General features: G+C 42.8%; 2 protein-coding genes across 3 annotated transcripts; both read right to left on the bottom strand.

Annotated features, from left to right (window-relative positions):
- Positions 1–59,929: 59,929 nt before the first annotated feature.
- LOC137340055 (deleted in malignant brain tumors 1 protein-like) lies at positions 59,930–102,201 on the bottom strand. Of its 2 annotated transcripts, XM_068002297.1 has the most exons (8): positions 101,973–102,201; positions 90,084–90,234; positions 88,964–89,172; positions 76,743–76,896; positions 75,421–75,620; positions 68,287–68,437; positions 66,940–67,148; positions 59,930–60,564 (listed from the first exon to the last, which is right to left on the bottom strand). In XM_068002297.1, exons 1-8 carry the CDS (start codon positions 102,052–102,054, stop codon positions 60,527–60,529), a joined length of 1,194 nt encoding a protein of 397 aa, XP_067858398.1. In that variant the 5' UTR covers positions 102,055–102,201; the 3' UTR covers positions 59,930–60,526. The 2 variants fall into 2 exon arrangements, with proteins under 2 accessions (XP_067858398.1, XP_067858399.1); XM_068002298.1 differs by lacking the exon at positions 66,940–67,148.
- A 14,182-nt stretch (positions 102,202–116,383) lies between these two features.
- LOC137340054 (deleted in malignant brain tumors 1 protein-like) lies at positions 116,384–140,771 on the bottom strand. Its single transcript, XM_068002296.1, has 13 exons — positions 140,746–140,771; positions 139,028–139,339; positions 138,221–138,244; positions 135,527–135,553; positions 133,463–133,585; positions 130,603–130,626; positions 127,395–127,421; positions 125,676–125,826; positions 122,282–122,490; positions 121,469–121,644; positions 119,837–120,225; positions 117,756–118,027; positions 116,384–116,814 (listed from the first exon to the last, which is right to left on the bottom strand). Exons 2-13 carry the CDS (start codon positions 139,236–139,238, stop codon positions 116,651–116,653), a joined length of 1,797 nt encoding a protein of 598 aa, XP_067858397.1. The 5' UTR covers positions 139,239–139,339; positions 140,746–140,771; the 3' UTR covers positions 116,384–116,650.
- Between the last annotated feature and the right edge of the window lie 3,408 nt (positions 140,772–144,179).

Below are 144,179 nucleotides of genomic sequence, written 5' to 3'. Positions count from 1 at the left end.
GATCAGCCATGATCTTATTGAATGGTGGAGCAAGCACGAGGGGCCGTATGGCCTACTCCTGCTCCTATTTTTTATCTTCTTATCAATTGAAACCTGCAAACCACAGGACTGTTACCCCTTATTGACAATATAATGCACCAGAGATCACACAGCATGCACGCCATATTCCTCTTTTTAATCTGAAAGGCAGTAAATACCATTCTGTCAGACCATTGTATTCAGGTGAAAATTAATAGTCAAATTTAATATAAGATAATTACACAAATGATAAAAGATGAAGTGAAACGTAATATTACAATACTTGACTTACACAACACACAACCTGTTTCAAAACAAGAAAAGAGATAGTCTGATCTACTTCTTGTTCTTTTTGGTAGCTTTCAAATGAGTCTCTAATGGAGGTTATGCGGGAAATTGACCTTGAGAGGGTTCCTGTTAGCCCCTCTAATGAGCAAAGCAGGGAACTGGGGACCACAATGCAAGTGCTCAATTATATGTCTGTCTTTGCTTTGATATTAAAGCGGGATTATTTTATGATCAAGAGAATTCTTCTTACTGGTCAGGTAATTAAGATATTAATCCTTTCTAAAACTTAAATACATAAGTGTGAACAGTAGTGTCCTGGCCATATGATTGTCTATTTTCTTTTGACACCTCACTCCTCTGAGAACCATGCTGCCTTGATGTACAGCCATTTGAAATAATGAATTTCATCTACTTTCCCCATCTGATAGGCACAGTTTCTAAAGCTACAAATAAAATACCTAAAATAAAAATATAAAAAGTTGGAAATACACAGCAGGTCAGTCACCATCTGAGAGACCAGATGATTAAATCTATGACGTACTGACAGTCGTCATGAGGGAGTCAACAAACACAAGGGACATTTGAAGGAACTGAAAACAAATGAACCTGGGATGTATTTCAAAAAAGGCAATAAAACAAATCTGAGTAATTACAGACCCATTAGTCTTAAATTAGTAACTAGAAAAATAATGGAGTCATCATCAGAAACAAAGTTGAGGAGTATCTATATGAAAATAACCTAGTAAGTGGCAGCTAATGTGGTTTCAGAGGGGCAGATCCTACCTGTCAAAATCCCTTTGAGAATGTGGCATCCCAAGTGGACAATGGAAAGTAATGTAATGTAGCAAATCCAAACTTTCAGAAAGTTTTTGTTAAAGTTCCACATGAAATATTGCTAAATAAGTTAAGGCAGTGAGAATCCTAGGTAAAGCTTGGAGGTGGATAAAGAATTGATTGAAAGAGAGGAAGCAGCAGCTTCTAGTTAGGGGAATGATGTCAGGCTGGGGAACTGTACTGGTTTAGGTGATGCAGAGATGGGTGCTGGGGCCCTTAGTGTTTCTGATCCACATTAACGATCTGGGCCCCAAATTTAAGTTTTCAGTGGGTGAGGGCAAATAGGGATGGGCAATAAATGCTGGCCTTGCCAGTGACGCCCACATCCCATGAATCAATAAAAAAAAGTCGCCGTGAATTTGTAAGGCCTGAAGGCTGCCCACTGAGCAGGGAAGGCCACGGGATCACCTGCGTACCATTCCCTTGATCGGGATGGGGGGTGGGGGGGTGGAAATCATGGCAGGGGAGGCATGAGATTTCTTTGTGGGTCCGAAGGTGCACTGCTGCTCCTCCTGGTCCCACAAGGAAATTTGAAACTTACCCTTTCGGGCCTCTTCTTGCCACATTGGGTTGGCCTGTCGGGAAACTATTTCCCGCTCAGGCCAGCTAGTAAAAATTGCAGTCAGGTCTCTATGACGTCATTGGGATCTGACATGCATATGTTAAAAGGGTCCGGGATGGCTTTGGGAAAGTATCCTTGCTGCCTGCTCAGTGGAGCAGGTAAAAATCTTGGCTCGTCAGCTCCTGGCAGCTGCAGGGCGGGCAAGTGACCTGGTGGATTTTAATTGCGCTCCGGTTTCTGCCAGGCAGATAGGGTTAAAATCACCCTCTTGGATTAAGAAACTCAAAGCAAGTTGGTCAAAGTTGAGTAGATACTAAACTAGAGGGTGGCGTCAGTAGAACCTGATGAAGCAGTTATGGAATTACAGAAGGATCTGGACCATATTTGCAAGTGGTCAGACCTATAACAGATAAAATTCAATGTGCAAAATCTTACACATTGGAAGAAAAAATAGGGGACATACTAAATGAACAGTGTCGAACTAACCAGGGAGAGTCTGAAAGAGATCTGGAAATTATAATAGACTCATGACTAACCATGCCCAGTAATTGCAGAACAGCAATTAACAAAAGAAACAAAATGCTGAGCCATATTGCTAAATCATTAGAGTATAAGTCTAAAGCCATCATGCTGAAGCTGTATAGCGTTTTAATTCTTGAGGCACAAGGAAACATTCAAGCCCTGGAAGTGATGCACAGAAGGGTCACAAGTCTGATCCCTAGTTTCAGAGGAGTGAGTTATTGGGAAAGATTAGCAAAATATGTAATTTTCAGCTTGAAAAGAGGCAAATGAAAGAGGACCTTATAGAGGTATATAAGGTAGTAAGTCGAATAAAAATCCTGAGCACTATTTCAAGCTAAACCAAAACTACAAGGCAAGGGAACATAAGCACAAACTATTAAAAGCTAAGTTCAAGACTGATCTCAGGAAGCAGTTCTTCACACAACAGGTGATTAATACCTGGATGGATTCCAGGTAAGGTAGTGGGGATAAAAACTCTGGAGTCATTCAATAGGCAGTTAGACAGAGGCAGCGTTAGGGAATTGTAAGTTTCTATTGGAGAGATTAGCTAGATGAGCTAATGACCTCTCCCTCATCTGTATTTATCTTGGTGATCTTCTACCAACACATCCCTCTGATAGCTTGAAAAGGTACTGTTCAGTGCATCACAAATAAAACCAAGTCTTGGTACCAATGGCCTCTGCTCAATATGAAGTATACACCCCTCTTAGGAACATACCCAACACCCAACTTACCTAACTCTAAAGAACATAAGTACAGGTTGGCAAGAACTAAGGATTAGGAATGTCCAAGTGTAAGCAGGGATATTATGGGAGTTTGACTGGCTAAAGTCATGTAACAACAGCATAGAGCATTCGATAGCTGCCTCCTGTTTATCCAGCCAATGTCATGCTACCCGTTAAGACATTGGCTTGAAGGGTTATCTGGTGCCAAGTGGGGAGAATCCAAGCAACAAGTGACAGGTTTACCTTTCGGGGTTCCATTAATGAGCAAGGCTGGCTGGTCAATGATCAGCGGTGGCCTAGAGTACTCCAGACCCACCTGACTCAGATATCTGTATCAAATTACTGAGTCTGCCACAGAAGGCATTCAGTCCTTTTTGAATGTGATTGGAGGTGATTTATGGAACGATTCTGAGAACTTTTTGAATGCACTCTGTGGAAAGATAATTGTACAGCAAAATGATTTTTGATTAATGTGCTTGAATGTATTAGGGAAATAAAATTAAGTAAGTAACAGTTTATTATCTTCCTATTTTTCTTAATTTTAAACTCCTTGTGGGTAAATTTGCACTTGGATTCTCCTGCTCATCCACTATAACTTCAGCGGAAGAGCCACAGAAACCCTGGAAAAATAGTGTAAAGAGGGAAAGTAACTAACTTTAATGCCAGACAAAACGTATGACTAATAGCGTTTTGAAGAGCTGAGAGTCCAATCAATGCCCAGTCTACATCCTATTTTGTATGATTGTACGATAAAGCAGCATGCAAGTAATTTCATGTATCAGTTTCTTCCGGTGCCACAACATGCAAAAGTTATGCATGACCTCAGAAGCATTTTTAAGTGTCAGCCTCAAAGTTCAAACTGAAAAATTATGGACACGGAAGTGCAGGGGGAAGTAATAATTTGAAAGGTTATGTCAGTGCTTTATTGATACTGCAATGTTTGAAGTACAGTGCTTGAGGATCCTGTCCAGTTGTCGCATAGTGAGCATCTGCAGATTGTCCACACAAGATTTCAAGCTAGTGAAGATGGACCAACTTCGCCAGGAGAATGTATTTAAGGGGATGCTAGATAAGTACATGAGGAGAAAGGAATAGAAGATTATGCTAATAGGGTTAGATGAAGAGGGGTGGGAGGGGGCTTATGTGGAGCATAAACATCAGCATAGACCAGTTGGGCCAAATGACCTGTTTCTGTGCTGTACATTCTATGTAATGTTATGTAAGATGCCATGTCCATAGATTTAATCAGAGTTGGAAAACTGTTGCTAGATTTACCTTGGTATTCTTCTTCAAGCCAGAGAACTTTTCCCTCATCTGCTCCCATGACCTATGGACATGAAAGTTAGAAGTGGCTGGATGAGCCACCTCCACCATATTTGCTCACATTGTGGTGCAAAGGACAGTTCCCCTCAGCATTACAAATGGTCGCCCTCCTTTGTTGTATCTCGTACGGCAGAACATCCAAGCAGTTATCATTAGAGAGGACAGTTTTGGCAACATTTCCTTGCTCACCTTCCACTGCTGACTGGTAGATTTCCTGCACCCAACAGAAAAGCTGGCTTGAAATGGGAACAGTAGCCCTTTAAAAGCTGCTGGTATCTGAATATCCCACACCCTACGAAACCCTGTACTCATGAAATATATGCAGGGAGAAGGTTCTATTGAGATCGATGAGCTGACCTTGCTCAATCCAATGAGGTTAGCTGTCCATTCCAGTAATGCAAAGTCTCAGGAGAGTATAGTGGTCCCAGTACCACTTCAGCCGGGTTCATTGAATTGACTCTATTGAGCAAGATAGAGACAAGCATGAGAGAAAGTCCATCAGAAACATTTAGAAAAAGAAAGTGTGGAAGACACACAGAAAGATAAAGAGAGGGAGATAAAAAGAATTTAGAAGTTGAGAGACAAATGAAGAGACAGCTATGGAAAGAAAGAACGACAAGTTTTTAAAGTCTTTGTTCGTGAGAAACTAATGCAATGTATGTTTAGCTGACTCAGTGTGCAGTGAGTTAATCTAGTCTGTACCTGGAATGACTTAGGCTAGTTTACTAGTGCATATCCAGTTATTGATCTCAATCGAGGCAGCAGTAGAGCTGCTATAAATTACCTCAGCATCTCTGGGTTGAAACAGAAAAATTAAAGAATGAAAGAATGAAAGACTTGCATTTATATAGTGCCTTTCATGACCTCAGGACATGCAAAGCCAATGAAGTACTTTTTTAAGTGTAGTCACTGTTGTAATGTAAGAAAATCAACCAGGATTTCCTCTCCCATTCACTATTCAATGAACCCTGCTGGGACTGCAGATGTTTGGATGTTAGAAAAGAACAAAATCGGGCTCAGCTGCAACGCCTCCAGTAGTCATAGAGCTTATCAGTACTCACTGTCAAAGCTCAAAATAAGAATATCAGCTAGTTGAGTGAGGTACAAGAGTGTGGCCAGTGCCCATCGAACTATACCCCAGCGAGGGGTGAAAATCCTCAGGACAGGAGAGGAGGCAAAATTATTGGAAGAGAATAAAATGCCTGTTTTACTGTTACTCATTCACTTATTTCTCCATTGTTATTAGATGGAGGAGCATGTGGAGGGATTCTTGTGGGTCATAGTGGATCTTTTGCCAGCCCCAATTATCCACACCAATATCCAAATTATGCAAAATGCACCTGGTACATACGTGTGGACGATAACCAAATAATAAGGTTGAATTTCACTGAGCTTCAGTAAGTAACAATGTGTCTACTTGCACATTTCAACTGTAGATGATGTCAGAGGTATCTATTTCCAAATATCTAATCCTGATGGATTCACTTAAAGGGCATCAATACTCCAGGTGAGTATTTCTAAACTGAAATCCTCCCCATAGAAGAGGTGATATTTCTCTCTTTTGTCAGTGAAAAAGGACCATCATGGAGATCTGTGTCATGTTAAATTTTCAGGATGGAAGAAACCTCACCTGAGTGATGCATCAGATCATTTCCTCTCTGGTCAGCTGTCACTCAGCTTCTCACTGGGTCCTACCAGCTGAACACAACTCAATATCTCAGATTCAGTCAAGGCTGGAGAATTGATCAATATTGAGTGTTTGTTTATCCAAGTAAGGAAAGATGCTGATCCCTGCTCAGCAATATGGCCTCCAGCTGGAGATGGACAGGAAGATAAATAGTATCAACTTTTGTTTAATCCTGTAAAGCCAAACATTAAAACTCAATATAGTGCCTGAGTCAATCTCTACACCAATCTTTCTGACTTCATTGATTCTTCAGTCACATTTTCAGTGGGAGTGGGGTGATGGTTGGTTTATGATTACGTTTCCACAGGTCCCCTCATGTTAGGTTGCAGAAAAGTAGCAGATTTTTCCAACTTTCCTATTTCTAACAGCCTCACATAGGGCCCAATTTCAAAACAGGACGATATGATCAATGAAACAATCTTATTCTGGGGGCAATGATGCTGAAGATACTACTACAAAATTAGAAGTAGAAAGAAACCAGCAGGATTGAATGATGGAAACTGTAGCTAGAAAGATATTCTGGCAAGTTTCTTAGTTACATTAAAGATCAGAGAGAAAAATTACGGTAATATTCCCTCAGGAGATTAAATAAGTTGAGTAGCATCCATGTTAAGGCAACTGTATTTGATCTGTGGAAAGATTGGGCTGGATGACTGAATGGACGATCCTTGTTCCGAACTTCTTTATGTTTTGGATAAGTGTCCAGTATTTCCCAATGTTGTTTGTATGTGCATGGATATGTGTTGCATGGTTTATGAAGTAAACTGATAGTGAAAAAAAGGGATTACTGCAAAATACATTTTCAAACTATGATCATTCTCTCCACAGGCTGGATACTGTAGCAAATTGCAAATATGATTATGTTGCAATATATGATGGGCCTTCAACAAAGCATGATTTGCGTGCAAAAAGATGTAGTGGATCAAACCTAACATTTACATCATCATCCAACAGTATGACAGTTCATTTTAGATCTGATTACACTGGAACTAGACGCGGCTTTACTGCACATTTCTACTCCCTGTCACCACGTTACAGTAAGTCTGTCAAATTTCTTGTCTTGTTCAATGCAGTTTAAATTAGAATGGAAGGAAAATTATTTAACATGTATTAGTTTAAAAGAGCCATTAAGGATCAACAGTGGCTTCCATCCATTATCTTTCACAGAAATTAAATCCAGTTCTAATTTCATCACTGCAAATTTCACGAGAAGTTTAAATGAAGAAATTATGGACACTTGTTTCAATGGCCATACAGAGAGTAAAAGGGGTTGGAGACCCTTTGCACCAGGTTTCCACCGGCATTGCTCTGCATGTTATCATGCCTTCAGTTATTGCACTTAGTCCTTGTTCCACCACTGCTCACCTCTATGAATCTCAACAACATTTTATTATATTAAAGATGCTATTAAAATGGAAAAAGTTGTTGTTCTCTACTAGTTTATCACCTATTTTAGTGGGCAGTCGCTTGCAAAACCCAGTGGAAAAATGAGCTCCTGATTTCTGCTCCAGTCCAGTTAGACGCCAGAATAGAATTTCTGTTGACGATATTTCTCCCGACTTTCTGCTGATCTCCCGCCGAAGTTACGATGGGAGACCTAGAGAATTTGCCCCGACTAGAAATAGCAGGCCACTGACTTTAAAGAAACAATTCCACTTTAGGAGCAGACAACTTACCTCAAGGCTTCTCTGGAAAAGAACTATCAGGATGTAAACATTTGCCTCATTGTGTATATAATAATAAATTGTGCAATTTATAAGGTCATACTCTTGTTATGAAACATCATATCTTCTCACTTACTGATAGTAATTACATATCATGGTATTGATGCTATGAACACAAGTTAAGTTTTTATTGCTTCCAAAAATTGTGCGAAATGAAACCCAATTACTTCAATGGTTATATGGATGAATAAATGAATGATATTTTTTATTGATTCACTTTTGGTAGCTGTGATGCCTTTATAGTAAGTGGACTATATACTGTAATATAGCAAATCTACTGAAGTAATGTATCACATGATTGACACAAGATAAAAATGATAGACATGTTACTGATACTGAAGGATAAAGAGTTCACAAATATATTTGTACTACTGTCCCCACCATTTATAGTGGGTGCGTTGGTACTAACGCGATTTGCCTGCCATGCGTGTTGGGAGGTTTATATGAATCTATGTTGTTTGTTTATAACCATGTACAGTACTACAGATGAATCAGTTCTTTACTTTTATTTCTTATGCTGCCTAATATAACTGAACATTAAGCAAAGAAGTCTTACACAATATTTACATGTTGCATGCAAAACTTGGCTTGTTGCTTCTCTGTGAGTAAATGAGGTGAAATGAAGGAATGGCTTTAATTGCAAACTGTCACCAATAGATAAAATCTCAACATAGAATTATTTAAATCAGTAAGTACCAAAAGTTAACGTGACTTTCGGATATCAACTTAGCATGAGAAATCCACTATTATCGACTCATTAGAAAAAAAACTAAATGAGGCTTGAAAGCTGTCCCTGCTCATGTATTTGTCAATTACTACATTCACAATTTCTTCAAACACCTTCAGTATTGATGTGGAGATGCCGGTGATGGACTGGAGTGGACAAATGTAAGGAGTCGCACAACACCAGGTTATAGTCCAACAGCTTTATTTGAAATCACAAGCTTTCGGAGCTTTGTTCCTTTGTCAGGTGAAGTGAGGAGGAGTTGCTGTGCCTTTATGCAACTCCTCCTCACTTCACCTGACGAAGGAGCAAAGCTCCGAAAGCTTGGGATTTCAATAAAGCTGTTGGACTATAACCTGGTGTTGTGCAACTCCTTACCTTCAGTATTAGCCGACACCACTTAGAGGTGATTACCTATAATAAGGTGCGAACTATTCGCTGAACACTTGTTTCTGCCCAAAATAGCCACTTAATATGCTGTAAGCAGCAACTTTGTAATTGGCAATACTGATAATGACAAATACTTTGCACTATTTTCTCTATTTAAACAATTGCCTAATTTAAACATTGGTAGTTGAAGTAGTGGGGACTGTACTTACAAATTACTTGATGAAACCTGTTTAAGACTTTGTTCTTCTCTTCCCTAAACTTCATTCCAAAATTACTTACATGATAAAATGTTTTGCTCTTCTAAGCCGGTAGATTTGTAATATTTGGATGTTTATTCATCCATTATCTGAGGAAGGATGTCCTTGCCATGGAGGGAGTGCAACGAAGGTTTACCAGACTGATTCCTGGGATGCAGGACTGACGTATGAGGAGAGATTGGGTCGACAAGGTCTATATTCACTAGAGTTTAGAAGAATGAGAGATGATCTCATCGAAACATATAAAATTCTAACAGGAATAGACAGACTAGATGCAGGGAGGATGTTCCCAATGGCTGGGGAGTCCAGAACCAGGGGTCACAGTCTCAGGATACGGGGTATGCCATTTAGAACCGAGATGAGGAGAAATTTCTTCACTCAGAGGGTGGTGAACCTGTGGAATTCTCTACCACAGAAGGCATTAGATGTATTCAAGAAGGAGATAGATATAGTTCTTAATGCTAAAGGGATCAAGGGATATGGGAAAAAAGCGGGAACAGGGTACTGAGTTAGACGATCAGCCATGATTATTGTGAATGGCGGAGCAGACCCGAAGGGCCGAATGGCCTTCTCTTGCTTCTATTTTCTATGTTTCTATGTTTCATTCTTATTCCCCCCAAAACCATTTTTCTCAGTTATTTAAATGATTCTTTCTCCTCTTATTTCCAACTGCGGACTGCAATTTTTTTCTGATTCTATTATTGCAAAAGGCTTTTCCCACCATTGATTTTTCAATGACCATCACCTTGAATAAGTAGTCATTTGCCATGGTCACAGCCTGCCTGACTGGCTAACTCCATTTGCTTTTTCTGAGGTCAGCATCAAAATCCCTCGTAAACATCCCTCAGGTTCTGGTACAATTATCAATTTCTCTTTGCGACACAAAAAAAATCAAAACATTTTCAGCTAAAAATGGCATTTAATAGCTTAAATCTGATAAACTTCCAGCAAGATTAAATATTTTATTTTAAATGTGTATTTCACCAATCGCACCTCATGGGTATCAGTAAATTTTATACCTGGTTGCCATGTAACTTGGGATGCTGTAGTTGACTCTTCATATTATAGTACTACAGGAAGGGGCAAATACCAGAATATGCCAGAATATGTCAACATGAATTGGAACTCTGTACAAAATGCTGAAAAAAAGTTTTCATTTTTTACTTTTTTCCCTGTCATTCACACCTACCAATGATTATTTTCTAAAAGTTCTGCCCTGTTGTCATGTGATGTAGGTTGTTCTGATGCACTTACTGTAGTAAATGTTCCATCAGAAAAGGGTAAAAACTATAATTTCCAAGATGAATCTCTCTCTCACACAGCATTTGTCAACAGGACTTAGTACTTCCCAGTGCCATTGTCATGCTGATTTTCATGTGAAGTGGGTTGTTGAGGTACATCCTAGAAATTATAGCTGGAGAAAAGCAGAGTGAAAACTACGATTCCCAGAGAATTTGTCAACAATCCCCTGGTTGATTAATCCAAGCTGTAGGAACATCCCAGAACTGTAGCAGCAGGCCCTGGAGAGAAGGAAAGGCAGGGAAATGCTCTTGAAAGGATTGCTAACCTACATTGGCTGATTTTATAGGATCTGATGGCTTTAAAAACCAAAACTTTTGAGAGGTGCAATGCTACCAAGATGCCCTAGATGAAAAACTTTTAATTATATAAATCAATCTTATATCTGTCCAAATATTATCATTATTTATTCATGATTAATTAATATTGTTTCTGAATATTAATCTATACTTGTTTAATCTTTTCAGTAGAGGACACAACACCAGCTTCAGGCAAAGCAACTATATACTTTTCTCATCTCATATTCAAATACAGACTAAAGAATTTTTATGAAACAATATAGAACAATATAATTTCACTCAACCAGGAGGAATTATTTTGTTTTCCTTTAATATTTTCTTTACAATGTTCTCTCCGTGAGATTCCTTTTCGGAAAGTAGTGATTTATGATGGGGTACAGATTTGCACACAGCAGCAGTCCTTTGCTACTTTGCACAGGTGGTTTTTCTTCGTGTGTGAGCCTGAGCAGTGAGTGTTGGTTGGCTATTCAACCATAGGGTCATCACAGAGTACTATTTAAACAATGAAGATTTGATATTTATAAATGAGATATAAATGTCCTGAGTCCATGTGCTGGTAATGTTGGAAATATGTTACAAATGTAAATAAGAAAATGGATTTGAATAATGAAAAGGAAACAATTCATGGAGAATGGATGGGCATTAGATTGGGTTGATCAGATATATCACAGTTGCAGAATTTTAGTTTTTCTGAAATTGGAACATAATCCATACTCCACTATAAACATTCGTCCCCTGATCAATACAAAGCTCACCTTTTACCTTTATGAGAGGGGAAAATACAAACTATTTAGAGTTCTTCCAGCAACTTGAGGTCTGAATGAATCCTTCCCGCTCAGATGTGAAGCCCTCAACAATGAAATAGCCTGCCAGTGCTCAATGGAGGGGAAGAAATTGGACCTCGTTGTGTCTATTTTAGGAAAATGGGCCAGATGAATTTTTACAGCGTAAGAATTAAGTACTGATCCGGCATCTTTGGGTTATAAGAGGAAAATCATTCAGGATTTCCTCTCCCGATTGCTATCCAATGAACCCTGCTGGGACTGCAGATTTGTGGATGTTATAAAAGAACAAAATCAGGCTCAGCTGCAATGCCACCAACAGTCAAAGAGCATATCAGCACTTACTATCGAAGCTTAAATAAGAATATCAGCTAGTTGAGTGAGGTACAAGAGTGTGACCATCGAACTATACCTCAGCGAGGGGTAAAAACCATCAGGGGAGGAGGCAAATTATTGGAAGAGAAAATAAAGCCTGTTTTATTGTTACTCACTTACTCTTTTCTTCATTGTTACTAGACGGACCATGTGGAGGGCATATTGTGGGTGCCAGTGGATCTTTTGCCAGCCCCAATTATCCACACCAATATCCAGTTAATGCACAATGCACTTGGTACATACGTGTGCACAATAACCAAAGAATAAGGTTGACTTTCACTGAGTTTCAGTAAGTAACAATGTTTCTATTTACATTTAACTGAAATGTCAGAGGTATCTATTGCCAAATATATATTACTGATGGATTCACTTAAGGGGCATCAATACTGCAGATGAGTACTTTTAAACTGAAGCCCCCCCCCACAGAAGAGCTGGTATTTCTCTGTTTTGTCAGTGAAAAAGGACCATCATGGTGATCTGCTTTATGTCAAATATTCAGGTTGGAAAAAGGCTCACCTGAGTGATGCATCAGATCAGTTCCTCTTTGGCCAACTGTCACTCAGCTTCTCACTGGGTCATAGAATCATAGAAGAATCATAAAATCTTATAGGACATAAGGAGGCCATTCGGCCCATCGTGCTTGTGCCTGCTCTTTGAAAGAGCTAACCAATTACTCCCATTCCCCTGCTCTTTCCCCATAGCCCTGAAAATGTTTCCCCTTCAAGTATTTATCCAATTCCTTTTTGAAAGTTATTATTGAATCTGCTTTCATCACCTTTTCAGCCAGTGCATTCACGGTCATAACAACACGGTGGTTCTGTTGCCAATTATCTTAAATCTGTGTCCTCTGGTTCCTGACCCTTCTGCCACTGGAAACAGTTTCTCCTCATTTACTCTAGTAAAACCCTTCATGATTTTCAACACATCTATTAAATCTCCCCATAACCTTCTCTGCTCTAAAAAAAACAACCCCAGCTTCTGTAGTCTCTCCACATAACTGAAGTTCAGCATCCCTGGTACCATTCTAGTAAATCTCCTTTGCACTCTCGCAAGGACTTGGCATCAATCCTAATGTGTGGTGCCCAGAATTGGACTTTAGCTGGGGCCTGACAGTGATTTACCAGCTGAGCACAACTCAACAATCCAGTAGCAGTTATGTCTGGAGAATTAATCAGCATTGAGTTTTTGAGTTATCCAGGGAAGGAAAGATGCTGATTGCGGCTCAGCCAAATGGCTTCCAGTTGGAGATAGACAGTAAGATAGACAGTCATCAGCTTCTGTTTAATCCTGTAATAAGGGGTATTAGAATAAGGGGTCGCCCATTTAAGACGGAAATGAGGAGGAATTTCTTCTCCCAGAGGGTCGTGAATCTTTGGAATTCTTTACCCCAAAAAGCTGTGGAGGCTGAGTCATTGAATACATTCAAGGCTGAGTTAGACAAATTTTTGATCAGCAAGGGAGTCAAAGGACACGGGGAAAGGGCGGGAAAGTGGAGTTGAGGTAAAAATCAGATCAGCCATGATCTCACTAAATGGCGGAGCAGGCTCGAGGGGCCGATTGGCCTACTCCTATCTCTTATGGTCTTATGGTAAAGCCAAATACTGAATCTCAGTATAGTTCCTGTCAATCTCCACACCAATCTTTCTGACTTAGTTGATCCTCAAGTCACATTTTCAGTGGGAGTGGGTAAATGATTGGTTTATAGGTGATGTTCCACAAGTCCCCTCAAGTTATGTTACGGAAAAGTATTGATTAAGGAGAATACTGCAGTGCTGGAGAGAGAGGATGTCCTTGAGGGGGTCAAAGACAGAATCCATTTGGTTAGAGTTAAGAAACAGCAGACGCGCCATTACACTACTGGGTGTATTCTACAAGCCACCAACTAGTGGGATGAATATAGAGGAGCAAATTTGCAGGGAAATTACAGAGAGGTGCAAGAACTATACAGTAGTGATAATGGGGGACTTCAACTATCCTAATATAGACTGGGATAGTAATAGTGTTAAGGGCAAAGAGGGGGGAGGAATTTCTGAAGAGCATTCAGGAGAACTTTCTTGATCAGTATGTTTCAGGCTCAATGAGGAAGGGAGGCATTGTTGGATCTAGTTCTGGGGAATGAAGTGGGTCAAGTGAAGCAAGTGTCAGCGGGGGATCATTTAGGGAACAGTGATCATAGTATCATAAGGTTTAGATTAGTTCTGAAGAAGGACAAGGGGCAATCTAGAGTAAAAATACTTAATTGGAGCAGGGCCAATTTCAGTGGGTTGAGAACAGATCTGGCTGGGTAAATTGGAATCAAAGAATGCCAGGCAAAACTGTAATCGAACAATGGGCAGCCTTTAAAGAGAAGATGGTTTGGATACAGTCTAGGTACATTCCGACAAGGGAGACAGGTAGGGCAACCAAAGCCAGAGCTCCCTGGGTGACGAAAGAGATAAAGAATAAGATGAAGGAGAAAAAGGGGGCAAATGACAGATGTCAGGTTGATAATACAAGTGAGAACCAGGCTGAATATAGAAAGTACAGAGGAGAAGTGAAAAAGCAAATAAGAAGGGCAAAGAGAGAGTATGAGAATAGATTGGTGGCTAACATAACAAGAAATCCAAAAGCCTTCTATAGACATATAAATTTTAAACGGGTAGTAAGAGGAGGGGTGGGGCCGATTAGGGACCAAAAAGGAGATCTATGCATGGCGGCAGAGAGCATGGCTGATAGGCCGAATGGCCTCCTTCTGTGCTGTAATATACTATGATACTATATGAGTACTTTGCATCTGCCTTTACCAAGGAAGATGCTGCCAAAGTGACAGTAAAAGAGGAGGTAGTTGAGATTTTGGATGGGCTAAAATTGATAAAAAGGGGGTACTAGAAAGACTGCCTGTACTTAAAGTAGATAAGTCACCCAGTCCAGATGGGATGTATCCTAGATTGCAGAGAGAAGGGTGAAAATTGCAGTGGTGCTGGCCTTAATCTTTCAATCCTCCTTACATGTGTGGGTGGGGCTAGAGGATTGAAGAATTGTAAATATTACACCTGTGTTCAAAAAAGGGTGTAAGGATAAACCCAGCAACTACAGACCAGTCAGTTTAACCTCGGTGGTCGGGAAGCTTTTAGAAACGACAATCCGGGTCAAAATTAAGTCACTTGGATTAGTGTGGATTATTAAAGGAAAGCCAGCACAGATTTGGTAAAGGCAAATCGTGTTTAACTAACTTGATTGAGTTTTTTGATGATATGTTTGATGAAGTGTCACATAATAGGCTTGTCAGCAAAATTGAAGCCCATGGAATAAAAGGGGCGGTGGCAGCATGGTTATGAAGTTGGCTAAGTGACAGGAAACAGAGAGTAGTGGTGAACGGTTGTTTTTCAGACAGGAGGAAGGTATACAGTGGTGTTCCCCAGGGGTTGGTACTAGGACCACTGCTTTTTTTGATATATATTAATGACTTGGACTTGGTTGTACAGGGCACAATTTCAAAATTTGCAGATGACACAAAACTTGGAAGTTTAGTGAACAGTGAGGAGGATAGTAATAGACTTCAAGAGAACATAGACAGGCTGGTGGAATGGGCGGACACATGGCAGATTAAATTTAACACAGAGAAGTGCAAAGTGATACATTTTGGCAGGAAGAGGAGAGGCAATATAAACTAAATGGTACAATTCTAAACGGGGTGCAGGAACAGAGAGCTCTGGGGATATAGGTGCACAAATCTTTGAAGGTGGAAGTACAGGTTGAGAAAGCGGTTAAAAAAAGCATACGGGTTCCTGGCCTTTATATATAGAGGAATAGAGCACAAAAACAAGGAAGTTATGTTGAATTTTTATAAAACACTGGTTCGGCCACAGCTGGAGTATTGTGTCCAATTGTAGGCACCGCACTTTGGGAAGGATGTGAAGGCCTTAGAGAGGGTGCAGAAAAGATTTACTATAATGGTTCCAGGGAATAGGGACTTCAGTTACGTGGATAGACTGGAGAAGCTGGTGTTGTTCTCCTTAGAGAAGAGACGGTTAAGAGGAGATTTGATAGAAGTGTTCAAAATCATGAAGGGTTTAGATAAAGTAAGTAAAGAGATTATGTTCCTATTGGCGAAAGGATCGAGAACCAGAGGACACAGATTTAAGGTGATTGGCCAAAGGACCAAAGGCGACATTGATGAGATAGCATTCCCATTTTGTGGGCACTCAGCCCTAAGTTACCCTTCCAATAATTCACTTGGCAGTCCCAATTGGGTATAACAAGGTTTTATTATAACATCAGCAGATTCACCAATACACACAGTATTTAAGTGACAGAATACAAGGTTGGTATTTCCCGGTTCCATGTCCCCTGGACAGCAGCGCAGCACAGTAAATCTTGTTCTCTGCTGTGATTAGATCTTCTTTCGCTTTTTCATTTATTCTTTTTCCTTATACTTTTGTTGGATATGCCTACTTTTTTGCATTAACTGAAACTCATGTAATATGCACAGACTGCGTATCTTTGCTCGATTTGGCTTCAAACGACTTGTATCTTATAAAGATTGCTGTGTCTTTGTTTGCCTCAATTAGGTTTTTGCAATTGTAAACAATTTTACAACATTCACTTGAGGAAGGAGGAAGCCTCCGAAAGCTTGTGGATTTTAAAATAAAATTGTTGGACTATAACTTGGTGTTGTAAAATTGTTTACAATTGTCAACCCCAGTCCATCACCGGCATCTCCACATCAATTAGGTGTGAATTTCCTCCCATTCATTGATCTAACGCAGATTACTGTGTCCTTGTTTAGAGTGAAGTGTGACTTCCCTGTACTTGATTGATCTTTCCCAGACAGATTGCCTTTGTTTGTTGTTATAAAGTAACAAGGTCAAAGGCCCCTAAAGCAGTTCCTTTGTTTGATATGACAGAGCTGGTCAAACTTCTTATCTTATACTTTTTCCTGGGCAATCATGTGGTCTCGAGTGACACCATTTGCATCTACACAATAGAAAGTCTATTGCTAGGCACTGACATGTTTTGACTTTTTTGATTTGACAATTACCTTGTACAGGACATACATTACAGACTGACCGTCTCGGCAACATCCGTTCCCTGATCAATAGAGATCTCTTAACAGCAGAACTTTGCTTTTACCTTCCATTCTTCTATTTGACCCTTTGTGCGCTGGGCACTCTTTAGTATAAGCTAGCTAACTTTTATTCTTTTACATTTTTACCTCACAACATGAGGAAAAACTTTTTTACACAGCGAGTAGTTATGATCTGGAATGTGCTGCCTGAAAGGGTGGTGGAAGTAGATTCAATCGTGGCTTTCAAAAAGAAATTGGATAAATACTTGAAGGGAAAAAAATTGCAGGGCTACGGGGAAAGAGCTGGAGAATGGGACTAACTGGATTGCTCTTACAAACAGCCGGCATGGGCTCAATGGGCTGAATGGCCTCCTTCAGTGTTGTAACCATTCTATGATTGTATTTGATTTGTGGAAAGATTGGGCTGGATGACTGAATGGCTGATCCTTGTTCCATGTCTCTTTATGTTTTGGATAGGTGTCCAGTGTCTCCTCATGGTGTTTGTATGTGCATGGATATGTGTTGCATGGGTTGTGAAGTAAATTGATTATGATAAAAAGGGATTACTGCAAAATACATTTTCAAACATTCTTTCCCCAGGCTGGAAGTTTCATCACATTGCTCATCTGATTATGTTGCAATATATGATGGGTCTTCAACAAATTCCACTTTGATTGCAACAATATGTAGTGGATCAAACCATACATTTACATCATCGTCCAATAATATGACCGTTTGGTTTATGTCTGATTATATTAGAACTAAACACGGCTTTACTGCATATTACCACTCCCTGCCATCACACCACAGTAAGTCTGTTATATTTCTTGTCTTGTTCAATGGAGTTTAAATTAGAATGGAAGGAAAATTATTCAACAGAAAACTTTAAATAAAGAAATTCTAAAAATAATTGCCAAATTTTCCTTTCCATAACACCTGGTTTCCCAGAAAAAATGTTGTAAAATTATTTCAATGCTTACATGGATGAATAAATGAATGATGTTTTGTATTGATTCACTTTTTGTAGCTGTAATGTCTTTATAGTAAGTGGACTAGACACTGACCTCTACAACTCAGTAATATTTGTTGTGCAGACAAATATTTTGTTCTTACTATAGATCACCTGTGGTATTGCTCACAGATAGTCCAGGAGCATGTTTGCTGATGTTTACTGCAGTTTAAATGTGATAGCAGTTTACCCATTGCTGTAATATGGCAAATTTACTGAAACAATGTATCACCTGATTGACAGAAGATAGAAATGTTAGACATGTTACTGATATTGAAAGATGTGGAGATGCCGGTGATGGACTGGGGTTGACAATTGTAAACAATTTTACAACACCAAGTTATAGTCCAGCAATTTTATTTTAAATTCACAAGCTTTCGGAGACTTCCTCCTTCCTCAGGTAAATGAGGAAGGAGGAAGTCTCCGAAAGCTTGTGAATTTAAAATAAAATTGCTGGACTATAACTTGGTGTTGTAAATTTGATATTGAAAGATACAGGGTTCACAGATATATTTATTCTACAGTCCCCATCACTTATAGAGGGTGTGTTGGTGCCAACACGATTTGCTCGCTATGTGTGTTGGATGGTTTATATGAATCTATGTTGTTTGTTTATAACCCTGTACAGTACTACCGAGATGAATCAATTTCTCACTTGTTTCTGCCCTAAGTAGCCAGCGTACTTAACACGCTGTAAGCAGCAAGTTTGTAATTGACAATAATGGAAATGGGAAAAGGTTTGCACAATTTTCCCGATTTAAATCATTGCCCGATTTAAACATGGACAGTTTAAGCGGTGGAGACTGTATTTATAGATCACTTCATGAAACCTGTTTAAGATGCAAGTAACTTTGTGCTTCCCTTCCCCAAACCTCTTATTCCAAGTTATTTACACATTTTTAAAAATCTGCCAGACCAAGCTAGGTGGATTTGTACTATTTGTTTGTTCATTCATCTATTCTTATTGCCCAAAATATTTTTTCACAGTTATTTATATGATTCTTTTTTCTCTTATTTCCAACACTTGCAATTTTTCCTGATTGTACCATTACAACAGGCTTTTCCTTCTATTGATTTTTCAATGACCATCACCTGGAATAGGTAGTCATTTGCCATCATCAAAGCCTGCTTGACTGACTAACTCCATTTGCAGTTTCTGAGCTCAGCATCAAAACGCCTCAGAAACATCCCTCTGGATCTGGTATAATCACCAATCTCTCTCTGAAACACCAAAAAAAATAACATTTTCAGCTAAAAATGTAATTTATTAGCATAAACTCTATAAAGTTCTAGCAACATTAAACCTTTAATCTATTTATTTTAAAAGAGTATTTTCAGCAATCACACCTCACATGTGTAAATTTGACACCAGTTTCTCATGTGACTTGGGTTGTTGTAGTGCATTCTTCATATTATAGTTCTATAGGAAGGGGTGAAAACTAGAATACATCAGAACTTATCGACATGAATTAGAACTCTACATTTTTACATTTGACTTTAATTTCCTGTCATTCACACCGACCATTGTTTATTTTCTAAAAGTTCTGCCCTGTTGTCATGTGGTGCAGGTTATTCTGATGCACTTAATGTATTAAATGTTCCACCAGAAAAGGATGAAAACTATAATTCCCGAGATGAATCTCTCTCTCACACAGCATTTGTCAACAAGACTTAGTACTTCCCAGTGCCATTGTCATGCTGATTTCCATGTGAAGTGGGTTGTTGAGGTACATCCTAGAAATTATAGCTGGAGAAAAGCAGGGTGGAAACTACAATTCCCAGAAAATTTGTCAACAGGAGTTAGACTCCCCTGGTTGATTAATCCAAGCTGTAGGAACATCCCAGAACTGTAGCAACAGGCCCTGGAGAGAAAGAAAGGCCTTTGCAGGGAAAAGCTCTTGAAAGGATTGCTAACCTACATTGGCTGATTTTATAGGATCTGATGGCTTTAAAAACCAAAACTTTTGAGAGGTGCAATGCTACCAAGATGCACTAGATGAAAAACTTTTAATTATATAAATCAATCTTACATCTGTCCAAATATTATCATTATTTGTTCACGATTAGCTAATGCTGTTTCTGAATATTAATCTATTCTTGTTTAATCTTTTCAGTAGATGACACAACACCAGCAACAGGTAAAGTAACTATATATCTTTCCCATCTCTATTCAAATGCAGACTAAAGGATTTTACTGAAACAATATAGAACAATATAATTTTACTTAACCAGGAGGAGTGATCTTGTTTTCCTTTAATATTTCCTTTACAATGTTCTTCCCATGAAATTCCTTTTCTGAAAGTAGTGATTTATGATGGGGTACAGTTTTTGCACACAGCAGCAGTCCTTTGCTACTTTGTCCAAGTGTTTTTTTTCGTGTGTGAGCCTGAGCACCAAGTGTTGGTTGGCTACTCAACCATAGGGCCATCACAGAGTACAATTCAAGCCAATTTAAACAATGAAGATTTGATATTTATAAATGTGATATAAATGTCCCTAGTCCATGTGCTGGTAATGTTGTAAATATGTTACAAATGTAAATAAGAAAATGGATTTGAATAATGAAAAGGAAACATGTCAGGGAGAATGATTGAGCATTAGATTGGGTTGATCACATATGTCACACTGTTGCAGAATTTCAGTTTTTCTGATATTGGAACATAATCCATACTCCACTATTAACATTCCTCCCTTGATCAGTACAAAACTCACCTTTTTTCCTTTAAGAGAGCAGTAAAGTGCAAACATGGATATTTAGAGTTTCTCCAGCAACTTGAGGTCCGAATGAAACCTTCCTGTTCAGATGTGAAGCCCCCCACAATCAAATAGCCTACCAATGCTCACTCTGTTGGAGGGGTAGAAACTGGACTTCACAAAAATGAATTGGACAAATTATTACCCCATAAGAATGAAGAATTATCAATCACTTGGATGAGGTAGTGGAGGCTAACTGGTGCTTGTTGAAACATACCCCAGGGAGGAGTGAAACGCCTTCAAAAAGGGAGGTCAGGGGCATCCAAGATCTCTGGGTTAAAAGAAGAAACTCACCTAGGATTTCCTCTCCCAGTTGATATTCAATGAACCCCACTGAGACTGCAGATTTCTGGATGTTAGATAAGAACTAAATCAAGCTCAGCTGCAATGCTCCCAACAGTCAAAGGGCATATCAGCACTCACTATCAAAGCTCAAATAAAAATATCAGCTTGTTGAGTGACGTACAAGATGTTAAAATTGGATAGCCATATGATGAAGGAAAGAATATGAGAGCCTGGTCTTTAGTTACTTCCAAGCCTTTATTCACAGTTTCCTCTTGCACACAATCCACACCCCAGCTAAGTTCTCCCATAAAAAGGATCCAAGAGAGTCCCCAATCCACCTGAATACAATTAACCCCAATTGATACAAATCTTACAATTAACACAAGAGTGTGACCAGTGCCTGTTGAACTATATCCCTGATGTGGAGATGCCGGTGATGGACTGGGGTTGACAATTGTAAACAATTTTACAACACCAAGTTATAGTCCAACAATTTTATTTGAAATTCACAAGCTTTCGGAGGCTTCCTCCTTCCTCAGGTGAATATTGTGGAAATGAAATCCTCGAACCCTTCGCATTTATAAATCACAGAACAATGCCTGGTGATTACAGATAGTCTTTCCAACTGCCCGTTGCCATGGCAATCACAGTGTGCAGACAGAGAGATGTTACCTAAAAGGCCACCGAATATAAAAACCACCAAAAAAAAACCAGAGAGAGAGGCAGAAACATAGAAAAGACAGCAAATGACCCGTTATATTAAAAACAGATAACATTTGTTCGCTGGTGGGGTTACGTGTAGCGTGACATGAACCCAAGATCCCGGTTGAGGCCGTCCTCATGGGTGCGGAACTTGGCTATCAATTTCTGCTCGACGATTTTGCGTTGTCATGTGTTTTGAAGGCCGCCTTGGAGTATGCTTACCCGAAGGTCGGTGGCTGAATGTCCTTGACTGCTGAAGTGTTCCCCGACTGGGAGGGAACCCTCCTGTCTGGCGATTGTTGCGCGGTGTCCGTTCATCCGTTGTCGCAGCGTCTGCATGGTCTCGCCAATGTACCATGCTCTGGGGCATCCTTTCCTGCAACGTATGAGGTAGACAACGTTGGCCGAGTCACAGGAGTATGAACCATGCACCTGGTGGGTGGTGTCCTCTCGTGTGATGGTGGTATCTGTGTCGATGATCTGGCATGTCTTGCAGAGGTTACCGTGGCAGGGTTGTGTGGTGTCATGGGCGCTGTATCCCAATCAATTATCAATCACTTGGATTATTAAACACTTGAACTATATCCCAGCAAGGGGTGAAAACCCTCAGGATCGGAGAGAAGGCTAAATAATTAGAAAAGAAAAAAATTGCCTGATTTGTTGTTACTCATTTCTTCATTGTTATTAGATGGAGGAGCATGTGGAGGGTATCTTGTGGGTCACAGTGGATCTTTTGCCAGCCCCAATTATCCACACCAATATCCAAGTAATGCACAATGCACCTGGTACATACGTGTGGACAATAACCAAGGAATAAGGTTGAATTTCACTGAGCTTCAGTAAGTAACAATGTTTCCACTTACACATTTTAACTGTAGATAATATCAGAGGTATCTATTGCCAAATAACTATTCCTGATGGATTCACTTAAGGGGCATCATATTCCAGGTGAGTACTTTTAAACTCATAACATTTAAGAGGAATTAGATAAACACTTAAAAAAGAAAGAACAGTGAAATGGGATTGGAATAGATCGTTCCACTGGGCTGCTACAGCTAATGCCGACACGATGGGTGAATGGCTTCCTTCGGCGACAAAAATTTCTTTGATATAAAATTATATGTAAAAAGAAACTAGTCACGGTTATACAATGGATATTGTTGCTATTTAGATAATGAGTGGTTTTGCTTGATTATTTTTAAAGGTCACAAAGAAATTTTACAGAAACATTCTCAGGTAATTAACTAAATTAAGGCTGGGCCTGTGATACGGCAAAAGAAGGCATGTGATCTGTGGAAAAATGGGATGGATTGAACGGCTGATTCTTGTTGCGTACATTCTCATTTTCTTTGTTTAAATACTGGAATGCCTTCTAATGGTGTTTACAGTGTCAATGCCTGGTTTATTAAGTAAATTGATAATGAATAGAATGGATCACTGCAAAAAATATTTTATTCTCTCCACAGACTGCAATCCTCATCAACTTGCTCATATGATTACATTGCAATATATGATGGGTCTTCAACAAACTCTACTTTGCTTTCAAAAATTTGTAATGGATCATTTAATATCTTTACATCATCGTCCAACACTATGACAGTTTATTTTAGATCAGATGCCAGTGTAACCAACCAAGGGTTTACTGCAAACTTTTATCTCCTCCCAACACATTATAGTAAGTTTGTAATATTTCTTGTTTCAAACTCTCAATGCACTTTAAATATCTTCTCAAAAGCTCTGTAATATTTGTGGTGCAGACATTCTTTGTTTTCTATTGATCTTGTTGATATATATTAATGACCTGGACTTAAGTATACAGGGCAGAAATTCAAAGTTTGCAGATGACATGAAACTCCGAAATGTATTAAATAGTGAGGATAGCAGTAGACTTCAGGAGGACATAGACAGACTGGTGAACTGGACAGACATATTGCGGGTGAAATTTAACACAGAGAAGTGTTAAATTTGAAATTTTAACACAGAGAAGTGATGTATTTTAGAAGGAAGAATGAGAAGAGGCAATATAAACTAAATGGTACAATTTTAAATGGGGTGCAGGAACAGAGAGACCTGGGGGTTTATGTACACAAATCTTTGAAGGTGGCGGGACCTTTGAAAGTGATCAGGCTATTAAAAAAGGATATGGGATCCTTGGCTTTATAAATAGAGGCATAAAGTACAAATGCAAGGAAATTATGCTAATCCTTTATAAACCACTGGTTTGGCCTCAGCTGGAGTATTGTGTCCAATTCTGGGCACCACACTTTAGGAAGGATGTCAAGGCCTTGGAGAGGGTGCAAAGGAGATTTAGTACAATAGTACCAGGGATAAGGGACTTCAGTGCAGAAAGTAGAGAAGCTGGGATTGTTCTTCTTAGAGCAGAGAAGGTTAAGGGGAGATTTAATAGAGGTGTTCAAAATGTTGACGGTTTTGATAGAGTAAATATGAAGAAACTGTTTCCAGTGGCAGAAGGGTCAGTAACCAGAGGACACAGATTTAAGGTAATTGGCAAAAGAACCAGAAGGGAGGTGAGGAGACTTTTTTTACACGGTAAGTTGTTATGATCTGGAATGCACTGCCTGAAAGGGTGATGGAAGCAGATTCAATAGTAACTTTCAAAAGGGAATTGGATATATACTTGAAGGGGAAAACATTTGCAGGGCTATGGGGGAAGAGCAGGGGAGTGGGACTAATTGGATTGCTCTTTCACAGACACAATCGGCTGAATGGCCTCCTTCTGTGCTGATGATTCTATGACTGTACCTATCAAAATATTGTACTATGCCTTTTCTCAATTTTAATTTGTATTTGTCTAATTTTTTCAGCAGATTACACAACTCCATTATCAGGTAAATGAACTGTAAATCTTCCTCATCCTGTTGTCCAACAAAATACAGAATGCAGATGGCGCAAACAAACTTTTTTCTATTGATCTTGTTTCCATCAAAAATATTGTACCATTATTTATTGATGATATTCATATGACTTGACTTTATTAATCTTTTTAGCAGATTACACAGAACTAGCTGCGCCTCTAGCCAAGCTGTTCCAGTACAGCTACAACACTGGCATCCACCCGACAATGTGGAAAATTGCCCAGGTATGTCCTGTCCACAAAAAGCAGGACAAATCCAATCCGGCCAATTACCGCCCCATCAGTCTACTCTCAATCATCAGCAAAGTGATGGAAGGTGTCGTCGACAGTGCTATCAAGCGGCACTTACTCACCAATAACCTGCTCACCGATGCTCAGGTTGGGTTCCGCCAGGACCACTCGGCTCCAGACCTCATTACAGCCTTGGTCCAAACATGGACAAAAGAGCTGAATTCCAGAGGTGAGGTGAGAGTGACTGCCCTTGACATCAAGGCAGCATTTGACCGAGTGTGGCACCAAGGAGCCCTAGTAAAATTGAAGTCAATGGGAATCAGGGGGAAAACTCTCCAGTGGCTGGAGTCATACCTAGCACAAAGGAAGATGGTAGTGGTTGTTGGAGGCCAAGCATCTCAGCCCCAGGGCATTGCTGCAGGAGTTCCTCAGGGCAGTGTCCTAGGCCCAACCATCTTCAGCTGCTTCATCAATGACCTTCCCTCCATCATAAGGTCAGAAATGGGGATGTTCGCTGATGACTGCACAGTGTTCAGTTCCATTCGCAACCCCTCAGATAATGAAGCAGTCCGAGCCCGCATGCAGCAAGACCTGGACAACATCCAGGCTTGGGCTGATAAGTGGCAAGTAACATTCGCGCCAGATAAGTGCCAGGCAATGACCATCTCCAACAAGAGAGAGTCTAACCACCTCCCTTTGACATTCAACGGCATTACCATCGCCGAATCCCCCACCATCAACATCCTGGGGGTCACCATTGACCAGAAACTTAACTGGACCAGCCATATAAATACTGTGGCTACGAGAGCAGGTCAGAGGCTGGGTATTCTGCGGCGAGTGACTCACCTCCTGACTCCCGAAAGCCTTTCCACCATCTACAAGGCACAAGTCAGGAGTGTGATGGAATACTCTCCACTTGCCTGGATGAGTGCAGCTCCAACAACACTCAAGAAGCTCGACACCATCCAAGATAAAGCAGCCCGCTTGATTGGCACCCCATCCACCACCCTAAACATTCACTCCCTTCACCACCGGCGCACTGTGGCTGCAGTGTGCACCATCCACAGGATGCACTGCAGCAACTCGCCAAGGCTTCTTCGACAGCACCTCCCAAACCTGCGACCTCTACCACCTAGAAGGACAAGGGCAGCAGGCGCATGGGAACAACACCATCTGCACGTTCCCCTCCAAGTCACACACCATCCCGACTTGGAAATATATCGCCGTTCCTTCATTGTCGCTGGGTCAAAATCCTGGAACTCCCTTCCTAACAGCACTGTGGGAGAACCTTCACCACACGGACTGCAGTGGTTCAAGAAGGTGGCTCACCACCACCTTCTCAAGGGCAATTAGGGATGGGCAATAAATGCCGGCCTTGCCAGCGACGCCCACATCCCGTGAACGAATAAAAAAAAACACAGCATCAGTATCACCATCAGTATCAGGTAAATCAATGATAAGTTCTCCTCATCCTGCTTTACTACAAAATACAGAATTCTGAAATATCATCCATCTATCTATCTATCTATCTATTACATATTAACATCTGTACCTGGGGCATGTATTTAATCAAAAACCATCATGGTAACTTTGCCCCTACATACAAACTCACTGTATTGCCTGTAGTACCAGCTATGTCTGATTTATCAAAGTCAAGGGTGTCACACTTGGCCTGTCACAGATTCTCCCAGAATAGGATCGACTGGACCGCTATGGTTTAAAATAGTAACAACAAAAAGTGAACTAATTCTATTAAATTGGTTTGAATCTCTAGACACCAGCCACCTCCTAAGGAGGAAATTCAGCTCCGCTACCCCAATATTGTCATATCCCAAAAACTCCCAATAGTATAAGACTTTGCCCCCACTATGCTCCAAAGGACAATTACCTTGCTCTTTTGTTACCTGAGCAAAATCAATAACATTTCTGGACAACTCAATTATTTTTAAGGCCTGGTCTGACCCAACCAGATTTTCCAGTTGCACAAGCAGTTTCTCCTCACGAGGTGAAGTACAAGATGACAAGGTAGTGATTGCTTAGGGAACTAGAAGCAAAAGTGCAAAACAGAAGGGTTGGTTTTGTAGTCCAAACAAGTTGGTGGTAGTAAACAGAATATGTAATAGGCATGGGTTATTCAAAAAGGGGAGTAGTATGGGAGGTGATACCATCAGGAACTGCGGCAAAGCAACAACAAGGTTCGTGGCAAGATCTCAAGGCACCCACAAGTCCTACATACTACATTTTCCCCACTCCTGCCACCACAAAATGTGACTTGTAACCTTCACTGGCTCCGTGCCCTGCCCTGCCACAACACTCACTAAATCCTACCTGAAAAGAAAAATGTAAACAACTAAAATATCACAATGAGATAGTCAAAAATGAAAACAAACACATGAATCACCGTAAGAGAAGAGAAAGCGAGGCACATAATCAAAACACGGCACAGACACATAACAGAAAGATGATATCCTCCAACTTACCATATATAATGCCACACGAGATCTACAAGTATAATTAAATTGTAAAATTAAAATAGGCATGCAGAAAGAGTGTGAGGAATATTGAGGTTATAGGGAAGGAGAGACAAGAAAGAATAAGGAAAGAGACAAACATCAACAAAGGTGGATTTAGTGATGGTATACTCTGTAAATACATCTATGCATTCCAGGAACACGCCTTACTGAATCCAGCCACTATCTCAAAAGCTACGTGTTTTCATCTAGGCATTTAAACTTGGGTGTGTCGGAACAGATGTGCCTTTGTTATCTATGTTTCACAAGGGAGGCTATTAGCAAGTTAAGTCATCTTCTTATGCATGACCTATAGACAAATTCCATCATAGGGACAGATCTGCCCACAGCTGTGAAGGTGACCACAGCATTATAGGGATGAAATTCCATAGGTGTTCTCCCATGTGTCCACCATAACTTTGGCTGAAGAGCTGCAGAAACCCTGGAAAAGTTTACATTGTTATCCTGGGGCTTCCACAGCTCTTCTACCGAAGTTCTGATAGACAAGCAGGAGAACCCCCTGTGGAAATTCACCCTCTATGTTTGTACATTACCTGCCAAGCCACCACCGGTGACATTTGTCAGATTAGTCATCCTTTTGTCCACCCATGTATCAAACAAGTGAATGAAGCCTTTCTTGCTGGGGAAACACTTTTATTAATTTTCTCTTGGAAAGGTGACGGCAGCACAAGGAAGCTCAGAACTTTAACGGGGTGGCAGGTTTCTTAAAATGTAGACCACGCATATGGGCCCAGAATTTGCTGGGAAATTCACACACCGTTATTAGTGTGTAAATAATCCAGCAATTTGTGGCGAGGAAGAGATACACCATGAGTTGCGAATTGCCACAAATTGCTGGACAATTTGCGTCGCTCTGCCATTAGCTCCGCAAAAATAGGAGCTTGTCATCAACCTCTGCATGAGTTTCAAGAAATTGATGCATTTGCGCTGTTAAAACAAATTAAACTCACTGCAGAAAGTTAGGGCTGGTACTTAACAATGTAAGGACCCTTTTAATGACAAAATTGATGTTCCTGCAATGCCAATCAACCTCTCCGGCCCAGAAGGGGAACAATTGAAAGTGTGGAGTCTCACCCCCGCAGGTAGTAAATTGTTCCTAGAGGTTTTTAAAATTTAAAATTTTTAAAATTTGTTGTTTACTTTTCCTTTCTTTCTCTTTTCTCTATCTCTCTTAATCCAATCTTTCCTTCCCTTTCTTTATTTCTCTTTCTGTATCTAATTTGACTAATTCACCCTATTTCCTTCTCCGCCGTTCCTCTGTTTCTTTCTATATTCTTAAATCTCTTTGGTGAAGGAGATAGGCTGTTGGCCCCATCGTTCATCAAGGTCCCAGATGTCTGTTGACCTCGCAGTGCCATTACCAGCTCGCACTTCCAGCAATTTGCGGCGCAAAAAAAATTGAGCTGAAGGGTAAGGAAAAAAATAGAAAAAACGGGGCACACCATGAGATGTCTTGCTCCCACATATTCTGGGCCATGGATATCTGGGCCCCTAGCAACATAGCCTTGGTTTATATGTATAGGAAAGGCTTCCATTCCATTAATGTGAAGACTACTTGAATCAAATCATGCAAGTGATGCACAATGCTCTGGCAGCATTCATGTTCTAGTCCACTGTGCCACCATTATTTGAAGGAAAAGGCAGACTGGATGATGACTGCCAAAGGACTAAGATACTCAATGCAGCCCTGGCTATTGAATCCCTTGAGATACTCACACACAGATGCAGGACATAGACGCAATGAAACTTATGACTCTACCTGAATTCTGGTGGAACATACAATTGGCTGGACTAGAGATTCTGTTGTCTTGACAGATCGGGGAGTCCTGCTGTCGAGCCCTGGCAAACTCCCCAAAATCAAGGGAGTCAAAGGATATGTGGAAAGGGCGGGAAAGTGGAGTTGAGGTAAAAATCAGATCAGCCATGAACTCATTAAATGGCGGAGCAGGCTCGAAGGGCCGAATGGTCTACTCCTGCTCCTATCTCTTATGGTCTTACCTGTGGCTGATGCATAATTGCATAATTTCACCATCCAGAGATGAATAACCATGGAGCATGAGGACCAAGGGCATATCAGCGCAATCTGAGCGGGATTGACTGAAATAGCTCAAAAGATCACGGAATTTATAAGTGAGTTACACCCATAACCATTTACGCTCGAATTTCTGTGATCTTTTACGCTGGTTCAACAGTCAATTCGCCTGAAGCAGACCCTGCCCACAAAACTGGCTACACCTCCAGGTTGGCATGGTGAGTTTCCACTGATTGTGCCCGTTTGTGGGTGTTCATCACATTGCGCCCAGAATTTCAGGCAGTAAGGTACCCCGTGGTCACATTATAATATCGTTAATGACCTGCAACTGCAGTGACCAGGGGCCCGATTTTACCACCCGCTATCGGGTGCGTTCTCAGCAGGGGGGGCCCCAAAAATCGCGAAATCCAGGAGCGGGACCGGATCGCGCCTCGATCCCGCCCACTTCCGGGTTCCCCGCTGACGCGCCGGCGTGCGCGCGCAGCCCCCGCTGGTTGGAATCCCGCAGGCAATTAAAGCCAGCGGGATGCCACTTGACAATATTTAGTTCAGTATTTCAGGTCATTAACTGACCTGATTAAGGGACTGTGTGTGATTTTTGATCAACATGGGACCGTTTCCCACACTGGGGGAAACACTCCCAGCTCGAATGGACGTGTTGCAGCTGTCAGCCTGTGGCAGTTGCAAAGGTCCATTTGACAGGTGGGGGGGGGGGGGGGGAGACCCTCACCCATTGCAGGAGGCCACTCTGTCACTTTGGACAAAGTTTGGCCTCCACCACCCTCCTCCTGACGGTCAAAGTCACCAACCTGCACACTTACCCCGGGGTCCGGAGACATGTACCTACCTTGCGGACCCCCTCAGATGTACATCTTGCGGATGGGGGCCGCCGTAGCTGCAGTCATGACCTCCTCGGAGGGCGAACAGCATCACCAGCCTCGCCATCCACGCCGTCCACCTCTGACACGTGGAGCTCCACAACAGAGTGCTGTGACACATCCACCTGTACAGCAGGAGGGAGGGCTACCGCAGAGAGAGATGCGTCGCAGAGGGCACTACCCTCGCCACAGGTTCCACAGACCGAGGCTCAGCCTCCTGGACCTCTCTGAGCAGCAGTGCACACGGAGGCTCAGAGTCAGTCGACATGTAGCTGTGGACATCTGCAGCCTCTTTCATGCCGAGCTGCTCCTGGCTGGCCCGAGCACCATCTTCCTACCTGTCGCTGTCAAAGTCACCACTGCCCTCCCGAACTTCTCCTCCACAGCCTTCCAGGGTGCAACTGGGGACATCGCCGATGTCTCTCAGTCGTCTGCGCAGAAGAGCCCTGCAAATACACCTACACCCACTCTGCAGTGACACAATGGGTGGCATCAGTGGTGGGTCCTCATAGTGATACCCAGGAGCGGGCATTATTGCACAAACCGGACAGGATTCGCGAAGGCATGGTAGTAGTGGTGCCAATATAATGTGTGATGTGAGTTGTTCTGTAATTCAATATAAGTAACAACCATGACAAACCCTCAAACACCCTTGTGCATCCCCTTCATGCTCACGACACGTTTGCCTTACGCTGCCTACTGCACATATGTGATGCATGCCCTGTGGCTGCAGCACAGGTGGTGGAAGGTTGAGTGAGGCTGGCCGTGAGAGAGATGCACGAGAGGGTGAGTATGGGATAGAGCCATGAGATTGTATGAGGATTGGGTTGAGTGGCAGTGGCGGGGTGAGTACTGGCGAGGTGAGTAGGTGCAGGTAAGATGAGGATGGGGTTTGAGTGGGTATGAGGGGTGATGTGACAGAGTAGTGTTGGCAGTGCCGAAGGAGATGTGGGGTGGGGCAGTGATGTGGCAGATGGAGTGTAGGGGAAAGACTATGTGTACTCACTGTGGCTGACCTACTGAGGTCATTGTACCGCCTCCTGCACTGTGTGCAGGTGGGCGATATGTTGGTGGCGCAGGTGACCCCCTCTGCCACCTCGAGCCAGGCCTTCCTGGTGGCGGAGGCGGGCTGCTTCCTCCCGCCTGCCGGGTGGAAGATCTCTGTCCTCCCCCTCCTCCTCACCCCATGTATTGATACCTGGGGTGAGGCATCATTAAACTGGGAGCAGCCTTCCCCCTGGGCTGCTCCATGCAGTCATCTTTGCTATTGGTTGCAGCATCTGTCAGTGGAGGACTGCCTCTTTAAATAGAGCGCCTCCAGCTGACAGATCTTAATGCGCATGCGCAGCCCGACCGACGTGCAGGTCAGCAGCGGGGAACCCGGAGGAGCAGGTAAGTGAATCCAATTAGTGGGTTGCCTGCTACGATCGCGCGGGAAACCCACTAATTTCACCGGGCGCGTTACCCACGTGCCCGCTTGCCCACCCGCAGAGAACCCGCACCCCTGCTAAAATCGGGCCCCAGCAGTCAATTGAAGTACTCAGGTTTGTTTCTCATACTGATGCTACAATTACTTTAAATAACTTAAATTCAGTTTAAATTAGTTGAAATTCAGTCAATTGATCTGCACTTGGTACATGAGACCTGTGACCAGCAGTTAATTGAAAGCACTGATTAGCCTGTTTCAGCTGCAGCAATTATTTGAACAAATTTTCAGTTTAAATTAGTTTAATTCAGTAATCTTGAGGCCCCTTTGGCCATGTTCCAATCGATTAGGATCGATAACGTTACTTGATTGTGCTGATTCATTGGAGATTTTACGTTCAGCCTTATGCAAATGAGTTTGAGTTGAAACTTGGGCGTACCTTAATCTTGCCAAAACTGGCACAATTTCCAGCGCATTTTGAGGACATTTTCCTGATTGCACCCCTAGTGGAACTCCAGGTCAATAGGTTTTACTGAGGTTCCAGTCCACAGACACAAGCCTATTAGAAAATATAACTCAATTTGGTGAGGGCTAAAGAAGCTTCTATTAATTTTGCACTGGATATATTTCCAGATTTAGTGCTAATATTTTTTGTAGTATAAATACCACAGTGAATATAATCCACTTTCATTATAAAGTAAAAGTAATTTATTTTATTTACATTCAATGGGATCGGAATTTGTATCTTTGCTAATTGTAGTAAAAAAAGTACTGAATGAAAATTAGTCGTGAGGAATTTCAGCCCAATGTTTCTATTTCATGAGGATATGTTTTAATTTTTTAAAGATCTGTTAACCTGCTCAACAAATAAGATGAAAGCAACAATTAGCAAATCATATCTCTATTCGCTGGGTATTAATGAATATGATCTTTACCTGAATGATCGAAACTGTAGACCAGTAATAACAACTAATGATGTGATGTTCAAAATACCACTTAATAGATGTGGTACATTAAGACAGGTAAGAAAACCCTTATCAATCACCTTGTGTATACTTTAATTAGTATATATATATATATAAAATAAAACAAAGGTACAGTAGAATCAGTTTTTAAAGCATTGTTATATAACATGGCCTCCGATAAGATATATGTTCTTTTTGTTTCTTTTATTATTAGAGAACCTTTATAAAGCTGTTCCCCTTGTAAAAGACTCTGTTGAATTTCCAAAAATTGTTTTGAAAGGATGTACTATGGGAGTAATTTTCTGACTTTGGGGGCGATTTTTAATTGCTGGTGGTTGTTTCTCAGTTGAAAATCAGGGGAGGGGAGGAGAAGTCACCTTGATCACCCATTGATGGCCAGGGCATGCCTGATGTAATTTTCAGAAGAGCCTGTAAACGGGCAAGCAGTACGCCCACCTTTTTTTGTGTGGGTAGCTGCTTAAATATGCAAATCGGGGTCCTTCGCCAGTTGCCTCCGTTTACAATTTTCAGGTACAAATGGGCAAAGCGAGGGCCGTGCTGGCTCCACCCATTTGTACCAGGCAACGAGTAGCCTAACCAGCACTTCTTAAAGGGAGTACCTCTAGCCACTCAATAAAAAGCCTAGAAATTGTTCAGGGAGAATTTTTGTGGGACCAAGAGAAGGAGAGGTTTTGCAACCAGCCGGTGCTGAATCCCATCTGGGATTGACTCCCATCAGCCAGGTTTGACCTGCCCTCCCACAACCAGCGAGCTGCAGCAGGGCATTCAGATGAGGCTCAAATCCAAAAATGGCTCAGCCCTCCTGACGCTGGCTTTGGGCAGGTGATCTGTGGCCACTCTGCCGACTTTGTGCCCGTTTTGGGCAGAAATCCAAAATCTTCTCATTTGAGTTTCCAGCAGGGAGCCTTGCCCTCCAGGAGCACATACCGCAATTTTGGGCATGTGCAGGACATGATTTTCCAATCAGTTAAATTAAGGTTCAGAAAATTATACACCGCATGCACCTGAATTTCCGATCTGCAGATCTGGTGGGTGAGGCCCCTGCCAGGAAAAGAAAGCAGGAAAAGTGTTCAGAACAATGCAATGTTTTAAAGCATCATTGCATCCTTATTGAACGTATATTCTCCTTTGCCACATGATTTCTTTAACATAATATTTTGCCCTTCATACTTTTAACTGAAGAATTCTAAATATATAAAAATGTTTCTCATAGCGTTCACTATTCTAAGTATTGTGACTAACTCTGTTCCACCTTTTTGAACAGCTAAAAAAATCTTGAGTGCGCCTCCTGGCTCTACACCATGCCTGAGGGTAACTGCCGGCCCAGGATGGCCCTCCACCTCTGCCCCACGTATTCTCCACCCTTCCCCTCCCCCGGCCAGGACTCACCTGAGTGCTGCTGCCTGCAAAGCAGGCGGCCTTAATTCGAGCCAGCCACACAGGCAAGCTGCTTCTGGAGGTGTGACAGCTGCCAGCCGCTCGTCCCAATTATTACAATGACGCCTGAAGCCCAATTTCTGGTGAGCCTTGGGCCTCCCGGCTTGGATGAGTGCAGCTCCAACAACACTCAAGAAGCTCGACACCATCCAAGATAAAGCAGCCCGCTTGATTGGCACCCCATCCACCCCCCTAAACATTCACTCCCTTCATCACCGGTGCACCGTGGCTGCAGTGTGTACCATCCACAGGATGCACTGCAGCAACTCTCCAAGGCTTCTTCGACAGCACCTCCCAAACCCGCGACCTCTACCACCTAGAAGGACAAGGGCAGAAGGCACATGGGAACAACACCACCTGCATGTTCCCCTCCAAGTCACACACCATCCCCACTTGGAAATATATCGCCGTTCCTTCATTGTCGCTGGGTCAAAATCCTGGAACTCCCTTCCTAACAGCACTGTGGGAGAACCGTCCACACGGACTGCAGCGGTTCAAGAAGGCGGCTCACCACCACCTTCTCAAGGGCAATTAGGGATGGGCAATAAATGCTGGCCTCGCCAGCGACGCCCACATCCCGTGAACGAATAAAAAAAAAATATGCACTGGAAGCATATCCAGTCGATAAAGGGCCATAATGAGTTTTTACCTCGTCAACAACTTTTATCTCACTATAAAGTCCTGGGCCGAGAAATTGGCCTACTAAGGCCCCAAAATGGCAGGCAGGGAAAAGCTTGTAATATGAGAGGCAATCTTTCTCTCACCTCAACAGTTCCCTTTGTCACAAGCTTTCTTGTGGTTCCTTATTAAAACAATACTGCTTTAAATTTTCCTCTCTAGTTTTTCCTACATGCCATATTACTCATTATTCCTCCTGCCTCTGTCCTCACTGGATCAAAACCAAAACTCATCACACTAACTCCTACTCCAGAAACTTAAAACAGTGGAATTCCATACTTCTCTAAATCTTTTCTTCCTCCTGCAATCTTTAGATTTTTAAAACTCAAGCTTGCTATTACCTAATTACTACTGGCTGATTCAGTTTGTCTTTCTTTTATTCTTCTCAATCTTGCCTGTGTTCTGCGTTCTGGGCCTTCGTTTCTCAGTATTAAAAAATGTTTCTTTATTTAGTTGCCTTGAGACTGCACTCATCGGAGTGTCCTTACCCACTTGACCACTAAACCCCAATAGCATTGCAAAAACTTAAATTCAGAATAATGTTTATCAAGATCATCACAAAATAAAACAAAACTAAACAGAATAATGCTCCATTTTTGAAAGGGAGTAACCTTCTCCTGATATCTGAAGTGTATTTAAATATATTTTGAGGGTCTGAAGTGCCATTTCAGTCAATCTATAATTGTAGTTTTTCTCCTGGGACTCATTGTATTTTAGATTAGAACAGTGTTCCAACACTGCAATTTTGTTAACACTTTAATTATTTTTCACTAGTTTTACTGCATGTGAGAGAGTATGAACAATTTTTTTGTGATTTCAACAATATTCTTCAAAAATACTTAGTTCTTCAGAAGGCTCTACCAGTTACTGTGCCTCAAATATGTCATCCTATAATCTTTAAAAAAATATTAGACAGTAGTAAATTGCTGCAAAAGATTATGCTAGATACATTGGCCAAAGCAAAGGCAATCCAATTTGTTGGAATGTGACGTGTTTGATAATGTGATGTGATGTGATATTGATATTGAACCATATTCTACAATCACAGGGAATCAATGGCAGTATCATTTATTCGAACACCATCCGAACTTCACCTTCTGGCTCAATTATAACTCATGAAATAAATTTACAGATCAATATTGTCTGTAAGATGCAACAAGACACAATGACTAAAATAATGTATGTGACTAAAGATGACATAAGACGTGACATAATAGTGAATGAAACAGAATCTGGCACGTTTAATGTCAGCATGGCATTCTATGACTCTGCATCATTCACCAGGCCAGTGCTAGAATCACCTTACTATGTGGACCTGAGGCAGAACCTATTCCTGCTCTTGTAGTATTTGTGGACACCTGCACAGCATCCCCTGACAACTTTAACTGGATAGCAACGGTGTATGATCTAATCAAGAATGGGTAAGAAATATATAAAAGTCCACAAATATCCCTAATCTACTCGAGAAATAACAAGATTTTTTTTGTTTTTTTGATGTTTTTGCAGAAGAATTTAGATCAGAACTGCAACAATCACGAGTTTTTCTACGTGATGTAAACAATTGAAAAAGTGTTAAATTTAAGCCTTTCTCTGCTAAACTACACGTTTTGTGAATTATACAAAATTCACCCGCATTTCAAAATATGGACACGCCAGAGCAGATTTTCCCCAGCTTTATGCCTGGGGAACACTCAGTTCCCAGGAGCAAATCAGAAGAAAAGGAGCCAGAGATCCAAGGCACTGGGCCCTCCACCCTCTCTGCATTACCCTGGGATTTCCAGAGCAGGCGTAAGAATGGGGCTGCTATGCAAATAAGGCAGTAGGGACCTAACACCACTTTTACCCCTTACTTTCTTATCTCAATGTTGGGTAGACACCCATTTGGTAGAGCACACAGAAGAAGTGGGTCTGGGGGCAAACCAGTAGCCAGCCTGAAGGAAAAGTGTTTTCCTTCTACAGGGCCAGAGGATAAGGATTGGGGCTGGAGGGCTTATGGTGACTGCAGCCAAAAAGCCCTGAATTTTGAATGACACTGCAATTTCAATTTTGCGTTCTGAAACTAATATTGGAATGTCTGTTTTATAGGTGTATAAAGGATGAGACATACACCACATATCCCTCATCAGACAATAGTATTGCTCGATTTAAGTTCAATGCCTTTAGATTCCTCAACCTTCATTCTTCAGTCTACCTGCAGTGTAAAATTCTGGTCTGCAGGTCTAATGATAACTCTTCTCTGTGTTACCGTGGGTGTATGTCTCGGCACCATAGGGCCATAAGTTCTTCAGAGGGAAAGACTGAAGTTCTGATCGGACCCATTGTACTGAAAAGAGATCTAAGATACTACATGGATGCAGGTAAAACCATGTTATTTCCGAGTATAACCTGGAAATTGCTGTCAGTGTAAACCCTATTGTCTGTTGTTACTGAACAGTAATTTAGCAATTGTTGTTTAGCCCTCTCTTACCATTTTGCTGCAAAGTGAAAGTTGATTCTGAGTGCTACAACGCTGAACACATGTTATGGGCATCAACCTTGTTGTTGCTGGCAAAAGAGCTTGTTACAGCACACCGTGTTCTAATGCTAATGTATCACATGTACCGCAGAGGCTAAAGCCTATGACCTGAAGTCTTTATTTAAAGCTGGGCTGCTGCATACTTTAGTTGATACTTCTTTTTTGTACACTATGGAGACTACATTCAATGCTGTACTAGTACTGAATATGGCAAAGGTTGACCAGCAAGAGCAGGGAAAGGCTGCCTTGGACATCAGGTGGCATGCAAGGCATACAATTGGGTCCTGCCACTATATTACTTAGTGGGTCTATTGTACCAGACACAACCAAGTAAGAATGACAGAAATGATGTGTCTAACAAAGCAAAGGTTCATCAAGGAGGAAAGCCACCTTTTTCAGGAAGATCTCCAAAAAACAGCAAAGCTGTCAAAGTTAGCTTGGCCCTCAATCATTCTACATTGGGCTCCTTCCTGATAGGCACTAGGGATATGTGTAAGTCTTGGCTAGTTTGCTGTTCACAGAGGAAGTCAATGAAACATTATTCAGCAGGGCTAATGACTTAATTGCTTTCTCACTGATCAACAGCAGCAACATGAGAGGGCAATACAATTCTCCAGATCTGTTGGCTTTCCAGGAATCCAGAGGCCCATTTATTTCGCCGATGTTGCCATTTGGGTGATTGTGCATAAGGCATAAACCAAAAGGGATTTCTCCAGATGGTGTGAAACCACTAGCACAGAATCATGCAGGTCAATGCTTGCATCCCCAAGAACTCTCAGGTTGTCTTCATTTTAAGGAAATTATCTGTGCCCACCCTTATTTGAAAGTAAAAAGATAGTTCCTAGGAGTCCAAGGCTATCCTATGCAGCCATGGATCATGATATTCTTGTGCCAACTACAGACAGAAGCAGATTGTAGGTACAACAAAGTTTATCCTGCAACCATAATGAGTATTGAAGATAATAATCTTGAAACAATACTTTAGATATCTCAGCTATTTGGGTGCAACCTCCCAACATTTAAAGAGTAATTTGCTGCATGTTCCATAACTTTGCCCTGTAAAGAGGACTCGCATATAGGTTGATGCCCAGAATGTAAAGCCATGCAGAGCAAGAGGATGAAAATGACAATGCAGCAAGGACGATTGGTATATCACACACTAATCCCAGATACCTTCCAATGAGTGCCACAGCTACACCATTTCTTATAACTTCAACCCACATCTGCAATGTAACTGTGACCAAATGACCTTTTGCTTTGCATTTTATAGCACCATTACCCTCATTTGCTTAACTTTCAATATGTAATTATTTGGTAGGTTTCTTCCTGATAACTTCATGACTTTATTTCATAGTATTGCATTAAATTTAGTTTTTTGAAAATTAGAAATTATATCAAATGGTTAGGTAACTGCTTTGAATATCTTGCAGGATTGCAAAAAGACAACTATTGAATCCAAGTTTGCCAATTGTCCTGCCTTTGATGGTTCTGATCACAGTCACTTCAATATTGGTTATCATGGTACTAAAACTGTACAGGAATCAGCAGAGAGGATATTCTTAAAAATGGCTGTGAGGCATCCTTCACAGCATACTAATCACCAAGTATCTTTTATGAAAAAAAATTTGTGGAATTTCACAATTCACACACCTTTGCTTTTATGAAGTGATCCTAGCAATCAACAATCACAAAATTATCAAACTTAACAGCGTTGACCAATCATGTAAAAAACATATTCCATAGATAAAACTTGATAGCTGGTCAGAATTATTTAATGATCATCTTGAAATTATTAATACAGTTAAAATTTGAGTTGTTTAAAATTGTTTCATAATGATTCTGAAATTATTTACTTTGATGCTGTATTTAAGTTAAACTAAATGAGAATAATTAACAAGTGTTGCAGTATCTCAATGATGGTCCATTGTTGGATTTTAATGTGATTCAGAACACGATGGTTGGAATTAATTTTTTTTATCTTGAACGGCCTCTAACTGCATAAAAACTTTTGTTGTTGAAATAGATTGTTACCTTTCACTACTAGTAAAACAATAAATGATATTTTGCATGACACATTCCTATTACCTACTTTATTAAGTTGTTGCGAGAAGATGAAGCGACAGGTTCAAACTTTGTGGACATTTTGAAATTTCATGGCAATAACGGCAGTTATCATACGTTGTGAGATTTTTAAAAACTCCTTCTCTGTATCTATCTGCTTCATTTCAACAGCCTGGTGAATAGGTTGGGTTGGGCTGGGCTGGGCTGCTGATTTCCTTATGGCCTAAACACTGAAGGCCAGAAGTGCTAGTAGTTTGAAATATGTATCTGCCAATTTCTCCTCCTATTTGCCTCACCAGGATAGGACAGTCATGAAATGGTACATCTGACTGATGGATTAGCTGAGAATTGGTAAAACTTGCCCATATTAAGGTGGTTGATTTGAACGCTAGCTAAATACACAAGAATAAAAAATTAATTAACAACTTACATGTATATAGCACCTTTCACAACAAAAATAAGCCATGATGTGGAGATGCCGGTGATGGACTGGGGTGGACAAATGTAAGGAATCTTACAACACCAGGTTATAGTCCAACAAATTTATTTTAAAATCACAAGCTTTCGGAGATTATCCCCTTCGTCAGATGAATGAGTGAAAAGGTTCTCAAATCGCATATCTTATACTAGGCTGGGACAGCATCACACCAATCAAAAGGTGTCGTTGTTATTCAAACAGGCCAGTCACGGAGAACAGCACGTCCCAGTACACTGGATATACATTGTGTCAATTACACAGACAGGCAGAAAGAAACCCAAAATAGCAGAGAGAGAATATTAAAAAACATAATTTTTTTCCCCCTTTTTGCTGGTGGGGTTACATGTAGCGTGACATGAACCCAAGATCCCGGTTGAGGCCGTCCTCATGGGTGCGGAACTTGGCTATCAACTTCTGCTCGACGATTTTGCGTGGTCGTGTGTCTCGAAGGCCGCCTTGGAGAACGCTTACCCGAAGATCGGTGGCTGAATGTCCTCTTTACAGGGCAAAGTTATGGAATGTCAAGGACATTCAGCCTCCTACTCGATAGTATACATGTGAGTTTAGGGAGCTGCGCAATTTCTCCTTGCTCTAATTCCAGGACACTAGTTTTTTTTAACTAATTTGTCAATATTGCCCATTTTTGGCACATAATCCTTCTCAAAATCGAGGGTGATTTTAACCCTACACATCCGGCGGAAACCAGGCGGATGAGCAGTTAAAATCTCCCAGGTTACTTACCCATCCCGGAGTCATCGGGAGCTGACCTGTCCTTGAGCAGGCAGCAACGGACACCCGCCAAAAGCTTGCAGGGTCCTGTTTAACATGTTGGGCGCCAATGATGTCATTGGGACCCGACTGTAATTTTTACTAAGAGGTCTGAGTGCAAAGTGGCAGTGAGTTTCCCGCCAGGCCAACCCAGCAGGAAGTGGATTGATGCCAAAGAGGTAAGTTTAAATTTTTTTTTACTTTCTTTGCGGGGCCAGGAGGAGCAGGAGTGATCCTACTGGCCTCACAAGAAATTCTCAGTCCTGACCTGGTGCAATCTTGCACCTCTCTTTCCAATAGCGAGGATAGCCACCGGACGGCCCGGCAGCCGATCTCGTCACTTACCTGGTGTCAGTGGGTAGCCTTCGGGCTGTGTGGATTTCTGCCGGTTTCCAGCACGAGCTTTGGGAAAGGGAGATTAGTTCTCGGGGGCTGGAGCCTGGAGTGAGGGAAATCGCTGGTTGAGGGCCAGAGCCTGGAGGTCAGGGCCGGGGTGGTGAGGTTGGGATCGGGGCCTGGAGGTTGTAGGTCAGGGATCTTGGGGAGGGGAGGGAGATTGGAGATCTTGGGTCCAGGGGGGAAATGATCGGGGCTAGGAAGTCGGGGGTCGGGAAGTTGGGGGTCGGGGATTTTGAGGCCAGGGTTCTGGGAGCTGCAGCGGCAGTGATGGGGGTGGTGCTTACAGGTGAGCAACGTGCCTTTTTTTTGCAGGGGTACTGCAGGGTTAGTTTCCCTAAGTGCAGTGTTAATTTCAGGCGTAGGTAAAAGACGCTTCTCGTTTGTCCTTACCCAATATGGTGGGTAATGTATGCGCCCTTACTGCCCGCCATTTTGGGCACTTAGGAGGACATATAGGTCCTGAAAAATGAAGGCTATATGGCCCTATTTCTAGGCCAATATGTGAGTCTGTGAACATAAAGCATGCAAACATCTTGAGGTTTAATTTCGGTGGGGCTTCTCCTGATCGTCCATCGTAACTTTGGTGAAAGATCCTCCAAAACCCTGGAGAAATTGCATAAATGCCATTCACACCATTTCTCCAGGGTTTCCATAGATCTTCTGCCAAAGTTACATTGGACAATTGCGAGAACCTCTGTGGCAGATGAGTAGCCGCGGTGGATTGCCAGGCAAGTTGCTGCCTGAGAGGTGCTCCATGTCCTCTGGACTGCACCCCACATACGCACATCTGAAGAGATGGGTAACATACCTTGCAGTGGCAGACATTGTGCTGGGGGAGTCTTGGTATGGACCTGGGAAATTTGCACATGTATCTCCAACTTTCTCCAATTGATTTTATGACTCACAAGGAACCAGAATCTAACATCGCAACATATTGCCTATCAATCAAGTCAAGGTTAGTTTATGGTCTTTTTCATGAAAGCAAACATGATGGTATTTATTCAAATGGTTTAGGTATAAAGAACAGTACAAATCTGAAGCTTTGCATTAACTTTCAGTTCAAAGATGGCAGCATTAGGAAGACTTCTTTTAAAAGTTCCTCATATTTATTTTGTTAGACAACAATTGCACAGCAAGGTAGGATAAATACTATTTGAGGGAATGTTAAAAGATTTGAACCTGAGCAAGTTGTATTTTTTTTATAAGACTGCCTCGTTTGAGAAAATAGGAACATAGGAACAGGAGTAGGCCATTCAGCCCTCGAGCCTGTTCCACCATTCAATGAGATCATGGCTGATCTGTATCCTAACTCCATTTACCACCTTGGCTCCATATAGATTCATAGAATCATAGAAAGGTTACAACACCGAAGGAGGCCATTCGGCCCATCGAGTCCGTGCTGGCTCTATGCTAAAGCAATCCAGCTAGTTCCACTCCCCCGCCCTATCCCAGTAGCCTTGCAAATTTTTTCCTTTCAAGTACTTATCCAGTTGCCTTTTGAGGCCATGATTGAATCTGCCTCCACCACCCCTACTGGCAGTGCATTCCAGATCCTTATCACTCGCTGTGTAAAAAAGTTTTTCCACATGTCACCCTTTGGTTCTTTTGCCAAGCACCTTAAATCTATGCCCTCTGCTTTCTGTCAATGGGAACAGTTTCTCTCTATCTACCCTGTCTAGACCCTTCATGATTTTGAATACATCTATCAAATCTCCTCTCAACCATCTCTGTTCTAAGGAGAGCAACCCCAGCTTCTCCTGTCTATCCATGTAACTATCATCCTATCCACTCATCCCTGGAATCATTCTAGTAAATCTCATCTGCACCCTTTCTAAGGCCTGCGCATCTTTCCTAAAACGCAGTGCCCAGAACTGGACACAATACTCCAGCTGTGGCCAAACCAGTGTTTTATAAAGGTTCATCATGACTTCCTTGCTTTTGTACTCTATGCCTCTATTTATAAAGTCCAGGGTCCTGTATGCTTTTTTAACTGCTTTCTCAACCTGCCCTGCCCCCTTCAACGATTTGTGTACATATACCCCCAGATCTCTCTGATCCTGTACCCCTTTTAGAATAGTGCCGTTTAATTTATATTGCCTCTCCTCATTCTTTCTACCGAAATGTATCACTTCGCATTTTTTTGCATTAAATTTCATCTGCCACATGTCCGCCCATGCCACCAGCCTGTCTATATCTTCTTGCCGTCTATCACTATCCTCCTTACTGTTGACTACACTTCCAAGTTTTGTGTCATCTGCAAATTTGGAAATTGTGCCCTGTACACCGAAGTCCAAGTCATTAACATATATCAAGAAAAGCAGTGGTCCTAGTAGCGACCCCTGGGGAACAGAACTGTACACCTCCCTCCAGTCCGAAAAACAACTGATCACCACTACTCTCTGTTTCCTGTCACTTAGCCAATTCTGTATCCATGCCCCTGCTGCCCATTTTATTCCATGAGCTTCAATCTTGATGACAAGCCTATTATGCGGCACTTTATCAAACGCCTTTTGAAAGTCCATGTACACCACATCAACTACATTGCCCTCATCTACTCTCTCTGTTACCTCATCAAAAACTCTATCAAGTTAGTTAAACACGATTTGCCTTTAACAAATCCGTGCTGGCTTTTCCTAATTAATCCACACTCGTCCAAGTGACGGCTAATTCTGTCCCGGATTATCGTTTCTAAAAGTTTCCACACCACCGAGGTTAAACTGACTGACCTATAGTTGCTGGGTTTATCCTTACACCCTTTTTTGAACAAGGGTGTAACATTTGCAATTCTCCAGTCCTCTGGCACCACCCCCATATCGAAGGATGTTTGGAAGATTATGACCAGAACCTTTGCAATTTTCACCCTTACTTCCCTCAGCAACCTGGGATGCATCCCATCCGGACTGGGTGACTTATCTACTTTAAGTACAGCTAGCCTTTCTAGTACCTCTTCTTCATCAATTTTTAGCCCATCCAGTTTCTCAACTACATCTTTCTTTACTGAGACTCTGGCAGCATCTTCTTCCTTGGTAAAGACAGATGCAAAGTATTCATTTAGTACCTCGGTCATGCCCTCTGCCTCCTTGAGTAGATCTCCTTTTTGTCCCTAATCAGCCCCATCCCTCCTCTTACTACCCGTTTACTGTTTACATGTCTATAGAAGACTTTTGGATTCACTTTTATGTTGGCCACCAGTCTATTCTCAAACTCTCTCTTTGTCCCTTTTATTTCCTTTTTCACTTCCCCTCTGAACTTTCTATATGCAGCCTGGTTCTCACTTGTATTATCAACCTGACATCTGTCATATGCCCCTTTTTTCTGCTTCATCTTACTTTCTATCTCTTTTGTAATTCAGGGAGCTCTGGCTTTAGTTGCCCTACCTTTCTCCCTCGTGGGAATGTACCTAGATTAGACCTGAACCAAGTCCTCTTTAAAGGCTGTCCATTGTTCAATTACAGTTCTGCCTGCCAATCTTTGATTCCAATTTACCTGGGCCAGATCTGTTCTCATCCCACTGAAATTGGCTCTCCTCCAATTAAGTATTTTTACTTTAGAGTGGTCCATGTCCTTTTCCATTGCTATTCTAAACCTTATGATACTATGATCGCTGTTCCTTAAATGTTCCCCCACTGACACTTGCTCCACTTGGCCTGCCTCATTCCCCAGAACTAAATTCAGCAATGCCTCCTTCCTCGTTGGGCTGGAAACGTACTGGTCAAGAAAGTTCTCCTCAACACACTTCAAAAATTCCCTTAATACCTTTGGTTAGCAAAAATCTATCGATCACAGATTTAAAATTATTAATTGAGTTGGAATCTACTGCTTTTGTGGTAGAGAGTTCCACAAAAGGTGAAATAGTGTTTCCTAACTTCTGTCCTAAATGGCCTGACTCTGATTTCAAGGTTATATCCCCTTGACCTAGACGCCCCCCTCTAACAGTGGAAAACATTGACTCAACATCTGTGGTTTTTTTGCTTTTTGTTCAAATATATGTAAGTTTGTCTCATTTCCTTTTGAGAATTTTGATTATTGTATTGTAATTTGTACCAGAACTTTCTGTCAACAGTGCTCGAGCAGCCAGGGAATCTTTCTACAGTTTGTTTTTAAACAGTTTGCGCTCAATTTTAAAAGGGCGGTGGAGGGGGGGGGGGTGTAATTTGTGGGCACCAAACCCTGAAGGGAAGTAGGCGGGTTCCTAATGAGGCCAATTAAAGCCTCCTCTGGATTTCGAGCGCGGCAGCCAGGCTGATTGACAGGAGCTGCACATCTGAGGGGGGGAGAAAGAGAGAGAGAGAGTCCTCATCGGCCATTGCAAGAGAGAGTGGGGGAGGGGGGGAGACAAAGATCGTTGGGGGGAGACATCGGATACCATCGGTGTGGGGAGGAAGAGACGTCGGACATCGGAAGGGGGGAGAGACGTCGGACATCGGAAGGGGGGAGAGACGTCGGACATCGGAAGGGGGGAGAGACGTCGGACATCGGAAGGGGGGAGAGACGTCGGACATCGGAAGGGGGGAGAGACGTCGGACATCGGAAGGGGGGAGAGACGTCGGACATCGGAAGGGGGGAGAGACGTCGGACATCGGAAGGGGGGAGAGACGTCGGACATCGGAAGGGGGGAGAGACGTCGGACATCGGAAGGGGGGAGAGACGTCGGACATCGGAAGGGGGAGAGACGTCGGACATCGGAAGGGGGGAGAGACGTCGGACATCGGAAGGGGGGAGAGACGTCGGACATCGGAAGGGGGGAGAGACGTCGGACATCGGAAGGGGGGGGGTGAGACATCCACCATTGGAGTGGGGGGGAGACGTCGGACATCGGAGCAGGGGGTGCAAATGGCATCATTTGTAAGGTACATTTATTTATTTTATAACAATGGGAAATTTAATTTTATTTAATTTATTTAGTTTATTTTTCATCTGGCCCGGGGTGAATCGGAAGCCAGGGGAAAGCCGTCCAAGTAAGGTCAAAATCTTTTTAAGTGGCCAATATGCCAAAAATTAAGTACCTCAATGAGGTATATTTGTCCCGCTGGCTTTAATTGTGGGGGGGATCTTTTGGGTGCGGGAATGGCGCGCATATCCAGACGTCTCTGGGTCATGCACGTTGTTCAGTGGGTCGGAGCCGGGAATCCTGCCCGCTCCTGATATCTCCGAATTTCTTTGCCCCCCTTGCCCTCAACGCACCCAGACTTTGCTTTTAAATTTGAGCCCTTTTTGTCTGAAAGGTTGTAGGAACCACCCAACACAAGTGGACCTCACCCCTCATGATCAGGTAGGTTGCTTAACCCAGGGCTAACAATTACCCTACTTAACAGTAACACGGTGCTCTGGAATGTATTACATGGTATGCCTTGAATAAGAGTTGCCAACCTTTCCGGTGCGGAGGCCAGTCCTCGGCAGCACTTAATCGGTGCGCGTGAGCGGGCTGGTGAGCTGCGCGAGCGCGGCAGTTATCCAGCGCGAGCACACGAGCAGCGCGGCCCGTCACTCAGCGCCTAGTGATGGACGAGGAGAAGGGCACTGACCAACTGAAAGGTCCGTCAAACCATCATGCAGGTGGGCAATGAACTCATATGACATATTCCAACAACTATTATTCTATATACATATTCAAAAATAAGTTTCAGTGCTGGAACTCAAACTCTGTGTAAATATGAGTCAAGGCTTTTTCTCAAACCAGGCAGACTTATAGAAAAAAATACTACTTGCTCAGGTTTAAATCTCTAACATTCCATCAAATAATATTTCTCTTACCTTGCGACGGTGTCCAATTCTTGCCAAGCACAATAAATATGAGGAATACTTTTAAAAGAAGCCTTCCTAATCTGCCATCTTTGCACTGAAACTCAATGGCCCAGATTTTGCTGAAAAAATAACATGCCTGAATGACACATGCCGTTATTAATTTGCAAATCGGCCAGCAACTACTGGCGAGAAAGAGATACTCCGTGAATTGCGAATCGCCACAAGTCGCTGGCCGAATTGTGCTGCTCTGCTGTTAGCTTCGCAAAAACAGCATCTTGCACTTAACCTCCCCATGAGTTTCATAAATTTGCTGCATTTGCACATTAGTTGACCATTAAACTCACCACAGAAAGTTATGTTTGGTAATTAAGAATGTAAGTACCCTTTAATGACATGATAATTATTAATGACTGCCAATCAACCGCTCATGCCCAGAAAGTGAATAATTAAAAGTGTGGAGTCTCAGTCCTTCAGCTAGTGAATCCTGTGCCATGTGGGGACTCCAGAACACTTTGTGTGTCCCGGAAAGCTTCACGTGCAGGAAGTGCCGCCAACTGCTCAAGCTTGAGCTCAAGAGTTTCTGAACTTGAGGGGTGGCTGGTGTGACTATAGTGCATACGGGAAGCTGAGAGTTTCTTGGATAGCATGTTTCAGGAGGTGGTTACCCCACATCTACAGAGAGTTCAGGAGAAGAGGAAGTGGGTGACCACCAGGCAAACTAGGAGAACAGCAGGCAGTGCAGAAATCCCCAGGGAGTGTGGCACTCACAAATTCAATGTTGAGTACCAGTGAGGGTGATGACACCTCAGGTAGTGCAGTCAGGAGCAAATCCATGGTGCTGTGGGAGACTCGGTTGTACAGGGGGGCTTAAGAAAGTGTAGAAATGGAGTTGTTACAGGGGATTCAATAGTCAGGGGACTAGACAGATGTTTCCGCAGCCGTGAGTCCCGCATGGTATATTGCCTCCCTGTTGCCAGGGTAAAGAATATCACTGAGAGGGTGCAGAACATTTTGAGGGGAGAAGAGGAATAGCCAGAAGTCGTGGTCCACGTGGGAACCAATGACATAGGAAGGAAAAAGGTTGAGGTCTTGCAGTCAGTGTTTCACAAGCTAGGGAGGAAGTTAAAAAGCAGGACCTCAAAAGTAGTAATGTCTGGATTACTCCCAGTGCCACACGCTAATGAGTATAGGAATAGTAGGATAAGACAAGTTAATGTGTGGCTGGAGAAATGGTACAGGAGGGAGGGCTTCAAATCCATGTGGCATTGGAACCAGTTCTGGGGCAGGAGGGACCTGTACAAGCCCGACGGGTTGCACCTTAACAGAGCTGGGACAAATGTCCTCACGGGGAAGTTAGCTAGTGCTGCGGGGGAGGGTTTAAACTAATTTGGCAGGGGGATGGGCACCAAAATGAAATATTAGAAAGGAGAAACAAGGTGAACAGAGGACTGGGAGAGACAAATAGCACTAGAGTAAAGAATAACATGCAGGTACAGCAAGCAATTAGGAAGGCAAATGGTTGGTTAGCCTTTATTGCAAGGAGGTTGGAGCATAAGAGTAAGGAGGTCTTGCTACAATTATATAGGGCTCTGGTTAGACCACACCTGTTGTACTGTGTGTGGTTTTGGTCTCCTTACCTAAGGAAGGATATGCTTGCCTTAGACGGGGTGCAACGAAGGTTCACTAGATTGATTCCTGGGATGAGAGGGTTGTACCATGAGGAGAGATTGAGTAGAATGGGCCTACGTTCTCTGGAGTTTAGAAGAATGAGAGGTGATCTCATTGAAATGTATAAAATTCTTAGAGGGCTTGACAGGATAGGTGCAGAGAGGCTGTTCCATTGGGAGAGTCTAGAACTAGGGGTCATAGTTTCAAGGTAAGTGGTAGCACATTTAGGACAGTGCTGAGGAAAAATTTCTTCACTCAGAGGGTTGTGAATCTTTGGTATTCTCTACCCCGTAGAGCTGTAGACGCTCAGTCATTGAGTATATTCAAGACTGAGATCGATAGATTTTTGGACACTAAGGGAATCAGGGATATGGGGATAGGGCGAGAAAGTGGAGTTGAGTTAGAAGATCAGCCATGATCTTATTGAATATTGGAGCAGGCTCGAGGGCCATATGACCTAATCGTGTTCATATTTCTTATGTTTTTATGTTCATACTAGTTTAGAGATAGGAGGGATCAAACAGGGAGCAAATGCGATGCAGACTAAGATGAGTTTGGAGTGCATGTGTGTAAATGATCGTAGCATGGTAAATAAGGATGGTGAGCTGCAGGCACAAGTCGCCACATGGGACTATGATTAGTGACAATAACAGAGACCTGGCTCAAAGAAAGGGAGGATTGGGTATTTAATATTCTGAGCTACAAGGTATTCAGGAAAGATAGGGAAGGAAATAAAGGAGGGGAGGGGGGGCAATATTGATCAAAGAAACTATTATAGCACTGGAAATGGATGATGTAGTTGGGGGGGTCAAAGACAGAATCTATTTGGTTAGAAGTCAAGAACAAAAGAGGAGCTATTACGCTATTGGGTGTATACTATAGACCACCAAATAGTGGGAAGGAGATAGAGGATCAAATTTTTAGGTAAATTACAGAAAGATGCAAGAACTATAGAGTAGTGATAATGGGGAGTTCAATTATCCCAATATAGACTGGGATAGTAACAGTGTAAAGGACAAAGTCAGGGAGGAATTCCTGAAATGTATACAAGAGAACTTTCTTGATCAGTGTGTTTCCAGCCCTACGAGGAAGGAAGCAGTGCTGGATCTAGTTCTGGGGAATGAAATGGGGCAAATGGAACATGTTTCAGTGGGGGAGCATTTGGGGAACAGTGATCATTAGGTTTACAATAGTTATGGAAAAGGACAAGGAACAGTCAAGTGTAAAAATACTTAACTGGAGGAAGACTAATTTCGGTGAGTTAAAAAGTGATCTTGCCTTGGTGGATTGGAATCATAAATTGATAGGTAAAACAGCAATTGAGCAATGGGAGGCCTTCAAGGAGGAGATGGTTCGGGTACAGAGGAGACACATTCCCACGAGGGGGAATGGAAGGACATCTAGAGCTAGAGCTCCCTCGATGACAAAAGATACAGAAATTAAAATGAAATACAAATGGAGGTTTATGACAATTGTTAGGTTCATAACCAAGCTAAATAGAGAAAATACAGAGGAGATCTGAAAAAGGGAATAAGAGGAGCAAAGAGAGAGTATGAGAATAGATTAGCAGCTAACATAAAAGGGAACCCAAAAGTCTTCTATAAACATAATAATGGCAAAAGGGTAGTCAAAGGAAGGGTGGGGCCAATTAGGGATAAAAAAGGAGATCTCATTGTGGAGGCAGAGGGTATGGCTGAGGTACTAAATGAATACTTCGCATCAATCTTCACTAGAGAAGAGGATGCTGCCAATGTAGCAGTAAAGGAGGAGGTAAGAGCGATATTAGATAGGATAAAAATAGATAAAGGGGAGGTACTTAAAAGAAATTGGCAGTACTCAAAGTATAATAGTCACCCAGTCCAGGTGGGATGCATCCTAGGTTACTGAGGCAAGTAAGGGTAGAAATTGCGGAGACTGTGGCCACAATATTCCAATCATCCTTAGATATCTGGGCGGTCCCAGAGGACTGGAGGATTGCAAATGTTACACTCCTGATCAAAGAAGGGGAAAGAGATAAACCTGGCAAATACAGGCCAGTCAGTCTAACGTTGGTGGTGAGGAAACCTTTAGAGACAATGGCCAGGATTTTAGCCCAGAGCCAGGAAGAGGGTGGGGGGGGGGAGTCGAATCGCGAATGGGAAACCCGGAAGTACGGGTTTCCCGGACATCCTTACTGTTTTGATGTCGGGATGTCTTTGATTTTTTTTTGTCAATTTCCCGTCTGACAGGCTGGTCTGATTGACAGGCTGGTCTCAGTGGGACGGGAGCAGAGCGAGGAAGAGCATGTCTTTAGGTAAGTGTTCAAGTAAGACTTAGATTGTATGGATGGAGGGGGCATGGGTGGTCATGGGGGCATATGGGGTCATGGGGGCTTCGGTGGGCATGGGGGTGACTGGTGAGGCGAGTCAGTCATGGGGGGGTGGTCAGTCATCGGGGATCAGTCATCGGGGGAGGTCGAGGGTCAGCCATCGGAGGTCAGCCATCGAGGGTCAGCCATCGAGAGGGACCAGAGGGCAGTCATCGGGGGGGTGGGCGATCGAATGTCAGTCCCCGGGGTGGTGTCAGGATTGGGGGTCACCGTGGGAGTCACGATCGTTGGGGGAGGTTGTGATAGTTGGGGAGGGGGGGTGGGGGTCGCAATCGTTGTGAGGGTCGCGGCAAGTAGACTTGCTGGGCCTGGGGAAGCACTCCTGCTCCTCCGGGCCCACATGCTGTGCTATAAAGGCACCTACCTGCTGTTTTGGGCCTTCTCGCCTCCCCTCACGTGGCGCAAAGTAGAAGACCCGGGAATCCTGGCCCCCAAAGGTTGAAATCGCAAAACCTGAAAAAATGGAGGCCCGCAGCCTCCTTGAAAAGTTTAAGTGACCAACCCGCCTCCTGAGAGCGGGTTGGTTGCCCGCCCCTCGTCCCACCTCGGTGAAAACAGGAAATGGGTGGGTTGGAGGCGTGTTGGAGGCGGGTCTGAAATTGTTGCAATTTTCAGTGCCCCCCCCTCCCACTCCTGGCTCCCAACCCTCCTGTTTTTCCCATTTAAAATGCTGCCCAATAATCCGGGACAAAATTAATTGGCATTTGGTAAAGTATGAGCTAATAAATGAAAGCCAGCACGGATTTGTTAAAGGGAAATTGTGTTTAACTAACTTGATTGAGTTCCTTGTTGAAGGGTTGATGATGGTAGTACTTCAACAGTGTTTCTAGTGCAGCTCATAACCTGCACCTTTGTTTCCCAGTTTGGATGGATTGTTAGACACAATATTATGCATTAAAAAAGTTTACTTAGACTCAATCAGAACGCAGGATATTTGCAATGCTGTAAATGACTCAGATACATTAAACTGGGCACCATTTTGATGATAAATGCAAACACACTTGTTTCAATTAAGCAAAGCAACTTGACTTGAAGTAAATCGCTTTGTTTGATGCATGCCACATCCCAATCTACTGATAAGCAGGCTACGTTCCTGCAGAACCTACCCAATGCTGACCCCAGTATCAGTGGTTTGAGAATGGATTTGGCCCGGGTAAACTGGAATCAAAGATTGGCAGGCAAAACCGTAATCGAACAATGGACGGCATTTAAAGAGGAGATGGTTCGGGTACAGTCTAGGTACATTCTCACGAGGGTGAAAGGTAGGGCAACTAAAGCCATAGCTCCCTGGATGACGCCAGAGATAAGAGAGTAAGATGAATCAGAAAAAGGGGGCGTATGACAGATGTCAGGTTGATAACCAGGCTGCACATAGAAAGTAAAGAGAAGTGAAAAAAGAAATAAGAGGGGCCAGTGGAGAGTATTCCATCACACTCCTGACTTGTACCTTGTAGATGGTGGCAAGAGGAATCAGGAGGTCAGTCACTCGCCGCAGGATACCCAGCTTCTGACCTGCTCTTGTAGGCGACGATGAAGAAATGACAATATATTTCCAGCTCAGGATGGTGTGTGACTTGAAGGGGAACGTGCAGGTGGTGTTGTTCCCATGTGCCTGCTGCCCTTGTCCTTCTAGGTGGTAGAGGTCGCGGGTATGGGAGGTGCTGTTGAAGAATCCTTGGTGAGTTATTGCAGTGCATCCTGTGGATGGTACACACTGCAGCTACGGTGTGCTCGTGGTGGAGGGAGTGAATGTTTAAGGTGGTGGATGGGGTGCCAATCAAGCGAGCTGCTTTGTCCTGGATGGTGTCGAGCTTCCTGAGTGTTGTTGGAGCTGCACTCATCCAGGCCAGTGGGGAGTATTCCATCACACTCCTGACTTGTGCCTTGTAGATGGTGGAAGGGCTTTGGGGAATCAGGAGGTGAGTCACTCGCCGCAGAATACCCAGCCTCTGACCTGCTCTTGCAGCCACAGTATTTTTGTGGCTGGTCCTGTTAAGTTTCTGGTCAATGGTGATCCCCAGGATGATGACGGTGGGGGATTGGGCAATGGTAATGCCAATAAATGTCAAGGGGAGGTGGTTAGACTTTCTCTTGTTGGAGATGGTCATTGCCTGGCACTTGTCTGGCGTGAATGTTACTTGCCACTTATCAGCCCAAGCCTGGATGTTGTTCAGGTCTTGCTGCATGCGGGCACAGACTGCTTCATTATCTGAGGCATTGCGAATGGAACTGAACACTGTGCAATCATCAGCAAACATCCCCACTTCTGAACTTATGATGGAGGGTGTAGGGGGTGGTGGTATGTGTCAGCTTCACCTCTGACTTCTGAGCGGTTCGAATCGCTCCCATTCCCTGGGTTCTAGACCTTGGACTTATTTGGGGGTTGTGACAAAGTGCAGCAGACAACTGGTTTTGGTGCAAGAAACTTTGATCTTTATTCAAGAGGGAAAATACAGCACAACAATCTTAACACTCTAATAAAATGAGGAACACTTCAGTACACACGAGGGAAATTATAGCAGAAAGATACCTCACCCCTCCCAATCCCACTATACTAGCTAAGTTGGACTCTAAAGGACCAGAGATAATGCTCACCAAACGAATCCTTTATAGTAATTCACCCAGAGGTAGGTCAGAAATAGATGGTAGAGTGGAAACTTTGCGGATCTTCGGTTTTCTCCCGAGTTGGTTTTCTTTGGTCGCGGTGGCCAAATATTACCCGGTTGGTTGGTGGCAATATTCGGTTGGTTGTTTCGTAAGTCCCTTGTTGCTGCGAGGTGTCTGATAGTCGCTGGGGCTGTTGCTCTGGTTTCTTCTTGTGTGTTGGCCTGCTTCTAGAGCTGCTGACCTTCTCTCTGTTGCCCCTCGCCTTGTTGAACTGTCTCCTCCCGAGCTGTTGAACAATCCTTTGCCCTTGCAGGTCTGGCTGACCGGTTCTCCCACGTAGGGTTTGTTGGTTTCGCCGGAAGCTGCTTTCCTTCCAGAGACAGGCAGAACAAGACAAGCAGCACACAAGCGCCAGCAAGAACCAGCGAGAGAGAGAGAGAGAGAGCGAGGTTTCGAGTTTCCACTTCTATATCCCTCTCTAACAATGGTCTTCGTCACTTTTTTTTTTAAAAGGCACTTCATGTCTGTTTAAACAGTTCTTACAAAGTCCTTAAGAATCTTTGATGGCTTTTTGATGGTCCCTCATCATGTTGCAATTGCTTCTCCTGATGGGTCATTCTTAATTCCGATTTTTAGAGCTTGTCACACAAGGCTTCCTTTTGTATCCAACGTCCTAGGTGTTGATCGGTTTTGCTTTAAAACAAAGATATGGCCTCACCATGTCTGAAGCAGTTGCCTCTTTCAATGGCCGACTGCCTTTCGAATTAGTACTGAGTGTTGACCACCTGCTGTAGGTTTTGCATTAAAACAGAGACATATCTGAAGCAGTAATTCTCCCACATTCCACTGTGTGTGTGTTTTTGATTCGTCTGGTGACCTCTCACCTATCCTTCCATCTTAGGATTTTAGTCAATGGCCAAAGCTTTCCATACTCAGGGAAAAGGTGAATTCCAAAGTCCTTTTCTTTTTTTCTTTAGAGTTTTTCTCCGAGTTTTGGGGGATCTGTGAATTTTGAGAATCTTACAAGGGAAGGTCATTGATGAAGCAGCTGAAGATGTTTGGGCTTAAGACACTAACCTGAGGAACTCATGCAGCAATATTGTGGGGCTGAGATGATTGGCCTCCAACAACCACTACCACCTTCCTTTGTGCTAGGTATGACATCAGCCACTGGAGAGTTTCCCCCTGATTCTCATTGACTTCAATTTTACTAGGGCACCTTGGTGCCACACTCGGTCAAATGCTGCCTTGATGTCAAGGGCAGTTACTCTCACCTCACCTCTGGAATTCAGCTCTTCTGTCCATATTTGGACCAAGGCTGTAATGAGGTCTGGAACCGAGTGGTCCTGGCAGAACCCAAACTGAGCATCGGTGAGCAGGTTATTGGTGAGTAAGTGCCGCTTGATAGCACTGTCGACGACACCTTCCATCACTTTGCTGATGATTGAGAGTAGACTGATGGGGTGGTAATTGGCCGGATTGAATTTGTCCTGCTTTTTGTGGATAGGACATACCTGGGCAATTTTCTACTTTGTCGGGTAGATGCCAGTGTTGTAGCTGTACTGGAACAGTTTGGCTAGAGGCGCAGCTAGTTCTGGAGCACAAGTCTTCAGCACTGCAGCGGGGATGTTGTTGGGGCCCATAGCCTTTGCTGTATCCAGTGCACTCAGCCGTTTCTTGATATCACGTGGAGTGAATCGAATTGACTGAAGACTGGCTTCTGTGATGGTGGGGATCTTGGGAGGAGGCCGAAATGGTTCATCCACTTGGCACTTCTGGCTGAAGATGGTTGCAAACGCTTCAGCCTTGTCTTTTGCACTCACGTGCTGGACTCTGCCATCATTGAGGAGCCTCCTCCTCCTGTTAGTTGCTTAATTGCCCACCACCATTCACGATTGGATGTGGCAGGACTATAGAGCTTTGATCTGATCCATTGATTGTGGGATTGCTTGGCTCTGTTATAGCATGCTGCTTCCGCTGTTTAGCATGCATGTAGTCCTGAGTTATAGCTTCACCAGGTTGGCACCTCATTTTTAGGTGCTGCTCCTGGCATGCTCTTCTACACTCCTCATTGAACCAGGGTTGATCCCTTGGCTTGATGGTGATGGTTAGAGTGAAGGATATGCCGGGCCATGAGGTTACGATTCTGCTGCTGCTGATGGCTCACAGCGCCTCATAGATGCCCAGTTTTGAGCTGCTAGATCTGTTCTGAATCTAACCCATTTAGCATGGTGGTAGTGCCACACAACACGATGGACGGTGTCCTCAGTGTGCAGGAAGACTGTGTGGTGGTCACTCCTACCAATACTGTCATGGACAGATGCATCTGCGACAGTTAGGTTGGTGAGGACGAGGTCAAGCAAGTTTTCCCCTTGTGTTGGTTCTCTCACCACCTGCCGCAGGCCCAGTCTGGCAGCTATGTCATTCAGGACTCGGCCAGCTCGATCAGTGGTGGTGCTACCGACCCACTCTTGGTGATCAACTTTGAAGTCCTCCATCCAGAGTACATTCTGTGCCCTTGCTACTCTCACTGCTTCCTCCAAGTCATGCTCAACATGGAGGAGGACTGATTCATCAGCTGAGGGAGGGCGGTAGGTGGTAATCAGCAGGAGGTTTCCTTGTCCATGTTTGACCTGATGCCATGAGAATTCATGGGGTCCATAATCAATGTTGAGGACTCCCAGGGCCACTCCCTCCTGACTGTATACCACTGTGCTGTGGTGGGTCTGTCCTGCCGGTGGGACAGGACATACCCAGGGATGATGATGGAAGAGTCTGGGATGTTGGCTGAAAGGTATGATTCTATGAGTATGGCTATGTCAGGCTGTTGCTTGACTAGCCTGTGGGACAGCTCTCCCAATTTTGACACAAGTCCCCAGATGTTAGGGAGGAGGACTTTACAGGGTCAACTGGATCTTGATTTTCCTTTGTCGTGCCCGGTGCCTAGTGGTCTGATGCCAGGTGGTCCATTCGGTTTTATTCTTGTTATATCTTTTTGAAGCAGGATTGTACAACTGACTGGTATGCTCGGCCCCATTTCAGAGGGCAGTTAAGAATCAGCCACATTGCTGTGGGTCTGGAGTCACATATAGGCCAAATCAGGTAAGGACGGCAGGTTTCCTTCCCTAAAGGACATTAGTGAACCAGGTGGGTTTTTACGACAATCCAGTAGTTTCATAGTCACCCATTACTGATACTAACTTTTTATTCCAGATTTTATTTACTTAACTGAATTTAAATTCCCCAGCTGCCATGGCGAAATTTGAACTCATGTCTCTTGGAATATTAGTCCAGACCTCTGGATCATTAGTCCAGTATTATAAACACTATGCTACTGTACCCGCTACTTAAAGTAGATAAGTCACCCGGTCCGGTGGTCTTGGTTGCTGAGGGAAGTAAGGATGGAAATTGCAGAGGTGCTGGCCATAATCTTCCAATTCTCCTTAGATATGGGGGTGATGCCAGAGGACTGGAGCATTGCAAATGTCATACTATTGTTTAAAAAAGGATGTAAGGATAAACCCAGCAACTACAGGCCAGTCAATTTAACCTCACTGGTGGGGACAAAATTAATAGTCACTTGGACAAGTGTGGATTAATAAAGTAAAACCAGCACAGGTTTGTTAAAGCAAATCATGTTTAACTAACTTAGAATCATAGAAAGGTTACAGCACGGAAGGAGGCCATTTGGCCCATCGAGTCCGCATCGGTTCTATGGAAGAGCAATCCAGCTAGCCCCACTCCCCCGCCCTTTCCCCATAGCCCTGCAATTTTTTTCCTTTCAAGTACTTATCCAGTTCCCCTTTGAAGGCCATGATTGAACCTGCTTCCACCACCCTCTCGGGCAGTGCATTCCAGATCCTAACTACTTGCTGTTTAAAAAAGTTTTTCCTCATGGCACCTTTGGTTGTTTTGCCAATCACCTTAAATCTATGTGCTCTGGTTCTTGACCCTTCCACCAACAGTTTCTCTCTACCTACTCTATCTAGACCCTTCATGATATTGACTACCTCTATCAAATCTCCCCGCAACCATCTCTGTTCCAAGGAGAACAACCCCAGCATCTCCAGTCTATCCATATAACTAATGTCCTTCATCCCTGCAATCATTCTAGTAAATCTCTAGTAAGACATGATTGAGTTTTTTGATGAGGTAACAGAGAGGGTTGATGAGGGCAATACAGTTGATGTTGTGTATCTGGACTTTCAAAAGGCGTTTGATAAAGTGCCACACAATAGGCTTGTCAGCAAAATTGAAGCTCGTGGAATAAAAGGGGCAGTGGCAGCATGGATACAAAATTGGCTAAATGACAGGAAACAGAGAGTAGCGTTGTTTTTCGGACTGGAGGAAGGTATACAGTGGTGTTCCCCATTGATATATATTAATGATTTGGACTTGAGTGTGCAGGGCACAATTTCAAAATTTGCAGATGACACAAAACTTGTAAGTGTAGTAAACAGTGAGGACGGTAGTAATAGACTTCAAGAGGACATAGACAGGCTGGTGGAATGGGCGGACACATGGCAGATGAAATTTACCGCAGAGAAGTGCAAAGTAATACATTTTGGTAGGAAGAATGAGGAAAGGCAATATAAACTAAATGGTACAATTCTAAAGGGGGTGCAGGAACAGAAAGACCTGGGGACAGATGTGCACAAATCTATGAAGGTGGCAGGACAGGTTGTGAAAGTAGTTAAAAAAGCACAAGGGCTTTATAAATAGAGGCATAGAGTACAAAAGAAAGGAAGTTATGTTGAACCTTTATAAAACACTGGTTCGACCACAACTGGAGTACTGTGTCCAATTCTGGGCACCGCACTTCAGGAAGGATATGAAGGCCTTAGAGAGGGTGCAGAAAAGATTTACTAGAATGGTTACAGGGATGAAGAACATCAGTTGCAAGGATAGACTGGAGAAGCTGGGGTTGTTCTCCTTAGAGCGGAGAAGGTTAAGAGGAGATTTAATAAAAGTGTTGAAATCATGACTGGTTTAGATAAAGTAAATAAAGAGAAACTGTTCCCATTGGCGGAAGGGTCAAGAACCAGAGGACACAGATTTAAGGTGATTGGCAAAGAATCAAAGGCGACATGAGGAAAAACTTTTTTATGCAGCAAGTAGTTATGATCTGGAATGCGCTGCCTGAAAGGGTGGTGGAAGCAGATTCAATCGTGGTTTTCAAAAAGAAATTGGATAAATACTTGAAGGAAAAAAATTTGCAGGGCTACAGGGAAAGACTGGGGGAATGGGACTAACAGGATTGCTCTTACAAAGAGCCGGTACAGGCTCGATGGGCTAAATGGCCTCCTTCTGTGCTGTAACAATTCTATGATTCTAATACATGTTCTTTATCTTCAAACAATGAGGGTAATAATGCAGTTGTGGTGCAGTAACACCAGCTTAGAGTGCCCAATGCTCGAGTGGCCCCAGCAGCCCCTGAATAGGGAGAGAAATAGCTGCAGCAAGTGCATGCAGCAACATAATTTCACTTAATGAATAGAGCAGTTTTGGAGATGCTGCTGGAGAAGGTGCTGCACATAAGTGGAGCTGACGACCTATGTTGGACAGTGAACAGTAGCAGCACAGCAGCCTGGATGGAGCTGGCAGAAAAAAAATCAACATTGTCCCACCTTGAACCTAGGAACAGGTGAAAAAGAAATTTGCTGGTCTCAGGATGGTTGCCAAGTTAGGTTCTGCTCACATGTAGCTTAATTTTAAGATATTAGGAAAATACACAACATTCTAACAGCTGTTCACATATTTTCCAAAAGTACAGGCTTGCCCATGTTTTACCAGGGCACCATGTATGCTGCCATGACAATGCATTTGCCCTGTAGCTTATTACAACAGTCATCAAGCAAGCAGCCAACACAAGGGGGTTGAATTTCCAAATGTTCTCCCAATTGTCCCCTGTAATTTTGGAGGAAGACCTGTGGAAACTCTGGAGAAATGGTGTAAAGGCATTGATGTTGCTTCTCCGGGGTTTGCAAGGGTGTTTCACCAAAGTTACGATGGACGATCGGGAGAACCCCTGTGGAGGACCCACAAACCCAAGTGTTTGCATAATATATGTTCACAGACTCACATCAGATGACTGCTGGCCAGGGCACTGGATGGCACACATTCTCAGATTCTTCTTTCCAACATATGTCGATTTTCTATCTACATGTAGGAAACGGCCACACATAATGGCTCATGCAGACTGGAAGGGGACACCAAAGTGTGAACCTTGATTTACAAGGAGTGGACTCTGGAGATTCTGCACATGGGAGCAATAAGGAAATTCAGGGTAGGCACACCTAATTTTGCTGAAACAAAATCTTGGAGCTCTGGAGAAAAACTGCTCGTGTCGCAGCAGCACAAGCTACTATCACACTTTGTTGGCGAGCTGCCTGTTACTCTTCGCAGCTCGCAGGCTTAATGGAAATGAGGCCCGAGGCCCAATTTCAGGGGCGCAAGAATTTCTAGGCCACAATGGCTGAGCCATATTAAGAAGGGTGGCCAAAAGGGAGATGGAAAGGCATAAGGGTTTAGGGAGGTAGTTCCGGAGTGCAGGATCAGAATGGCTGAAGGAAGAGCCACCAATGTCAATGCAAACTTCATCCAGGCTAAGGTTTGTGTAAAATAAAGTAGATAATAGGAATGCAACACATCAACACATTATTTATTGCTTTACTAGTAGTGAAAGGTAACAATCTATTTCAACAACTGAAGTTTTTTATGCAGTTAGAGGCCATTCAAGAGTAAACAAATCCAACCATTGTGTTTTGATTCACAGTAACATCCAACAATGGACCATTAAGGCCGCATCATTGAGACACTGTAACATTTGTAAATTATTCTCATTTAGTTTAACTTAATTACAGCATCAACATAAATCATTTCAAAGTCATTATGAAACAGTTTTAAACATATTTTATCTATGATCATTAAATAATTTTGACCAGCTATCCAGTTTCATCTATGGAATAAGTTTGTTAGATGATTGGTGAACAGTGTTAAGTTTGATAATTTTGTGATTGTTGATTGCTAGGATCACTTCATAAAAGCAAAGGTGTGTGAATTGTGAAATTCCACAATTTTTTTTTCATGAAAGACACTTTGTGATTAGTATGCTGGGAATGATGCCTCACAGCCATATCCTCTCTGCTGATTCATGTACAGTTTTAGTACCATGATAACCAATATTGAAGTGACTGTGACCAGAACCATCAAAGGCAGGGCAAATAGCAATTTGGATTCAATAGTTGTCTTCTAAGTAGTGTCTTTTTTGCAGCCCTGCAAGATATTTAAAGAACAATTTTTTCAATCAGTTACCTAATCATTTGATATATATTTTAAATTTTCAAATAACTTAATTTAATGCAATGCCATGCAATAACGTTATGAAGCTAATTTAGAATGAAAAAACTTAACAAATAATTTACATACTGAAAGTTAACTAAGTGAGGGTAATAGTGCTATAAAATGCAAAGCATTAGTGTACACTCTGCAAACTTCATTTCTCAATTTGCTATGCTTTTTGATGATATAAATCTGGAAGCTGATATTGGGGTACTACTGAGGGATTAATTGAAGATTACTATGGGTTCTTGACGTTTGTAAAGTAAGCTACTTAACATATTTACTCAATATGTAAGCTTAAAAAGTGGGCTGTAGGTCCCATGCAACAGGCCAGCCAACAGAGAAAAATTGCTCCATCCCCCCACTCCCCTGGCCCTGGCCTCGGCCTCGCTGAGCTTTGCTCCTTCTTTCCCCCCTTGCTCCTCTCCCTCCAGTCTAGCTGTGTTTCATCCCCATCCCTTATGGCTGCCTTCATCAGCTGCAGTTCGTTCTTGGGTCTTGGGCCGTGCTTTTGGTGAAAGGCAGCGAGGAGGGCCCTGCAGAGTGTGAAAGAGTGGCAAGAGTGGAGTCCCATGCATGCACATCATCGAAAACCGGATATTCTCATTCCCTGTCAATATTCAATCCCTAAATTTTTCGCTGAAAGTTTTTTTTTGTGTCACAGAGAGATTGATGATTGCAGCAGAACCCGAGGGATCTTTATGAGGCAGTTTGATGCAAATGGAGTTAGCCAGTCAAGCAGGCTTTGACCATAGCAAATGACTACCTAGTCAAGGTGATGGTCATTGAAAAATCAATAGCAAGAAAAGCCTTTTGCAAAAGCAGAATTTGGAAAAATTACAAGTCCACTGTTGAGGAGGAGAAAAATTCATCTAAATAACAGAGAAAAATGGTTTGGAGCAATAAGAATGGAAGAATCAACAAACAAATAATATTACTTGCACCTTAAGCAAATACTGCAATTCCACCTAGCTTGGTAGGACAAAACATTTTTATAATGTAAATAACTTGGAATAAGAGGTTTAGGGAAGGGGAGAACAATGTTACTTGCAACTTAAACAGGTTCCTCTCATTTACTCACACACAAAGCAACATGCCAAGTTTTGCATGCAACATGTATATACTATGTAAGACTTCTCAGCTTAATGTTCAATCTTATTAGGCGACATAAGAACCAAAAGTGAAGAACTGATTTAGCTGTAGTAATGTACAGGGTTACAAACAACTCAACATAAATTCACATACATGCATTGTGGCCAAAACACATTGGCACTTGGAGACTGTAGAACAAATATATCACTGAACCTTTGTCTTTCATATCAGTGACATGTCCAACATTTATATCTTGTGTCAATCATGTGACATATTGCTTCAGTATATTTGCTGTTACAGCAATATATAAACTCCTAACACATTTAAACTGAAGTAAACATGAGTAAACATGCTGCAAGTCCTAGTCTATCTGTGAGCAATGCCACAGATGATCCATTAGTGAGAACAAAATATTTGTCTGTGCAACGAATGTTATAGAGCTGAAGAGGTCAGTTTCTGTTCCACTTTCTATAAATGCATTACATTTATAAAAAGTGAATCAACATAAAGTATCACTCATTTATTCATTCATTTAAATAATTTGGTTTCATTTAACACAACTTTTGAAAGCAATAAAATGTTGACTTGTGTTCATAACTTCACTAACATGATATGTAATTGCTATCAGTGAGTGAGAGGATATGGGGCTAGAGACTGGGCCGTGTAACGCCCATTTTTCAGGCGCTACGCGGCCTCCTAAGGTCCCAAAATGGTGTCCAGAATACACGCACACAGGTAACGAACGCCGACATCATGTAAAGTAGAGAGAATATGCGTTAGATTAGAGTGCAACGCTGATTTAAAGGGATAGACACCATTTTGGCACTCAGCGCTCCAGCGAACTTTCTCAACCACGAATTGCTAAACATGTCTTAGATGGCCTGGAGGACCTCCCACCAGCGCTATTTAAAGGGATCGTGCAGGTGTTGCAGGCTAATGGCTGGATTATTGATTCTGGCTGCTGGTACAATTGTACATGTTTGATGAAGCTTCATATATTGGATAGAGTTGCTATAGTATATAAAGGGTGGTTTGGCAGGTCCTGCATTACCGTTGGTGTCATTTATAACAGTGTGCTGAACAAGATTCCTTGCAACCATGGGTGGCCTGCTAGGGCTGCCACTGGGCATAGAACACGACTGGGAGCATGCAGAGAGGCCACGCAGAGCAGGTCATGCTGCGAGGAGATGGAGGAGGAGGAGTCGCAGGGCAATGAGCAGTAGGCCATACCCCATGAGGGCCTTCAGGGAACAATACTCTTACCTCAACATGAGCGAAGATCAGTACATCCAACGGCTGCGGTTCACCAAAGAGATCGTGACGGCGATATGTCAACTACTGCAGCCACAACTGCAGCCTCAGAGCGGGGCAAGGACAGCATTACCTGTGGCTGTCAAGGTAACCGTGGCGCTGAACTTTTACGGCTTTGGATCCTTTCAGGCCTCTGCTGGCGATATGTGCAACATCTCGCAAATTGCAGTGCACTGCTGCATAAGGAAGGTCACGGAGGCTCTGTACGAGCTGTGCAACGGGTTCATCACGTTCCCACTTGACAGATAGAAGCGGAACAAGCGAGCACAAGGGTTTGCTCGCATTGCAGGCTTTCCCATAGTGCAGGGTGCCATTGACTGCACGCATATAGTCTTGCGTGCTCCACATCTCAACTCGGCCATCTTTATGAACAGAAAGGGGTTCCACTCCCTCAGTGTGCAGCTGGTGTGTGACCACACGCAGTGCATCATGCAGGTCAATGCCTGCTACCCTGGCAGTAGTCACTGCGCCTTCATTATGCGGCAGTTCAATGTCCCAACTATCTTTGCACCAGCTCGGCAAGTGAAAGGCTGGCTACTGGGTGACAAGAGTTATCCCCTCATGAAGTGGCTCCATGACTCCAGTCAGGCATGCATGCACACATGCAGAACAGGCATACAACGAGAGCTATGCAGCCACACGGAACGTCGTTGAGCACACCGTAGGCCTCCTAAAGCAACGCTTCCACTGCCTGGTCTGTTCTGGTGGAGCCCTGTAGTACTCAGCTGAGCAGGTGTCAAGATTGATCGTGCTATGCTGCATGCTGCACAACCTCACCCATAAGAGGGAACAGCCCTTGCTACCGTCTATCTGGCAAGACCTTGAGCCAGAAGCAGAGGAAGAGGTGGACAAGGAAGAAGAAGCTGAGGAGGAGGAAACATAGAAACGTAGAAAATAGGATCAGGAGTAGGCCATTCGGCCCTTCGAGCCTGCTGCACCATTTTATATGATCATGGCTGATCCTCTATTTCAATACCATATTCCCGCTCTCTCCCCATACCTCTTGATGCCTTTTGTGTCTAGAAATCTATCTAGCTCCTTCTTAAATATATTCAGTGACTTGGCCTCCACAGCCTTCTGTGCTGGAGAATTCCACAGGTTCACCATCCTCTGAGTGAAGAAATTTCTCCTCATCTCAGTCCTAAATGTCCTACCCCGTATCCTGAGACTGTGACCCCTCGTTCTGGACTCCCCAGCCAGGGGAAACATCCTCCCTGCATCCAGTCTGTCTAGCCCTGTCAGAATTTTATATATTTCAATGAGATCCCATCTCATTCTTCTAAACTCGAGTGAATACAGGCCGAGTTGACCCAATCTCTCTTTTTACGACAATCCTGCCATCTCAGGAATCAGTCTGGTGAACCTTCGAGGAGGAGGAGGAAGAAGAGGCGGAGGAGGAGGAAGAGGCTGAGGAGGAGACGGAGGAGGAAGTGGAGGAAGATGCAAGGAGGCAACAAGGTGCACAGGCCCTGTCTGCCAGGGCTCTGCGAGCTTACCTTACTCGTGAGTGATATCACTAACCTCAATGACACCTCCCAAGTCAACAACAGTCCCAGACTCCCCTCCTTTCCTCTCCCACATGACCATCAAATTGCCCCCGTTATGACGTTATGATTACACATTGCTTCCTCCCGCAGCCCACCGCATAAATAAAAACCACCACTAACTGCGACTTCAAATCCAAATTTATAACGTAACACATACTCAAGTATCAAACAGGAAACCATTCACCCTTGTGCATTCCCTCAGTGCCTGTCGTTCGTGTGCCTTTACCTTTCCTAGTGCTCCTACGAGGTGCATCCCCAGAGCCTGGAGCATGGGTGGTGGAAGGCTGCTGGCCTTCAATTGAGGAGTGTGCAGATGGCCTTGGAGGATGGCCTCGAGCAGCTCTGGGCCGGGAGGGCCCAGCTTCAGACTACACCATCTCGGCCTGGGCTGCAGCAGTCTGGCCTTTCTAACTGACAGGCAACAGCAAGGGCACTGGCGGAGTGGCAGGGGTGGGAGCAGGAATGCTGTTGTTCGGAGCGAGGACAGCAGGATCGACTGCCATGGTGCCACTGTCTCTCGCAAGGGTCGGCACCTCACCACTCCTAGTGATCAGCTGGAGAACGGATTGCTGGAATGCTGTGTCGCTCTGGAAGCCCCGTTCCATCAGCGGTACCCAAGGCTACGATAGCACCAATCTATGCTTCCGAAGCAGCAGTCTGAGCTGCCATAGCAGCTATCTGAGCTTCAACTGAAGCATGCAGACCTTTGATGACATCAATTTGTGCTGCAATGGAAGCCGCAACATCAGTCATCAGACGTTGCATCATGGTGGGTTCCACAGGTGTGCTGATAGAGCTGACCACTCATTCCATGTGGGTAAGGATGGGCTCTAAGTTCTGCCCAAAGCCCTGTGCCAAGCTCGAGGTGGACTCCTTCATGCCCCTTGACATTGTGCGCAGGCTTTCTGGCAGGTTTTCCAATGCACCAAGCATTTGGTGGTGTACGCCCATCAACCATCTTCTGTAGCCTGACCCATCGAAGTCATCATCTGACCCCTCTGGTGAGCTGGCTCCTGCGGTATCCATTCCCCCCGCCCCGGCTCCTGCGCACTTGTGGCCGGTGTCTCACCACATGCAGATCCCTCCTCCAACCTAGCCTCTAAAGGACGCGCAGTGTCAGTATCTGAGCTGGTGGATGCGAGTGCCAGATCAAGTGATGGTGTGGCTTTGTTATCACTGTCATCCTCCCCCTTCACCTCGGACGGTGTCGGGTCCAGTTCTTGGGCACCTGCAATGACAAAGGGAGACGGGTTGAGTTGTGGAGCGGGGATAGGAGTGAGAAAGGCGTGGGTGCTGCTACCATTTGCAGCACGTGTGTCAGAAAAGATTGTGGGATGAGGGAGATGTGGGAAATGAGAAGGAGGATTAGGTATGTAAAAACCCCCTTCATCGGGACCTCTAACGCCACCAGTGGCCACGGCTGCAGCGACGTTCTGCCCAATAATGCACAGCACGGTCTCCTCCAGAGGGGCGAGGACATATTGGCATACCTGTCCTCCCTTGGGTCTTTCAGTCTGCCAGCTGTTATACGCCACCTCCTTCTTCAAGACAGAAGGAAGTGTGTCAGTGAGTGTCCTGCAATGTGTTTGGATGATGTGCCTCTCATGGTTGAATAGCTGCCAGTGTGTGTGACCTGTGAGTGGTGGTTGTGTGGATCGCAAGAGTGCCACTATGGAGGTGAGATGCAGCATCCGAAGTGTAGCATTGTGTACTGATGGGCAGCATTTGGCATTGAATGGCGGAGCAGGCTCGAGGGGCCATATGGCCTACTCCTGCTCCTATTTCTTATGTTCTTATGTTTGTGGGTGGGTGGGTGAGGTGGGGTGTTGTGCATGGAGCAGTGCTGTGGTTGGTAGGACGTGCCATTCGACACTTGAATTCATTCACCTTGACCACTCATGTCAAATCATTGAACTTTTTCTGGCACTGTATCCACGTGCGTGGTGCTATACTACTGCCATTCACCTCCACGGCCACTTCCTCCCATTGCCTCCACAATTGGTGTCAGGAGGGTCTCCTGCCAGCATGCAGGTACAGGATGGCTCTCTGTTCCTGGACTCCATGCACTAAGGCCTCCAGTGCGCTGTTGGAGAACCTCAGCGCACGCTGTCTTGCTGCTGCAGCCAGTCGGCCTGTCCTCCTGCAGTGCTTCCATTGACAGTGCACCTCCCTTTTAAGAGGTGTGGGCCGCCTTTACCTAGTGCTGGCCACGCCCCATATCAGGACTCCTGCTGGTACGAGCAGCCACTTAATGGCGCGGGTAATGCTGGCTGCACGTAGAAGTCATACATGTTAAATCATTATCCTTCCATTCTAATTTAAACGGCATTGAACAAGACAAGAAATGTGACAGACTTACTGGTATGCATTGGCAGAGAACGGTAATATGCAGTAAAGCCATGATTAGTTCCCATGTTATCAGATCTAAAATGAACTGTCATACTGTTGGATGATGATGTAAATATTAGGTTTGATCCACTACATATTGTTGCAATCAAAGTAGAATTTGTTGAAGGCCCATCATATATTGAAACATAATCATATTTGCAATTTGGTGCAAATTCCAGCCTGGGGAGAGAATGATCATAGATTGAAAATATATTTTGCAGTAATCTCTTTTTTACATGATCAATTTAGTTCATAACCCATGCAACACATATCCATGCACATACAAACACCATGAGGAGACACTGGACACCTATCCAAAACATAAAGAAGCATGGAACAGGATCGGCCATTCAGTCATCCAGCCCAATCTTTTCACAGGTAAGATACAATTTGCCTTAACATGGATGCTTACCAATTAATTTAATCTCCTGAGGGAATATTTCTGTAATATTTGTCTTTGATATTTAATGTAACCAAGAAAGATGCCAGAATATCTTTGCAGCTACAATTTCCATTCTTCAACCCAGGCTCATTTCTTTCTATTCTAATTTTGAAGCAGTGCCCTCAGCATCATTGCCCCCAGAATATGATTTTTTCATTGATCATAATATTTTGTTTTGAAAGCGGGCCCAAAGGATTTCCAACACTTATGAGGCTGTTGGAAAAAGCAAAGTTGGAAAATCTGCAACTTTTCTGCAACAGAACATGAGGGGACTTGTGGCAAATTATCTATAAACCAACCATTACCCCACTCCCTCTGAAAATGTGATTCAAGAATAAATTAAGTCAGAAAGATTGGTGTGGCGATTGACACACTATATTGAGGTATAGTGTTTGGCTTTGCAGGATTAAACAGAAACTGATAACTGTTTATCTTCCTGCTCCATCTCCAGCTGGAGACCATAGAGTTGAGCAGGGATCAGCATCTTTCCTTACTTGGATAACTCATAAACTCAATATTGATTATTCTCCAGCCTTGACTGATACTGAGATGTTGAGTTGTGTTCAGCTGATAGAACTCAGTGAGAAGCTGAGTGACAGCTGACCAGAGAGGAAATGATCTGATGCATCACTCAGGTGACTTTTTTCCATCCTGAAAATTTAACATAACGCAGATCTCCATGATGGTCCTTTTTCACTTGACAAAACAGAGAAATACCATCTCTTCTCTGGGGAGGACTTCAGTTTAAAAGTACTCACCTGTTATTCTGGAGTATTGATGCTCCTTAAGTGAATCCATCAGGAATAGTTATTTGGCAATAGATACCTCTGACATTGTCTACAGTTAAAATGTGTAAGTGGAAACATTGTTACTTACTGAATCTCAGTGATATCCAACCTTATGCATTGGTTGCTGTCCACACGTATGTACCAGGCACATTGTGCATTATTTGGATATTGATGTGGATAATTGGGGCTGGCAAAAGTTTCACTGTGACCCACAAGATACCCTCCACATGTTGCTCCATCTAATAACAATGAAGAAATAAATAACAATAAAACAGGCATGTTTTTCTTCCAATAATTTTGCTTCCTCCCCTCTAGAGGGTTTCCACCCCTCACTAGGGTATAGTTTGATGGGCACTGGCCCCTCTCTTGTACCTCACTCAACTAGCTCATATTGTTACTTGAGCTTTGACCGTGAGAGCTAATACACACTTTGACTGTTGGGGGCATTGCAGCTGATCCTGATTTTGTTCTTTTCTAACATCCACACATCTGCAGTCCCAGCAGAGTTCAATCGATAGCGATCGGGATAGGAAATCCTGTTTGATTTTCTTCTTTTAACCCAGAGATCTTAGATGCCTCTCATTTTTTGAAGGTGTTTCACTCCTCCCTGGGGTATGTTTCAACACGCACCAGTTGGCCTCCACTACCTCATCCACGTGGTTGATAATTCTTAATTTTTATGGGGTAAAAATTCATCTGGCCCATTTCCGTAAAGCGGACACAACAAGGTCCAATTTCTACCCTTCCATCAGATTGAGTATTGGCAGGCTATTTGATTGTGGGGGACAGGAAGTTTTCATTCAGACCTCAGGTTGCTGAAAGAACTCTAAATATCCATGTTTGCACTTTTCCCTTTCTTAAAGGAAAGAAAGGTGAGTTTTGTACTGATCAAGGGAGGAATGTTAATAGTGGAGTATGGATTATTGTACAATTTCAGAAAAACTGAAATCCCGCAACAGTGTGATATATCTGATCAACCCAATTTAATGCCTTCCATTCTCCATGACTTGTTTCCTTTTCATTATTCATATCCATTTTCTTATTTACATTTGTAATACATTTAAATCATTACCAGCATCAGGACTAGGGACATTTGTATCACATCACCAAGTATAAATTAATATTCAGAAACAGTATTAATGGATCATAAACAGCATTAATGGATCAAAAACAAATAACGATGATATTTTTGACAAAGAACGACCAATTTATATAATTCAAAGTTTTCCATCTAGGGCTTTTTGGCAGCACCTCACCTCTCAATGGTTTGGTCCTCAAAGCTATTAGATCCCATAAAGTTATTCAATGTAGGTTACAAATCCTTTCAAGAAGTTTTCCCTGAACAGGCCTTCCTTCTCTCCCACGCCTGAGGCTAGAGTTCTGGTCTGTTCCTAGAGCTTGGATTAATCAATCAGGGGTGTTTAACTCCTGGTGACAAATTCTCTGGGAACTGAAGTGTTCACCTTGCTGTTGTCGAACTATAATTTCTAGCATGTATCTCAACAACACACTTCACATGATAATCAGCATGACAATGGCACTGGGAAGTACTAGGTCCTGTTGACAAATACTGTGTGAGAGAGAGATTCATCTTGGAAATTATAGTTTTTAACCTTTTCTGGTGGAACATTTAATACATTAAGTGCATCAGAACAACCTGCATCACATGACAACAGGGCAGAAAGTTTAGAAAATAAACAATGGTAGGTGTGAATGACAGGGAAAAAAGTCAAAAATGAAAACTTTTTTCAATGTTTTTAGAGTTCCAATTCATGTTGACAAATTCTGATGTATTCTAGTTTTCACCCCTTCCTATAGAACTATAATATGAAGAGTGCACTACAACAAAACGAGTCACATGAGAACCAAGTGTCAAATTTACTAAATCCCCACAAGGTGTAAAAAAACACTTATAAAATAAAAGATTTAATTTTGCTAGAACTTTATAGGGTTTACGCTATTAAATGACATTTTTGCTGAAAGTTTTGTGATTTTCTTTTGGTGTTTCAGAGAGAGATTGATGATTATATCAGAACCTGAGAGATGTTTATGAGGCATTTTGATGCTGAACTCAGAAACTGCAAATGGAGTTAGCCAGTCAGGTAGGCTGTGACCATGGCAAATTATTACCTATTCAAGGTGATGGTCATTGAAAAATCAATAGAAGGAAACACCTGTTGCAATGATAGAATCAGAAAAAATTGCAAGTCCACTGTTGGAAATAAGAGGAAAAAAATAAACAAATAAACACTACAAATCTACCTACCTTGGTAGGGCAATTTTTAAAAATAATGTGAATAACAGGTTTAGGGAAGGGAAGAACAAAGTTACTTGCATCTTAAACAGGCTTCATGAAGTGGTTTGTAAATACAGTCCCCACCTCTTAAACTGCCCACGTTTTGATGGGGCAATTGTATAAATCGGGGAGATAGTTCAAATCATTTGTCATTATCATTATTGTCAATTACAAAGTTGCTGCTTACAGCGTGTCAAGCGCATCGGCTACTTTGGGCAGAAACAGGTGTTAAATGGTTTGTTCGCATTTCATTAAGGTGTAATTACCTATCATAGTTAATCACCTCTAAGTGGTGTCAGCTAATACTGAAGGTGTTTAAAGAAATTGTGAACGCAATGATTGACAAATGTGTGAACAGGGGCAGTTTTCAAGCCTCAGTTAGATTTTTTTAATCAGTCGATAATAGAGGATTTCACATGCTAAGGTGCTGTCCGAAAGTCACATTCACTTTCCGTATTTCCCGATTTAAATAATTCTATGCCGAGAGTTAATCTACTGGTGGCAGTTTGCAATTAAAGCCACTCCTTCAGTTCCCCTCATTTACTTACACAGAAAGCAACGTGCTAAGTATTACATACAACAAATGAAATATTGTGCAAGACATCTTAACTTAATGTTCAGTTATATTAGGCGACATAAGAAACAAAGTGAGAAACTGATTCATCTGCAGTACTGTACAGGGTTATAAACAATCAACATAGATTGATGTAAAACATCCCATGTGCATAACGGGCAAATTATATTAGCACCAAAGTGCCTGCTATAAGCGATGGGGACTGTAGCACAATTTCAGTATCAGTAATATGTCTAACATTTTAACTTGTGTCAATCATGTGATACGTTGCTTCAGCAAATTTGATATATTACAGCAATGGGTAAACTGCCATCACATTTAAACTGCAGTAAACATAAGTAAACATGCTCCAAGTCCTAGGTTATCTGTGAGCAATACCACAGATAATCTAATAGTAAGAACAAAATATTTGCCTGTACAACAAATATTACTGAGTTGTAGATGTCAGTGTCTAGTCCACTTACTATAAAGGCATTACAGCTACAACAAGTGAATCAATACAAAATATCATTCATTTATTCATCCATGTAACCATTGAAATAATTTGGTTTCATTTAACACAATTTTTGAAAGCAATAAAAGTTGACTTGTGTGCCTAACATCACTACCATTATATGTAATTCCTATCAGTAAGCAAGAGGATATGAAGTTTTATAACAGGAGCATTACATTATATATTGCACAATTTATTATTATAATGATATATACAATGAGCCACATGTGTACATCCTGATAGTTCTTTCCCAGGGAAGCCTTGAGGGAACCTGTCTGCTGCTAAAGTGGAATTGTTTCTTTAAGGTCAGTCGCTTGCAATTTTTGGGAGGTGGCAAGGGAGTTCACTAGGTCTCCCACTGTAACAACAACAACAAGTTGCATTTATATAGCACCTTTAAAGTAGTAAAATGTCTCAAAGTGCATCACGGGAGCATTTTCAAAAAATTTGACACAGAGCCACATAATGAGAGATTAGGACAGGTGAGAGGTAGATTTTAAGGAGCGTCTCAAAGGAGGAGAGTGAGGTAGAGAGGCAGAAAGGTTCAGGGAGGGAATTCCAGCACTTAGGGCCTAGGCAGCTGAAGGCATGGCCGCTATGGTGGAGCGATTAAAATCGATGATGGGCAAGAGGCAAGAATTGGAGAAGCGCAGAGATCTCGGAGGGTTGTAAGACAGGAGGAGGTTACAGAGATAGGGAGGGGTGAGGCCAAGGAGGGATTTGAAAACAAGGATAAGAATTTTAAAATTGAGGCGTTGCCGGACCAGGAGCCAACATAGGTGAGCAAGCACAGGGTTGATGGGTGAATGGAACTTGGTGCGAGTTAGGATACGGGCAGCTGAGTTTTAGATGAGCTCAAGTTTATGGGGGGTGGAATGTGGGAGGCATTGGAATAGTCAAGTCGAGAGGGAACAAAGGCAAGGATGAGCTGAGGCAGGCAGTAACTTCGGCAGGAAATCAGCAGAAAGTCTGGAGAAATATTGTAAACAGCTGTTTATGACATTTCTGCAGTGGTTCCACTAAAGCTATGGTGGAAGATCGGGAGAACTCTGTGGAAGTTTTTCATATTAATCTTGGGATACGAACGTCGCTAGCAAGTCGACGCTCATTTATTGCCCATGTCTAGTTGCGCTTGAGAAGGTGGCAGTGAGCCCCCTTTTTGAATTGCTGTAGTGCATGTGGTGAAGGTACTCCCACAGTGCTGTTAAATAGGCAGTTCCAGGATTTTTGACCCAGCAACAATGAAGGAATGGCAATATATGTCCAAGTCAGGATGTTGTGTGACTTGGAGGGGAACTTGGAAGTGATGGTGTTCCCATGCACCTGCTGCCCTTGTCCTTCTAGGTGGTAGAGGTCGTTGCCAAGACAATCAGTGTGCAGACAGACAGGTGTTACCTGCAAGGTCTCCGAATATACAAATCACCAAAAAAAAACAGAGATAGAGAGGTAGAAACATAGAAAAGACAGCAACTGACCCGTTATATTAAAAACAGATAACATTTGTTCGCGAACAAATGTTATCTGTTTTTAATATACTGATTGCCTTGGCAACGGGCAGTTGAAAAAACTGTCTGTAATCACCAAGCATTGTTCTGTGATTTATAAATGCGATTTCATTTCGAGGATTTCATTTCCAACAACGTTCACCTGAGGAAGGAGGAAGCCTCCGAAAGCTTGTGAATTTAAAATAAAATTGCTGGACGATAACTTGGTGTTGTGAAATTGTTTACAATCATTGAGGATGGGGATGTTCAAGGAACCTCCTCCTTCAATTAGTTGCTTAATTGTTCACCATCACTCGCGACAGGATATGGCAAGACTGCAGAGCTGTGATCTGATCCGTTGGTTGTGGGATCGCCTAGCTCTGTCTATAGCATGCTGCAGTCCTGTGTTATAGCTTCATCGGGTTGGCAACTCATTATTAGGTCCACCTGTTCCTACTCCCGGTATGCTCTTCTACACTCCTCATTAAACCAGGGTTGGCCACATGGCTTGATGGTAATGGTGGAGTGAGGGATATGCCGGGCTGTAAGGTTGCAGATTGTGGTGCTGATGGCCCATAGCGCCTCAGTTTTGAGCTGCTAGGTCTGTTCTTAATCTACCCCACTTAGCACAATGGTAGTGCCACACATCGCAATGGAGGGTGTCCTCAGTGTGAAGAGTGGACTTGGTCTCCACGAGGGCTATGCGGTGGTCACTCCTACCAATACGGTCATGGGCAGATGTATCTGCAACAGGTCGATTGGTGAGGATGAGGTCAAATAGGTTTCTCCCTTGTGTTGGTTCTCTCACCACCTGCCACAAGCCCAGTCTGGCAGGTATGTCCTTCAGGACTCTGCCAGCTCGGTTAGTGGTGGTGCTACCTAGCAACTTTTGGTGATGGACATTGAAGTCCCCCACTCAGAGTGCATTCTGCGCTTTTGCTACCCTCAGTGCAACCTCCGTGTGGTGCTCAACATGGAGAAATATTGATTCATCATTTGAGGGAGGGCAGTAGGTGGTAATCAGCAGGAGGCATTCTTGCCCATGTTTGACCTAAAGCTATGAGACTTCATGGGGTCCAGAGTCAATGTTGGGGACTCCCAGGGACACTCCCACCCAACTGTATACAACTGTGCCCCCACCTCTGGTGGGTCTGTCCAACCAATGGGACAGGATGTACCCAGGGATGGTGATGGTGGAGTCTGGGATGTTGGCTGATAGATATAATTCTTTGAATTAGGCTGTTGCTTGATTGGTCTGTGGGACAGCACTCCCAACTTTGGCACCAGTGCCCACATGTTAGTGAGGAGGACTTTGTAGGGTCGACTGGGCTGGGTGTGCCTTTGTCATGTCTGAATCTGTGCCGAGGTCAAAGCTGAGTGGTCCATTTGGTTTTATTATTCTTATTCATTTTTGTAGCAGTTTGATACAACTGAGGGCAGTTAAGAGTCAACCACATTGGTGTGGGACTGGAGTCACATATAGATCAGACCGGGTAAGGATGACAGGTTTCCTTCCCTAATGGGCATTAGTGAATCATTTGGGTTTTTATGACAATCCGACAGCTTCATGGTCACTTTTACTGACACTAGCTTTTTATTCCAGATTTATTTTAAAACTGAATTTCAATTCACAAACTGCCATGGTGGGATTTGAACTCATGTCTTATGGCTTATTGGCCCAGGCCTATGGATTACTAGGACCAGTAACATAACCACTACCCTATGCTGATAGGATTAGATGAAGTAGGGAGGGAGAAGGCTCGTGTGGAGCATAAACGCTGGCAAGGCCAGTTGGGCCGAATGATCTGTTTCTGTGCTGTTGCTTCAATGTAATTCGATGTACACTACCATATCCTGGACTAGAGTAGAAATCAGAAGCTCATTTTTCCACTGGGTTTTTCAGGTGACTGCTCACTAACATAGGCGATAAACTAGTAGAGAACAACAACTTTTCCCACTCTTATGCCACCTTTAATATAATAAAATGTTCCTGAGGTTCACAGAGGTGAGCAGTGGTGGAATAAGGATTAGGAGCAATAACTGAAGGCATGATAACATGCAGAGCAATGGCGGTGGAGATCTGGTACTAAGGGTCACCAAACCCTTTTTTTTCTCTGTATGGCCTGGGAAACAAGTGATCCCAGGTGTTACAGAGAGGAAAATTGAGAGAATATGTCCAGAATTTCTTTATTTAAAGTTCTCTTTAAATGTTCGGTGATGAAATTAAAACTGGATTTAATTTATGTGAAACATAATGGATGCGAGCCTTTGTTGATCCTTAATGGCTCTTTGAAACTAGTCATACATGTTAAATCATTTTTCTTCCATTCTAATTTAAATTGCATTGAACAAGACCAGAAATTCAACAGACTTACGTGACATGGAGTTGTAATTTGCAGAAAAGCCTTGATTAGATAAACTGAAATCAGTTGTAAAATGAACTGTCATACTGTTGGACGATGATATAAATATACGCTCTGATTCACTACATATTTTTGCAATCAAAGCAGAATTCATTGAAGGCCCATTATATATTTCGACATGATTAAATTTGCAACTTGCTCCAGTTACCATCCTGTGGAGAGAATGAAAATAGATTGAAAATGTATTTTGCATTAATCCTTTTTTTTCATTATCAGTTTACTTCATAACCCATGCAACATATATATATGCACATACAAACACCATTAGGAGACACTGGACACCTATCCAAAACATAAAGAAGCATGGAACAAGCATCGGCCATTCAGTCATCCAGCCCAATCTTTCCACAGATCAAACAATTTGCCTTAACATGGATGCTTACCAATTTATTTAATCTCTTGAGGGAATATTGCTGTAATATTTCTCTCTGACCTTTAATGTAATCAAGAAAGACGCTAGAATATCTTTCTAGCTACAATTTCCATTGTTCAACCCTAACTGGTTTCTTTCCACTTCTAATTTTGTAGCAGTGTCTTTAGCACCATTGCCCCCAGAATAAGACTTTTTTCATAAACATTTTGAAATCGGGCTGAAAGGAATTTCCACTCCCATGTGAGGCTATTGGAAATAGGAAAGTTGGAAAAATCTGTAACTTTTCCACAACATAACATGAGGGGACTTGTGGAACATTACCTATAAACCAATCATTTGCCCACTCCCACTGAAAATATGACTCAAGAATCAATGAAGTCAGAAAGATTGGTGTGGAGATTGACTCACATTATATTGAGGTTTAGTGTTTGGCTTTACAGGATTAAACAGAAGCTGATAACTGTTTGTCTTCCTATCCATCTCCAGCTGGAGGCCGTATAGATGAGCAGGGATCAGCATCTTTCCTTACTTGGATTACTCAGAAACTCAATACAGATTAATTCTCAGCCTTGACTGATACTGAGTTGTTGAGTTGTGTTCAGCTGGTAGGACTCAGTGAAAAGCTGAGAGACCTGGCCAGAGAAGAACTGATCTGCTGCATCACTCAGGTGAACTTTTTTCCATCCTGAAAATTTAACATAATGCAGATCTCCATGATGGTCCTTTTTCACTATCAAAACTGAGAAATACCATCTCTTCTGTGGGGCGCACCTCAATTTAAATGTAGTCACTTGGAGTATTGATGCCCCTTAAGTTAATCCATCAGGAATAGTTATTTGGCAATAGATACCTCTGACATTATCTACAGTTAAAATGTGTAAGTGGAAACACTGTTACTTACTGAAGGTCAGTGATATTCAACTTTATTCTTTGGTTAATGCCCACACGTATGTACCAGGTGCATTGTGAATTAATTGGATATTGCTGTGGATAATTGGGGCTGGCAAAAGATCCACTGTCATCCACAAGATACCCTCCACATGATGCTCCTTCACCTAGTAATAATGAAGAAATGAGTAAATGAATAACAATTAAACTGCATTCTTTTTCTCTTCCAATAATTTCACCTCCTCTCCTCTCCTGTGGATTTTCACCCCTCGCTGGGGTATAGTTCAATGAGCACTGGTCACACTCTGGTACCTCACTCAACTAGCTGATATTTTTATTTGAGCTGTGACAGTGAGTACTAATATGCCAGGTGACTGTTGGTGGCATTGCCGCTGAGCCCGATTTTGTTCTTTTCTAATATTCATATACCTGCAATCCCAGCAGGGTTCATTGGATAGCGATCGGGAGAGCAAATGCTGGTTGATTTTTCTCTTTTAACTCAGAGATGCTGGAACCCCTCCAAATATCCATGTTTGTACTTTCCCCCACTCTTAAAGGAAAAAAGGTGAGTTTTGTACTGATCAAGGGAGGAATGTTAATAGTGGAGTATGGATTATGTGCCAATTACTGAAAAACTGAAATCCTGCAACAGGTTGACATATCTAATCAACCTAATTTAATGCTCACCCATTCTCCCTGACTTGTTTCCTTTTCATTATTCAAATCCATCTTCTTAATTATATTTGTAACAAACTTATAACATTACCAGCATATGGACTCGGGACATTTATATCACATTTATAAATATCAAATCTTCATTGTTTAAATAGGCTTAAACTGTACTCTGTGATGACCCTATGGTTGAGTAGCCGACCAACACTCGGTACTCAGGCTCACACATGAAGAAAAAACACTTGGACAAAGTAGCAAAGGACTGCTGCTGTGTGCAAAACTGTACCCCATCATAAATCACTACTTTCAGAAAAGGAATTTCATGGGAAGAACATTGTAAAGGAACTATTAAAGGAAAACAAGATCACTCCTCCTGGTTAAGTAAAATTATATTGTTCTATATTGTTTCAGTAAAATTCTTTAGTCTGTATTTGAATAGAGGTGAGAAACATATGTAGTTGTATCACATTTATAAATATCAAATCTTCACTGTTTAAATATGCTTACCAGATGCTGTTGTTGTGTAATCTACTGGAAAGATTAATCAAGTATAAACTTATATTCAGAAACAGTATTAGTTGATCATGAACAAATAGGTTTTCTTAATCAGAGTGGGAAAAAAGAAACATTAAAATACTCTGGCTGGCTCCCACCACCACCACCACCACCAAAGCCCCCCAACCCCCACTTTGCACAAAACAGTCCTTCTACCATGCATACACCCGTTGCACAGCTGCCCAATGGGTCCCATCATTTATTGACATTCAACATGAAAGGGCGAGTTGGCACTTGGGATGCAATAGGGGCAAGACATGGAAGTGGTGCTAATCAATAAATTTTATGTGCCAATATAAAAAAGGAAACTTCACAACATAACATTTCTTCAAATACCCAAGTGGTGAATTACAATTGCTTGAAATTACGCTTCCTACCACTTCTCTGTGGTGCATTCCCTGTAGCTTCAGCAGAGATAGAGGCAGGCTGCTCAGATCACTGCCCTGACTGCTGAGATGCTTTTGGCCTACAACCTCTGGATTTTGGAGCTCGTGAGGGCCCCGCCAAAGACTGCTCCACCTGTACAGCAGCAGACTTGACCATCGGGAGAGGAGGCAGCATGTCGGGTACTGGTTAAGGTGGGGGTGAGGGCAACGGGTGAGATGTGTGAGCACTTTGGAGTGGAGTTCCCACTTCCATGTCCTCTTTCACCATCATCCCTCTACTGGGCCAGCGCCACATCACTGCTACCACTCTGCTGGATAAGGTATCTGTCAGCCTGTTTTAAGCGGCAGACATGCTGGCTTCCAAAGTCATGGCCTGCACATATTCATTTGAGAGCCGTGCTTGAAGCGCCATGGAGGCGGCCACTCTCTCCACTCTCTCCATGACAGACGTTCTGACAATTACCTGTGACATCAATGTTGGAGTTGAACTCTTCCATCCTCTCCACTATTGTGAAGAGTGTGCATGGAGACTTTTTCCAGTACCTCGCAAAGTTGCAGCAGTAACTCAATAATTTAGTTGATAGGACGTTTCAGGAGATGGTAACCCCGCAGCTGCAGAGAGTTCAGGAGGAGAGGATGTGGGTGACCACCAGGCAGACTAGGGGGAACAGGCAGGCAGTGCAGAAATCCCCTGGGAGTGGGGCACTCACAAACCGGTATTCAGTGTTGAATACCAGTGGGAGAGATGACACTTTGGGGTTGTGGAGTCAGAAGCAAATCCATGGCATCATGGGAGACTCGACTGTATGGGGGTGCACAAGAAAGTATAGAAATGCAGTCGGGGGATAGACAGGCGTTTCTGCACCTGCAGGCATGAGTCCCACATAGTGTGTTGCTTCCCTGATGCCAGGGTGAAGGACATCACTCAGAGGATGCATAACATTTTGTGGGGGGGGGGGGAAGAGAACAGCCAGAAGTCATGGTCCATGTGGGAATCAGTATCATTGGAAGGAAAAGGTTGAGGTCCTGCAGTCAGAGTTGCAGGAGCTAGGAAGGAAGTTAAAAAGCAGGACCTCAAAGGTAGCAATCTCTGGATTACTCCCAGTGCCATGCACTAATGAGAATAGGAATAGTAGGATAAGACAGGTTAATGCATGGCTGGAGAAATGGTGCAGGAGGGAGAGCTTCAGATTCCTGGGGCATTGGAACCAGTTCTGGGGCAGGAGGGACCTGTACAAGCCGGACGGGCTGCACCTCAACAGAGTTGGGACCAGCGTCCCCATGTGGAGGTTAACTAGTGCTGTGGGGGAGGGTTTAAACTAACTTGGCAGGGGGGTGGGCACCAGGATGAAACAATAGAAATGAGAAATAAGGTGCACAGAGGACTACGAGAGACAAAAGCACTAAAATAAAGTATAGTTCAGAAATAGGAGGGATCAGACAAGGGCTAAATGCGAGGCAGTCTAAGATGAGATTGAAGTGCATGTGTGTAAATGCACATAACATGGTAAATAAGATTGGTGAGCTGCAGACACAAGTCGCTATAGGGGACTATAATATAACGGCAGAAACAGAGACCTGGCTTAAAGAAGGGGAAGATTGGGTACTTAATGTTCCTGGCTACAAGGTATTCAGGAAAGATAGGGAAGGAAAGAAAGGAGGTGGGGGGTGGCAGTATTGATCAAAGAAACTATTATAGCAGTGGAAAGAGATGATGTAGTTGAGGGGTCAAAGACACAATCTATTTGGTTAGAATTAATGAACAATAGAGGAGCTATTACGCTACTGGGTATATACTATAGTCCACCAAATAGTGGGAAGGAGATAGAAGAGCAAATTTGCAGGCAAATTACAGAAAGATGCAAGAACAATAGTGTAGTGATTATGGGGGATTTCAATTATGCCAATATAGACTGGGATAGAAAGAACATAAGAACATAGGAACATAAGAAATAGGAGCAGGAGTAGGCCATATGTCCCTTGAGCCTGCTTCGCCATTCAATAAGATCGTGGTTGATCTTCGACCACAGCTCCACTTTCCCGCCCGATCCTATATGCCTTGATTCCATTAGAGTCCAAAAATCTATCGATTTCAGCCTTGAATATACTCAACGACTGAGCATCCACAGCCCTCTGGGGTAGAGAATTCCAAGATTCACAACCCTCTGAGTGAAGAAATTTCTCTTCATCTCAGTCCTAAATGGCCGACCCTTTATCCTGAGATTGTGCCCCCTAGTTCTGGACTCTCCAGCCAGGAGAAACAGTCTCTCAGTATCTTCCCTGTCAAGCCCATTCAGAATTCTATATGTTTCAATGAGATCACCTCTCATTCTTCTAAACACCAGAGAGTATAGGCCCATTCTACTTTGTCTCTCCACACAGGACAACCCTCATATCCCAGGAATCAATCTAGTGAACCTTTGTTGCACCACCTCGAAGGCAGGTATATCCGTCCTTAGGTAAAGAGACCAAAACTGTACACACTACTCCAGGTGTGGTCTCATCAAAGCCCTTTACAATTGCAGCAAGACTTCCTTACTCTTGTACTCCAACCCCCTTGCAATAAAGGCCAATATACCATTTGCCTTCCTACTTGCTTGTATCTGCATGTTAACTTTCTGTGTTTTGTGTACAAGGACACCCAAATCCCTCTCAATACCAACATTTAATAGTTTCTCACCATTTAAAAAATTATGGGCTAGAAATTGGGCTGTCTAGTACCCATTGTTTTGGCGCTCCACAGCCTCCTGAAGTGCCAAGATGGCATCTTGGCTGCGTATGCACGTTTCTAGCATGACATGCGCTGGACGGCATCTGGGTCTAGGTATTAGCGCAAGCGCAAGTAACGAATGCTGGCTGCGTGTAAAGTAAGGAGAAAATGGATACAATCAGTATGCAACGCTTATTTAAAGTGATAGACACCATTTTGGAACTTAACGCTCAACTCAATGCACAGTCTTAACCAAGAGCATTTGAACATGTCTTAGAGTATCTGGAGGACCCCCCACCAGTGCTATTTAAAGGGACCATGCAGAATTTACAGGTTAGTTGCTGAATTATTACTTTTGGCTGCTGATGCATTTGGAGGTTTCCTATACTTGAAGGCTATGTACATGGGGACATAGCCTAACATTTAGAGCCAGGACATGCTGGAGCGAAGTTAGGAAATGCTTCTACACATAAAGGTTAGTAGAATTTTTTAACGCTTTTCTGCAAACGGCAATTGATGCTAGCTCAATTGTGAATTCTAATTCTGAGATTGATAGATTTCTGTTACCAAGGGTATTATGGGATATGGAGCTAAGGCGGATATATGGAGTTAGGTCACAGGTCCACTATGATCTCATTGAATGGCGGAACAGGCTTGAGGAGCTAAATGCCACTGCCACTTGCTGTCTCCTGATATGCGCCACCTTCTCCTGCGAGCAAGCGGGACTTGTGTCTGGGAGATGTGCCTGTCACGGTTGAATAGCTGCCAGTGTGTATGGCCTGTGAGTTGTGGGTGGGTAGCTTGCAACAGTGGTAATGTGTTAAGGGTGAGAGGAAGCATCTGATTGGCAGAGTTGAGTACTGATGGAAAGATTTTGTTGGTATGTGGGTGATGGGACTGCAGTGCGTTGAGCAGTGGATGCAGCTAGTAATGCAGTTGGTAGGAGATGCCACTTGACAGTTGACCTCACTCACCTTGACCACTCGTGTCAAGGCAATGAACTTCTTCCTGCACCGCATCCATATTCGTGGTGCTGTGCACCTGGCATTGACTTCATCCCCCGCTGCCTCCCACTGCCTTTTGGGCATATGTCTAGATGGTCTCTTGAGCCCCCCCATGGGTATAGGATGCCCCTCCTTCTGTCCTCCTCTTGCACTAAGGCCTCTAGTGCATCAGCAGAGAACCTTGCTGCGTGCACTCTTGCAGGCCTGGTTCAAACTCAGATCGGCAGAATGGTGAGGTCTGGCATGCAGATTGGAGGATGTGGGATTTAGTAGTGCGCAACCTTTATTCAATGTTTTAACATAACTCATCAGTTTGTAAACATAGGGACGGGAGCTGCATCTGTGTTTTGCATGTGCGGTGTCTGATCTCCGTTCAGACTCCATGCAGATAGTAGACTGTTATTTTTAGCAAATAACAGGTACCAGCTATCTTTATGAGATTTTAAGCACCATCCTCCCTTTAAGAGATTCCCCTGCTGGTGAAAAGTGCGAATTTCTTTGAATCGTCGTGTCAGGCCGAGTTGTTAATGCTGCTGTCAGGTTAATCCTCAGGCAGGACGAATGTTTTTCAATTCTTCCTACCTAAGTAAATAACCTCACATTTCCTCACATTATACTCCATCTGCCATGTTCTTGCCCATTCGTTCAACCTATCTATATCCCTTTGCAGACTCTTTGTGTCTTCCTCACAGCTTATTTTCCTACCTAGCTTTGTATCATCAGCAAACTTGGATACATTACACTTGGTCCCCTCATCTAAGTCATTAATATAAATTGTAAATAGCTGAGGCCCAAGCACTGATCCTTGTGGCACCCCACTAGTTACAACCTGCTAACCTGAAAATGATCCATTTATTCCTACTCTATATTTTCTGTCCGTTAACCAATCTTCTATCCATGCTAATAAAATACCTCCAACCCCATGAGCACCTTACTTGTGTAACAACCTTTTGTGTGGCACTTTATCAAATGCCTTTTGAAAATCCAAATATACTACATCCACTGGTTCCCCTTTATCTACTCTGCTAGTTACACCCTCATAAAACTCTAATAGATTCGTCAAACACGATTTCCCTTTCATAAAACCATGTTGACTCTGCCTAGTCATATTATGATTTTCTAAGTGTCCTATTACCATATCCGTAGTAACAGTGTAAAGGGCAAAGAGGGGGAGGAATTACTGAAATGTATCCAAGAGAACTTCCTTGATCAGTGTGTTTCCAGCCCAATGAGGTAGGAAGTAGTGCTGGATCTAGTTCAGGGGATTGAAGTGGGGCAAATGGAGCATGTTTCAGTGGGAGAGCATTTGAGGAACAGTGATCATAATATCATTAGGTTTAGAATAGTTATGGAAAAGGGCAAGGAACAATCAATCGTAAAAATACTTAACTGGAGAAGGGCTAATTTCAGTGAGTTAAAAAGGGATCTTGCCCTGGTGGATTGGAATCAAAAATTGGTAGGCAAGGAGGAGATGGTTTGGATATAGAGGAGACACAATCCCACGAGGGGGAAAGGATGTACATCAAAAACTAGAGCTCCCTGGATGACTAAAGATATAGAGATTAAAATGAAACAAAAAAAGGAGGCTTATGACATGTGTACGGTTCATAATACAGTTGAGAATCTAACTGAGTACAGAAAATGCAAAGGAGATCTAAAAAAGGGAATAAGAGGGACAAAGACAGAGTAAGAGAATAGATTAGTGGCTAACATAAAAGGGAACCCAAAAGTCTGTTATAAACATATAAATAGTAAAAGGGTAGTCAAAGGAAGGGTGGAGCCGATTAGAGACAAAAAAGGTGATCTTCTTGTGGAGGCAGAGGGTATGGATGAGGTACTAAATGAATACTTTGCATCAGTCTTCACTAGAGAAGAGGATGCTGCCACTGTAGCAGTAAAGGAGGAGGTAGTAGCGATACTGGATAGAATAAAAATAGATAAAGAGGAGGTTGGCATTACTCAAAGTAGAAAAGTCATCCTGTCCGGATGGGATGCATCCTGGTTACTGAGGCAAGTAAGGGTAGAAATTGCACAGGCTTTGGCCAAAATCTTCCAATCCTTCTTAGATACGGGGCCGAGGCCTGAGGACTGGAGGATTGCAAATGTTACACCCCTTTTCAAAGTAGGAGAGGGATAAATCCGGCAATTACAGGCCAGTCAGCCTAACGTCAGTGGTGGGGAAATGTTTAGAGACAATAATCTGGGACAAATTTAATTGACACTTGGAAAAGTATGGGCTAATAAATGAAAGTCAGCACGGATTTGTTAAAGGAAAATTGTGCTTGATTGAGTTCTTTGATGAAGTAACAGAGAGGGTTGATGTAGTGTATATGGACTTTCAAAAGGCATTTAATAAAGTGCCATATAATAGACTTGTAAGCAAAATTAAAGCCCATGGGATTAAAGGGACAATGGCAGCGTCAATACAAAATTGGATAAGAAACAGAAATCAGAGAGTAGTGGTGAACGGTTGTTTTTCAGACTGGAGGGAAGTATACAGTGGTGTCCCCCAGGGTTCGGTATTAGGACCACTGCTCTTTTAGATATATATTAATGACCTGGACTTGGGTATAATTTCAAAGTTTGCAGATGAAAAAAAACTCGAAAATGTAGTAAACAATGTGGAGAATATTAACAGACTCCAGGAGGATATAGACAGACTGGTGAAATGGGCAGGCTGCTCATGGCAGATGAAATTATTAAATTTCACACAGAGAAGTGTGATGTGATACATTTTGGTAGGAAGAATGGGGAAAGGAAATATAAACTAAATGGCACAAATTTAAAGGGTGTACAGGAACTGAGAGACCTGGGGGTGTACGTTCACAAATCCTTGAATGTTGAAGGACAAGTTGAGATGGCTGTTAAAAAAGCTTATGGGATCCTGGGCTTTATCAATAGAAGCATAGAGTACAAAAACAAGGAAGTTATGTTAAACCTTTATAAAACATTGGTTAGGCCTCTGCTGGAGTATTGTTTTCGATTCAGGGCACCACACTTTAGGAAGGATGTCAAGGCCTCAGAGAGGGTGCAGAAGAGATTTACTAGAATGGTACCAGGGATGAGGGATTTCAGTTATGTGGAGAGGCTGGAGAAGTTGGGGCTGTTCTTCTTAGAGTAGAGAAGGTTAGGAGGAGGTTTGATAGAAGTGTTCAAAATCATGAACGGTTTTGATAGAGTAAATAAGGAGAAACTGTTACCAGCGGCAGAATAGTCGGTAACCAGAGGACACAGATTTAACGTGATTGGCAAAAGAACCAGAGGTGACACGAGGAAACATTTTTTAGGCAGAGAGCTGTTATGATCTGGAATGCACTGCCTGAAAGGCTGGTGAAAGCAGATTCAATAATAACTTTCAAAAGGGAATTGGATAAATACTTGAAGGGAAAACATTTACAGGGCTATGGGGAAAGAGCAGTGGAGTGGGACTAATTTGATAGATCTTTCAAAGAGCAGCACAGACATGATGGGTTGAATGGCCTCATTCTGTGCTGTAACATACTATGATTCTCATTCTCAATGATGGACCCCAGGGTTCAGCATCTGTGTCCAGCTGAGCTGAGCTTGGAGAGGAGTGTGCCCTCTGACGTGGACTCTCCACAGCTGCCCCTGCCACCAGTGTCTGCTCATGCTCTCTTGTGGGTTGTGAATCACCAGGTGTAAATCCAACTAACTGTCTAACAGGACCCACCGAAGTGTGAATATCTGTGCCGGTGCGTGGATATATGTCCTGTGATGGTGCACCCTCAGAAGGAATGAGATCCTCTGAGGAATCGTTGTCATGAATCTCCGCAGATTGTTCTTGTAAGCATGAAGGCTCTGGAAGACAAAAGAAAGCAATATGAATTAGTGATGGCAAAGTAACAATCTTGACAATTACCATACTCAGTCTTCTCATAGTTCAGTCAATCATTGATAAAATAAAGTCATCATGTGTGTGAAAGATGTTTAAATTATGTCACCAGGCACCTGTGAGTTCCCAGTCTCCCCATCTCCGATTGAGAGGGATGCAAATATGCCACTGACCTCAAAGGTGTCCTCTGCATCTATGAGCTGCATTATTTGTGGAGGGCCATCTCCAGTCCTCTCCCTCTCCCTTGCGTTTTGTTCTCTCTTCTCCTACAAGGGGCGAAACAACAGAACTGTGAGTGACCGAAGGTCATGTATTCACCTGATAGATGCAGTGCATTGGGTGAGGGTGACTTTGAGACAGATGCATCACGTTACATAAGGATTGGGGGTGAGTGGCAGTGGTGGATGGATACATGGAGAGGTGAGAAGTGCATAGAAAGTGAAGGACGTGTGCTGCTGAAACTTAAGTGGGTGTGAGGAGTGATGTGATGGAGTAGGTTTGGCAAGACAGAGTAAGGGGGGGATGTTGTACTGTTGTACACCACAGGATGAAGGTGAATCATTGTACTCACTTTTCCTGACTTGGTTAGGCACTTCCTGCACAGCTTCCAAGACGGGGATACCACACTCCTGCTGCGCACCTCCTCAGCCACCTCTAGCCATGCCTTCTTGGTAGTAGAACCAGGTTTCTTTCTCCCATTGCTCGGGTAAATTATTTCTCTCCTGGTCCTCACTGCACCCAACAGTACTTCAAGGGAAGCATCTGTGAATCTGGGTGCTGACCTTGCTCTCTCTGAATTCATGGCTTCACTGCCTCCTTTCTCCACCAAAATCCATTTTTGCATTCGTCGTTTAAATAGCGGACTTCAGATCGTGTCATGCGAGTGCGCAGCTTGGAGACGCGAAGCATGGAAGAAAATATTTATTGCTTCAAATAAGTTATGATCGCAGATTCCGACCTGCTAACTTCACTTCTGGGTTTCACGTCCGATTAACGTCCCCCTCCACCCCCGCTCTCTTCCTGGCTTCAGGTTAAAATCCAGGCCCTTGCTTCAGTAAATTTGCTTATATTACAGCAATAGGTAAACTGCAGTCACATTTAAACTGCTGTAAACATCAACATATCAAGTCCCAGACTATCTGTGAGCAATGCCACAGATGATCTACTGGTAAGAATAAAATATTTGTCTATGCAACAAATATTACTGAGTTGTAGAGGTCAGTGTCTAGTCCACTTACGATAAAGGCATTACAGCTACAAAAAGTGAATCAATACAAAATATCACTCATTTATTCATCCATGTAACCATTGAAATAATTTGGTTTCATTTAACACCATTTTTGAAAGCAACAAAAAGTTAAATTGTGCTCATAACATCACTACCATGATGTGTAATTGCTATCAGTAAATGAGAGGACATGGTGTTTTATAACAGGAGCATTATATTATATATTGCACAATTTATTATTATATATATAATGAGGCAAGTGTTTACATCATGATAGTTCTTTCCCTGCGAGACCTTGAGGTAAGTTGTCTGCTCGTAAAGTGGAATTGTTTCTTTAAAGTGAGTCGCCTGCAATTTCTAGTAGGGTGAAGTTTTCTAGGTCTCCCATCGTAAATTCGGCGGGAGATCAGCAGAAACAGCGGTTTGCCACATTTCTGCAATGTTTCCACTAAAGCTACAGCGAAAGATCGGGAGAACTTCGTGGAAATTTTCTTACTATCTAATTGGACTACAACAGAAATCAGGAGATAATTTTTCCACTAGGTTTTGCAGGTGACTGCTCACTGACATGGGTGATAAACTAATTGACAACTTTTTCCACCTTTATAGCATCTTTAATGTAATAAAATGTTGCTGAGCTTCACAGAGGTGAGCAGTGGTGGAACAAGGATTAGGAGCAAAAACTGAAGCCATGATAACATGCAGAGCAATGGCGGTGGAGACCTGGTGCAAAGGGTCTCCAACCACTTTTTCTCTCTGTATGGCCTGGGAAACAATTGATCCCCAGGTGTTGCAGAGAGGAACATTTGTGTAAATATGTCCGTTATTTCTTTATTTAAAGTTCTCTTTAAATGTTCGGTGATGAAATTAAAACTGGATTTAATTAATGTGAAGCGTAATGGATGGAAGCCTTTGTTGATCCTTAATGGCTCTTTGAAACTATTGTAAACAATTTTACAACACCAAGTTATAGTCCAGCAATTTTATTTTAAATTCACAAGCTTTCGGAGGCTTCCTCCTTCCTCAGGTGAATGAAATGAAATCCTCGAAATGAAATCGCATTTATAATTCACAGAACAATGCTTGGTGATTACAGACAGTTTTTTCAACTGCCCGTTGCCAAGGCAATCAGTGTGCAGACAGACAGGTGTTACCTGCAAGGTCTCAGAATATACAAATCACCAAAAAAAAACAAACAAAAAAAATCAGAGATAGAGAGGTAGAAACATAGAAAAGACAGCAACTGACCCGTTATATTAAAAACAGATAACATTTGTTCGCTGGTGGGGTAACGTGTAGCGTGACATGAACCCAAGATCCCGGTTGAGGCCGTCCTCATGGGTGCAGAACTTGGCTATCAATTTCTGCTCGACGATTTTGCGTTGTCGTGTGTCTCGAAGGCCGCCTTGGAGTACGCTTATCATCTATCTCTGATTTTTTTTGTTTGTTGTTTTTTTTTTTGTGATTTGTATATTCTGAGACCTTGCAGGTAACACCTGTCTGTCTGCACACTGATTGCCTTGGCAACGGGCAGTTGAAAAAACTGTCTGTAATCACCAAGCATTGTTCTGTGAATTATAAATGCGATTTCATTTCGAGGATTTCATTTCGTTCACCTGAGGAAGGAGGAAGCCTCCGAAAGCTTGTGAATTTAAAATAAAATTGCTGGACTATAACTTGGTGTTGTAAAATTGTTTACAATTGTCAACCCCAGTCCATCACCGGCATCTCCACATCTTTGAAACTAGTCATACATGTTAAATCATTATCCTTCCATCCTAATTTAAACTGCACTGAACAAAAGACAAGAAATTTAACGGACTTACTGTGGTGCGATGGCAGAGAATAATAATATGCAGAAAAGCCGCGTCGAGTTTCATTGCTGTCAGATCTAAAATAAACGGTCATACTGCTGGACGATGATACAAATATATTGTTTGATCCAGTACATGTTGTTGCAATCAAAGCAGAATTTATTGAAGGTCCATCATATATTATAATATAATCATGTGAGCAACGTGGTGAAACTTCCATGCTGTGGGGAAAATGATCATAGACTGAAAATATGTTGTGCAGTAATCCTTTTTTTCATTATCAATTTACTTCATAAAACATGTCAGAATATCTTTCTACCTACTATTTCCATTGTTCAATCCTGCTGGTTTGTTTATACTTCTAATTTTGTAACAGTGTCATCAGCATCATTGCTCCCAGAATAACATTTTTTTCATTGATCATAACATTCAGTTTTGAAATCAGGCCTAAAGGAATTTCCACCCCCATGGAGGCTGTTAGAAATAGGAAAGTTGGAAAAATCTGCTACTTTTCTGCAACCTAACATGAGGGGACTTGTGGAACATTACCTATAAACCAATCATTTGCCCATTCCAGCTGAAATTGTGTCTCAAGGATCAATGAAGTCAGAAAGATTGATGTGGAGATTGACTCACATTATATTGAGGTTTAGTGTTTGGCTTTACAGGATTAAACAGAAGCTGATAACTGTTTACCTTCTTGTCCATCTGCAACTGGAAGCCGTATAGCTGAGCCAGGATCAGTATCTTTTCTTCCCTGGACAACTCAAAAACTAAATACTGATTAATTCTCCAGCCTTGACTGATACTGAGATGTTGAGTTGTGTTCAGCTGGTTGGACCCAGTGAGAAGCTGAGTGACAGCTGGCCAGAGAGGAAATGATCTGATGTGTCACTCAGGTGAGTTTTTTTTCCATCCTGAAAATTTGACATAACGCAGATCTCCATGATGGTCCTTCTTCACTGACTAAACAGAAAAATACCATCTCTTCTGTGGGGAGGACTTCAGTTTAAAAGTACTCACCTGGAGTATTGATGCCCTTTAAGTGAATCCATCAGGATAGTTATTTGGCAATAGATACCTCTGACATTGTCTACAGTTAAAATGTGTAAGTAGAAATATTGTTACTTACTGAAGCTCAGTGAAATTCAACATTATTCTTTGGTTAATGCCCACACGTATGTACCAGGTGCATTGTGCATTACTTGGATATTGGTGTGGAAAATTGGGGCTGGCAAAAGATCCACTGTTAGCCACAAGATACCGTCCACATGCTCCTCCATCTAGTAATAATGAAAAAATGAGTAACAATAAAACACAATTTTTGCTCTTCCAATAATTTTGCCTCCTCTCCTGAGGATTTTCACCCCTTGCTGGGGTATAGTTCGATGGGCACTCTTGTACCTCACTCAACTAGCTGATTTTCTTATTTAAGCTTTGACAGTGAGTGCTGATATGCTCTTTGACTGTTGGGGGCATTGCAGCTGAGCCTGATTTTGTTCTTTTCTAACATCCACATATCTGCAGTCCCAGCAGAGCTCATTGGATAGTGATCGGCAGAGGAAATCCTGGTTGATTTTGTTACATTACAACAGTGACTATACTTCAAGATAAAAGCACTTAATTGGCTGTAAAGCATTTTGAAACACCCTGAGGTCGTGAAAGGCACTATATAAATTCAAGTCTTTCTTTCTTACTTTGATTTTCTTCTTTTAACCCAGAGATGCCAAGATCATTTATATCAGGCCTACTCCTGCCCCGATTGAGATCAGCTAACTGGACATACACTAGTAAACCAACCTAGGTCATTCCAGGTATGGATCGACTACTGACTAGATTAACTCATTGCCCACTGAGGCAGATAAATTCACTTTCTTGCATTAATTGCTCATAAACAAAAACTTTAAAAACTCATTCTTTTCTCTATCTGTAATTCTCTTTATTTGGCTCTCAACTTCTAAACTCTTTTTATCTCCCTCTCTTTATCTTTCTGCTTGTCTTCTACACTTTCTTTTTCTCAATGGTTCTGACAGGCTTCGTCTCATGGTTGTCTCTGTTATGCTATATAGGGGCGATTCAGTGATCCTGGCTGAAGTGGTACTGGGAGCGCTATACTCTCCTGAGACTTGCACTACTGGAATGGACAGCTAACTTTGTATGATTGAGCAAGGTCAGCTCATGGATGTCATTAGAACCTTCTCCCATCATTTTTTTCATGAGTATAGGGATTTGTAGGTGGTATTATATACAGACAGCAGCATCTTTTAAAGGGCTGCTGTTCCCACTTGAGACCAGCTTTTCTCTCGGCTGCAGGAAATCTACCAGGTCAGCAAGGACATTTTGCCAAAACTGTCTTCTTTAATGAAAAGTGCTTGGGTGTTCTGCCGTACGAGATACAGCAAAGGAGGGCGGCCATTTATAATGCTGAGGAGAGCTGTCTTTTGCATCGCAATGTGCAGAAAGTGTGGTAGAAGTGGCTCCTCCAGCCAACTCTACCTTTCATGTCCGTTGGTCATGGGAGCAGATGAGGGAAAATTTCTTTGGCTTGAAGAAGAATACCAAGGTAAGTTTAGCAATAGTTTTCTGATTAAATCTATTGGTATAGCATCTTGTCTCAAGCACTGTGCTTCAAACAGTATCAATAACGTATTAAGCGAAGCACTGTTATACCCTTTCAGATTATTACTGCACCCTGCACTTCCATGTCCATAATTTTCCAATTTGAACTTTGTGGCTGACACTTAAAATTGCTTCTAAGGTCATGCATAACTTTTGCATGTTGTGGCACCAGTTGAAACTGACACGTGGGACATGATTTTTACATGGAGCCGGGAAGGGGGCGGGGTAGAAGATAAATGGATGCAAAACCTGGAAGCAAAGTTGGCGGAATTGAGGGTAATAAATTTTACATCCGGGTTTCGTGGGAAGGCTGGGGATCGGAGAAGAGGGAGAGAGAAATCATGAGCCATGGAGGACATTTGGGGAGGGGGCAGGGGTCTGATGCCGCAGATGGAGATCGGTGGGAGGGGTGGTGGGTGCTGATGCCAGGTGGTGATTGGGGGTGGGGGGTGGGGGTCTGATGCCGGGAGGAGATCGCAGGCAGATGAAGAGCAACAACCAAAAGCCCTCTTGACAGTTGATGAAGATATTTGCCTAGCTCTCTCCAGAGCCGCCATCAAATGTCAGTACTCCTCCCTCCACCTTCCTATATAATAGTCCTGCCCATAATCAATACAAATCCTCCCAGTCAAACCTGTTGTCAAACCTTCAGGAGAAGAGTCAGAAGTCGCAATTCGGGAGAAGAGACCGGAGGTCAGGTGAACAGGCCACAGTTTGGGAGGAGATCGGAGGTCAGGTGAAGAGGTCGGAGTTTGGGAGAAGAAACGGGAGGTCGGGTGAAGAGGTTGCAGATCGAGAGAAGAGATTGGAGGTCAGGTGAAGAGGTCGCAGGTGGGAGAAGAGACTGGAGGTCAAGTGAAGAGGTTGCAGTTTGGGAGAAGAGATCGACGGTCAGATGAAGAGGTCGCAATCGGGAGAAGAGATTGGAGGTCAGGTGAAGAGATCGCAGATCGGGAGAAGAGATCAGAGGTCAGGTGAAGAGATCACAGATCGGGAGAAGAGATCAGAGGTCAGGTGAAGAGATCGCAGATCGGGAGAAGAGATCGGAGATCAGGTGAAGAGATCACAGATCGGGAGAAGAGATCAGAGGTCAGGTGAAGAGATCGCAGATCGGGAGAAGAGATCAGAGGTCAGGTGAAGAGATCGCAGATCGGGAGAAGAGATCAGAGGTCAGGTGAAGAGATCACAGATCGGGAGAAGAGATCGGAGGTCAGGTGAAGAGGTCGCAGTCGAAAGAAGAGATCGGAGGTCAGGTGAAGAGGCCACAGTTTGGAAGAAGAGATCGGAGTTCAGGTGAAGAGTCGGAGGTGGGGGGGGGGGTCTATCATGGGGAGGGGGTCTCCTATTGGGGGAGGGTTGGCAGATTGCGTGGGTCCGATCGCGCCAGATGAGCTTGTTGGGCCTGGATGATGCACTCCTGCTCCTCTTGGCCCATGAGCAGTGCAATAAAGGCATTCACCTCATGGATCCGGCCCTTCTCGCTACCTTTCATCCAACGAGAATCAGAAGCGAAGGGAGAACCGAGCAGGTAAAGTTAAATTCATTTCACCTTCATGATACACAAAAAATTAAGTACTTCAACTATTGTAATGAGGTACATTGCCCCTTTAACAATCCGTCCATTAAATAGGGATAGGACCTCTGGCTTTCTGATGCATGCACGCATCCAAACGCACCTGGGTTAAACCCGGAAGTGGGCATGTAGGAGTCGGGTTGCGTTCCCACTTCAATTTTTACCTCCCACCCGTCCCCCAACCCATCCCCACGAAATTACTTGCATGCTGCTTTGTCATACAATCATGCAAAATAAAATGTAGACTGGGCATTGGTTGGACACTCAGCTCTTCAAAATGCTATTAGTCATACGTTTTGTCTGGCATTAAAGTTAGTTACTTTCCCTCTTTACACTCTTTTTCCAGTGTTTCCCTGGCTCTTCCGCTGAAGTTATAGTGAATAAGCAGGAGAATCCAAGTGAAAATTTACCCCCAAGGAGTTAGAAATTAAGAAAAATAGGAAGATAAGAAACTGTGACTCATTTCATTTTATTTCCCCAATGCATTCAAGTATATTAATCAAAAATCATTTTTCTAGACAAATTATGTTTTCACAGAGTGCATTCATAAAGTTCTCAGAATCTTTCCATGAATCACATCCAAGGACTGAATACCATTCAAAAAGGACAGGGTGCCCTCTGTGGCAGACTCAGTAATTTGATACAGAGATCTGAGTCAGGTGAGTCTGGCTTACTCCAGGCTATTGTTGATGATTGACCAGCTAGCCTTGCTCATTAATGGAACTCGGAACGGTAGACCTGTCGCTTGGAGCTTGGATTCTCCCCACTTAGCACCAGATAACCCTTCAAACCAAGGCCCTTTTCAAGTTATCAGAGGGATGTGTTGGAAGATCACCAAGATAAATACAGATGAGGGAGAGGTCATTAGCTCATCTAGCTAATCTCTCCAATAAAAACCAACAATTCCCACACACTGCCTTTGTCTAACTGCCTATTGAATGACTCCAGAGTTTTTATCCCCACTAACTTAGCATTCAGGTATTAATCACCTGTTGTGTGAAGAAGTGCTTCCTGACATCAGTCTTGAACTTAACTTTCAACAGTTTGTACCTATGTCCCCTTGCCTTGCAGTCTTAGCTTAACTTGAAATAGTGCTCAGGATTAACCTTTTTATTCCACTTACTACCTTATATAACTCTGTAAGGTCCTCTCTCATTTGCCTCCTTTCAAGGCTGAAGAGTACATCGTTTGCTAATCTAGGAAGTCAATGGGAATCAGGGGGAAAACTCTCCAGTAGTTGGAGTCATACCTGGCACAAAGGAAGATGGTAGTGGTTGTTGGAGGCCAATCATCTCAGTCCCAGGACATTGCTGCAGGAGTTCCTCGGGGCAGTGTCCCAGGCCCAACCATCTTCAGCTGCATCATCAATGATCTTCCCTCCATCATAAGGTCAGAAATGGGGATGTTCGCTAATGATTGCACAGTGTTCAGTTCCATTCGCAACCCCTCAGATAATGAAGCAGTCCATGCCCGCCTGCAACAAGACCTGGACAACATCCAGGCTTGGGCTGATAACTGGCAAGTAACATTCGCGCCAGACAAGTGTTAGGCAATGACATCTCCAACAAGAGAGAATCTAACCACCTCCCCTTCACATTCAACGGCATTACCATCGCCGAATCCCCCACCATCAACATCCTGGGGGTCACCATTGACCAGAAACTTAACTGGACCAGCCACATAAATACGGTGGTTATAAGAGCAGGTCAGAGGCTGGGTATTCTGCGGCGAGTGACTCACCTCCTGACTCCCCAAAGCCTTTCCACTATCTACAAGGCACAAGTATCTTCACTACACGGACTGCAGCGGTTCAAGAAAGCGGCTCACCACCACCTTTTCAAGGGCAATTAGGGATGGGCAATAAATGCTGGCCTTGACAATGATGCCCACATCCCATGAACGAATAAAAAAAAAAGTCAGGAGTGTGATGGAATACTCTCCACTTGCCTGGATGAGTGCAGCTCCAACAACACTCAAGAAGCTCAACATCATCCAGGACAAAGCAGCCCGCTTGATTGGCACCCATCCACCACCCTAAACATTCACTACCGGTGCACCATGGCTGCAGTGTGTACTAGCTACAGGATGCACTGCAGCCAAGGCTTCTTCGAAAGCACCTCCCAAACCCGCGACCTCTACCACCTATAAGGACAAGGGCAGCAGGCACATGGGAACAACACCACCTGCATGTTCCCCTCCAAATCACACACCATCCCGACTTGGAAATATATCGCCGTTCCTTCATCGTCGCTGGGTCAAAATACTGGAACTCCCTACCTAACAGCACTGTGGGAGAGCCTTCACCACACAGACTGCAGCGGTTCAAGAAGGCGGCTCATCACCACCTTCTCAAGGGCAATTAGGGATGGGCAATAAATGCTGGCCTTGCCAGCGATGCCCACATCCCATGAATGAATAAAAGGAAAAGGAACATCGGAACAGGAGTAGGCCATTCAGCCCCTCGAACCTGTGGACTTGCAATTTTTCCTGATTCTGTCATTGCAAAAGGCTTTTCCTACCATTGATTTTTCAATGACCATTACCTTGCATTAGGTAGTCATTTGCCATGATCAAAGCCTGCTTGACTGGCTCACTCATAGGAACAAGAGTAGGCCATTCATCTCCTCGAGCCTGTTCCACCATTCAATGAGATCATGGCCTGATCTGTACCCTAACTCCATTTACCCGCCTTGGCTCCATAATCCCTTTCTGCCCTTGGCTAGCAAAAATCTATTGATCTCAGATCTAAAATTATTAATTGAGCTAGCATCTACTGCTTTTTGTGGGAGAGAGTTGCACACTTCCACCACCCTTTGCATGAAGAAGTGTTTCCTAACTTCTCTTCTGAGTGGCCTGGCTCTGATTCTAAGGTTATTTCCCCTTGTCCTAGACTCCCTCACCAGTGGGAAAAAATTTCTCCCTACCTACACTCTCAATTCCTTTCAAAATCCTAACAACCTCAATTAAATCACCCCTTAACCTTCTATTTTCCAGGGAATACAAGCCTAGTTTATGTAATCTCCCCTCATAATCTAATCCTTGAAGCCCTGGTAACATCCTGGTGAATCTGAGCTGCACTCCTTCCAAGGCCAATAATTTCTTTCAAAGATGAGGTGCCCAGAACTGTACATAGTTCTCCAGATGTGGTCTGACCAGGGCATTGTATAGCTGCAGCAAAACTTCCTCCCCTTTATATTCTAGCCCTCTAGTTATAAAGGCTAACATTCCATTAGCTATTTTGATTATTTTTTGTGCCTATTACATTTAAGTGAACTGTATACATGGACCCTTTGAACCACCACTGTTCCTAGCTTTTCACCATTTTAAAAACACTCAGATCTATCCATTTTTGGTCCAAGTTGGATGACTCACACTTACCTGCATTGAAATCCATCTGCCACAGTTTTGCCCACATACTCAATCGATTAATGTCTCTGTAATTTTATGCTCCCATCTACCTTACTTACTATGCCACCAATCTTTTATGGTATCGACAAACTTGGATATATGGCTCTTTATTATGTTACCTAAGTCATTAATAAATATAGTGAATAGTTGAGGCCCCAGCACAGATCCTTGTGGGACACCACAAGTCACTTCCTTCCAATTCAGGTACATACCCGTTATCCCTATTCTGTCTTCTACCACCTAACCAATCTCCTAACCAGGTCAATAATTTGCCTTCAATTCCATTAGCTTTAATTTCAGCTAACAGTCTCTTATATGGAACCTTATCAAATGCCTTCTAGAAATATATATAAACTACATCCATAGATATTCCCCTGTCTATTACCTCAGTAACTTCCTCAAAAAATTCAATTAGGTTCGTTAGACATGACCTACCCTTTACAAATCCATGTTGGCACTCTCTAATCAGCTCAAATTTCTCTAAGTGCTCAGTCATTCTGCCCTTAATTATAGATTCCAATAACTTCCCCACAACAGATGTTAGATGTTCAGTCTATAATTTCCTGGTTTTTCTCTCTTACCTTTCTTAAATAATGGAGTTACATTTGCAATTTTTGCTATCTAAAGGGACAATTCCTGAATCGAGAGCTTTGAAAGATTACGGCTAAAGCATCTGCAATTTCCTTGCCTACTTGCTTTAAAACCCTGGGGTGGAAACCATCAGGTCCTGGGGATTTGACAGTCTTAAGTGCCATTGTATTTTCTAATACTGTGTTCTTGCTTTAGTGAGTTCCAGTCCTTGATTCATTATTAGTTTCCCTGGAATGTCATGTATCTTATTCTCTTCCTCTATTATAAAGACTGAGACAAAGTAAAAATTTAACAGGTTTGCCATTACCTTATTTTCATTTGCAATATTACCCACATCTGTTTTTAAAGGGCCCACGTTACCCTTGACTGCTCTTTTTCTTTTAATATAATTGTAAAAACTTTTTGTGTTAATCTTGATACCCTCGCAAGTTTCTTTTCGTATTCCCTTTTTGCAGCTCTTACTATCTTTTTTGTCTTCCTTTGCTGTTCTTTATATCTCTCCCAGTCTCGATCTACACTATTCATTGCACTTTTGTATGCTCTTTCCCTTAGTTTTATGATGTGGAGATGCTGGTGATGGACTGGGGTTGACAATTGTAAACAATTTTACAACACCAAGTTATAGCCCAACAAATTTATTTTAAATTCCACAAGCTTTCGGAGGCATCCTCCTTCGTCAGGTGAATGGTGTTATCTCTCACCTCTTTTGTCGACCATGGCTGTTTTATTTCCCAATAACTCCTCTGAAACTAGGGATTAGACTTGTGCCCCTTCTGTGCATCACCTCCAGGGCTTGAATGTTTCATTTTTGCCTCAATAACTAAAATACTTTACAGCTTCAGCATGATGGCTTTAAACTTATACTCTAGTGATTTAGCAACATGGCTGATCGTTTAGTTTTGTTTGTTAATTGCTGTTCTGCAATGATTGGGCATGATCATTATTGAGTCTACTGTAATTTCCAGATCTCTTTCAGACACTCCCTACCTTTCCTGAATACCTTGTTATCAGGCATATTAATTTCCCAATCCTCCCCTTCTTTGAGCCAGGTCTCTGATATTGCCACTATATCATAGTCTCATGAGGCGACTTATGCCTGCAGCTCACCAACCTTATTTACCAGGCTACGTGCATTTGCGCACATGCGCTCTAAACCCACCATAGACTGTCTTGCATTTGCCCCGTGTCTGATCCCTCTTATTTCTGAACTGTTCTTTACTCTGGTGCTATTTGTCTCTCCCAGTCCTGTCCCAGTTTTTTTCCTCTCTATTGTTTCATCCTGGTGCCCATTCCCCAGCCAAATTAGTTCAAACCCTCCCCCACGGCACTAGTTAACCTCCCCATGAGGACATGGTCCCTGCTGTGTTGAAGTGCAACCCGTCCATCTTGAACAGGTCCCTCCTGCCCCAGAACTGGTCCCAATGCCCCAGGAATCTGAAGTCTTCCCTCCTTCATCATTTCTCCAGCCATGGGTTAACCTGTTTTATCCTACTATTCCTATCCTCACAGGCTCATGGCACTGGGAGTAATCCAGAGATTACTACCTTTGAGATCCTACTTTTTAACTTCTTCCCTAGCTCCTGAAACTCTGACTGCAAGACCTCAACCCTTTTCCTTCCTATGTCATTGGTTCCCACATGGACCATGACTTCTGGTTGTTCTCCACCCCCCCTCCTCCTTAAAATGTTCTGCACCCTCTCAGTGATGTTCTTTACCTTGGCACCAAAGAGGCACACACCTTGCGGGACTCATATTGGCAGTTGCAGAAACGTCTATCTGTCCCCCTATAACCACTGTATTCCTACATTTCGCTGTGCCCCTCTGTGCAGTCCTTTGCCTCATGGTGCCATGACTGCACTCCTTCAAGGTGTCGTCACCCTCACCAGTATTCAATACTGAAAATTGGTTAGTGAGCGCCACAGTCCTGGAGGATTCATGCACTGTCTGCCTCTTCGTACCCTGTCGGATGGCCACCCATTTACTGTCCTGAGCTCTCTGTGACTGTGGGGTGACCACCTCCTGGAACGTATGATCCAGGAAATTTTCAGCCTTCCGTATGCCCTGCAGTGATTCCAGCCAGAAGCTCTAAGCTTGAGCTCAAGCAGACAAAGGCTATTCCTGCACACATGGTCACAGAGGACACCTGAAGTGCCCTGGAGTTCCCATATGGCACAGGAATTACAGGTGATGGGTTTCAGCTATCCCCCCATTCTATTTAGAGTCTACTTATATCATATATATATATATATGCCTCTTATGTTATTTATATGTTTTATTTTAGTACCCCTTTAACTCCTATTTATTATTTCTTTATTAATATTTATGTATACCAAATTCTTATTTAATGCAATTTCGGTTCCCTTTAGTGTTAATATCCCCTACTTAGTTTATTTTATCCCCTTAGAGGTTTATCCTAATATATTTATTTATTTATCCAAATACTGATCCTAAATAGTTATCTAAAATTCCTTGGGCTACACTCTCTGTGCTGGTTGTGATGTAACTTCTCCGGTTTGTATTATTGCCATTCTTGAAATACATACGAGGTTCACTTGTTTCCAATTCCTTCGGACGTCCCTTGTGTTTGTTGACTCCCTCATGATGACTGTCAGTACGTCATAGATTTCATCTCTCAGATGGTGTCTGACCTGCTGTGTATTTCCAACTTTATCTATTTTTATTTTGGGTATCTTATTTGTAGCTTTAGAAACTGTGCCAATCAGATGGGGAAAGTAGATGAAATTCATTATTTCAAATGGCTGTACATCAAGGCAGCATGGTTCTAAGAGGAGTGAGGTGTCAAAAGAAAATAGACAATCATATGGCCAGGACACTACTGTTCACACCTATATATTTAAGTTTTAGAAAGGATTAATATCTTAATTAACTGACCAGTTAGAAGAATTCTCTTGATCATAAAAGAATCCCGCTTTAATATCAAAGCAAAGACAGACATATAATTGAGCAATTGCATTGTGGTCCCCAGTTCCCTGCTTTGCTTTGACTTACCCATTAGCGGGGCTAACAGGAGCCCTCGCAAGGTCATTTTCCAACATAACCTCCATTAGTGACTCGGTTGAAAGCCATTGAAAAGAACAAATAGCTCAGGCTATCTCTTTTCTTGTTTTGACACAGGTTGTGTGTTGTGTAAGTCAAGTTTTGTAATATTACATTTCACTGCATCTTTTATCATTTGTGTAATTATCTTATCTTAAATTTGACCATTAGTTTTAACCTGAATGCAACGGTCTAACAGTATGGTATTTACAGCCTTTCCGAGTAAAAAGAGGAATATGGTGGGCATCCTGTGTGGTCTCTGGTGCATTGTAGTGTCATTAAGGTGTAACAGTCCTGTGGTTTGCAGGTTTCAGTTGATAGCAGATTTGGCCTGTTTATGGAAAATGCCAGTTTGCAATGGTTTCAAGACAAAAGCCATGAGAAAAAGCCTGAATCATAGGAATTATATTACTACACTGATTACATGTGTAAAGTATTAATATAAATACCAAGACCACTGATCTGGAGAAGATTGCATTTCAGTTTTTAGGTACTTACATTACCTGCCATGATTTCCGCAAAAGTAAAAACAAATAAATAAAGTATTTTAACAGAAGTTACAAATGTCTAACCACTAAGTAATGATGTTATCAAGCAGGTGCTTGTGCAGCTCAAAAGTAATAATATTAATTTGCACCAGCACCAAGTATGAGCCTAAAATATGTTATCATTTTATCATCTGCACATAGGCTGAATTGTGCAATGAGGCAGATAAACAAATTTAAAATATCATAAAGCCTCGAGGTGAAGCTCAAAAGGGTCATCAATATTATCTCAATTCTAAAATGTGTTATGTCATTGAAATTCATTCTAGTCAGTGTATTCTGTACGGGGAATTTTGGAATTTCCGCTGCTAGCACAAAGTCCAGTTAGCAGTGAAGGTCAGTCACAGAAATCGGGCTACGGTGTTATAGTTCTTTCTCTGTGCCCCCGAACATGTGTAGACTCCATGTCGACAGTTTACACTTATTAAACTACCCATTAAACATCCTGGTGGGCTGTTCATCTAAAAACTTGGCTATAGTCAGGGGCACATCTTAAAGGCAGGCAGGAGACTCACCCCCCCTGTGTTACAACTGAGTGGAAGATCTAGTAGTATACCAGCAACTGAGGCAAAACTAGCTGGACTATAAATTTCCCGGCTTGTCCCTGTCTCCTTTTTCGAAGAGGGGAGTCACATTTGCTACCCTCCAGGTCTTTGGTATAAGTTTTCTTTTGAATATTCTATCGGAATTCTCAGATGTAAACATCAGGTACTTAGCCTGTACCCCCTTTAATGAATGAATAACATTTTACAAATTAATGTAACAAAGGCCAGGGTCGTATCTGCAGACAGAATGAAGACGTTCAGTGAAACAGTCACCTAATCAACGTTTTTCTCCCCAGCCTCAAGGAAACCACACTGTAAGCAGCAGCAAAAACATAATACTAGATTGGAGGAATTACACACAAATTGCTGTCTCAGATTGAAGGAGTGTTTGGGGCCCTGGGCAGTGATACGGGCATGATAATACTGTATAGGTGAGTACATACAAAGTCTTCTCGTATGACCACTCCTCATTTATCTACAGTAAATGTTTATTAATGAGACTGACATGTTCACATTTCCAAACCCACATATCTGTTGACAAGCCTTTACAGGATCCTGCTTAAATCAGGTCTCCAAATCCTGCCTTTTCTTCAAATCAATCATATATGATAGTGTCATTTGTTAATATCACCTTTACATATGAAGATCTTTAACATTTTAATAGTGATCAATCTCTCTCTTACCTTGTGTTGCACTGTCGTTCTTGCCATGAAAAGCAAAAGTAATGAGAAAAATATTTAAAAGAACTCTTCCTATGGATGCCATTTTCTCGTTTCAAATTTAAGATGGGGTTCCAACCCGTACCTTTTATTTATAGACATTTGTGTTGTCATTTGACTCATCGGGTATTATATCCCACCACATGAAATGTATGTACAAAATGAATGAGCCATTGTTTGTGTAAGATGTAATGTTTGTTAGCACTACAATGATAGCTGTGGAAATATTGCAAGTAGTATTGTATTATATTGTTAAATATTAATTTCACTGGTCAGTGGCCATAATTGTCTACAGGGGAAACATCATAAGGCTGCATAGGCCAGTAATCTGAGCAGTGATGTTACTTTGAAAGAAACTCTTAATGTTGGCAAAGAAAGCACATCCTATTGATCCAAGATATGAGCACAAAGATTTTTAGTTAAACAAAGTAAATATTAATTTTATCTTGGATCGGTAAAGTGACTGCCAAATTGACATACAAAGTTAGAATTGTTATTCATTAAATACAATAAATCACTAAACTGAACAATGTTTTGCTTTGACTTGTTTTGTTCTCTGTGAATAGAAATATGTTTTTTCTCCACAGAGAACAAAATGGTGTAGAATAATAGAATAGAAAACAATGGAAACAAAGGATAGTGAGGCATTTCTCTTGAATGGGAGAGAAGCATTCCCTCAGTGGGGCTTCAGGAACAGAAATCAGTCATGATGAAAAGTGGAGGGATTGAAGATGACAACAGGCAGCTGCAGGAGAAGACTGAAGTGTAGAGATCTGTGGTGGGGAGGTCAGAGTTTGAGGGCAAATTTAGAGAAATGAAGAGGGAAAGAGAATCTTGTAGATTTGGGGTTTAAGTCACTTTTAGTGTCTTTGTGTCTAACAAAGACAGACTTACAGTCCTATCCATTTTTTTTTGTGTTTCTATTTTCCCTTGTGGAATACAGCACAAGGATTTTTTTCAATCTCAATGTTAACAAGGCTGCACCAAGCCTTTTTTAAATACCTTTCTGGCAGCATTCCATACCACTTTATTGATATTTCCTTTTTGCTCACACTTTCCCTCTCAGAGGAAAGTATATCCCAATGTGTTAGAGACTTTGGGGGAGAATTTCCATGGGCTTCTCCCGATCTCCTGCCCTAACTCCAGTGGAAGATTGGCAGAAACAATGGAGAACTGATATAAATGGCTTTTTACGCTGCTTCCCCAGTGTTTCTGTCAATCTTCTGCCAAAGTTACATCATGTGATTGGGGAACCTCATGGAAATTCTAGGCTCTGATTTCAATATACTGAGGATGTAGAAAGGAGGAAAAGCATGTGGGATGGTTTCTTATTAGCCTTTTTAAGAGATGAGGGCATTTGATACAATTCCGCACAGGAGATTATTAACAAAAATGAGAGCATGTAGAATTGGAGGGAACCCTATGACATGGGTCGGTAATTGGTTGGAAGGTAGGAGACAGGTACTAGGGATAAAGGGAATATTCTCTGATTGGCGGGATGTGACAAGTGACATTCCCCAGCGATCTGTACTGGTGCTTCAGCTTTTCACCATATATATTAATGACTTACAGGAAGGAACAGAGAAGTGTATATACATTTGCAGGTTAGGAGGTACAGTAGGTTTTGTGGATGGGAGCAGGAAGTTGCAAAGGGACGCACACAGACTAAGTGAATGGGCAAAACTATGGTAGATGGAGTTCAATGTGGGGAAGTTTAAGGTCATCCACTTTGGATCTGAGAAAGACAAATCAAAATATTTTCTTAATGGTGATAGACTAGGAGCTGGGGAGGAGCAAAGGGATTTAGATGTCCATGTGCACAAATCACTAGCCCACAGGTAGAAAAAGTAATCAAAAGGTTAAATGAATGATGGCCTTTATCTCAAGGGGGTTATAATTCAAAAGTGAGAAAGTGATGCTTCAGTTGTACAAATCGATAGATATTTGTTAGATAACGTTATCAAGAGATATGAAACAAAGCTGGGTAAGTGGAGAGGTACAGATCAGCCATGATCTAAATGAATGGCAGAACAGGCTTGAGGTGCAGAATAGCCTACTCCTGTTCCTATGTTCAGGATAGAATTTTGTCAGGGCAGTACTTATGTCCATCCTTTATGTTCGCCAAGCTCTGACCCATTTTCCTGAGTTTGGACTTGTTAGAGATGCACAGCGGGATCCTGGTGAGATTCCTGCTATCAAGAAGGGAGCCCCCTGTGGAAAAAGCAGAATCCTAGTGTGCTGCAGCACCAGAAGGTTCATTGGAGGACTTTAAAGGGCCAGAAATACCCCAAGCATTGGAACAACACCCCCAATTTAAGGGAGGTAATTTTAATCCCCAAGAATGGGTGGGTTGCTGGCGGTGGGCAGCGAAAATACTAACTTTTGGGAGTGGGATCGCATCCCAGCTCCAACGCACCCACTTCCACATTTGACCCAGGCACGTTAGGATACGTGCGCGCAACAGGCACCCAGAAGTCCTGCCTGCACTTAAAACTGGCGGGCCGATATTTAAAGGGTCAATTTAAGCACTGAAAGGGATTAACTTTTTGTGGATTTGGACAGCAAAATCTGATTTAATTGAAACTGAACATGTCTCCCGTAGCTTCTGAAACACGCCATAGAAACGGAGGCGAGTTGCAGTCGAACCTCATTTGATCCTTTAAACCAGTGATTGACACATCTGAATAAAAGGTGAGGTTTTGCAGATGGACACTTAGTTCTCTCAGACAAACCTTTGGCTGGGAGTTCTTTGTGTTTAGACTGAGATTTCTTTGTTGAGGCTGAGAATTCTTGTGTTCAGACAAAGTTACCTACAATTTGGAGCCCCTCAAACTGGCAAGATCAGGGTGGGGGGCACAATTGATCTATTCCAGAGTGCATATGAGGAGGAGGCACATTGCCATCCACAGCAGGCAGGGCATGCAGTTCTGGGAGTGGCAGAGCCACAAGACAGAGGTCCCAGCAAGGACCTGGAGAAGAGCAGAGTAGGACCAACGGAGGGGCCAAGGTCGCAGGAGGCACTACCCACGTGTGAGGATGTATAGGCAGAGGCTGAACTTCCTGGACCTCTCTGATGAGCAGTGCCAATGCAGGCTGAGATTGAGTTGGCAAGTGCTCGCAGAGATCTGCAGCCTCCTTCATGCAGACTGCTCCCAGCTTTGCCTGGTGACTACGCATTGCCCGTCACAGTTAAAGTCACCACTGCCCTCAATTTCTTCACCTCCGGATCCTTCCAAGGCGCCACCGGAGGCATCTCCAGGTGTCTCAGTCGTCTGCACATAAGTGTATAAGATAGGTGACAGATAGTTTATTTGCCAGGGCATCCGACTACATCAACTTCCCCCATTGATGACATCGGCCAGACTGAGAGGGCAGTGGATTCCAACTCTCTGGCTGGCTTCCCATGGGTGCAGGGTGCAATTGATTGCACACACGTAGCAATACGAGGACCTCCACATGAGCCAGAACTGTTCATGAACTGAAAGGGATATCATTCCATCAATGCGCAGCTGGTTTGCAACCATTGGAGGAGGTTTCTGCAGCTGTGTGCCAGATTCCCTAGCAGCTGTCATGATTCATTTTTGTGCAAGTCCGACATCCCGGCCCTCTTCCAAGACAGATTTAAGGACTGGCTCCTTGGAGACAAGGAATACCCTCTGCAGATGTGGCTCATAACACCTCTGAGAAACCTCACCAACAAGGTACAGCAGCAGTACAATGACAGTCACCAGTTCTGTCATTGAATAAGCCATAGGAATGCTGAAGATGCACTTCAGGTGCCTGGGTAGATCTGGGGGAGCCCTTCAGTACTCACCACCAGTGAAGGTGTGCAGAATAATAGTGGTCTGTTGAGTCCTGCACGACATCACTCAGCAAAGAGGGTTATAGGTGGAGGAGTTCGAAAGCACTCATGAACCATCCTCATCTGCCAGCAACATTGAAGAAGAGGATGAGGAGGAGGAGGACGAGGACGAGGATGAAGATCGGGAACCCATCGGCAGAGCAGCAGCATACATGGCTGCCCGTGATGCCAGGGATTCATTTATATCTAACAGGTTCTCATAATGAGATCTGCAAATTGAAGAATGTGAACTACCCAGGCTTCCTGGAACAAACACCAACACCAGCACCACCCCCCCACCCCCCCCGTTTGCACAAAGCAGTCTTTCAACCACACATACACCCATTGCACACATGCCCAAAGTGTGGCATTATGTCCTGTCATTCATTATGAAGCACAAGAAAGGGCAATTTCACAAAAGGCACTCAATAATGGGCAAGACGTGGCAGTGGTGGTGAGAATTTAATGTGCAGTTAACAAAAAACAAATTTAAATGAAAAATATGACATTCCATCAGACACCTTTGTGCATACCCTTGATGAATTACAATACCTTCGCCTTTCTGTTCCGAGCGCTTCTACGTGGTGCATCCCCTGTGGCTTCAGCAGAGGTAGTGGGAGGTTGCTCAGATTCATGCCCTGGCTGATGAGATGCTTTTGGCCTACGACCTCTGGGTTTTGGAGCCAGTGAGGGCCCTGCCAAACACTGCTCCACCTGCTCCTGTGCAGGAGCAGACTCGGACATCGGGTTGGAGGTAGCATTGCAGGTACTGGTTGACTGGGGGGCAACAGGTGAGAGGTGGGAGCACTTTGAGTGGAGTCCCCACTTCCATTCCCCCTATCGCCATCATCCCTCTCCTGGGCCAGCGCAGCATCACTCACACCACTCCACTGCCCAGCAGGTTGGTGAGGTAATGTGGCGCTTTCTAAGGCCTAAGCTAAAGTATCTGTCTGCCTGTTTAAGGTGGCAAACATGTTGGCATCCAGAGTCCGCATGGCCTTTGTCATGGCCTGCATGGACTCATTTGAGAGCCATGCTTGAAGCTCAATTGAGGCTGCCACTCTCTCCATCGAAAACATTTCTGCACTTACCTGTGCCACCAATTCACTAGTGATGGAGTTGGACTCCTCCATCCTATGCGCTGTTGTGGAAAGTGTGCGTAACACCTTTTCCATTACCTCGCAAAGGTGGAACTGTACCTCAATCATTCTTACTTTTAATGATGTCCCCCGGGTTTCAGCATCTGTGTCCAGTTGAGCAGAGCTTGGAGACGATTGCGTCCCCCGACGCAGACTCTCCACAGCTGGACCTGCCACCAGTATCTGCTTGTGCACACTTGTTAGTGTTGAATCATCAGGTGACAACCCAACTGTCTGGCTAACAGGACAAATCGAAGTGCCAGTATCTGCGTTGGTTCATGGCTGAATGTCAGGTGACGGTGCACCGTCAGAGGAATTGAGCTCCTCTGAGGAATCGCCTTCTTCCATGTCAGCTGCCTCTTCATCAATCTGTGAAGGCCTTGGAAGGCAACATAAACCAATGTTAAATATTCATCGGAGAAGTGACAATCTTTCCAATGAGCATACTGAGGTGTTGCCTTATTTCCTATGATTCTTGGAACTGGACAAATAGTCAACCAAAGAACCCTCACTCATGGTAGTTTTGTTAATCAAAAGTAATTATTTAATGATGTTATAATTCATACAAGCATTCATGAAGCAAAATCAAACCATACATATGACTTTCCTTTATAAAATCCCATTATACATTTAATAATTCACATTATTATTAATGACTTAACAAAAATTCATACACACATTAGGCAAATGATGTAACATATACAACCTTAAACCAAAGATTTTGCTCATCGGGCCTGAAGGTTGACCAGCTCTTCCGTCCACGAGGTCCTCTTCTTCTTGCAAGACGTTCAACTGCAGTGTGCGCTCCTTGTGACTGCCATGTGGTGAAGAGCCTGTTCTTCTCTCAAAGTCTTCCTTTTATATTGTTTTTACCAATAGGACGTAGGATTGGGGAGTGTCATTCTTTTTGTCCAATTGCTCCCTGTTGCTGTGCCTCAATTATTCACATACCTCAATGATTGACAGTATATTTTTAATCCCACAAGCTTTCGGAGGCTTCCTCCTTCCTCAGGTGGTGTGGAAATGACATTTTCGAATCCTTCGCATTTTAAAATCACAGAACAATGCCTGGTGATTACTGCCCGTTGCCAAGGCAATCACAGGGAGCAGACAGAAAGGTGTCACCTAAAAAGGCAACCGAATATACAAACCCCCCAAAAAAAAAGAGAGAGAGAGAGAAGGAAGACAGTCAATGACCCGTTATATTAAAAACAGATAACATTTGTTCGCTGGTGGGGTTACGTGTAGTGTGACATGAACCCAAGATCCCGGTTGAGGCTGTCCTCATGGGTGCGGAACTTGGCTATCAATTTCTGCTCGACGATTTTGCGTTGTCGTGTGTCTCGAAGGCCGCCTTGGAGTATGCTTACCCGAAGGTCGGTGGCTGAATGTCCATGAATGCTGAAGTGTTCCCCGACAGGGAGAGAACCCTCCTGTTTGGCGATTGTTGCGCGGTGTCCGTTCATCCGTTGTTGCAGCGTCTGCATGGTCTCGCCAATGTACCATGCTCTGGGGCATCCTTTCGTGCAACGTATGAGGTAGACAACGTTGGCCGAGTCACAGGAGTATGAACCGTGCACCTGGTGGGTGGTGTCCTCTCGTGTGATGGTGGTATCTGTGTCGATGATCTGGCATGTCAGCCTTCAACATGTCATCAATGATGATGAACACCTCGCTATGGCCATCCCCACACCTCCACTACTCGCCTTTAAACAGCCACCCAACCTCAAACAAACCATCGTTCGCAGCAAATTACCCAGCCTTCAGGAGAACAGCGTCCACGACACCACACAACCCTGCCACGGTAACCTCTGCAAGACATGCCAGATCATCGACACAGATACCACCATCACACGAGAGGACACCACCCTCCAGGTGCACGGTTCATACTCCTGTGACTCGGCCAACGTTGTCTACCTCACACGTTGCAGGAAAGGATGCCCCAGAGCATGGTACATTGGCGAGACCATGCAGACGCTGCGACAACGGATGAACGGACACCGCGCAACAATCGCCAAACAGGAGGGTTCTCTCCCTGTCGGGGAACACTTCAGCATTCATGGACATTCAGCCACCGACCTTCGGGTAAGCATACTCCAAGGTGGCCTTCGAGACACACGACAACGCAAAATCGTCGAGCAGAAATTGATAGCCAAGTTCCGCACCCATGAGGACGGCCTCAACCGGGATCTTGGGTTCATGTCACACTACACGTAACCCCACCAGCGAACAAATGTTATCTGTTTTTAATATAACGGGTCATTGACTGTCTTCCTTCTCTCTCTCTCTCTTTTTTTTTGGGGGGTTTGTATATTCGGTTGCCTTTTTAGGTGACACCTTTCTGTCTGCTCCCTGTGATTGCCTTGGCAACGGGCAGTAATCACCAGGCATTGTTCTGTGATTTTAAAATGCGAAGGATTCGAAAATGTCATTTCCACACCACCTGAGGAAGGAGGAAGCCTCCGAAAGCTTGTGGGATTAAAAATAAAATTGTTGGACTATAACTTGGTGTTGTAAAATTGTTTACAATTGTCAACCCCAGTCCGTCACCGGCATCTCCACATCATTGACAGTTTACGCTTTGATCATATGACTGGAGACCCTTTGATGTAGAAAAGACCATGAGGGTGATTTTTAAAGGGAAAAATGGGTGGGTTGTGGGGGGCGGCAATCAAAATCACTGGTTTTGGGAGTGGGCAGACACCCTTGCTGGAACCCGCACATTTTTGAATGAGAATCAGGCAAACCTGTGTGTGTGCGTACAGCAGTCACCAGGAGGTCCCGCCCCCACTTAAATCCGGTGGGCTGATAATTAAAGGAGCAAATGTACCTCCTTGAGGTACTTAAGGTAGTTTATTTTTTGTGTATAGGATAGGTAAAAAGATTTTAATGTTGTCTGGGCGGTTTTCCCACAGCTTCCGATTCCCGCCTGGTGAAACCAGGACAGAAGGGCCAAATCAGTGAAAAATAAACTAAATAAATTAAATAAAATTACATTTCCCATTGCAAACAAATTAAATAAACATACTTTAAAAAACAATGTTGCCTGAACCTCCCCCCCATTCTGATCCCGATGTCTGATGTCTGCCCTCTGATCCCGATATCCGATGTCTCCACTATAATCTTTGTTCCCCCTCCATTTCTCTCCTAACTGCCGATGAGGTCTCTCTTCCCCCCCCCCCCCCCCAGCAGATGTGCAGCTCGTCAACAGCCAGCTTGTCAATCAGGCTGGCTGCCGGACGTGGAACCCAGAAGAGGCTTTGATTACTATCTCAGTTTACGGCCTTTCATGTAAAGATAGCCTTTTTCATTTCTATGCACAGATATTCTTAATGGTCCTGACGGCTCCAATTTTGATTGCTTCACTGCGTTTCAAATCCATTCCTTATACCATTTGACGATATGCTGGATGCAGTACTATTTGGTGTTTTACAAATCCCAGCTGTTTGAACAGACTACCAGATAGGAATGAGAGGTCATTGCTTTCCCGATCCGAAGCCTTTGATGTATACCCTTGTTGCCTTTTCTTACATTACCCCCTGCTGTGTTGAAAAGCTTGTGTTTCCAAAAGCCTTTGTGTTTTCAAAGCCTTACAATGCTCCAAGCTCAATATTATCCGTCCAGCTTATTTATTTAATAATCTAGATATCTATCTGCAGTACAATGTCTTTGATCCCGAAACTTATGCTTCTCCAATGTCAATGAGGCAAAAACAGGAATTGTGAGAACACAGTTTACTACATTATTGTGTTGCAGGTTTTCAAATGTTTTTGTTTAAAAGGGGCACAGTTAACCCTTTCCTTCAAATGACTTTTGTTAAAGGGGTTTTGAACCCCACAGTGTGGAACAGGTCAATCATTGATAACATCAATTCATCATGTGCATGAAGGATGTTAAAATTCTGTTACCAGCCGTCTGCAGATTGCCAGTTTCCCCATCTCCAACGGCCAGGCGTGCAACAGTGCGACTCATTTCCATTGCCTCCTCCTCAGCTTGTGTCAAGTGTACCATTTGCGGTGTCCCCCCTCCAGTCCTATTCCTCTCCCTTGCATTTTGCGCTCTCTTCCACAAGGGGAGAAAGAACAGATATGTGAGTGACTGAAGGTGACGATGGATGCATTGCTTTGTGTGAGGCTGACAATGAAACAGATGCATCAGAGGGTGACTATCAGACAGATTGATCACATTGCATCAGGATTGGGGTGAGTGTGAGTGGTAGGTTCACAAACGGGGGGGGGGGGTGAGGAAGTGCACAGAAAGTGATGGTAAGTTGATGATTAGGCTTAAGTGGGTGTGAGGAGTGATGTGATGGAGTAGGCTTGCCAATACAGAGTGAGGGTGGGGGGGGGTTCTTTTCACAGGATGTGGGTGAATCAGCAAAAGTACTCACTTTTCCTGACCTGGTTGCATCATTAAACCGCTTCCTGCACTGAACCCAAGACCTGGGCACCAAGCTCTTGTTGCTCAGTTCCCCTGCCACCTCCAGCCACGCCTTCTTGGTGGCAGAAGCAGGGCGCTTCCTTTTATCAGCCGAGTATAGGACTTCCCTCCTGCATCTGACACCAATCAGAAGCAACTCAAGGAAGGAGTCGCTGAAATAGGGTGCTGTCTTCGCCTTGAGTCACACTGCTGCATTGTGCAATTATCCTCCTTTCTCCTTCAAAATCCATTGTTGCACTCTCCCTTTAAATACTCCAGTTCACAGCACGTCATTCGGGTGCGCAGTACCCCCGCTGTGCAGCTTGGAGAGGTAAAACGCGAAAGTAACATTAAGGGCCTTCAATTCAGTTGCGATCGCTCAAACCAGCACGCAAATCTTTTTTCCGGGTTACCCACGCAACTAATCAACCACCTACTGACTTCCCGCCGCCATGTTAAAATTGTGCTCAAGGCCTCAGCTGAGAGCAAGACCATCAGTAGATAAGTCTCTGGGGCCATTTTGGCTGGAGCAGATGGTCTTACAAGGCCCTCTCCCTCCATTCAGATATTTACCACTGCTTCCTGGGGCTTAACACCACCTTCCATATGGCAGCCCTGGGAAGTGATGGTGGAAATCCACTGGGGCCCCAAGCCCCACCACAACTTTTTGTTGGTTAAATAACTGTTACACAGACATATATATTTGTATGTAATGTAACTGTGACTCAGACCCATATATAATAGGTAAAATAATCAAAAAGCATCCTTCTTTCTTATTTTAGCACTTTTCCTCAGCCTTAAAATCACACTGTGGGATACTGAAACACAAATGCGCATTGCGTTCATCTAAAATTCCTCTTTCTGCTGTTTTAGTGGAGGTTTTTGACCATTTATTTTAAATGAGTTAACTCCTCCCCATAAATAGCAGAGAGAGGAATTTCACACAAATGCCTCAATTGTTTGAACATTAATATCCCACGGACTCAGTTCAGGTCCCTTAAATTGGACATCTTAGGAGATTTCCTCTGGTTGCTCCATGTTTAACCACATTACAAATACAGTAGGAAGGTTTTGTATGTGTTGGGTTTTCTATAGGATAGTCATTTATCCTTACCCTTAATACAAATCCGAAGACTAGGAAATACTTAGATGTCTGATTAATATTGTTTATCTCATTTATTTATCAGATCAATGAGAAATTTGGTGTTAAAGGTAATAATGGCTTCAAGGTAACACTCTCACCTCTGAGTTAGAAGATTGTGGGTTCAAGTCCCACTCCAAGGACTTGAGCACAAAATCTAGGCTGACACTCCATTGCAGTACTGAGGGACGGCAGTACTAACAGAGGTGCTGTCTTTCAGATGAGATGTTAAACTGAGGCTCAGGCTGTCCTCTCAGGTGGACATAAAAGATCCTATGACATCTTTCCAAGAACAGCAGGGAAGTTTTCCCCAGTGTCCTGGCCAATATTTATCTTTCAACCAGTATCACTAAAACAGATTATCTGGTGATCATCACATCGCTGTTTGTGGGAGCTTGCTGTGGGAAAATTGGCTGCCACATTTCCTACATTACAAGAATGACTACACTTCAAAAAGTACTTAATTGTCTGTAAAGTGCTTTGGGACGTCCTGAGGTTGTGAAAGGCACTGTATAAATCCAAGTCTTTCTTTCTTTATATAACACAACCCATTACATGCAGTGCCCATGAGATTGGTATCAAAAGTAATTGAAGTGCAACGGACCCATCAGGATGTCTTAGGCACATCATCTTGACAGCTCACACTAGCCGCAGCAAGACTAGGCCCAAGTTCCTAAGGTGCTCCAGTGCTTTGTACCATTTATAGGATTAATTACGTCATCCTAATGTGATGTCAATGTGTCCTTCCTACATCTGGTTAGTCTCCGTTCAACTTGTCAGTGCAATACCATCTATCTTTTGTTCATTGTGCTCTCTGCATGAGGAACCATGGATATCAACCATAGCCTTTTAGTTCCTTATCTCTTTTTGTTACGACTCACAACTAACCTATTCATAATGTTGCTTTCCATCATGTCTCCTGACTATCTACCTTTATCGCTTCCCTTGAACATTTAGTGAGTAATATGTTGTACACCAAGCCTGACCTCGTCCTGTGTGTGACCTCTTGCAACTACTGCAGAATTTGTTTTGGTATGTGTGTGTATATATGCCTATTAGAAAGTGCTTATTAGGACTATTCAACCTGGTATACCTATGCTACCACAATGGCCCCGACATTAATGGAGAGGCGGGGAGGGTGCAGGGGAATGCAGTCTCCCGCCCCACAGCCAGCCAGATTGACAGTCTGGCCGGCAAGCCGGAGTGCAAGTGAGCAGTTCCCAGTAGTTAGTGGGGTTTGGAACTCAGAACCATGATCGGGGCAGGGGGAAGATCTTGGAGTAAATAGGGCCCGGGGAGGTCTTGGAGCAATCGGTGCTGAGGGGAGGTAACTCGGTTCAAGGGAGGACTGGCTTCCTTGTGAGGCCCGGAAGAGCACCCCCTCCTAACCCACAAAGAAACCTGAAAAATAAATTTCATAAATAATACCTGCTTGGCTTCTTCCTGAGGGTGTCCTGCTCGCCTGCTCTAAAGAGCAGGTTAATATGGGGACACACCGGGAAGGAAGCGGAATTGGTGGTAGTAACTTTCACCCGTTATTTTAACTGTCCCCCCGCCCGGTTTCCACCAGGTGGGGACAGTTAAAATTGGGGCCTTTGTGTCTTATTTCTTACAAAACTGTAAAAGCATAGTGAAAGAATGAGTTTATGATTTTGCTAAAAGTAGCTATCAGAGAAAATCTTCCTGCTATGCTTACAATGTATTAACACATAGGGACTAGAAGAAATCTGCCCCTTGGAAATTTCCATTGGGATAAACAGATTAATTGGACATTTATCTCACTGTTGTTGATGTCACCTTGCTGTGCACGAATTGGCTGATACATTTGCCTACAAAACAACAGGGACTACACTTCAAAAGTAATTCATTGGCTGTAAAGTACTCTGAGACATCCTGAGACACTAAATAAATTAGGTTCTTTTCTTTCCTTCTTCCTTGTATGTTCCCATGTATGACAGATGTGACAACTTGGTGATGACGAGTTCTGTGGCTGCCTATTTGCTGAATGTTCTTCAGACTCATAGCAGGCATTCCTTTTCTCCTTCATACTGTTAACTATAATCTGCACGGTATCATCAATAAACTCATCTTTTCTGCATCTTGTTCTTTCCATTGCATTTCAAAGTCACCCACTTTACAGCTACATTTACTATGCACTATTTATAACCCTCATGGATGAACAAAACATGATCAGACTCACACTCATCAGGTACATGCGATCAGATTGGCTCCTCTGTTCTGCATTATTACTAATGCATCAGAGTCTCTGAATAAATTTGTGCAGATCTAACTGCATTGACAAAAGTCTGAGTTACAATTAATTCTCTTTTAATGCATTCTTAGTGTACTAAGAAGAAATTAGACACCAAAGTAGAAGTGATTAAACAGGGAAGCACCAGCAATGGAAAGTAATAATGGACTTTTCATCCTTTTGGTCAAGTGATAATTTAGCAAAATATAAAGTGGTAAGGATTTGAAGGAGGCAAGACTGTCAAATAAGATTCTGTAACAGGGCTTGTAAAACAAAGTAAATTATAACAGTTTTTTTTCCCTCCCTACATTTTGTGTTCTCATGTTCCTCATTGGCACTCAAATTCAGTCACCTTACTTCGGCAAATTTCCCCTAGTTTTCGGCTGCTTCACTAAATGGGATACTTCATTGTAATAAAGTGCTCCATTTTAATGGGGAGGGGAATTGGCAGGACATATACCCCACTCTACTATGCATTTCTGCCATTCACGATGGAGTGGCATTCATGGGGTCATAGGGAAGTCAGCAGCCTAGACCATCCTACTTTCCAGCCTGGCGAAGGGAACATAAGAACATAAGAAATAGGAGCAGGAGTAGGCCATACGACCCCTCAAACCTGCTCCGCCATTCAATCTAACCAGAGTCTAACCACCTCCCCTTGACATTCAAAGGCATTACCATCACCGAATCCCCCACCATCAACATCCTGGGGGTCACCATTGACCAGAAACTTAACTGGACCAGCCACATAAATACTGTGGCTACAAGAGCAGGTCAGAGGCTGGGTATTCTGTGGCGAGTGACTCACCTCCTGACTCCCCAAAGCCTTTCCACCATCTACAAGGCACAAGTCAGGAGCGTGATGGAATACTCTCCACTTGCCTGGATGAGCGCAGCTCCAACAACACTCAAGAAGCTCAACACCATCCAGGACAAAGCAGCCCACTTGATTGGCACCCTATCCACCACCCTAAACATTCACTCCCTTCACCACCGGCGCACCATGGCTGCAGTGTGTACCATCCACAGGATGCACTGCAGCATCTCGCCAAGGCTTCTTTGACAGCACCTCCCAAACCCGCAACCTCTACCACCTAGAAGGACAAGGGCAGCAGGCACATGGGAACAACACCACCTGCACGTTCCCCTCCAAGTCACACACCATCCCGACTTGGAACTATATCGCCGTTCCTTCATCGTCGCTGGGTCAAAATCCTGGAACTCCCTTCCTAACAGCACTGTGGGAGAACCTTCACCACACGGACTGCAGCGGTTCAAGGGCACCTTCTCAAGGGCAATTAGGGATGGGCAATAAATGCTGGCCTTGCCAGCGACGCCCACATTCCATGAACGAATAAAAAAAAATCAAGCAGTACGGTCCAATAGATTGAAACACTTATTAATGAAAGGAAGTTTCAGAACATCTAAGTACATGGCAGTCAGTTCTTGCAACAGCTTAATAAAGTAGGACAGTGCCCTGCAGAAGAAAATACTTTATTGCTTTACCATTAATTATAGGTAACAATTTTTTTACAATAGGTTTGATGAAAACAAAAACAATTGGACAAATAAATTCAACCATTGTTTATGTTCTAATTAGCAATTATTGAGACACAACGGATAAGTTATTCTCATTTATTTTAACTTGCTCTCACCAGCCAAGTTAGTTGCTTCAGATAATCTTTGAATTAATTTTGATCAGCCCTTGAGTTTTATCCATGTAATAAGTTTGCTGTATGATTGGTAAATAGTGTTAAATTTGATCATCTTGATTATTGGTTGATAGGATCACTTCAGAGCAGAATTCAACAAAGCATTCTATTTGGTGGGTGGTACATTTGGAAAATTGCTTCACAGCCGCTCGTAAGCATACTTTCTTTGCTGGTTCCTGTATAATTTTAGCACCGTGGCAACCAATACTAAAACAACTGCAACCAGAACCAACAAAGACAGGACAAATGGTAAACTGGATTGGATAGTTGTCTCATCAGCTTCGTCCACTTGTTTTTCCAGTCCTGAAAGACATTCAAAACACTTTCTTATTTTCAAAGCAGTTACTTTACCAGTCGCTAGAGCTGCAAAATGAAGACAATGGCCCAGAAATTGCTTTTAAAATAACGGTGAGCCTAACACCGCTCACCGTTATTAAGGGCGAAATCGAAGAGCCAATTCCGGCAACCGCACGTGCGCAGTTAAACAAGGAAATCCAGAACTTGCTCTTCCTCATTCACCAGTGATGTGACAGCTTCGCCTTAAAGGGATATTGCCGGCTGCAATCAATGGAATCAACGGACCAGCGCCAACCTACTCTCCTGCCCAGCTAGAAACGAACTAATTTTGGCACAAAACAGGTACGCTCAGTTTTTTAGGTCTAAACTAAGTTTTAACAGTGTGGTAAGTCTTAATGACTGCCAAACAACGTCCCTGGCACGAAAAATTGACTTTTAAAAATGTGGAGTCTCATTACTCCCAATTTTAATAGTTTTTGGAATTTAATTAAAAAATGTACATTTTTTTTTACTTTTTCCCTCTGTCTCTTTTATCTCAGTCTTTTATTCTTATCCTCTCTTTATTTCACTTTCTCTATGTCATTTTATAATACATTATTGGGCACATCCAGCTTTTTAGTTTGTGCGGTTTGTGAATGAACCGCACTTCCTGGTTCTCACATTGTGGCTTACTTCAAGCTGATCGGTTGAGGGACCTTCGAGATCCTCTCACCACTCACACAGCCCGGGAAAGAACGCTAATGTTTTTTGAAATCGCAATTCAGGAAGTTGCCGCCAAAAAGAACGCAGTAACTTAGTGGGTGAATTTAAATCTAATGAGCAGTGACCACTGCTGGTTCACCGCTTGGAGCAATTTATGGGCCATTATTGCACATTATTGAAACTCACTTTTCCAATTTAGCAATGTTTTTTGGTGATATGTTCATAAAATACCATGATTGGCTCACCTGTATCTTCATAATATTTTAGATCTTTTTTCAGTTCAATGGGTCCTATCAGAACCTCAGTGTTTCCCTTTGAAGAACTTGTGGCCCTCTTTTGCCGAGACATACACCCCCGGTAACACCGAGAAGAGTAATCATAAGCTTTACAGACCACAAGTTTACATTGCAGGTAGACTGAAGGATGAAGGTTCAGGAATTTAAAAGCACTGAATTTAAATCGAGCAATACCATTGGCTGGTGAGGGATATGTGGCGTATGTCATATCCCTTTTACACCTATAAAATAAACATTTCAATATTAATTCCAGAACGTAAAATCTCAGTCCAAACTAGAGTTTCAATGAAAATTTAAGTATATTGCTATATTACAGCTAACATGTTTGAGACTGCTTAGTGTGGTATAGAGCCAGCAGACCCAAGTTATATTGTTAGCTGGGAAAATGGAGCTCTGTGTTTGCAGAGTTATGCTCACCAGCATCTGAATCCCAGCTCCCTCCTAGCATTAAAAAGGTTAAAAACCAAATTCCATTTTTTTGCAAGAGCAGCAGGCACATGGGAACACCACCACCTGCACGTTCCCCTCCAAGTCACACACCATCCCGACTTGGAAATATATCGCCGTTCCTTCATCGTCGCTGGGTCAAAATCCTGGAACTCCCTTCCTAACAGCACTGCAGCGGTTCAAGAAGGCGGCTCACCACCACCTTCTCAAGGGCAATTAGGGATGGGCAATAAATGCTGGCCTCGCCAGCGACGCCACATCCCATGAATGAATAAAAAAACTTATCACTGATTACAGTTACACCACAGCTGGTATGAAGTCAAAGTGGTGAGACTACCTTCAGGATGGAGAGGTAATGCTGGGTTTCATCACATAACCCCATGCTTACATATGATGTCGCCAAGAAGTGGCATGTAGGTGATGGAATAGGATTAGACCAAGGAAGGAGCCCTAGGCACACCAGAAGTGACTCTGTGAACATGGGAGAAGAAACCATTTGAAGAGGTGTGCAGAGACAGGCAAGGGTAAAACCACTAGAGAACAGAAGCATTGAGATAAACCATGGAGGATATGCGGCGGAGGAGAATGGACTGGTCAACAGTGTTGAAGACAGCAGAGGGCAAGGAGGGATAAGGAGCCATAGTTGCAGCCATACAGACTATCACTTATGACTTTAATCAGGGCAGTCTTCATTCTGTGGTCTGCTCAGAAGCCAGTTTGCAAGGACTCAAGCTCAGAGTTATGGTACATCAATGTAAAATGTGTGGGAATGAAACTTCCTTGGACCTTGGAAAGAAAAGGTAAGTTAGGGAAGAGATGGTGGATTGTGATAATGGGTGGGGCGGGTGCAGTCAAATAAATAATACTACTTTTGTTGTTCAAAAACAATGCAAACTGTTGCAGAATTGGTGTATAGAAGTTCAATGTTAAAGCATTGCTGTTTATATCTAAAATTCTGAAACCATACATAAATGGTTCAACACAAATTTTTCTCACAATCACAAATTTCGCAAGCAATGTTTAACTAGTGCAGGAAAAGGTCACGATACCGAATGCATTAACTTGTTAATAAATTTATTCTCAGGGTGTGGGCATCTCTGGCAAGGCTGACATTTATTGCCCATCCCTAGAAACTGAATGACTTGTTAGGCCACTTCAGAGGGCAGTTATATATCAATCTATGAGCCATTTTATGCTGGTGTACACATTTCATGACTTTTTAAAATTCATGTATAAGATCCATTAGGTGTTAATATGTATAGCAACAAAAGGAAAAATACGGCACATTTTTAAACTTAAATTTCTAATTAATAGCTTACTATTAGCACATAAAAAATAGTTGAAAAAGTTTGTTCACAACTTGAAATGCTAATGCTTATGTTTAAATCATAAAATCCATTCATTATAGTTGAGAAATACTCAATTTGAAACTTTTGAACGGTTTTCTGACAAATTATCTCACTCAGAAAAGCACAATGATTGTTGCATGTCTAATGTAAATTATTTTGGATAAACTGCAATATTTCTCAATTAATGTTAGGAATATTCCTTCTAATTTTGATACAGGAGTTAACATTTCCTACCCATTCGTGATTAAATCGTATTTCTTTGATGTCCAGTCATAGCTATAAGGAGATGCTGTGCAGGTGTCCACAAATATAACAAGATCAGTGTCAGAACTGTGCAGGTTAACTTGCAGGAATAGGTTCTGCCTCAGGTCCACATAGTAAGGCGATTCTAGCACTGGCCTGGTGAATGATGCAGAGTCATAGAATGCCATGCTGACATTAAACGTGCCAGATTCTGTTATATTGTCTGTTGTGTCATCTTTTGTCACATACATTATTTTAACCATTCTATCCTGTTGCATTTCACAGCCAATATTGATCTGTAGGTTTGTTGAACGAGTTATGATTGAGTCAGAAGGTGAAGATCGGATGGTGTTGGAATAAGTGATACTGCCATTGTTTCCCTGTGAGTATAGAATATAAATTAGAATTTAAATCTTTTATAAGATGAAATATTTGAGCACAGTAGATAGCAGTGACCACTGAACAAATTAGTATTTTCAAAGTAAACTGTTAAAATCATAAAGATGTGGTTTATAGTCTGAAATAAGAGTCCCAGGAGAAAAACTACAGTTCTGCATTGACTAAGTTTCACTTGATTTCAACACAGCGAAGCTTTAGGGAGGAGGAAGGTGTGTAGGATAGCATATTTTCAGCTTTGGAGAAACAAGGGAAAAAAATTCAAAGGGCATTGACAGTGGATAAAAAGAAAAATACAACACGGGTTATGATGAAAAGATATTGGAGGCTAGAGATGAGAGAGGGATCAGCTATCAGATGATGCTTTTTCATTTATCCTGTCCAGGAGTGTGAGAGGGGTGCCAGAAAAACCTTCCCAGATAGGGGGCAGTGTCCAAGTCTTGGGCAAATTTGGACTTTTTAAGAGAGTTAAAAGCTGTTGTGGAAAAACTGTTCATAATGAAAGAGAAAATCCCTCTTCTTGGAAGCAGCTTTTGCAATAGGGCAGATTTGGCAGTTCCTTTTGAAATAAGACATGACACTGAGGCTAACATTATCAATATATGAAAAACGACTAATGGTAGAACCATCAAAGATAAAGAGGTGGGAGCTGTTGGTTAGTCTTATGAGAGACATGATTAAAGTGAAGATTTGAAAGAAACAAGATTTTCATTAGATGAATGCAAAAGATATGGAAGATATCAAAATACATTGTGAGAGTGGTTAGGGTTACGTATACTGCGGGCATGTGATCCGGAAGAAATTGATGAATGTAGAGTGGAATCATCAGCAACAAGGTAGAGGATCTCATTGATATAAAGAAGGAATAGAGTAGGAGTGAACAGACCATAGGGACACAGGGGTCAATGGAAAACAAGTCAAAGAATGAGCCATAAGTTGCAGAAAGATAGATTGAGTTAAGAGGTAGTCAAGAACATAAGTGGGAAGCCATAGTTTAGAAGGGCTTCACACCAAATCATATCAGAGGCGAGAGCAGTTATGCCAAAACCATAGGTGGTAGATAATTTGAGTGCTAACAGCAGTGTCCATAACTTTAGAAAGTATTTATGCAAGGGCAATAGGGTGGTGGTTGAAAGAGTAAGAAAGTTCATTTTGAACAATTTTACATTTATTTTGCCATGGGGAATGGAAGAATACTTGCTTTTCTCCCAGCACTGTTTTTCTTACCTGCCTTTCTGTACCACATCTATTAAGTGGTATATTGAACAGAACATCATTAGTTGTCATTATTGGCCTGCAGTTTCGATCATTCAGATAAAGATTGTGCTCATTGAAACCCAGGGTGTTGAGATAGGACCTACTAATTTTTACTTCCATATAATCTGTTGAACAGGTTAACAACTCTGAAAAAAAAACATGACCTCATGAATCCTGTACATTAGAAATTAAAACTGCTTGAGAGACAGATAATCTGCAATGACCTCAGATTCTATATGTGTCATTTTACTGCATTTCTCCTGCAATCAGCAGTACCATTTGTCAGTACAAGATTAGTCCTTAAGTTATAGAGACCTGCGTTCAACCATTGCTTCCAAAAAGGAGCACACAAGCCCATACTTCTGGCACTTATAGAACCACACTGAGAAGGGATGATTTTCTTTGAAACTAAATTACCTTTACATTGAGGAGGAATGTCTTCTTTCTTTCAAAAAACAAAAAATGTTTTACAGCTGGAAAGAAGATGATGTATAATATCTGGAAATTCCATTACTCGGTATAGTGTTGCTCAGTTAGTATCTCTCAGTGCTAATACACATGAGGGAACCAGAGATTACAATTGATAAAGTTGCTGATTATCAATAATATAAACTTCACTTCTTTGATTTAATATCTTAAACTTTTTGGCTTCATTTCTGGTGGAACATAATGATAGGGCCTTTTTAATGGCACCTTAAATGTGTAAAATGCATCAATTTCTAATTTATCTACAATTCTTCTAGTTTAAAGTACATTTTGAGACAAGAAGTGTAACAAGCTCACCATCATTGACTGGCAGAGAGTAGTAGTCTGCTGTAAACCCACGTCTAGATACACTGGAATCAGATCTAAAATAAACCGTCATACTGTTGGACGATGATGTAAATCTCTCATTTGATCCTTGACAGATTTTTGAAAGCAGAGCAGAATTTGTTGAAGGCCCATCGTATATTGCAACATAATCAAATGGGCAATCTGATGAAACTTCCAGCCTGTCAAGAGAATGATCGTAGTTTGAACATTAATTTTTGCAGTACTCAATTTTGTTTTTTTTATCAACTTACTTAATAAATCAGACAATCATAAATATGTCTGCATGGAAAAGCACAATAAAAAGGCATTTCAGAACCTAAACAAAGAACATAAGGAATATTGGACAAGTATAGGCTACTCAATCAATTTAGCCCATTCTTTCAACAGATCTAGTATAATCTGCTTTATCACATATTCCAGCCAATTTACTTGTAAAATTTCTCTCCCAACTTTTCAAGGTTATCAAGCATATACCCATCTATCTAGTTTCAACATCCATTGTTCAACCCAGGCTGCTTTCTTCCCACATATAATAATTTTGAACAAGTGTTCTCAGCATTTCTGCCCCCAATTCAAATTAAATAGCGACTTTACATCCTGAATGTGCTCTGTTGATATCTTCTCCAGTAAGACCTAGTTTGATTCTGTGAGTTCTCGTCATAACTTAAGAATGAATGCCAGGAATTTCTGTAACTTCAGCAGAAGATATGCAGGAACATCGGATGGACTGCGTAAACGGGTTTTCCGTCAAAGTTACGGGCAGCAAATCCCTAATTTCATGTCTGCCCCAGCCAGCCCTTCACTGCCCTGCCACACAGGGGAGAGGTAGAGTCCAGTAAGCCGCCCCATTTTCCTGCTTTCCATGCATTACACCACTGTCCCCAGAGATTACCAGGAGGCAGCAGTGGCAATCCTGTTAAGCATCATGTTGGAGGGAGAGGGCTCATTGTGGTCTCCTTTCTCTTTCTTAAGGCCCCCTACCTCTCGGATGAGGTCCCAGTTTATGGAGAACCTTTATTGAAATTTTTCTTTTAAATCTTCGAGTCTTTCCTACCTCCTTTAAGTGCTCCTTCTCCTCCAGTGCTGCAGTAGATGTTCCACTGCAGCACGGACAAATTTTGCTTCCTGGCAGTGGTGGGCTCCCTCTTGCTGACAGAGATTCCACCAGGAGCCTGTCCTGCATGATTAGTGAGCCCTAGCCCAGGAAAATGGGTTAGGGTCCCAGTGGGGCTAGAGTGGCAGGAAGAAGTTTCACCTCGGCCCTCCAGCAGAAAGTGGAAAATCCAGCCTTAGTCTGCAAAGCCTCATGTGAAACTTTATCAAGTGCCTTCTGAAAAACCAATCCCTCCTATGTAAGATTAGGCTCACAATACTCACTATGGGCAAGGTACCCTTGGACCTGTACAACAGCAAGGAGTCAATAGGATTATTTCGGTGATCCTGCATTGCCAATAGGAGAGTTGATTCAAAGGGAGAGTGGCTCAAAGATTGGGCTACAGCATTGTAACCCTGATTCTCTAACTTGCATTCTGTGACCGTGACTCCTCATTGGATGTGTGAAATTAGACTCAATGCCTTCATGCAAGGAAGAAAGGGCAGATAATTGATGAAAAATAGAACACTCCATCTATTGCTCATGTAACTGAAACACTTCTTTTGTCCTCTTCTAATATCACTTCAATTATCCTCAACTTTCTTTTGCATGGGTTCCAGCCTTCATTACTTTTGATCCCTTGTAATTTTTTATGATACAGTGGTCTAGGTCTTGCTGTATCTTTGAGAAAAAGGAGAGATGGGTAAATTTTCATCCATTGCATTCCCTGTGCAGAGATTTGTGCCCCAGGTATCCTAACAATGAAAATTTACACCCCACTTTCCTTCATCTAAGAAGTAAGTAGAGTTGGATCCAGTCCACAGATTTTTCTATGATAACCAGAAAAAACAATTTCTGCATCCATAAACATAACAAAGTGCATTAAAAAGGTATATTAAAAAAAATATTTGGGTGAAGTTACTCTCAGTGATATTTGTAACAGACCTGTTACCATATTCACATGAATTTCCTCTGTGCATGGGGAATTGAGGTCCAGCAGTACTCGAGGAGGGCAGACTGAATTCTGGAGTGGGGTGGGTGCTAACTCCCCAGAAAGAAATAATAGCTTCCCCCAAGGAGCTACTTTGTAATAATTACTTTAAAAAATATTTTTTCCTTCAGAAGTCCAGACAACAATCCTAGGCTGGACCCCAGGTGGGCTCCACTTTCACCGGTTCAGCAAGGTATGCCTGGTTTCATCTATACTGGGTTCCTCTGAGGGCTGGAAAAGCAAGAACTCCTGATGTTGAGAGTCGTGGTCTTAATTTTGTCCCTTCGGTGGACTTCCACCGAAGTTGTGGTAAGAGTACACTGGAAGGGCCGTAGATTTCCGTGGCCTTGAATGTTTTATAACCAGTGTAAGGATATTAGAAATAGCAAGATTGGAATAGTTTGCAATGTCTCCACAACACAACATGAGAGGGACTTGTGGAGAAATATGTAGCAAAAAAGTGACTTCTGAAAAATCTCTAAAATGACTGTAGTTTCTGGGAACACAGTTAGGAAAGAATGAATGCTCATTTAAACAGGTGATGGTTGACAGACCCAAGACTAGTTGTCACTTCAGTTTCATCGCCAGAAACATTGGTCTTTGCTCCCAACCATTTCCCCATTTCTCCCTGGAAAGGTTACTCAAGGATTCAATGAAGTAGGAAGTATTGGTGTGGAGACTGAATCAGGCATTATGTTGAATCTCTTCACTCTTTTGACTTCACAAGATTACATGTCAAACTGACAACTGTTAAGCTTCCTGCCCATCACCAACTGAAGATCATTTAGCTGGGCAGGGATCTGCATTTCTTAACTGGATGTTGACCCTGGATGAAAAACACAACACAAAAGCTCAACATGGATTGATTTTTGAGCCTTGACTGATACTGAAGTTTTGAGTTGTGTTCAGGTGGCAGAATCTGTATCTAGGACCAGGAAGAATGCTAATCTCTATTCAGCTGAGTATCAGCCGACCAGAGAAAGATTTATCTGTTGCATCACTTAGTTCCAATTTTTTCTGTGAAAACTGATATAACAGATTTCTATAATAAATAAATGTTTTTTGTGGGCAAAATGGAGACTATATCCTTGCTGTCTTTCTGAAGCGTATATTTCAGTTTAAAAGAATTCACTTAGGGGCCAAAAATGCGATCCTAGCACAGCACTTTTGGCACTCAACATCACATTATTGGTCCCCCTACAGTATTGCTGTCATTTAAGTGAATGTATCAGCAATTATCAGCAAAATTAAAATATGAAAGTGAAAACATTTTTACTTACTCAAAGTCTGTAAATGTCAGCTTTATTCTATGGTTTCTGTCCACTCTTATGTACCAGGTGCACTGTGCATTATTTGGATAGGAGTATGGATAATTGGGACTGATAACAGACCCATTGACACCTTGAAGATACCCTCCACAAGATCCACCTTCTAACAATAAGGAAATAGGTAAGTTCAGGTGGGGCAATACATGGTAAATGAACAACCATTTTCTTTTTTTTCCCCTATCAATATTCTTTGCCAATTTTCCTTTCCTCACCTTCTCTCTTAAACCCATTCACTCCTTGTTTGAATAAGGTTCCATAGCTGCCAGTCACCCTCTGGTATCTTGCTTAAGTGACAGTTGATCTTATGTGAGCCTTGACATTGAATGTTCACAGGTTAACTGCTCGGGCATCACAGCTGAGTCTGATTCTGATTTCACCAGACGTACACTTCCAATGACAGTTACTAGATTGCAATCAGACGTGGAAATCTTGATTGGATCCTTTTTATCTCTGTTTCTAATGTGGGCACAATTGTAGCATCCCCACCATTGCCCTGACTGAGACCAGCTATCCCAGCTGGGAATCAAATCAGGGAATTTCCTGTTTGTACGGCTCAGCGGCTTACTGAATAAACTTGCAGAGCTTTTGGTGGAGCCAGATATATATTCTAATATGTAGAAATCAACAAAAAATGTTTACATAAGAATTGGATTCTAAGAGGTTGGTTGCAGAAAGTATTCTAAATATCAATGTTTGGATTTTTTGCCCTCATTCATAAAAGGGTGAACTTTGTGATTATTAGGTGCAAATGTCAATATTGGACAATGGAAGAACTGAAATTCTGCAGCAGTGTGACATTTCTCATTGCACCCAGTCTACACTGCCTATTCTTCAATGACTTGTTTCCTTTTGTTGCCAATGGAGCAAATTACTCAGACCTCAAAGATTCCGGGTACGAACATGGAGAACTGCTACAACCAAAAATGTGTTGTTCGCAGTCCAATGTGATCTCGATAAAGCAATTTTGCCGAGAGATTTCTGCCCAGGACGGTATTAATTCATAGCTGGAATCTGGGAACAGGTGCTGAGCGCAGGGGAAGTACAGAGCAGAGGCAACATTTGCCCAAAGATGAAAGTATGGAAAATCAGAATGAGGGTCACTCTGGGACTCTTTCCCGCAACCCATAGCATCCTGTAATAGTGCTGGCAGAGACTGTGGGGTAGAAATTCACCTCAGGCACTAGAGCAGATGGGCGGTATCACATTGGCCGCCTGTTAAACCCCCCCGCCAGATATTCAGTTTAATTGAAGTCAGTGGAATTGAATATTGGACGGGGTGTCTAACAGATGGCCCTAGATGAATATCAAACTCTGTGCATCTTCTCAGCCAAGCATTAACGCGCAACATGGAGAACTTTAAAAGCAATCGATCCTTCAGATGTTGGCATCGCTGGCAAGGGTGGGATTTATTGCTCAACCCTAGTTGCCCTTGAGAAGGTGGTTGTGGGCTTTCTTCTGGAATGGCTGCAGTTAAAAAATTGAAAGAGGTGGGTTCAGGCACACGCTTATAAAGTAATCTGCCCGATCTTCAGATATTCACAAAAGTTTATGTGAAGCCCACTGTTTCTTATTTACATCCTGAACAGCATCTGCACCTAAGTCTGTAGCAGCTCTAGCTCCAACTCATAAGCTGGAAAGGATTTTATGTTAGCTTGAGAACATTTTCCGTACCTGTTATCGCTGGTGAAGCAGTAGAGGCTGTCAAAATAATAACAAAAGCATAATTAAACCAAATATTTTTCATAGCTCTTTAAGATTCAAACCTTGTTCAATCTTTTTGAAAAGCATCAAAGAAAAGTGCCCTGGAAATTCCCCAGGGAGGTGATATCTGGCTGTTACGCTGGGTTTGTGCCCACCAGTAATTTCTTTCGCAGACCCTGCTGAAGTTCACGGGGTAGTGGGAAGGGAAAGAGAAGCAGCAAGTACTAATCTCACCCCTTCCTGCCAGAGATGCTGCAAATGCTGGCGCAAGATTACCAGGTTAGATGAGTCCCGGTTTCCCCCACCCCTAGACTGGGTAAGAGGCAGGCCCGATTGACTCCTTTTGTCAGATGGCCAATAGAAGTTCTCTTACCTTCAGTCCTAAACCCCAAGTTGACCCCTCTTCCGCCAAATCTTAATGAGACCAGGCATCCCTCCGCTGACGTTATGCTGGGTCTTGGCTAAGGGCTAGGGGCAGGAGTTCCCGAGTTAGGGAGTCACTGCCCCTGATCACGCCCTGCCTCAATCGATGGCCTTGTAGGGGCGAGCGGAGGTTCTGCACCCCAACCCCCCTCCCATGGCCATTTCAAAATCTTTTCTCCATGGCCTGGACGCCCTGCAGAGGGGTTCTGGCAAACTTTGTGGCTACTCCTGCAGACTCCTGATGAATTACAGCAGATGTCCATCAGAACAGCTGAGCAGCTTCAGCCCCAGTGTGTGCTGGATCATGGTAAGATATTTCCTACAAATATTTTCCTATATTTCCCTGTATACAAGAGGGATAGCATCTACAGTTGAGACTCATAATAGTTACACAACTGTTTAACCAAACCAGAAGCTTACAAAAAGTTGTTCACAATTATCCCAGAGAATCACATTTGCCATTTTATGAGTTTCACTCTGGCTGAATAATTTTCCATTATTGCAGTGGTCATTTTGAAAACAGCAGCACAATCCTCATAGAACTAATGGTTTTACCATTCTCTTAATGGAGGTGGTATTTGATAAAAGAAGGAACAGAGTAGAGAGAAACCAATGCCCTGGGGAACACTCAAGTTAATAGGAAAGGATTCAGAGAATGAACAACCAACTGTAGCACGGACAGATATGTGAGACAAATCTAGATGGTCAGTTACATAACCTTGGCAGGAGACCATATGATGTCAATTTGTTAACAAGTTCATGGCAACAGACTCTGTCAAAACCTTTGTAAATGTGCAAGTTAATGTCAAACCAATCACTATAGTTTTCGACAGCAGAGTTGCTGAAATGGATCGCATAGGCAAGAAGATCAGAGTCATATTTTCTCACCAATGCTGCCTGAGATTTGGACAGTATTTGGTGTGGGGGGCTTGCATTAGGAAAATGGGCGGACTTCAACGGAATACCACCCACTTTGCATCCGCCACTTTTTTTGGTCAGTGGCACCAGTGACGGAGGAAGTGACTGCCCTCAAAGGTCGAATGCTTCATTTAGATATTAATTTGGGGACATGTTAGTCCTGCACACCATCTCCCACTGCCCTTGTCCATAGGATGGAAAACATTAATTCTGCCCATTTGAAATGGGTCTGATACATGTTTGTGCCACCTGTTGTAAATTACTTCTCTTTTCTCCCAGCACCATTAGTGGCACCAACATATTTCAAAGGGATTCCCTTATTTGACATGTTTGGAAGAAGAGGAGGATCTATGGGGTGATGCTGCAGAAAAGATGCTCTGTGCCACCTGCATCTGCAAATAGAACTGAATATATCTCACTTTGGCAGACAATTAATGCTACGGAGGCTTTACTTGCCAAAGGAAGTTGGCATAGCAGAAGCGGTGATATCACAAATACCATGTGAATAACTGACAACTGGAATGTTGCTTCCTCCCCACCATCACTATGCTTTTGCTTCCACGGCTTGAAAAAGACATTCCAGAATGATTACGGATGGTCTGATTTGGTGCCATATTATCACCATTTCTGCAGGCCCTGACATACCTACATAGCAAGGAACATGGAGAACAGTCGTTGCTGAGTCTGGGTCAGGAAAGATGCTGACTTAGAGAAATTGGGTGCAAAGAGCACACATTCAGTATGAGGAGGTGCTGACTACAAAGGAAGTACTGCCTGTAGCCTCTCTGACTTCAACAACGTGTTTGTTATTTTCTATATCACCTCATACTATTGTGAAGAGATTTGAATCATTTAGTAGAAATTCTTCAGGAGGCTGATGTCCAGGAGTTACGTTGGGATTGCGCCACTCAGCGAATTTTGCCGCTGACCCCGCTAAAGCTCATGGGGTCAGGGGTGATGGGCAAGAGGAACCGGCCTCCTGCAAAGATGCTGCAAACCTTGGTGGAAGGTTACCGGCTGCAGGAGTGCTGGAGTGCCTCTCTGGAGCCCACAACAATAGTCTGGGCCACTGCTGCTCCGGGATCCCTGGAAATATTCCGTACTGGAACCACAGAAGCAGAAAATGTCCCCTTTAATGTTTCTTTTTTGTTGTTTCACAACCCCTCACACTATGCCATGGTACACTGGTGATTATTCTTGTATCACCGATAATTACCAGAAAAGTTATATGATTATTCGGCTAGGCTGGAAAATTATACAAAGGCATTTTTTTTCCCTCAGTTATCTTGAAGAATCACATTTTTGTTCTCTGCATGAGCTGAATGATTCTATATTTTCACACTGGACAAACAGTGACAGAACACAGCAACACAAATTCTAAAAAAAGACAAGTCTATGCCATTTTCTTCTATTGAAGGCCATAGAAAAACAATTTCTCATCAAGTACAGCAATCTCTGGTGCCACAAATTGATAAAAAAATTATTCATGTTCTGCTCAAGGAACAGTATGTTGGAACATTACAAGCTGAACATTCAGGTATCTTGTTTGATTTCACATTTTGCCTTTAGATGCAATGCTGGAATCTTAATCTCTGATGATCAATACAGATTACATTAAAAGAACATTAGAGCTACTTAACATTGTAATAAAACAGCATCAAAATACTACAATGTAGAACACATTGCTTAGCTACATGAATAATATGTAGACTTTAGACAGAAGTATACAAAGACTTTACCAAATCAACTATTAAGTTTAATGGTTGATTTATAAAGTCTCAGCAAATGTACAAACCAATAAATTTTAAAAAAACAAATGAACTTGAAAATTACTGACCTTCAGTCGAAACAGCGCAGTATCCTGTAGAGGAACACACTAAGTTTATTTGCTTTGTCAAATGTTTTTGAAGAATCCTCTTACGTTCATTCTCATAGAAATATTAATTTAACACATAAATAAAATGAAATTTTTATGAAAGTAAATCTTATTTAGGTTTTTGTTCAGCAATCTAGAATGGTATAAGTAGCATTTTGTCAATCTAGCTCATCCTAGGCAAATATTTCCTCTGGTCAATATGCGTTAGTGACATTGTATACATAGCAGAAGAATTCCGCTGATTGCTATTTGTAGCAGAATAATAAACATCTTCTTTTGGAACGTGGTTACAATTTTACTACAAATTGCAAACATAGGAAATCTTTCCATTGTGTTTATCACATCACTAAGAAGCAGTGACTTAAGAGAATCTTCCCCGTCTATCATTTCAGTCTAGGCCCAGGACCTGTTTGGACAAGTTGCATCTCCTTCTTGCTTAATCTCAAGTCTGTGTCTCTTTACTCCCTGTTAAATCAGTACTCTGTACAGTTCAGTGAACTAGGTGGTAGTCTATTCCATATGTTATCAGCCCAAGCTCTGCTGTCATCCATCAGTAAGATTTTAGTTGTGAGTCCCTTGAGTTTGATTCAAGCACCCAAGCTCTGTTCTCCAGGTATAACACAAAAAAAACATTTCCACAACAACTACACCGATTCCATTAATATTTTGCAAATGTTGTAATATGGTCTACATAGAAAAAAAAGTATTTGGTGTTTTGATTATAAACTGTACCTATTGCCAGGGGCGAATTAACACATGGTCTATGGGGCCTGTGCCCAAGAGCCTCAGCCAAACATGGGGCCTCTGCCAGGGGCTGCATGCAAGTATGCTTCATTTAAGTGTAGTATTTTGCGATATGATTTAAGTTTCATTTAAGCGTAGTATATTGTGATATGATTTGCTTTATTATTAATGCAGTGTATAAACATCTATTTGCTATTTCTTCATGCATAATACTCCATGTTTAATGGATCAGGGAGGCTGTAAATGTTTTGTAAATATTTTGGAATATAACCTGATACCCCACTCATGCAAAGTGTTGCATGAAACTGTCAGCATTTACCTCCTGCCACTCATTGATGTTCTCTGCTTTGTTAGTGGAATGAACCTCACCACAAACACTTTCCAAAGCAGGACAAATACAAACCAGCCAATTACCACCCCATCAGTCCACTCTCAATCATCAGCAAAGTGATGGAAGGTGTCGTTGACAGTGCTATCAAGCAGCACTTACTCACCAATAACCTGCTCACCAATGCTCAGTTTGGGTTCCGCCAGGACCACTCGGCTCCAGACCTCATTACAGCCTTGGTCCAAACATGGACAAAAGAGCTGAATTCCAGAGGTGAGGTGAGAGTGACTGCTCTTGACATCAAGGCAGCATTTGACCGAGTGTGGCACCAAGGAGTCCTAGTAAAATTGAAGTCAATGGGAATCAGGGGGAAAACTCTCCAGTGGCTGGAGTCATACCTAGCACAAAGGAAGATGGTAGTGGTTGTTGGAGGCCAATCATCTCAGCCCCAGCACATTGCTGCAGGAGTTCCTCGGCAGTGTCCTGGGCCCAACCATCTTCAGCTGCTTCATCAATGACCTTCCCTCCATCATAAGATCAGAAATGGGGATGTTCGCTGATGATTGCACACTGTTTAGTTATATTCACAACCCCTCAGATAATGAAGCAGTCCATGCCCGCATGCAGCAAGACCTGGACAACATCCAGGCTTGGGCTGATAAGTGGCAAGTAACATTCGCGCCAGGACAAGTGCCAGGTAATGTCCACTTGTCTCCAACAAGAGAGAATCTAACCACCTCCCCTTGACATTCAACGGCATTACCAACGCCGAATCCCCCACCATCAACGTCCTGGGGGTCACCATTGACCAGAAACTTAGCTGGACCAGCCACATTAATAAAATGGCTACAAGAGCAGGTCAGAGGCAGGGTATTCTGCAGCAAGTGATTCACCTCCTGACTCCCCAAAGCCTTTCCACCATATACAAGGCACAAGTCAGGAGTGTGATGGAATATTCTCCACTTGCCTGGATGAGTGCAGCTCCAACAACACTCAAGAAGCTCAACACCATCCAGGACAAGGCAGCCCACTTGATTGACAGCCCATTCACCACCCTAAACATTCATTCCCTTCATCACCGGTGCACCGTGGCTGCAGTGTGTACGATCTACAGGACGCACTGCAGCAACTCGCTAAGGCTTCTTTGGCAGCACCTCCCAAACCTGCGACCTCTACCACCTAGAAGGACAAGGGCAGCAGGTACATGGGAACAACACCATCTGCAAGTTCCCCTCCACGCCACACACCATCCTGACTTGAAAATATATATCGCCGTTCCTTCATCGTTGCTGGGTCAAAATCCTGGAACTCCCTACCTAACATCACTGTGGGAGAACCTTCACCGCACGGACTGCAGCAGTTCAAGAAGGCGGCTCACCACCACCTTCTCAAAGGCAATTAGGGATGGACAATAAATGCTGGCCTTGCCAGCGACGCCCACATCCCATGAACAAAAAGTTGAAGCAAATGTCCAAAAGGCAGGACATCTGTAACTGAACTGAGTTACTGTATTTCAGACAGACCTGGTGTTAACCTTTGAAGTTGTACAGGGCAGATCTGTCCTGACAATAATCTCATGGTTCACATTATATATGGCAGAAAAATATCTCACATTATCCGGACTCAGCTACCCTGATTCACAATATAAACAATAATATTAAATAAAGTGTCATTGGTAATTCTGAAAGTATTTTTGGAACATATTTTTTAACTGTTACATACATTTTTTTTTTCTGAAAGTTCTCTTACCGTTATTTATGTAAGGACAGTGGTCACAGAAGTCAGGGCAACAGGTGCCATAATAAGGACAGTTGTAATCACAGGAACAACCTGATGAATATCCCCCACAGTTGTATCTGCATGAGCCATATCCTGTTATACAGTAAATGTCAGGTTAAATTAGTCAGACCTCAACAATTCTAGATAATAAACTCAATTGGTATTTTCCGCTATGACCCAAATATCTGCTGTTCACTGTTCAACGTGATGTCTTATATCTTCATTCCATAAAGCATTTGTGCCCAGGACAGTACAAATTCACAGCTGGATCTGTGAGGAGGTACGGAGCACAAGGGAAGCAGAGAGCAGAAGATACATTTGCCCCAAGACGAAAGGATTGAAAATTAGAGTGAGGGTCACTCTGGGACTCCTTCCTACTACCCATCGCAGCCTGGACTGTGCATTTCTCAGCCAGCGATAAACGTGCAATATGGAGAAATGTGATGAGAAGAAAATTAATAAATTGTGTAAAAAGATGAAAGGAGACCTCTTCCTGGATAGCCTGAGCACAGTGAATATCAGAAAATCAGGTGAGTCTGAAGGCATGACCGTAAAGGAACTCTGCCCGGTCAGCTATTTTTCTCTGTGCCCAGGCGACCCAGTGCAAATGACAGAAAAATCACAAATATTTTTGTTTTTTATTGGAATAAAACATTACCAGAGCAGCCTAAGTTTTATCCCAGCCAAATTGGTGATCACATCAGCTGGACTGCAACCCGGCTCCAACCCGCCCAAGTTGCGGTCCCGTGATGTCATCAACTATTTTTACTGTCCACCCACCCCTGGCCCACCTGTTCTTCGGGGTGAAAATGACCCCTCTGCACTGTATTTTCTGCACTTTTGAGTGCATTTTTATGGCATCAGAATTGGTTACATTAAAAATTGAAAAGCTGCCACACTCTCAAACATACTGGCCTAGAAGCTGGGCCAGCGCTATTTAAAGGCATCGTGTATCATAGTGGTGAGGTGGCCTTCATGCTGGTTACCGTCAACTTTGTACTGAGCGAGGTTAGCACATAGCAAGTGAAGCTTGGGGTGGTCCAAAATGGAAAATGGGTCCTGCATAGGACCCTAATTTACATAAATGAATTTTCACTTGGAATGCTGCCAGCGTTACCTTCTATAACAATATGGCGATCGGTGCACTTCCTGGAGCTCCAACGAGATGCTTCCTCAGTGGCTACAGCCTGTGAGGTGGAAGGCTGCTGAGCTTCCATTGAGGACACTTTACATGGTCTTGTAGGATGACATAGAGCAGCTCTGGGCCTAGAGGTCCCGACTGCAGATTGAAACATCTCAGTGTGGGCTGCAGCAGTCAGGGCTGGCTTGCTGAGTGGCACCAGCAATGCACTGGCGGAGTGGCTGGCGGGGGAGCAGGCTTGCTGATCTTGAGAGAGGACAGCAAGTGCCTTTCCCCTTTAGGAAGTACTGGCTGCCTTTAAGTAGCGCCCCAGCCTCCAGGTATTGGCCCACTTCCGAGAGGCGTGCAGCCAATGAACAGCGTGGAAAACGATGGCTGCACGCACGAATCATTATAATCAGCAGGCAGCACGGATTTTGCGATCCGCCTGCATCGGTACCGACTGGCACAGGTTGTCGATGCTCCGTGTGGCCATTTTCAAACAGGCATGCAACCAATGAATAGTGCAGGTAGTGTTGGTTCCAAGCCTGAATCATTATAATGAGGTCCTGGCACATATTTCACGCTGAACAGAAATTCATCTAGTACTAATACCCTGGACCACACGAACAGGCGAAGGCAGCGTGGGCCCTGCCCTCTGCGTGCTCGCTTTCAGGCACAATCGAATTTCTAGGCCACAGTGTTTAAATGGTTCACAGCTGATTTGGTACTGGCAGCCTGCTCTCAAAGTGAATTAGCAACTATGGTGTTAATGGAGTGTTAGACAGAAATTATATTTAATATGTTATACTTCAATATTCATCACTTGAAAACAGCCCTTTTCTAAATCACACAGTAAATGCTTTTCACTCTGGACAAATTTCAGTTGCTTAAATAACAAAACTTTTTTTTACCTGTTGAACTTTCTGTATCAATTGCAGCTGTTGTAAAATAAATAAAAACAAAAGTTTATTTTGACATTTCTAAAACTGAATAATAATATTAAAAGCTTACACTGGAAAATTGACTAAATCTCAACATGTATTTTTTGACAGTCAAACTAACTTATGATTTTAGTACTTTTATTGCAACTGCACCATTTTATCACTGGGAAAATATTTCACGACAGAAAATTCTAATTATGCAGGTTGTACCTGGTTTACTTTTGTTTTCTATTGACATGGAAAAAAAGAAAGAACTTGCATTTATATTGCGCATTAACGACCTCAGCATTTCCCTTCACAGCCAAATAAGATCTTTTGAAGTGTAGTCATTGTTGGAATATAGGAAATGCGGCCACTAATTTGTGCACAGCAAGCTCCCACAAACAGCAATGCCGTAAATGGCTAGATCATCTGTTTCTAGGTGTTGGATGAGGGATAAACATTGGCCAGAACACCGGGAGAACTCCCTGCTCTTCTTCGAAATAGGGCCATGTGATCTTTTACGTCCATCGTAGAGGGCAGATGGGGACTCGGTTTAGCGTCTCACCTGAAAGACGGAACCTCCGACGGTGCAGCATTCCCTCAGTACTGCACTGAAGTGTCATAGAATTACATAGAATTTTACAGCACAGAAACAGGCCACTCGGCCCAACAGCTCTATGCTGGTGTTTATGCTCCACACGAGCTTCCTTCCACCTTACTTCATCTCATCCTATCAACATATCCTTCTATTTCTTTCTCCCTCATGTACTTATTTCACTTTCCCTTAAATGCATCTATGCTATTCGCCTCAAGCACTCCATGTGATAGCGAGTTCCACATTCTCACCACTCTCTGAGTAAGGAAGTTTTTCCTGAATTCCTTATTGGATTTATTAGTGACTATCCTATAATTATGGCCCCTAGTTTTGAACACCCCCACAAGTGAAAACATCCTCTCTACGTCCACCCTATCAAACTCCTTCATAATTTTAAAGATATCTATCAAGTCGCCACTCAGTCTGCTCTTTTATAGAGAAAAGATCCCCAGCCTGTTCAGTCTTTCCTGATAGTTATATCCTCTTAGTTCCGGCATGATCCTTGTAAATCTTTTTTGCACTTTCTCCAGTTCCTCTATACACTTTTTATAATATGGAGACCAGAATTGTGCACAGTACTCTGGATATTCCTCCTATTTGTCCCCTGACTCCACATGATCTGACCTTAGTCACGAATCTACCGTGTGGTACCTTTTTCAAAGGCCTTTTGAAAGTCCATGCATTAGCCTGGATTGTGTGCTCAAGTCTCTGCAGTGGGGCTTGAACCCACGACTCTCTGACCCAGAGGTGAGAGTGTGACCAATTGAACCAAGGCTGATACTATCAGCTCATATTAAGCCATTGGTCAGGAAATTGGGACCTATCTCACCTGTTTCTCAAGGGTAAAATGGGAGAAAAAAATAACCAATCTTGCAGAGCTATATCACGTGCCCCAAGGACCTCTGTGGTATGTTCAACCTAATATTGTCTCGGGTGATATTTAGGCATCCCTAGCGGTGGTCTAAAATAGGTATTATGGCCATTGCATATGTTAATGAGAGATCTAATACCTGTTACATGACCCCTCTCCTCAATTGGTCAGCACTGAGCAGATCATGAGCTAATACAGTGGGGCTTCCTGGTCTACGTGGCTTATCTGCTCACAGTGTGTACCATCTACAGGATGCACTGCAGCAACTCACCTAGGCTTCTTCGACAGCACCTCCCATACCCGCATCCTCTTCCATCCAGAAGGACAAGGGCAGCAGGCATATGGGAACAACACCACCTGCACGTTCCCCTCCAAGTCACACACCATTCCGACTTTGAAATATATCGCCGTTACTTTATCGTCGCTGGGTCAAAATCCTGGAACTCCCTACCTAACATCACTGTGGGAGAACCTTCACCGCACGGACTGCAGCAGTTCAAGAAGGCGGCTCACCACCACCTTCTCAAAGGCAATTAGGGATGGACAATAAATGCTGGCCTTGCCAGCGATGCTCACATCCCATGAACGAATTTTAAAAAACAGTAGATTTACTGAACCATTGTTGTGGTGTGTTGGGGTTGGGAAGTCTTTTCTTCTGGTTACAGCAGTGAGGAAAAGATTGGAGAACAAAAAGATCTAAGAATTGAACAAACAATAAAGGATTTAATATCTACAGTCCTCCTTCCCCCATTCTATATCTACAGTCCTTCTTCTCCCAATCTAATAACCATCATCAATACCAGCAAATTCTATTTCTGAAACTTACAAGTTACACAAATTTAAACAGCAGTATATTTTCTTTCTGTGGTCTTTCTACATCACACTCAACTACTCCTTGACTCAGGTCCCTGGCCGGCAGCATCCTACTTGACCTGTGTTAATGCTAAGTTAATACTAAGCTCTAAATGTCTATGAGAAGGTGTGCAGAAACACTCTTCCTCCACATTTTTCCCTCTGTGCAGAAAACTGGCGTCCACTCGGTTTTCCCTTCCTCGGACAACATGGTCAGTCAAAAGCTTTCAGTAGCGAATATAGCAGGTCATCTCATTTCCTACAGCTGAGTGTCACCACACGTTAGTTTGCCAATATGGTGGAGCTCTGTGCCAGCTCTGCTTAAACCAGTTATTAAGTAAACAACTAAGGACATGCTGATTACCTGTTGGTGTGTTTAACGAATAACCTGTCAATAGAAAAAGAAAATGTATTTAGCATTTTATATAGTATTAGCTTTATAACTCCTGGTTGAATTTGGATAAAGGAAGTTTTCAATATTTCTTATAACCATTTAAACTGCTTTATTAGCTAAGCTATTTTATTTGATCATTGGTTTTAATATAAAACATCATTATACTCGTATGTTATCCTGTACTTTGTTTTTGGAAAAATATTGGAACCTCTTGGAGGACCATTTCAATTCTATTCTATGAGAATTATTGCAATTAATATTTGACTAACAGTCTTAAAATAATAATAGTCAAATGTTATTTAACAATGAGTTATCCAAATAATTAAATTTTACAAAATGTAAAAGAAAGACATACTTTATGATGTCATGTAAGGTTAAAAATTGCACCAATGTGAGAACTGGATGTCTTTCTGTTTAGCACGGGATAATGTTACATATTTTGTGGAGATGATGTCACAGTTGAGAAGGAATGGTGCTGTAAAATTGTTTCACAGTGATGATATTGGAAGTTTACCACAATCCATGCATTAATTTAAGCCCCTTTAAGTGCCAACTTGTCTCTGAGTCAGAATATTATGGGTTCAATCTCCACTGTTCAGATTGAGCAAATAATTCAGCTGACACTGTATAAATTGGATTCTAGAGCCCTGCATCATGTATCCTCTGTGTATCCAGAAATCATTCTCAACCCTGAACCTTGTTATCGTCATTATAAATTGATCAGTTATTTATTTTATTTTCAAAAGAGAATTATTGAAAACAAAGCAAATATGTTACCTGAGCAATTTACCGCAACATCCTCAGAGTGCTGACAGTTGTGTGAAAGCCAGCCATTGTTTCTACAGTTCCACAAATACTGTTCATTTCCTTGACATTGAATATCATCCAAGACAATTTCACCAGTACCAGGACCAAAGAGAGCCACCGGAAGTGTAGCAACAGCTTCACCACATCCTATTTGTCGACACACCACTTCTGCATTGTTCATCGTCCAGCCATCGTCACACACTGTTCCCCATCTTCCATTATATAAAATTTCAATCCTTCCTTCACACCTGTGATTTCCATTTGCAAGTCTTAAGGAAAGCACTGTGATAGTAAAAAAATTACAAAGATGAATAAAAACAATACAAGCTCACTTCCTCTTGCTGCAAAAGTAGAAACACGTGCAAAATTTGGTGAAAGCTTCAATTTATTTGTCTTTCATATTACCCACTAAAAGATAAAAGGGAAATTTCCCTGCGTGAAAAAGCTCAGGAAAAGCAGCAGAGGCGTGGATTGTTACTTCTGCCGCCTGTTTAACATAGCTCCAAGACTTCCAGAGCTTTCTCGGAGGGGTTTGATCTGCACCTGCAGTGGAGGTGCACTAGTGATTATTCTTGTATCACCAATAATTACTGTAGAAATTTGATGTTTGTTCAATCAGGCTGGAAAATTGGACAACGGCATGACAATTTTTTCTCAGTTATCTTGAAGAATCACATTTTCATTTTCCGCACTGGCTGAATGATTCTGTGTTTTCACATTGGACATTTTGTCAATCAATGACAGAAAACAGTAACACAAATGCTTAAAAGAAGAGACGTCTTTGCCATTTTCTTCTATTTGAGGCGATTGGAAAAAACAATTTCTCATTAATTTCTGTAGCTTTTTTTTCATTTGGTCATGGCATGTGGGCGTCGCTGGCAAGGCCAGCATTTATTGCCCATCCCTAATTGCTCTTGAGAAAGTGGTGGTGAGCCGCGCTCTTCCGTAGCAAGATTTTACAACTGAGTGGCTTGCTCGGCCATTTGAGAGGGTGATTATGATTCAACCACATTGCTGTGGGTCTGGAGTCACATATAGTCCAGACCAGGTAAGGACAGCAGGTTTCCTTCCTGAAAGGGCATTAGTGAACCAGATGGGTTTTTACAACAATCTGGTAGTTTTGTGGCCACCATTACTGATACTAATATTTTTTATTCCAGATTTATATTCAATTAATTGTATTTAAATTCTCCAGTTGCCATGGCAAGATTTGAACTCATAACTCTGGATTATTAGTCCAAGCCTCGGGATTACTAGTCCAGTAACATAACCACTATGCTACCGTACCCACTGCAAATTGATAAAAAGGTTATTCATGTTCTGCTCATGGAACAATATGTTGGAACATTACAAGCTGAACATTCAGGTATCTTGTTTGATTTCACATTTTGCCTTCAGATACAATGCTGGAATCTTGATCTTTGATGAACAATACAGATTACATTAAAACAACATTAGAGCTTTTTAACACTGTAATAAAACAGCATTAAAATATTACAATGCAGAACACATTGCTTAGCTACATGAATAATATGTAAACTTTAGACAGCAGTATACAAAGAATTTACCAAATCACAATGCGATTCTCTAAGTATAGCCATTAAGATTATTGGTTGATTTATAAAGTCTCAGCAAATGTCCAAACAACAATTTTTTGTAAAAAATGAATGAATTTAAATATTACTGACCTGAAGGAGTTTCAGAAACACCACAGTATCCTGTACAGGAACACATTGAATTGATTTGCTTTGTCAAATGTTTTTGAACAATCCTCTTCCATTCATACTCATAGAAACATTAATATAACACATGATAAAAATGAAATTATCAACATCAGCTATGACTGACATTTACCTGCATACGAACAATGATGGACAGGAAAAGACCCACTCGTGCCTCCAGCCTGTCCCACACAATATAAAATATATACACCCCCCCACTCCACCCAGAAGCCATGTAATCTCTCGGGAGAGGCGAATAAAAACCCAGGCAAATTTGAGAAAGAAATCTGTAAAATTCCTCTCCAATCGAAACTAGTCCAATACTCTGGCCCTGATTAATGTTATGGAGCACCTACCTTTTGTACAAGGTGATCTCCGCCCCAGCCAGAAACAGGTCCAGCTCTCTGAAGAAATTCAGTGAATCAGCGTCCACTGCTCGAGCCGGCAGCCTGTTCCACAGGTTCACTATTCTCTGGGAAGTAAACTACCTCCTAACATCAAACCTAATTCAGCCTTTACATAACTTGAGACTGTGACCCCTGGTCCTCCCTATCCGATTTAGTTGAAACAAACAGACGACACAAACGCAATCTATTCCCTTCAACATCTTATAAACCTCGATCTAAATCACCCCATAATCTACGTTTCTCTCAAATTCAGTGTCTCAGCTCTTTGAGCTTTCCTTGGTAACTAAGATGCTTCAAACTGGGAATTAATCCGTGGGCCTCCCCTGCACCCTTTCCAAAGCCTCAATATCACCCACCATGTGAGGGGACCAAAACTGGACACACTGTGCACTTAATTGGGCCTCCCCGACACCCAAGATGGCGTCTTGGATGCGTACGCATGTTTCCTGCATGATGTACACCAGATTCCATCTTGGTATAGGAGTTTGCGCAGGCGCAGATAAGATACGCTGGAATCATGTAAGGTAGGGAGAAAATGGCTTCAATCAGTGTGCAACACTGATTTAAAGTGATGGACACCATTTTGGGACTTAATGCTCAACTCAACGCACAGCCTTAACCCTGACCATCTGACCGTGTCTTGGAGTGCCTGGAGGACACCCCACCAGCGCTATTTAAAGTGACCATGCAGGATTTACAGGTTAATGGCGGGGTTATTGCCTCTGAATGCCCAGACATTTGTAACTGTTTTCGGAGGTCTCCTCGACTTCAATACTAGGACATGGGGACATAACTTCGCACTTGGAGCCAGGATGTGCAGGAGTGAAGTTAGGAAATGCTTCTACACGCAAAGGGTGGGAGACATTTGGAACGCTCTTCTGCAGACGGCAGTTGATGCGAGCTCAATTGTGAATGTTAAATCTGAAATTGATAGATTACTGTGAACCAAGGGTATTAAGGGGTATGGGGTTAAGATGGGTATATGGATTTAGGTCACAGGTCCACTATGATCTCACTGAATGGTGGAACAGGCTCGAGGGGCTAATAGCCACTGCCACGTGCTGCCTCTTGATATGTGCCATCTTCTCCTGCAAGAAAGCGAGGCGTGTATGGGTGATGTGCCTGTCATGGTTGAATAGCTGCCAGTGTGTGTGGCCTGTGAGTTGTGAGTGGGCGGCTTGAAACAGTGGTAATGTGTAAGGGCGAGAGGAAGCATCTGATTGGAAGAGTTGAGTACTGATGGAAAGAGCTTATTGGTATGTGGGGGATGTGGGGTGTAGTGCGTGGAGCAGTTGGTAGGAGACGCCCTTTGACAGTTGACCTCACTCACCTTGACCACTCATATCAAAGCATTGAACTTCTTCCTGCTCTGCATCCATGTTCATGATGCTGTGCGCCTGAAATTGACTTTGTCCCCCGCTGCCTCCCACTGTCTTTTCAATATATGTCTGGAGGGCCTCTTGACCCGACTTCCACCCTCCCCCCCCCCCCCCCCCCCCAACACTACCGCGAATATTGAATGTCCTTCCTTCTGTCCACCTCTTGCACCCAAGGTCTCGAGTGCAACAGCAGAGAACCTTGGTGCGTGCACTCTCGCAGGCCTGGTAACAACTCAGATCGGCAGATTGGTGAGGTCTGGCGTGCAGATTGGAGGATGTGGGATTTAGTAGTGCGCAACCTTTATTCAATGTTTTAACATAACTCATCAGTGTGTATAAACATAGGGATGGGATCTGCATCTGTGATTAACGTGTGCAATGTCTGATCTCTGTTCAGACTCCATGCAGAGAGTAGTCTGTTATTTTCAGCAAATAACAGGTTCAAGCTGCCTTGAAGAGATTTCGAAGGCACATCCTCCCTTTAAGAGCTGCAGCTCCTTCTGGTGGTGGAAAGTGCAAATTGCATTCATTCCATGTGCAAGGCCTGGAAAGGAACACTGATTGCAGGTCAGTGCTCCCTTGGGACAGAGAAACTTGGAAAATAGGAGCAGGAGTAGGCCTTTCGGCCCTTCGAGCCTGCGCCGCCACTCAATATGATCATGGCTGATCTTCTATCTCAACACAATATTCCTGCTCTCTCCCCATGCCCCTTGATGCCTTTTGTGTCGAGAAATCTATTTAGCTCCTTCTTAAATATATTCAGTGACTTGGCCTCCACTGGCTTCTGTGGTGGAGAATTCCACAGGTTCACCACCCTCTGAGTGAAGAAATTTCTCCTCATCTCAGTCCTAAATGTCCGACCACGTATCCTGAGACTGTGACCCCTCGTTCTGGATCCCCCAGCCAGGGGAAACATCCTCCCTGCATCCAGTCTGTCCAGCCCTGTCAGAATTTTATATGTTTCAATGAGATCCCCCTTCATCCTTCTAAACTCGAGTGAATACAGGCCGGGTCGACCCAATCTCTCCTCATATGACAGTCCTGCCATCCCAGGGATCAGTCTGGTGAACCTTTGCTCCACTCCCTCTTTGACAAGTATATCTTTTCTTAGGTAAGAAGACCAAAACTGCACACAATACTCCAGATGTGGTCTCACCAAGGCCCTGTATAACTGCAGTAAGATATCCTTGCTCCGAAACTCAAATCCTCTAGCAATGAAGGCCAACGTACCATTTGCCTTCCTAACTGCTTGCTGCACCTGCATGTTTGCTTTCAGAGTTCGGAGCTGGGACCAAACTTGTGTCTTGCCTGCCAAGGGTCCGTCGGGCGCGGGGTGTTAGCGCATCACGCTACCATCGCCTAGAACGGACCCTTATCCAATTTTTCCCCACTATTCCATCTAGTGTTCATGGAACTAAAATAACAACTATTGCTTATTTGCACCAAGATTATGCAGCACAAACCTATTTGTTGTTTATGTAAATCACATCTAAGTTATTTCTTTTGGAGTATAAGTGGGGTGTCGGGATCGGGGGTCATCGCGGGAGTCCACGATCGTTGAGGAGGAGAATTGGGGGTTGGGCAATCGGAATGGGGGATAGGACGGGGGTTGTGG

The sequence above is a fragment of the Heptranchias perlo genome, chromosome 21, assembly GCF_035084215.1.
Source record: "Heptranchias perlo isolate sHepPer1 chromosome 21, sHepPer1.hap1, whole genome shotgun sequence".
NCBI lineage: Eukaryota > Metazoa > Chordata > Chondrichthyes > Hexanchiformes > Hexanchidae > Heptranchias > Heptranchias perlo.
This window is presented reverse-complemented; position numbering and strand designations above follow the sequence as displayed.

What these genes read in the sequence shown, in the direction of transcription:
- LOC137340054 (XM_068002296.1), bottom strand. Translation starts at nt 139,238, where the DNA reads ATGAACAATGCAGAAGTGGTGTGTCGACAAATAGGATGTGGTGAAGCT. An exon ending in TGTTGCGGTAAATTGCTCAG is followed by an intron (nt 138,245 to 139,027) that starts GTAACATATTTG and finishes TTCTATTGACAG; the next exon opens with GTTATTCGTTAAACACACCA. An exon ending in CTGTCCTTACATAAATAACG is followed by an intron (nt 130,627 to 133,462) that starts GTAAGAGAACTT and finishes GTTCCTCTACAG; the next exon opens with GATACTGCGCTGTTTCGACT.
- LOC137340055 (XM_068002297.1), bottom strand. Translation starts at nt 102,054, where the DNA reads ATGGCATCCATAGGAAGAGTTCTTTTAAATATTTTTCTCATTACTTTT. An exon ending in GAACGACAGTGCAACACAAG is followed by an intron (nt 90,235 to 101,972) that starts GTAAGAGAGAGA and finishes CATTATTACTAG; the next exon opens with ATGGAGGAGCATGTGGACGG. An exon ending in TTGGATATCACTGAGATTCA is followed by an intron (nt 67,149 to 68,286) that starts GTAAGTAACAAT and finishes TTCTCTCCCCAG; the next exon opens with GCTGGAATTTGCACCAAATT.